At 35.8% G+C, this 111,990-nt stretch overlaps 5 protein-coding genes and 2 long non-coding RNA genes across 7 annotated transcripts; 2 read left to right on the forward strand and 5 right to left on the reverse strand.

Moving 5' to 3' along the window:
• Positions 1-2,075: 2,075 nt before the first annotated feature.
• LOC129950864 (18S rRNA aminocarboxypropyltransferase) lies at positions 2,076-3,061 on the forward strand. Its single transcript, XM_056062788.1, has one exon. It carries the CDS (start codon positions 2,145-2,147, stop codon positions 2,922-2,924), a length of 780 nt encoding a protein of 259 aa, XP_055918763.1. The 5' UTR covers positions 2,076-2,144; the 3' UTR covers positions 2,925-3,061.
• Positions 3,062-3,319: 258 nt separating this feature from the next.
• Positions 3,320-22,376, reverse strand: LOC129950863 (sorting nexin-2). The gene is made up of 9 exons (XM_056062787.1): positions 22,145-22,376; positions 15,738-15,862; positions 15,521-15,675; positions 10,012-10,181; positions 9,826-9,942; positions 9,444-9,767; positions 3,787-3,906; positions 3,568-3,720; positions 3,320-3,511 (listed from the first exon to the last, which is right to left on the reverse strand). The coding sequence occupies exons 1-9, from the start codon at positions 22,268-22,270 to the stop codon at positions 3,461-3,463; spliced, it is 1,341 nt and encodes a 446-aa protein (XP_055918762.1). The 5' UTR covers positions 22,271-22,376; the 3' UTR covers positions 3,320-3,460.
• Positions 22,377-33,529: 11,153 nt separating this feature from the next.
• On the reverse strand, positions 33,530-48,393 carry LOC129951497 (zinc finger-containing ubiquitin peptidase 1-like). Its single transcript, XM_056063685.1, has 8 exons — positions 47,877-48,393; positions 47,475-47,811; positions 42,723-42,931; positions 42,097-42,649; positions 41,912-42,040; positions 41,601-41,820; positions 34,012-34,223; positions 33,530-33,827 (listed from the first exon to the last, which is right to left on the reverse strand). Exons 1-8 carry the CDS (start codon positions 48,128-48,130, stop codon positions 33,783-33,785), a joined length of 1,959 nt encoding a protein of 652 aa, XP_055919660.1. The 5' UTR covers positions 48,131-48,393; the 3' UTR covers positions 33,530-33,782.
• Positions 48,394-54,956: 6,563 nt separating this feature from the next.
• On the reverse strand, positions 54,957-56,482 carry LOC129951120 (uncharacterized). Its single transcript, XR_008782133.1, has 2 exons — positions 55,369-56,482; positions 54,957-55,297 (listed from the first exon to the last, which is right to left on the reverse strand). It is a non-coding gene; the product is annotated as an uncharacterized LOC129951120 (long non-coding RNA).
• A 1,818-nt stretch (positions 56,483-58,300) lies between these two features.
• LOC129952245 (nonsense-mediated mRNA decay factor SMG8) lies at positions 58,301-68,887 on the forward strand. The gene is made up of 11 exons (XM_056064742.1): positions 58,301-58,501; positions 58,571-58,709; positions 58,770-59,044; positions 61,941-62,065; positions 62,188-62,281; positions 67,422-67,599; positions 67,655-67,813; positions 67,890-67,991; positions 68,063-68,109; positions 68,170-68,269; positions 68,329-68,887. The coding sequence occupies exons 1-11, from the start codon at positions 58,452-58,454 to the stop codon at positions 68,671-68,673; spliced, it is 1,614 nt and encodes a 537-aa protein (XP_055920717.1). The 5' UTR covers positions 58,301-58,451; the 3' UTR covers positions 68,674-68,887.
• A 17,130-nt stretch (positions 68,888-86,017) lies between these two features.
• On the reverse strand, positions 86,018-86,997 carry LOC129951220 (uncharacterized). Its single transcript, XR_008782152.1, has 2 exons — positions 86,411-86,997; positions 86,018-86,331 (listed from the first exon to the last, which is right to left on the reverse strand). It is a non-coding gene; the product is annotated as an uncharacterized LOC129951220 (long non-coding RNA).
• A 1,030-nt stretch (positions 86,998-88,027) lies between these two features.
• LOC129949085 (CD109 antigen) lies at positions 88,028-107,161 on the reverse strand. The gene is made up of 7 exons (XM_056060317.1): positions 107,039-107,161; positions 95,092-99,435; positions 94,862-95,023; positions 94,608-94,801; positions 88,796-88,970; positions 88,614-88,719; positions 88,028-88,549 (listed from the first exon to the last, which is right to left on the reverse strand). Exons 2-7 carry the CDS (start codon positions 99,433-99,435, stop codon positions 88,356-88,358), a joined length of 5,175 nt encoding a protein of 1,724 aa, XP_055916292.1. The 5' UTR covers positions 107,039-107,161; the 3' UTR covers positions 88,028-88,355.
• Positions 107,162-111,990: the final 4,829 nt, after the last annotated feature.

Below are 111,990 nucleotides of genomic sequence, written 5' to 3' on the forward strand. Positions count from 1 at the left end.
GCGTGGCTCGTAGCGTCGTCCTATTTAAACCAAATGTTGCCAATATCCTCCTCTTCAATTTTTCTGAGGACATAGCCTGATAACTTATTGCTCATTTTCGAAGAAAATTATGCCTCTGGAGCGAAATCCGTACCAAACAGTGACTCGTTTTGGGTGTAGTTGGCTTTTCAATGTATGCGTGCGGGTTTTTTGTGTCCCAAATGCGAAAATTTTGCTTGTTTAGATATCTGCCAAGATCAAATCTGAAAAGATAATTTTGTTGGCAAAATTGGAATCTTCTCTAATAGTTGTTCCCAGCCTTTTTCAAGCGTTTACACAACCATATTTGTTCAGCGAAAGAATAAAACTAATTATCTGTCAAATCAGACATGAGGTACGTGTTATCATTCACGAATTAAGCATTAGTTAAAAAAAAACGTTAGATGGCGGACCCTATATATAAAACTGTGTGAATGTCAAGCTTTCTAAGCTTTTCCAACTTATTAAGTTGTTCACCTCTAAATCTCTTTCTTACTTCTAGCTGTCGTTATACAAATATAAACAAAATTATATCCTAAATTCTAGCCATTCCATTTCTGTGATATGAGTTGTCAAAGTCAGATGTTGCTTTAAAAAAGTTTTTGTTCATTGAAACAAAGTTAATCAGCTTTAACTAAATTGAAACGGAGATGGAATTGGCTAAGGTGATAATTGACTATCACATTTTTGAAAGTCGAATTGACTTTTATTTTTATTCTGTATAGTAACATGATTCAACTCAATTCAATTCGATTGAATAACTTTAGATTAAAATTGATCGATTATCGATATTAAAATGATTCCTATAAAATATCTAACATTCTTATGGCTGAAACACAAACAAGCTTCAGATGCGGCTTCAACTGCGTTACGTTGGGCCTGCTTGAAGGTTGCTTTGAATATGACACTTCTGATATGACATTTCTAAAATGACACTTCTGACATTAGCAGCTGTTATTTTTTCTCAAAAAAAAATGAGTTTTGAAATCGAAAAAAAAATAAATTTCTCGTGGAAGTAGCTTACACAGCCTATAATAATCAATCGGAATTCCTCCAAAAGCAAATGTATTTTTACTTTTTTACAGCTGTTGAGTTGTCAGACAAAGAAAATGTACAGCAAATTTGAAGAAGGGCTTCCATTTGAATCACATTACGTAACATTACGTTCTTTTCCTTACGATTGTCAAACGGAAAGTGTATTCAAATCTTCGTTGTCATAGCATGCATTGAATTATTATGGCTAAACTGGTAAACGTCAGGCGAAGCCGAAGCTGTAGTCGTATGCTTTTTCGGTCAAAACAATGAGTTTTTCTTAACGAAAAAAGTAAGTAAACAAATGTTTCATTCGTTTGTGTCAACGTCTAGAAACTCTTTTCAGAAACGACATGTTTCTTGGAAAATGACTATCAAACTTTTTTCTGACATCTTTTCAGGTATCGATTTGACTATCACCTCACATAGATCAAATTCGACTACTTTAATTGTAATTTATGGAAAATCACCTAAGCCGATTCCACAACGGGACTACATACAAATTAGTCTATATTACTGAATTCCAAGTAAACCTGCAATAGAATGTTGAAGAACGAAATAAATATGTGTTCCATTATTTTTTATATAAAGGGGGACATACACTATCGAGAAATTTGAATCCATTCAAATTTGTCCGGCTCAAACCAATTCCTTAGTTTGTGTCACAAGAAATTATAGGAAACTGCGCGGACATTCAGCTAAATCGGTGAATAATTTTTTGTAAGTGCAAGAGGCAGACAAATTTAGTCGATGTGAAAAAATGTTTCCTATGTATTGGTTTATTTCGTTGATTACTTTCGGAGTTGCAGATGTGCGCGATTAAACTATTTGGTTTCTAAAAAGTTGTATGTGCGCGCCTAGCCTAAGTGCATTAAAGTTGATTTCAAGAAAGTTGGGTACATAATTTTGTGTTGAATTAATTCCAGATTTCACTGTGTGCTAGTTTTGGTTGGGTGTGTATCAGATGGTATTTCAGCTGGGCTGTAGGCAAACAGAAGTGACAGCCAAGGTTTATAATCTTTATATTGAGTGTTCTTTATTTATTTATTTTATACATTTAGTTTGCGTGCAGAACTACAAATAATAATTATTAAATGAGTGGAAGAAATAAAGGAAAGTCACGCAATAAGGGAGGACACTTCCGAAATGGAAACCCTAAACGAAATTGCGATCGCAAATTCGCCCAGCATGAAAATGAGCTTACTAATGTTGATAGTGACAGTGATGGCTCATGTTCATCATCATCTTCGGATGATGCAAAAAATATTGATAAGCACGGAGATCCCCCATCTTTTCAAGTTGCAATGTGGGACCTTAATCATTGCGATCCAAAGAAATGCTCCGGCAGAAAACTGTCTCGTTTGGGTATAATTGACAATTTGCGACTGGGACAAAGATTCCCTGGAGTAGTTCTAACACCCGTCGGCACAAATTGTGTCAGTCCCCTCGATAGAGATATAATTGCACAAAATGGTGTAGCCGTTGTTGACTGTTCATGGGCGAAATTGGATGAAACGCCTTTTAATAAAATGAGGAGCCCAAATCCAAGACTTTTGCCATTCTTAGTTGCTGCCAATCCAATTAACTATGGAAAACCGTGTAAGCTAAGCTGTGTGGAAGCTATTGCAGCAACATTGTTCATAACTGGTTTTAAAAAGGAAGCACATTGGTATATGGGCAAATTTTCATGGGGACATTCATTCATTGAATTGAACGAAACAATTTTGGAGAAGTATTCCGAATGCAAAAGCAGTGAAGATGTGCTCAAGGTTCAAAATGAATATATTGAAGAACAACAAACGTTGAGGGATCAGCCAAAGGATTATAAGGAATTCTTTCCATCCTCTAGCAGCAGTAGCAGTGAAGACGAATAAGGCAAAGCAACCCAAAGCTTTCTTCTTTATTAGTTCAAGTTCCTTCAAAGCTGGAAATTTAATCATATTCTTTTATAAAACCTATTTTAAGTTACGATATTACTGTACATAACTAATATATGAAAAAGAGTACAATGTATGGTTAGTTTCATTTTTTAATCTTAAACTAACTAAATCGTAGCATAGATCGCTGTTTTTATTAGTTTCGAATGAGGATCGCAGGCTTTCAGTGCACTCCCAGAGTGCATACAAATGTTAAGGAGGTAACTATATCCCTTTTCAAATCCTTAAATCAAGAGAAAAGATATTTCAATTACATTTTTGCAATAGCCCAAAGTCAAACTTAAACAAAATCCAAGTCTAATTTTTGAAAACAATTTGCATCACGCAAAATCTCAAATTTAAGGTGTAAATATTCATTTTATTTCAGTATGTATGAGTAATAAATTTTGAAAAGACTTCTAAGTTTATTTGTATGTATATATTTCTTTAGAAGATAAAGGAATGTTCTCAACTCTTTCCCGATTAATTAAATTTTACATTATTTCACGTGCAGATGGAGCAAAAGCTTCCCAATATCCAATAAGCTGAAATAAAGAAAACATTTAATTTGAAATTCATTTAAAAAATATCACATTTTTACTTGATGCTGATGGGCCATTTGATCTTCAACGTACTTAAGGACACTTGTTTTAATTTCCTTAGTTCTTATAACATCAAATCGTTCCATTTCATTTTTAATAGTTATTGATATGTCATCAAATTCTTTTTGACACCGCTGAACTTTAGCTTCCCACTAAAATGTGTTATAATTTATAATGTAATGATTTTAAAGTGAGGAAATTTGGAAAAATTATTTCACCTCATGAACTTCTTCTTGCATCTGCTCCTTTTTATCATTTCTTCCTGCTGAATCCATCTTAGTTTTATTTTCTCGACGCTTTGTTAACTGCATTTGCGCGTATTGCCAATTTTGGAAAACCTAAATAAAAAGTTAAATATAGACCTAAGGAATAACTACGATGATATAAACAACAATTCAAAAGTTCAATCAGTAGTTTCGAGTTCTACTAATACTCTGGAATGTTAAACTATTTTACGAGGATTGTCATTGAAGCAAATGCACCAAAAATTGGTTTAACGGTTAATGAGGGCAAAACAAAGTACGCTGTCATCTAGAAAGGAGCTACAACACTGACGACGTCACCACCGACAGACGGTACTTTGAGGAGAGAATTAATCCTGCTAACTGCTGTTTCTTTGTGCCTAGATAACAATTGAGTTGCAAAGCCCTCTCCCGAGCGACCAAAGTATCCTCACCTCCAAACCCTCATCATCCCCGTCCTGCTATATGATGCAGAAGTATGGACTATGATAAAAACTGAAAGCACCTTGGGTCGTTTCGAGAGAAAAGTTCTTTGTGTGATACGAGCTGTACGGACTGTACAGCGACGTAGACTTAGGCAGAAGGTAAAAGTCCAACGACTAAGATGGCTGGGTCACGCAGAGCGCATGAAAACCAATGCTCCGGCCCAGAGTGTTCGAATCTACACCCAAAGGACAGCGCAGTAGAGGAAGACCGCGGATCAGGTGGTGCGCACAAGTGGAAAGTGACCTCACCCAACTTGGAGCGCGAAACTGGAGACATCTAGCTAGGGACCGGACTAGATGGAGAAATTTGTTGTGTGAGGCCCTAGTTTACACAGGCGACTAGACTTGTTCTCAAATGACTTTTGCAGAAGCTGTATGGACGAGGAAGAGGAGGAAACGGTTCTTCATCTTCTCTGTGCATGCCCTGCTCTGACTCGAAAACGCAAGAATTACCTAGGAGAATTCTTCTTTACGGATCTTAACGATCTAAATTACATCACCATAATCAGCCTCCCACGTTTCGTAACGGACTCAAACTGGTTCCATTGAACTTAGGAGAAAGTCTAAACATTCATGTGGTATCACAATGGGCCATTAAACTGGCCTAAGTGTGTCCGTTTCCATCTTGGACAGCCACTAAAACCTAACCTAACCTAGTTCACACAGGACTGTAGCACCACTTTAAGTCTAAGTCAAATCTACGGCAGTTTATGTAGATGATTTTTTTATAAATAGCAGTTGGAATTGAAAAAAAAAAACACTTACAAAACGCTTTCAAAATGAAAAATATAGGAGAAGCACCTTTTTTCTTGGGCATTCAAATTAACAGCGAACCAAAAAAAAATTTAATTGCATTGGATCAAGAGTTAAGCATCAATAGAATTCTTGATCGAGTCCATTGTAACTCAGCGAAAACTAGCTAAGTAGGTATCGTCTGCTATTAATATTTTCATTGATAACTAAGCAAATTGAAGTAAAAATGTTTTGGTGTAGTTTAGTTTTGTTACAAAATGAAAATAAAAGACAATGAATTCGGTAACAAAGAAAATTAATAGATGAATGGGACCTTCTATCTATTCTAACCCATATGTAAGCATTTTTTTTTATATATATTTAAACTTTGGGGCGGAAGAACATTGGTATATTCGAAGGACAACGATTTTAGTATCGCTCTTGCACAAAGCACTAGTCCAAAGAAGTTTTGGAAACAACAAATATTTTTAAAGCCAAGTTATGTTCTCTGTGCATAAAATGGAGTCTTCACTTCCTTCCCTTGGACAAAATTGGGATTATTACTGCAGCTGAACAAAATTTTTGATATTATAGTTTATTCTTCGGTGGCAAAAAATTAAAACACAAAAAGTGACAATAACAATAAACATCACAAAATAGTTGGCATGTTTATTAACAATACATATTTTGCAAATTTTCAAAATTTCCCATAGAGAAAAACCAAGTTTAATAACATTTTCAAGTTATTGAACAAGCTTATCTTTCGTTGAGTTCATTTTGACATTTTGAATATACTCAACGAACTGATACTGAAAACGATTGAACGAGACGATAGTGATAAAGTTACGTGAAGCAAATTATTGACGATATCGTTAATGATAATCGTTTAGACGATTATCGTTTTGAAAATTACGGAATGACTACCCTGGCTTTTGAAGTTAATATTAAAATGGTATTCACGAAATGAGTGATTTCAAAAACGTTCGCTAACAGTCGAACTTTCGATTCGCTTCTCGTAATAAGGGCCTATGTTTGCAGATCAAGTTTCACGTCCTAATATTAGTTTTGCTGTAAGTGCAGTCGAACCTGGGAAAGCCCACTGGACAACAGTAAAATATGAGTTTGGATTTATTAAAAACGATTATAAATAAATTAGGTGGCGCAACATTCCGTAGTGAACCAGGGCCTAGTGACTTACAACACTCAACCATTTCTGTGTGCGAGTATTTTGCAGGGATGGAGGGGACCTATAGTTTATATGCCGAATCCGAACGGCTATTTTGAGAAAGCACTTTTCGTGACAAGAGAATTTGTCAATTCCTCGCAGAGGCAGTACCCATGAATAAAACTTTAGGTGGCACATGCAGGGGAGTCATTCCGTAATTTCCGAGACGATAATCGTCAAAACGATTATCATTAACGATATCGTCAATAATTTGCTTCACGTAACTTTATCATTATCGTCTCGTTCAATCGTTTTCAGTATAAGTTCGTTGAGTATATTATACTATGACTAAAATGTCAAAATGAACTCAACGAAAGATAATGCTTGTTCGATAGCTTCAAAATGTTATTATTAAACTTGGTTTTTCTCTATGAGAAATTTTGCAAAAAATGTATTGTTAATAAACATACCAGCCACCTATTTTGTGATGTTTATTGTTATTGTCACTTTTTGTGTTTTCATTTTTTGCCGCCGAATATAAAACTATAATATCAAAATGTTTGTCCAATGTCTTATATTTTTGTAAATCAGCAGTAATAAACCCAATTTGGTCCAAGGGAAGGAAGTGAAGACTTTATTTTATCCACAGGGAACATAACTTGGCTTCAAAAATATTTTATTTTTTGTTTAGAAAACTAATTTGGACTAGTGCTTTGTGCAAGAGCGATACTAAAATCGTTGCCTGTCGGATGTTCCTTCGCCCCAAAGTTTCAATAATTGCAGCAAATTTTAATATTGAAGGTATATAAATTATGTATGTAGAACGACAACCGTCTTGCAAATTTATTGTTTATAATATCATTAGAAAGTCCTCTTCTGCAATTCAAAAACTATAATTGTTTTATTTATTAAACAACAATTAAGAGAGATTAATAATGTTTTGTATATAAAAAAATGCTTACATATGGGTTAGAATAGATAGAAGGTTTCATTCATCTCTTAATTTTCTTCGTAACCGAATTCATTGTATTTTGTTGAGTTTTTATTTTCATTTTGTAACAAAACTTAAACTACACCAACACTTTTTTACTTCAATTTGCTTAGTTGTCAATGGAAATTAATAGCAGACTATACCTACTTAGCTATCGTGCAAACGCTATCGTTTTGACGATATCACTTTGACGTTTATCGTCTTACGTGAAGTGAGACTATCGTCGAAACGCTATCGTTTAACGATTATCGTTTTACGGAATGACCCCCAGGTGTCAAAGAAAGATGAGAGCGTCTTAGGAGTCTTCGAGAGATAAATTCTTCGGGTGATTTTTGGTCCCATACGCATAGATGGAGAATGGAGGAGAAGATATAACGACGAACTGTATGGGCTGTACAGCGACACTGACCTAGTAAGCAGAATTAAAGTCCAACGGCTTAGATGGCTAGGTCATGTAGAGCGGATGGACATCAACGCTCCAGCCCGGAAGGTCTTCGAATCCAATCCCGAGGCGCAGTAGAGGAAGACCGCGACTCAGGTGGCGCACCCAGGTGGGAGAGGACCTCAACCAACTTGGCGTGCGAAACTAGAGACAGCTAGCTAGGGACCGAGCTGGCTGGAGACGCTTGTTGGTTGAGGCCCAGGTCCGCCCAGACTGTAGCGCCACCTTAAGTAAGTAAGTAAGGCACATGCAGGTATTGAACCCAAAACCTCTCGCATGACAGTCCAATGCACATACCATTATGCCACAGGTCAGGGCCGGCCCCAGGCAATCTTGCGCCCTGTGCAATATTAGTAGAAAGCGCCCCTTTCTTTATATTTTCACACATAAACTGATTCACAAGCATAAGCCTTTCCCACATTACCCAGGAGGTAGACTTTCAGTGCGTTTTTTTGTTATTGAGGTATCGCAAGTAACTCTTAACTATAAAATAAAACGCAGCGATGAAATGAGCAGAGGGGAAACGTTTAAACTTAGAAACTTACTTTTGTGGCCTTACATTTTGCAAATTCAGAAATGAGATCATCAAAGTCAAAAGAGTCATGGTTGTCCTAAGATAATTTTTAATAATTTTTAGTTTATAAAAACTACGTTCTCCTGAAGCTACCGTGACCGGGATTGTATTAGGGATTTGGATAGCAATTACTAAAGTCGGAGCAAAATCTTTAAGGTTTGAACTAAAAATTAAATTTAACACATCTAAACTTGAGCTTTGTGTTGTAACAAGCGGAGATTACGGTTAACTCTTGAAACAATTATTCTCCATCCAAATTTTTAAAACTACCTAATGTTATAACATTCTGCAAATTAAGACATGAAGCACGTACATTTTTATTTTTTAAACATTCGCTTATGTTACATAAAAATGAAAAATTGATGTTTTATGTATCAAGCTGTTCAAACCTTTCTTTAATTGATTGAATGGCGTCATTAAGAATTTTGGAAAAAAATAATCTACTTCAAATCTTTGTTTCGGTCTAATATAGTTTCACGACATTCATCAGCATAAAGTCTTTTCCTCCGTTGAAATCGCAATGATGAAGCTTCAGGATACATATTTAGTATTTCTAGGTAACTAGCAATGCGCTCGGCTAATTGGACAAACCTACTTATTAATTTTTTCATCGAAACGCATTAAAATTAAACTATTTTTTTTTTGTATTTTCTAAGACGTTTATGCCAGTTGACAGATTAACGGACGGACTTTGCAAATATTTACTAGTTAGCAGGCAGCAAATAAATGTAAAATCAAACATTTTATTTCCTAACGGTTCTGCAATTTGTTTGCTTCTAGATTTTCTTTTTCTATAAGTGCTAATCTGCTCTCTCATCTAGTCTCAGAAAGGGGTTTCAAAGTAAGACTTGGATTTTTTTTATTATAAATATCCCACCTCCTTGTGGAACTTTTAAAAAGTTATACAAACGCATTGGAGATATGCGTCCAGAAGTGTGCGCCCTGTGCATTTGCACATATGCTTTGTCCGACACTGAATCACTATGAGGAGTTATTAGTATCTTCCATTGGAATAATTTTAGATTTTTAGTACATGCGTCATAATTAACTGTTATGAGTACATTTTGTCACAAAGTTCTTTGGATGTTTTTTAAGCTTTGCTCGTAAATCAAATTGAAAAATGTGTACATTTAGTAGAAATTGGACTGAATTTGTGTTATTCGGTTCCGATGATACACTTTTATGGTCTCTGAAACTACCATCAGCTTTGGTACAACTATTTTACCACTCTTACTCACACTTACCTTAACTCTTTCGTGAAATGCACTTTTAATAGCTCCAAATAATCCCAAGTAATCTTTAATAATCTCAGAAAAAATGAAGAAATCTGAGTTTGCCTGAGCAGAGCGTAAAATTTCTATTTTTTCTTCAACATCTGCTAAAGAAGAAAGAGCGCGTGATAAATCTGTGTGTTCTTCACAAGTGCTTAACATGGCTGCAGATTTAGCAACAAGTTCAGTTGATGCAGCAAGTTCCTTTCTTGATGATACTAAGTCTTTTAGTGTTGCATGTAGCTTTTGAAGGAGTAAATCTAAGTTTTCAACATCGGCAATTTTTTTATCAAACCACTGGAAAATGATATTGATTAAAGATTAATTTTTGAATAAGAAGGATAAACTATCTCACAAGGTCATTTTCGTCCATTTTGTAAGTTATTTTGTTGACGGTTTCTCCAACCTTATTAAACAGACGCATTACCCCAGCACCACTCAGCACTGCTGTATTTATAGAACGAGGGAGTTCCTATAGAAATAAAAAAATAAATTTGTATCATACAAATTATTGGGGATTTAACTTTTTTTTAATTTTTACCTGATCGCTTTCCAAAAAATTTATAAAATCGAGATCAACTCTAAGAACGGGATGTTGGGCAACTCTATTGAGAAACCGTTGTAGTGCTGCTCGTCGTACTTCAACCCATTCCAAATTTAAATTGTTGCCCGATTCGGTTTGCTGGGGGCTCATTTTCACTTTGGTACTACCTAAGCAAAAGTCATTAAATTAAAAATAAACTTAAGAACTAGTAACAATTATAATTGAATAACTATAAGTAGAATGTTGACATTTATTTATTTAGGTAAACAATTTTAACTACACTAAAAAAATTCAGTTCGGCTGATTTGAAGATAAATTATATACAAAATTAAAAACTCCAAGAGTATTGAATATTAATCAATTTTTGTATTTGTGTAAATAAATAGTTATTTAAAGATATTTTCTTGTTTATTAACAAAAATCAAGAGGAATTAAATGCAATTTTCAATGTTTGTTGTGAAAAAAAAATCAATTCCAAATGGTTGGAAAATTCTGCATAAGAGGACAGATTAAATAATACGTAGACTTGTACACTTCGTTATTTTTTGCATTCATTAAAAAATTAGTTACATATTGTCCAGGGGAGTCATTTCGTAATTTGCAAAGCGATAATCGTTAAAAAGATTAGCATTAACGTTGTCGTCAATAATTTGCTTCAGATAACTGTAACTGAAATATCTAAATAAAACCTTGAAAGATTATGCTTGTTCCATAACTTAAAAATGTACCCAAGTTTCTAAAACTTGCTTAGGATAGGTTAGGTTAGGTTATAGTGGCTGTCCAAGATGGCAACGGACACACTTAGGCCAGTTTAATGGCCCATTGTGATACCACATGAACCTTGAGGCTTCCTCCTAAGTTCAATGGAACCAGCTTGAGTCCCTTACGAAACGTGAGAGGCTGATTATACCAATTTGATTTAGATCGTTTAGATACTTAAAGAAGAATTCTACTAGGTAATTCTTGCGTTTTCGAGCTAGAGCAGGGCATGTGCAGAGAAGATGAAGAACCGTTTCTTCCTCTTCCTCGTCCATACAGCTTCTGCAAAAGTCATTTGAGAATACGCCTAGTCTCGTGGCGTGCTTTCCTATTAGATAGTGTCCGGTTATGACACCTATTATCGAGCTTATATGCGATCTGCTTAGAGAGAGCAAGCACCTTGAACGTTTTAAATCTAGTGTTGGCCAGATGTTTTTTGTGGCTTGACACGTGATGATGTTGTTCCACCGGGTGCCTGCCCTCCTCACAGCGTCTTGCATTAGCAACAGATTACAAGTAGCGATTGGTATGCCATTGCGTGCCAAACGTGGTAAGATGGGCTGTACTGTACCGTTCCTGGCGAGTTCATCTGCCTTACAGTTACCTGGAATGTCTCTATGGCCCGGCACCCAGCAAAGGTGAATATTAAACTGTTGCGCCATCTCCATTAGAGATGATCGACAGTTATGGACTGTTATAGAGTTTGTAAAGGCAGAGTCCAGAGATTTGATAGCGACCTGGCTGTCAGAGAAAATACGGATATCAGATGTTGATATCACGTTTTCTTTGAGCCAAGACAAGACTTCTTTTATCACCAAAAAGTTCCGCCTGGAACACCCTACAATGATTGGGAAGGCGGAATGAGAGACTTAATTTAAGTCGTTCAGAGTACACACCTCCACCAACCCCTTCTTTTGTTTTTGACCCATCTGTGTAAAAATGGATTGACTCATCCTCCAAGAATGTCCTATCCTCCCAAAAAGATCTGGTAGGTATAGAAATCTGGAAGTTTCTGTCGAATTGTAGTTGGGGGATGGTGTAGTCTGTGTGCTTTGGAATTGATTCTAAGTACCTTAGAATTACGGAGTGGCCAATGTTGTTGTTAGTCTAATGCAACGAAGCATTGAGGCAAATAGCAAAGCTTGCAGCTATATGTCAAGAGGTTTAAGGTAGAGCAAGGTGTCCAGTTCCGCAGACGGGGTCGTGCGAAGCGATCCGCTTATACATAGGCAGGCTGAACGTTGGACTTTATTTAACTTATCCCTGTTTATACCTTTCACTAAAGCAGTCCAACATACTGCCAAACCGTACGTTGAAATCGGTCTGATTACCGATGTGTATAGCCAATGCGTGATTCTGGGTTGTAAACCCCATTTATTACCAATAGCTTTTTTGCAAGAAAAGAGAGCTACAGTAGCTTTTTGACTCTTTCCTGTACGTTGCGTTTTCAATTTAGTATTACGAGGTATTTAGCCTCGTCTGAGAATTTTAATTGGATTCCTTTAATATAGGGAGGGTTGACAAATGGAATTTTGTATCTCCTCGAAAATATGACCAGATCGTTTTTGTGTGGGTTAACACCCACTCCACACCTATCAGCCCAAAGTATTAGTCTGTCCAAGGCATTTTGTAAGAGTTCTTTTAGGATATTAAGATGCTTTCCTGAAACTGCTATAGCAACGTCGTCCGCATAGGCTATCACTCTGAAATCCTCCGCATCCAGACTGGTTAGGATGTCATTCACCACTAGGTTCCAGAGGAGAGGGGATAGAACACCACCTTGCGGTGTCCCTCTACTAACGAATCGTCTGCTAGAAGAGTTGCTCAGTTTTGAGTTAATTATTTTGCTAGTAAGCATTAAATGAATTAACTTCCGAAGAGATTGTCTTGCTTTCTTTTCTATGAAAATTTGCAAGAAATTTTCTATTTTGTGGTGTTACTGTTTTCTTTTTTTATTTATTTCCGCCGACTTACCAATGAATTTAATCAATCAAAATTTACATAAATAGGTCAGTAACACAGATCAGAATCGTTTAACAGATAATTCTTTTCATTATGTTATAACAATAAGTCAAAAAGATTACTATTATTTACACAGCCGGTCATAAGATTAGAAGCAGGTATTTTCGAAAAGTAAAATAGATATTTCTCCCGTTACATGATTTATTAGAAAAAAACAAGTATGGCAAATGAGGGACTATTTTGATGACAGCAAAATATAAAATTTTAAACGAGCAACCTGGATTCCGAAAAGCAACTTGGGTAAAACCTATCGGCTTCCAAAAACGCTGTTGGTACAATATGAAAAAATATTTACGGAAATTCGGATCTCTCATTCAGCACCAAATATATTTTACCGCAACGTCTCAGTCCATCATGTTGTATGCTGCAGAATCATGGGGCTGGCGCCCTTCGGAAACCACTGAAAAACTCCTCCGATTCTTTTCTATTGCTTTTTATCGAAACTGGATTATCACCACTGTACCTAAAATCACTTAGATTACATTTCAATTACATTGTTAAAACTGATGAACAGACACACCGATAAAATTGCTAGGAAGATTGCAGTATCAGTCATAAGGTCCCAAAGATCATGGTTTCAAGAATGGAAAAATTTAGCAGACTCGTGCGAAATACCTTTCAGCTTGACTTTGGAAAATAGAGAAGGCGAGAAGCTCACTTCACAGAAAAATATATTCAAAACTCCAATATGATTTAGGACAACCATTTACAAAACCATCGTCTTTTTTGAAAAATTATAAAAAAAAAAACCCACTTCCTCTGACTTAAGCCTTCGGTAATCGCGAAGAATCCTTAGAATAGTCTCAAATTCAGCTTTATCGGCAGCTTAAACTAGGGAGAAAGCTAATGTTAAGTCCAGCTTATCCACTGTTAAATGCACAATTCGTCATGCTAAACACTTAAGGAACCTGAAGTTTAAGAAAAAAACCACCACTTAATGACGCAAGGAAGAAGCAACGCTTGTGTTTCGAGAAAGATCACATGAGCTGGGATTTGCAAAATGGAATGACTGGCGGAATATTATTTTATTCCCACGAAAAATTTAATCTAGATGGGTTATAAATTATTAATACTTCCATGACCAGAGGAAAGAGAAGTGATTTTTAAACCGTAACCATAGCAAAAAATATTCCATATTCCTCGGACCTTAACTAATTGAAAATGTGTGGGACTAGCTTACACGTAGGGTACATGAGGGAGGAAAGCAATACGATGACAAGGAAGCGCTAATTCATGGTATCAAATTGTCGTGGAGTGAGATTTCTCTGCTCTACTTGGAATCTCTTTATAAATCCTTAAAATATAGATTTTTTGAAGTTATTTTGAAGGCTGGTGTATCACACATGACACATTATAAAAATACTAATGGAATCTAAACAAAGTATAAACACTTGCATTTTATTTCCATTAATTTGATGTGCTTCTAATCTAAAGACCCGATTTATTTTCGCATATTCTTGAACCAATTAATAATTTTCCATTAAAGTTCCGTTAGCAAAACCTCTCCTTTGCACAAATTTTATATTTTGTTGTTAACAAAATAGTCCCTCATTTACCATAGTTGATTTTTTCTAATCCATCATGTAACGGGAGATATGAGGATTTTACTTCTCGAAAATGCCTGCTTCTAACCTTATGACCAGGAGTATATGAATGAATATTATATAAACAATGTTTACATATTGATTGGAAGAGAAGAGTCTGACTCATCTCTTAATCGCCTCCGTAACCGTATTTATTTAATATGTTTTGAGTTTTCATTTTGACTTTATATTTAATAATACATTTTTAGATATGAATATTAAAATAATTTAAAAATCTAATGATTTAAATTAATGGTTTTCTATAATTAGAAATTTTAAATGATCCTCTCTTGAGTCTTTTATTATATTCTTAACAGCATCGTTAAGTAGGGTAGATTGTAATAAGGTTGGATCGACTTTATTTCTATTTGATATGAAAGTAGCATCGTATTTTGTTTAGTTTTCATTTTTCAAATTATTTTCAAAAATTGTAATCAAAAGGTTTAGTTTCGAATGAAGTATGGTATACGACAAAATTGACTTTTCATAATCGGCTTTGTTTCCAAACTGAACTCGATTTTATTTAAGAAATATTCTATTTTATTAATCAAACAAAAATCTTTCTTAAATACAAAATACAAATCGAATACATTTGATTCCAAAGCAATACATATAATATTGGTACTTACTTTTTTATTTTAAAAGTAAAGAACATACAAAACTGAGAGATTTTTTTATTAAGGGTACTAATAACTCAAAAATACAACAGGTGTGTTAGGCATAGACAAACGACCCGTGTCCCTGAATTGTTAATATTCATATTTTGACTCATTGTAAATGCTCAATAATTTTCATTTCTTTTGAGGCATCGCACGAAGCTATTTTTTATACATGATGTGGTTTACTTGTCTCCAAGTTGTAGTTTAGATTTACGAGAAATAAATAAATAAATATAAGTTATTTTGTTTTTTTATTTTAATTTGTAATGCTCAGCAATAAACGTATTCCGCGCGATGATGGAGAAGCATCTCCGAAACGTCGTAGATTTAGAATATAATATTAAAAATTAAAACTTAAGTTGTAACATTAAAAAATAAAAAAACTTATAACTTATATTTATTTATTATTTTTTTATACTAAATGGAAATATTCGGACGATCTTTTTCATATCTACTTTACTTAACGGTCACAGTTTTACATACCTATTATATTTTTTGAAGGTGCAGGAGGTATTATCTGACCAAGTCGCAGATATTTATCAACTAATAACGCATGAATGCCCAAAAAGTCGCTAAATCTTCGCAAGGTACTAAATTCAAAACTTTTAAATTTTGGTATTTTCGTTTTTGTTGTTACTCTGTATAGAAAAAAAAACATATTTAATAAAAAACAAGAAATAATTATTTAAAACAAAAATACTTGTAAGCCAAGTAGGAATTCATTCCATCGCCAACTTTTTGAGGTTCCGAAACAGTAATACTGATGTTGTCTTCACCGCATTCAGCTGTCAAGACATCTTCAAGGCTTGTAAGAGATACCCTTCGCTAAAAAAAAGGAAATACATTTTTCATAAATCACACTTACGGTGGAACATTAAAATTCTACATACAGTTGAGTTCCAACAGTAATGTTCTAAAGCTAACAAATAATTTTTAAATACAAAAGGTGTTACATAAATTAAACTAATTCTAGTTTAACAATATTCAAAAATGAACATCGTTTATTTATAACATTTTATGGACAAATATGGGCTAATATGACTTTTTAAGCTTGTTCAGAAAAACACCAATAAAAAATTGTATAGTTTCATGGCAATGTAAAATTTTATTCAAAAAATCCTATGCTAAATTTATTAAATTATTATTTACGTTACATACATTCAACCAAAATCTGAAACCTCTACATTAGTATATCTTACCATGTTACGTATCAATCACTTCACAATCCGCAACAATTGCATAAGTTCTCAAATCGATTATTCGAGCTAAGCTTAAATGAAGACGAGTTTACTAGCAGACATTTTCCGAACAAATTAATCTCAAATTACAGCGATGGGAACACGAATCTTCTCACATTAATGGTGCTAAAATCAACTGTGTTGTCATAATGCATATTTAAAATGAATTGAAATTGAAAGAATTGAAGGGAAGTCTTTTAAGTAGATTAGACGTAGCAAAGTCTTGAAAATAGTCAGGTGAATTTAATAATTATATATAAGCAAGTTTATTGAATCAAATGGACGTTGTCAAACTTTACGAATTTTGCAAAACTGCGCTTAGATATAGAAGTGGTATAATGAACGAAAATTTTTGATTGTGTTTTATTCACTGTTTTTTAAATTATTTGTAATCTATCATGAACTGTTTTTAGTTAAACAATATTAGAAATACCTTTTTTAATATTCAAAAGTAATTATATTGAGGGCTTTTTACATTCATTTTGTTTTGTTGTCAATCTGGCAGACAGCAATGGCCATGCTATAATGATTTTTATAAACATTTTTGGTGTGTAATGTAAATTTTACTTTAATTCAATACAATCTTTATCTATCTATCTATCTACTTCAAAGATGCTTTTGTAGATTATAATACTATTAGTTTTCCTAACACATCTACCACTGTTATAAATTACCCCCACTTAAATTCTATCAATTTCGTTATTAGTGAAGATACTGTCCTTAATAGTATCCTACAACTTGACGACTGTTTTAGTCGTGGTTCCGACGATGAACCATTATCCATTTTAAAGAAATGTGCTGCCTATTTAGCACACACGTTATGTGTTCTTTTCAACACGTCTTTAAGTAACTCGCTGTTTCCTTTTATCTGGAAGAGCTCCTTTATAATACCAGTACACAAAAAAGGTCCTAAAAACGAAATAATGAACTACCGACTTATAGCTAATCTATCTGTGATACCTAAACTGTTTGAGTCAATCGTATGTAGAATTCTTTTTTTTCACTGCAGTTCAATTATCCGTGATAACCAGAATGGTTTTGTTAAAAAGCTTTCAACTGTTACTAATCTGTTTAACTTTACGTCCTTTACAAATAGATTGTATCTTTACTGATTTCAGCAAGGCCTTTTACAAATTTTGTCATAAAACATTACTTTTAAAACTATTACAGCAAGGTTTTAACGACTGTTTCATAAACTAAATCTCCTCATATTTGCAAGATAGACGTTATAGTGTCAAATTTCGTAATGAGTTTTCAAGTTCATTTGTTGTGAATTCTGGTGTCCCGCAGGGTAGTCACCTTGGTCCTATTTTATTTGTTTTATTTATAAATGACTTGGTTTTGATCATACAAAATTCGTTTGTCCCAATATTTGCTGATAACATTGAAATTTAAAAAAAAACTTAACTCTACATCTGACTGTCTTCTCTTGCAAGAAGACTTAATATTATTCAGATGGTTCAATAATAATCGTCTTGCTTTACATGTTGACAATTGTAAAACCATAAGTTTTGCATGCAAAAAAGTTCCAATCGTTTTTATTTGCATGTTTGATTCTCGTCTTTTATGTTCTGAATTGGGTGTTGTCTTAATTTTAACATATTAACTTCCTAGTTAAAAAAACAAATAGAGTTCTGGGGTTTATTAAGAGATTTGGCGGTTTCGGCGATCCATATGTTTTAAAATTACTTTTTGTTTCATTTGTGAGACCAGTTCTGGAATATGCTTGTACAGTATAGTCACCTTACTACGCTGTACACGTCAAAAGTCTCGAAGCCATTCAGAAAAGATTTTTGCGTTTTTGTCTACGATCGCTTCCGTGGTTTCAAACATTACCGCCTTATTCACAAAAACTTTCTCACATAAATCATCCTTCTTTTTCAGGTTCAGGTTTGTTTTATTGTTGGAATAATAAACAGACAAATTTCATCACCATCAGTTCTTGGTAGTTTAAACTTTAGTTTTAGTCGTTCAGTATATGACTCCAGAAACCATTGAATACTAATTTTAGCAGATCAAACTATGGTGTACATAGCCCCTTAAATCAATTAATTGACATCTATAATAAATTTGACTTTTATATTAATTCACCAAATGATAATATAAAAAGTATAAACAACAGTCTAGTTTAAGTTCTTAGATTTTAAGTATATATTAAGAATTGTTAACGTTAGTATTTAACGAATTATAAATAAATAAAGATCATTACCAATGGTGCAGTTGCATGGCACAAGAGAACCGAATAAGCAAAGACTAGTTGGTATTATTATTATAATATATTAGCATGCTTATGCACCACCGCAGTAGCAATGCAAGTCATCATAAACTTGGCCCCATTGTATTTGGTCCTAGAAAACTCGGCTAGGACGCTAAATTGTTATTTAACAAGAAGGGAATGGGGAAAAGAAATATCATAGGTAGGGAAAAAACCTTCTGGTCATTCTAAGAGATATAACTTCCAACAAAACTTTAAAATGGAGTTATGTTCGAAGAAGAAGTCGGTTGATGAAACAGAAAACTACATCCTCAAGGTGATACACTGATGAGTCGACAACATCTAAAGAGGCTGGCTCAGGAATCTTGGGGCCTTTAACCAAACTCTTTATACAGATAGGATAGTATACTAGCATCTCAAGAGTGAAAGCAAAGCCATAGCTAAATAGGCAGAATTAACTCTCGGTTGACACGACAAAAAATAAAAGCCGCATTAATAGTGTTTAGCTCATAATCGATCAGCTTTGGGAATGCGTTGATAGATTAATGAGCTTTGCAAATATTTTGTATTACAGATAATGAAGCAACAGATACCTTAGCAAAACAGGGAACGATGGCACCCTAAATGGAGCAAAGCCCTATTGTGGCATGGAACGAATGCGATGAAAAACATGATAGAAACATACATAGGAGGAGGCCAAAAGGTCAATAGTTTGAAATAAAATAAAAACAGACTAAGACAGGATATAGATTATATCATTCTAAGTAGGAGTAATCTAAGAATAATAAAAAGTCTCCTCACTGTTCCCTGCAAGCTGAACAGACACCTCAGTAGCCTAGGATTTGTGAGTAATGCCATATGTAGATTCTATAATGAGGACGAGAATACACCGGATCATACAGTTATGGACAGACAAATAGCACACATAAAGAAAGTACAACAATTCCAAAAGAATTTCCATTATTTTGAATGATCATTACAATTTTTTGTGGGCAAGTTGCTTACTGCAACTGACACAAGAAAAGAGTCATATTCAAGCCTTTATAACCTATAGACTTTTGTTGTTGGTAGATTAGAACATTTGACTATACATTAATAGTGGACAAAGAAATAGCACAGTTATTAGTTAAATTATAACTTTTCATTTGTTTATCGAACTTCGTAGGCGGAAGTTGTTTTTTTTTTGGATTGTGTACGATAATATAACTGGAAAAAATCCAAAATATGGGCATTGTATTTTGAAAAAAGGAATATCATCTACGAACTCTACAAGAAAGGTAATAATCCTTCAGAAATTGCGAAATTAATGAAGTGTTCGCGGAAAATGGTCTGTAATGCTATTAATTTGGTGAAAACCAATCATGAACTCAGAATTACTAATAACATTCCAAAGCCCACCCCTTGCAAGACTTCAGTGCGCGTTGACAAAGCCATCGTCAGAAAGTGTAAGTACGATCCTCCCGCATCATTACGGCGGAAATTAATGAGAAATTTGGTGTCAACGTATCCAGCAGACTAGTAAGAAGACTGCTTAACGATGCTAAATTAGGACTCGTAAGCAGTACCCATGATGGCATGATGGTTAGTGCGATGAGTCTTGGGTTAGATCCCTGTCTATGCCACCTAAAGTTTTTTCACGGCTACTGCCTCTTGCGAGGATTTGACAAATTCTCCAAGAGAAATTCTTGTCATGAAAAGTGCTTTCTCAAATATGCCGTTCGGATTCTGCTTAAAACTGTAGGTCCCTCCCAGAAAAAAACCTTTGCTTTAAAAAAAGGTTCGTTTGGCATTTGCCAAAATCCATCTGAATAAAGACCTTAAATTTTGGAAAAGAGTGCTATAGAGTGATGGGACAAAGAGTAACCGCATCGGATTTTTTTTTATAATAAGCACACACTCAAAGGGACTAGGAAGAGGAGAGAGGGTTTTTAATTTGTTTCATTTTTCATACCTCAACATATTAAAAAAAACAATGGAACCATTTGCGTTGGAGTCAATGCCAGTCAACTGGTTTACAATTTTCATGCATGATAATGATCCGAAACATGCAGTCAAGGTGGTCAAGGATGGGTTTACCCACGAAAATATTGAGGTTTTAAGCTGGCCAGCGCACAGTCCCGATCTTAACCCAATTAAAAACTTGTGGAGTAATGTTGAAGTTAAGATCGGGCAAAAAAATTCAAAAATTCGGAAGAACTTTGGATCGGAATTTAGGAAGCTTGGTACTCTATTCCCCAAAGCAAATGTAGGAAGTTATGCCAAGCTACTTTGAAAAATCAAAGTATTAACTAGGTAAATAGAAAGACTGTATAAAATAAAAGTTTTAATGTCTAAGCCTTTGATTTTTATTACAATTGTATATGTGTGCTATTTCTATTTCCAGCAGAAATAATGTCATCACAAGTAAGATTTCGTTTTTTCAATTTAATTCCCAGAAGTTTAGTTTTAATTTTTGTTCTTAATCATCTTAAATTATTATCTGAATTTTGTATAAAATAATATAAATGTTTAAGTTGTTAATTAAGAAATAAACTATGGTGTTAGAAAAATAGGTGTTGAGTGTGTTATTTGTCTGTCCATAACTGTATATGAGGTACAAAAAATCCACCAGAAACACACATATCTGGGACATTACTTAATAGAAGATATGCTCCCTTAAAATACTCAAAATAGTCAAGTTTCTCAGAAAAAACTTTTTTAGAGGACAAAGTGTAGAATGAATATCCTCATCCAGTCCATTAATGGGGAACAATAGATTTTAAGGTCACAATACATTAGTACCTCATTAATTAGTATATTCATTCAATGCGGGGACCAAGTATTTTCCCATGTAGTAGTACCTATCTGTAACAAGTTGGTAAGTGCGTAGGACTGCCATTCCTAAGTTCTATGTTCAATCTCTGCCTGTTCCACCTAATAGTTTTCTTACGGGCACTGACAAATCTTTCAAGAGTCCTTTTTAGCAATTAGGATTCAGCATGAAAACTGTAAAACTACTCCAGACCTGAATTACTCTCCCGAAGGTATCGTTGAGAGTCACAAGGCTCTGGTTCTGTATGAGGCGGTACAGGTCTCAAAATTTAATTTGTGTTTAGATATTTTCAAAATTCGATTGGATACAAATACAAAATTCATATAATATAATTTAAAGCATAAGAAAGGCTAACTAGATTAAGAAAATTAAAAAAATAAAACGATTTATTGTCATATTTTAATGACATAAGGAGTGAGCTGCCTTTAAAAAAGATTAAATATACACCCACCTTTTTCAAAATAAATCAAAATTGAGTTAAAAAAAAAATCCAATGTTATGAACAAAACTAAAAATTCCACAAGTTCGAAATGCAGTCATCAATTGAAGATGCAACTTAAGTTCTTATTTTTTAAATGACCTTTAATGTTTTGATCCGTTTAAAATAAATATCTAATAAGAATTTTTTAACTTTTATTCACTATCAGTACAATAAAATCATTCATTCATAGATTACATTTCTAATTATGTACTTGTTCCCATATAAAATTATTACTGCTAATATATTTTTTTAACTAAGTGTAAATTAATTTACCCTACATATGTACATGCATATATATTCGGCTTTTAACAAATAAAATAAAAAATAATGCAAAACTTGGTTCGGTTCTTGAATCACTTACCTCGGTACTATTTGATCTTGATAAGTTATCAGTGATTTCAGCAGCTATTACCTCCGTGTTTTCTTCATTATTTATATTAATAGTATCGAATGTTTCTATTGGATTATTGCTCACTTCTTCTGACATTTTTGTTTTATTCGTAAATTGAAAATTATTTATCGACGAAGGCTGTAAAATTTGTGTTTCAAATAACAAAGCTAAGCTACGGAAGTGAAAATGAAAACGTCAGAAGGAATGCATATGGGCGTGTTTGATAAGGTGAATTACCTGACCACAAAATTTGTAATTTTCTTTCACAAATAAAAACAAACAGGTCTGGAAAACGTGGTGAATATAACAATATAACTATATTTAAACGACGCAATTCAAGACCATACACAAATTTAGTTATAATTCTGGTTAAAATTACTATCTGTTAAAACTTTCAAAACTTTCTGATTCTTTTTTTGTAAGAGGAACATGAATGTGAGGGAGTATTTTTTTTAAATTATCCTCAATCTTATAAAATATCAACGCATTCCGCAAATCGATTTAACATGTTATTTTTTAAACCATTTTATTCACCATGGCTTAACCCTCCCTTACATCCATTTGTACCCTCGAATGTTTTCGATACATTTTTTTCATATCCATTCTATATTATTAATTTTTCTAAATTAAATATTTGAAAATGATTTTCAAACAATTATGAGATAACTAAATTTGAAATTTCGATAGAAAAATAATTTTTGGAAGTCATTCGAAAATACATATATTTTTAAATTTGTTTGACTTCAAAACTGGCAGGAAATAACATAAGCTTTAGATTTTTCGCAGATCTACCTTTTTGATGAGGATTTCTGGTTTGCACACTCGTAGACTTGGCCTTGAAGTTGTTCGATACCAAAAATTCACCATCTTGGGAATAATCAAAGAAAACAAAAGATATGTGCCCATACGCTCAGAGTAAAGGAATTTCTTGATGACGCGAAACAATACCAGCCAGTGCACTCACTAGTCTTTGGATTTTCTGACATAAGCCTGTTATGATACTGGACTACAACAAAACCAAAGGTGATGTACGTGTTTTCGATCATATGGTATATGTAGTAGCACCGTAACGACTGTTATAGCTTTTCGACATTTTAACCAACCCAAAAATAAAATAGAAATTTTTCGACAAAATTCGGTTTTTAGTTAAATATTGAATAGTGGGGTATAAATAGAAATAATTCCCAAGAAGTTCTGGAAAACAAAATTAATGGGAAATAGAATTTTGTTCACTGATTATTAATCCTATAAAAATAAATTTAAAAACAAAAAAGTTATAAGTTTGACAGATCATAAATTAAAGTGGAGATTACAAAAGCTAAGAATTTTGGATAAATTTAATTATTTATTGAATATTTAATAAATTCTCGCTACGTAAACACGAATATGATAAAATCAAAAAAAAAAAAACTATAATATCGGCGTTTTGCCCCAGTATGCTGATTTGAACTCATCAGTTAACGAGTGTTAATACTCAACTTTTGTTTGTGAACCATATCCAAGCAGATTAAACCATAAAAGCTGTGATAATACCGGAACCGAGGTTGAACGCAGCCCGGTTTTGTCGAATTATTGACAAAGCATGAGAATAAAATATAAACAATTCCCTATACATTCTTACCTAACAATTAATTTAGCTTTGAATTTCTTTTCATCTTTTTTGAATTTTGCGATAGAGAGTTCTCGAGAAATTGGAAATTTGTAGGAGACATTTTGTACATTTATATATTATTAGAAAATCATTGTTTTTCTTAAGCTTGCAATATGTACAAGAACGAGCAAGTCGACTTCGTGCCATTTGGATCCGGTCCAATTGGACATGATCTAAATTTTTACTGCATACACGACATATTTTTGTATTTGATGAATTAATTAATTAATTTATCAGACAAATATTTTAGGAGATAATGTTGGCTTAACTTTTCTTGGCTCAACTTTTCATTACCGCAGCATGAATTTCGACACTCGGTTTTTTTATTTCATGGATATGTGCAAATAATGATTTTTTTTTGTGGCGATTTCTTAGATTTTAGTGATCCAAAAAGATCCCAAATCCTATACTGACCCCAAGGGGTTTACAGAGGGGCAGCATGCCCCCTTACATACCTAACTGTTAGTACACCGTGCTATCAATTCATAAAATTTTGTATTAGGCTCAACAAATGAAATACAAAAAAGGAGGGCTAAAACCGAAAAAGAAAATATTTTTTTCTATTACTTGAAGATGTTTCCTCGCCTTAATATTTAAAACATGTTCTATTGAGACCCCTACCAAAATGTAAAAAAAGAAGGAAATTTCTGCTGCGGTAATGGAAAGTCACCCGCTAGGGCCTAGTGACTTACAACTCTCAACCATTCCTGTGTGAGAGTAATGTTGTCAGGGATGGCGGGGACCCACTTTTCATAGCAAGAATAACTCTTGGTAACTCTTGGAGGATTTTTTCAATTTCCCGCAAGAAAAACGTGAAAAAAAACTTTATATGGCACAGGCTGGGATCGCATCCAAGACCTCTGGCATGACAGTCCTACCCACTTAACATCACGACACAATAGATGAATGCAAATAAATAATAATTATCTCAATTTTAGAGCGAGAAATGATTTATATTTTTTTATATTTTAAATTAATTTTCAAATTTAACTTTTTTACATAAAACACACAAAAAAGTGGTTGACCTTGACATTTCCCCGTTTTAGTTTCAGTATTGCCATACTTGATTTTTTTTGGGTATCATTGCTTTTTTGCTTTTTTCATAAAACAAAAAGAAATTTTATGTATTCTAGTGTTCAAATGCAAAAATTACTTTGCATATACCCACCCCAAATCCTAAAGTGTGCCAAACAGGGGGTTGCATACCTGGCTGTTAGTACGCCGTACTATCCATTAAAAAACTTGTTTTAGGCATTTACAGTGGCTCAAAAGACAACATACAAAAAAAGTAAGGTTAAATTCGAAAAATTAAATTTTTTTTTGCATGACTTAACGGTGTTTAATCTTCTTAATATTTTAAACGGCTCAACTTTCCATTACCGCAGCACAAATTTCAACTCGCGGTTTTTTTTGTTTGATAGATATGTGCAAATAAATAATAACTACAGCAATTTTAGAGCGAGGAAACATATATTTTTATTTTTAATTAATTTTTAAAGTGCACTTTTTTACATACAAAACGCACAAAAACGGTTGATTTTGACATTTCTTCCAGGTTTTTTGTTCAGTGTTGCCATACTTATTTTATTTTTGTTGGGTATTTCTTTGATTTTAGTGCTCAAATGCAAAAAGTACTTTGCATATACCCAAACTTGCACCCACCCCAAATCCTATAGTGATCCCAAGCATGGGGGGCAGCATGACCCCCCTTAGATACGTAGCTGTTTGTACGCCAAGCTATCAATTAAAAAAAAATTGTTTTAGTCTCAAAAAATGCAATACAAAAAAGTAGGGATAAGTCCGAAAAAAAAAATATTTTTTTCTATGACTTAAAGTTGTTTCCTCGCCCTAATATTTAAAACATGTTCTATTGAGACCCCTACCTAACTGCAAGTACAATAATAATCAGAAAGAAATGTAAAGTTACATGAATTTTTATAAAATTTTAATTGCATTAAGGGGGTATTCTGGTCTAGAAATAAAAAAAATCAATTTTTTTTTCATATTTTCATAGTTTAACTATTTAAGAATATGTTTACAAGAGGATTTTCCCAAATTCAAATTATTTTCGGAGAAATAAGTATTTTGCTGAGCAGCCATCCAAATCGGTTGGGCTGCAACTAATGGAACAAAAGACATAATGGAGTACTTTAAACGCGTTTTTCTCAGAACTGTCTTTTTGAATCTGATACCCACTATTTCTCAGGTTCTGCCGAACCGATTTACTTAAAATTTTAAGAGAGTCTTCTCTAGGGACTTGTCTACGTCCGGAACTACGGACATCCCCAAATTTTCATTTTTAAAATTTTTACAAATCGAAGAATGTTCAAAAATGTGGTACATTTTTTTTTCTTTAGGCAGTCGCAATTTTGTAAAAAAAAATGTTTGTAACTTTTCCGTAGTTTCAGACATTGCGACATTATTGTAGATTAATAAGCTTTTTTAGTTTTTGATTTCAGATTTCTAGGAAAGTTAAAATCGTGGGTATGGTCACGCACCAAATTTTTGAGACGCACCACTCCATCAGCTGATAACTAACGGAAGTTTTATTTTTATTTTTTTTTTTACTTTTTTATTTTTTTTTGTATGCTTCTAATGTGAATAAATAATGTATACAAGAATTTATGGTAAAATTGTTGCTTGCTTTTTTTACAGCACTTCAAAAATTACCTAAAATTCATGTCTCTAGATCAGAATACCCCTTTAATGTTAGGTCCCAAAATTGTTTAAAGAAAAAAAATATCCAAATAAAAATTCATCAAAACTAAAAATTTACAAAACTATTAGGAGAATTGAATTTAAACAGAGACGTGTTCCACTGAGTGAGTATTACCTATCTAGTGAAATTGGTCCTACATTTATTCATTCATAAGACCTTTGCTCTCAAATAGACAATTTTTGTTTTTTTTTTTAAATTACAACCGATCATGATGCCTATTTGCTTCAGCAGTCAACAGCAGAGAGGATCAAAGTAGTTACGGCAAACGACACCAGTCTTTTGGCGGTGATATCCAAACGCTGAAATTAAGGAGTAAACAAAACTTAAGTCTAATTTTAAATAGTATGCAGGAATTGGGTTCTTATTTATCTGAATACATACAATAAGTAGGGTCTAGAAGCTCTGATCAGAGAATATAATCTCACTCTTCTATGCATGCTTCTTCTACTCTGAACGTCGAACTTGTCGAGTTGTAGAAGCTGAGTAAGGTCAATGATTCTCGAGAATTTTCTCCAGATGAGTCCTGAAACTAAAGGACGTTCTTATCCCTCTACCTTCCCAAAATCATCATCCATTCCCACATAAACAAGGCATACCGGCCTACGCTTATGTCACCAACTCCCATCCCACCTCCCACGTTTGTAATGGCGAAAAAGCTAGCAACGGTCCTATCTCCTATACTCCTTCTCACTCTAGGTAACCTAGCTGAATTGCTGTTACCGAATCCCTATCTTTTCCTTACAAGTCAGAATGATGAATTAACGTCAACTGACTCCTCACCCTTTCTCTTCCTCCCCAACCACCTCTCATCATTATTGGGCTGGATCTAAGGTGTTAAACGACCCGTGCCGATGATCAGCCTGGCTGGGGGCCCAATTCAAAAATAGCCCAGTCTCTAATGGAGTATCCGGATACCTGGCGACCTCCGGATTAACTAGCCTTATCTGTACATGCGAATCTCTGTGCAGATGGACCTTTTTTCTTCGCGTCTCGAGGGACCAAAATGTACAAAACAAACAACAAAAACACATGTGAGACCGGTATCACTTCAGGACCGGGCGGCAGCTTGGTGTCAAAGCCTGCTGTCATATCTCTTGCAGCCAACACAGAGAAGGGAGTAGTGGCTAACCATGGACCCTCCTCTGCTGTTGGTAGCAACGAGAATAAAAAGGTAGCGATACCTAATTTCAGTAGTGGCAGGGTTGTGAAAAATGGCCCTACCACTACTACTGAGAACACTTCCAGAAATGGAAAAGTCTCTAAAGGTCTTTATAGACAAAGGCGGCATGCGGCGAGAATCTTGAAGGCCTCTGGTGCATCATCGGGGGCTGAAAAGACACCGCAGCAAACCGCTAGCGTTGAATGGGCCAAAAGCATAATTGCTACAACTAGATCCAACAAGGACTCTAGGTCCAAAAGAGAAAGATCTCTTGAGGGGGCCGCACCGACACCAAAACGGCCTCGGGTGCATAACATGAGCACCCCCCTCAATCCCATCAAGAAACAATCTAGTTTCAGTGACGTCGCGATCATTGACAGGAGCGATGATGATGGCACAATATCGGCTGATCGTTGGCAGTTGGTCAAGGTTAAGCTCTCGGGTGGCTTTTTGAGCATTTTGAGAGAGCTTCCAGGACCACTTCCTTCCATAAGCGATGGGGGTTGGCATCAAGGCCATGTCAAACTCATGGTTTGTGGCGACCAGAGATCTTGTGACCTTTACAAGCTTGCTGTCAGCCGGTTAGGTGAAGTTTGGCCAGGTGCGATGCTCGAGGTTGTCGCTGTGGAAGACATTCCCAGCAGACCTAGAGCCCGTATCTGGATACCGATTGAACCTGCTGGTATCGAGGACATTCTCGAGATGGTCAAAGTGTGTAACCCGTCCCTTCCGACGCATAACTGGAAAATAGCCAAGCTAGAGGAGGTGAAGGGTCTTTATAGGAGCGCCATTGTGGTACTCAATAAAGAATCCTTGGCTCCTCTAGCCCTAAACGAGGGCTCCATAAACTATGGTTTCGAAATCATTAAAATTCGAATATATAAAAAAGATGAGGTTAACGCGGAAAGCGGGCCTCCAAAAACTACTGAAGGTGAACTAGCGGTTGGTGAACCTGAGACGTCGTCTTCTCTCCTAACAGAGGGTGAGCACCCTTGTCCTCTCCAATCGCGAATGCACCCTCTACAAAAGTCGTGGACAGTCCATCCTTAATGGAGACTGAGGATGACCTTAACATGATCCTTCTGAGCGAGGACGAACTCTTGGGTTCATCCTCAGACACAGAGGATCAAAACAAAACCGTGGTGGAGGTTGATCTGCCTAATTGTAGCCAAAATGCTGCAGTTAGTACAGATTAATCTCCAACACTCCATAAAGGCCTCGGCCTCACTTCTTCTCCGTCTGGCGACTAACGGGGAAGATATTGTCCTGATCCAAGAGCCATGGGTTGCAGGATCCGTTGTTCGAGGACTCAGGACTCCTGGATACTACACACTTTGTGTGACAGATAAAGGTGAACCTAGATCTTGCATACTAGTGAAACGTAGCATTAATGTATTTTTACTCCATCGTTTCAGTGACAAAGATACCACCGTAGCTAGGCTAGAAACAACCAAAGGAAGTTTCTGGCTGGTATCGGCGTATCTTGGGCATGACCACCTTGGCCCTCTCCCTGGAAAAACCCTGGAGAAAGTCGTCGCTGAAGCGGAAAGGCAAAGGATCCGCCTAATTATTGGGAGCGATGCTAACGCTCATCATACTGTATGGGGCAGTACGAATATCAACGACAGAGGTGAGTCTCTTTTTGATTATATTCTTGGTACTAACCTCTTAGTAAGTAATGTTGGTAATGAACCAACCTTCATAACTAAAACTCGACAAGAAGTCTTAGACATAACTCTTGTCTCAGATAGTATACACCATATGATCTTGGACTGGAAAGTATCCAAAGAACACTCGTTCTCTGATCATAGATATATCCAGTTCAATATAAATGTGGATGATAACCCGAGTCCATTGACTTTTTGAAACTATCGGAAAACTGACTGGGCTTTATACAGGAACTTATTACAGAGTTTACTAGAACCTGGACTAACTAGTCCTTCCTCTAACGCTAACGAACTTGACAACAAAGTCAATGACCTTACCTCAGCTATGAACAGATCGCTAGAAATTTCTTGTCCACTTATACACATAAGAGGAAAGAGGAAACCACAATGGTCGGCCTCAGAGCTTGACTCGCTCAGGAAGGAATGCAGGAAACTTTTCAACCGAGCCAAAGCTGCAAGACTAGCCTCTCATTGGGACTCCTACAAAGAATCCCTAAGAATCTACAAGAAGGCACTAAGGAAATCCAAGCGATCTTCTTGGCGATCCTTCTGTGGCATGATAGAAGAAACTTCTGAAGCCTCTAGGTTACGGAAAATTCTTTCAACTAATCCAGCTATGCCAAGCTGCTTGAAAAATGCAGACGGCTCCTGGACTAATTCAAGTAATGAATCACTGAACCTACTATTGGACACTCACTTTCCTGGTAGTTCTCTTACCGAAACTTGCAACAGCTTTGCACGTTCATGTTCAAATACAACATATCCACAAGGTCTGATCACAAAGGATAAGTTACAATGGGCTCTCAACAGCTTCAAACCATTTAAAGCTGCAGGACCAGATGGAATAATACCAGCAGAATTACAAAAAGCCTCTGATATAATTGCACCAATCCTTGAGGAAATTTTTACCAGCTGTCTTTACCTGGTCCATGTTCCCTCGGCATGGAGAGAAGTTAAAGTTGTCTTTATACCTAAAGCAGGTAAATGCTCCCAAGTTAATCCTAAAGATTTACGACCTATAAGTCTATCATCATTCCTTCTTAAGACCCTGGAAAGATTGATTGATATCCATTTAAGGGCACGTATCGATACAAGACTTCTGTCTTCGTCTCAACATGCCTACTGTAAGGGTAAATCGGTGGAAACAGCGTTACACACTTTAGTACGCACCATCGAATATTCCCTCCATCATAAAGAGTTCACTATGGTTGCTTTCCTTGACATCGAAGGTGCCTTTAACAACGTGGACACATCTGCAATCACTTCTGCACTGACGTCTCTAAATGTAGAGAGTTCGCTTCGGGAGTTAATTCATTTAATGCTTACTAGCAGAATAATTAATTCAAAACTGGGCAACTCTTCTAGCAGACGATTCGTTATTAGAGGGACACCGCAAGGTGGTGTTCTCACCCCTCAACTCTGGAACCTAGTGGTGAATGAAATCCTAACTAGTCTGGATGCGGAGGGTTTCAGAGTGATAGCCTATGCGGACGACGACGTTGCTATAGCAGTTTCAGGAAAGCATCTTAATATCCTAAAAGAACTCTTACAAAATGCCTTGGACATACTAATACTCTGGGCTGATCGGTGTGGACTGGGTGTTAACCCACACAAAACCGATCTGGTCTTATTTTCGAGGAGATACAAAATTCCATTTGTCAACCCTCCTTACATTAAAGGAATCCAATAAAAATTCTCAGACGAGGCCAAATACCTAGGTCTTGTCTTAGACAAAAAACTAAATTGGAAACGCAACGTACAGGAAAGAGTCAAAAAAGCTACTGTAGCTCTCTTTTCTTGCAAAAAAGCTATTGGTAATAAATGGGCTTTACAACCCAGAATCACGCATTGGCTATACACATCGGTAATCAGACCGATTTTAACGTACGGTGTAGCAGTATGGTGGACTGCTTTAGAGAAAGGTATAAACAGGGATAAGTTAAATAAAGTTCAACGTTCAGCCTGCCTATGTATAAGCGGATCGCTTCGCACGACCCCGTCTGCGGCACTGGACACCTTGCTCTACCTTACACCTCTTGACATATTTAGTAAACAAATAGCTGCAAGCTCTGCTATCCGCCTCAATGCTTCGTCGCAGTGGACTAACAACAACATTGGCCACTCCGTAATTCTAAGGTACTTAGAATCAATTCCAGAACACACAGACTACACCATCCCCCAACTACAATTCGATAGGAATTTCCAGATTTCTATACCTACCAGATATTTTTGGGAGGATAGGACATTCTTAGAGGATGAGTCAATCCACTTTTACACAGATGGCTCAAAGACCAAAGAAGGGGTTGGTGGTGGTGTGTACTCTGAACGACTGAAATTAAGTCTCTCATTCCGCCTTCCCAATCATTGTAGCGTGTTCCAGGCGGAACTTTTGGCGATTAAGGAAGTCTTGTCTTGGCTCAAAGAAAACGTGATATCAACATCTGATATCCGTATTTTCTCCGACAGCCAGGCCGCTATCAAATCTCTGGACTCAGTCTCTACAAACTCTATAACAGTCCATGGAGATGGCGCAACAGTTTAATATTCACCTTTGCTGGGTGCCGGGCCATAGAGACATTCCAGGTAACTGTAAGGCAGATGAACTCGCCAGTAACGGTACAGTACAACCCATCCTACCACGTTTGGCAAGTACTGGCATACCAATCGCTACTTGTAAACTGCTACTAATGCAAGACGCTGTGAGGAGGGCAGGCACCAGGTGGACCAACATCACCACGTGTCAAGCCACAAAAAACATCTGGCCAACACTGGATTTAAAACGTTCAAGGTGCTTGCTCTCTCTAAGCAGATCGCATATAAGCTCGATAATAGGTGTCATAACCGGACACTGTCTAATAGGAAAGCACGCCATGAGACTAGGCGTATTCTCAAATGACTTTTGCAGAAGCTGTATGGACGAGGAAGAGGAAGAAACGGTTCTTCATCTTCTCTGCACATGCCCTGCTCTAGCTCGAAAACGCAAGAATTACCTAGGAGAATTCTTCTTTAACGATCTAAATCATATCGGGATAATCAGCCTCTCACGTTTCGTAAGAGACTCTAACTGGTTCCATTGAGCTTAGGAGGAAGCCTCAAGATTCATGTGGTATCACAATGGGCCATTAAACGGCCTAAGTGTGTCCGTTCCATCTTGGACAGCCACTATAACCTAACCTAACCTATGCATGCTTCATTAGACTTATCCGGACCACAATGGTACGGGTTCTTAGTCTACATACACGGAAAGAAATACATTGCGAATATAACAACTCAGAATGGGTGTGAACGCAATATTGTATGGCTTAGAAGATTTCCATTGGATACAAAGTTGTAATCATAGTTAATTTGGCCATAATGAGAATAGTAACTTCGACAATAGTTATAGCCGATACGCCAATACCAGTACAACGCTCCTAGCAGAAAAGTCTATCCATTATTCTTATGTCCCTTATTATTGTAGAAATATATTGATACAGTAGTTATACCCATGCACTATTGACAGGTTATCGATTATCACGCCATAAATAATCGAGGGATAAACTAGTAGCATTGCGACGGCTCCGGTACAGTATGGGGCTGAAGGCAATGCTGTCTCGTTAAACGTACTATGGGCCCATGTGTTACAAGCAAAGATTCCCATACTTATAGGAGTTGTTGCAAGACAATGAAGGAATATCACATATACATTTTTATTATGGTTCTCCAGGCCATACTAGCATCGTCATAAATGATATACACTTCTTTCCGTATAGGGTACCATCCTTCGAACTACGTACCAGACCAGCCTTCCATATTAGGCTAACAGCCATCGATACCAACTTACTCAATCTCTGGTCGTGACAAATTATTTTGTTTAATTTTATTTTTGTCCAATTTTAGGAGCCCACAGCTCTATCACCGCAATTTTAAGCACGAAAAGCAACCGGCGACTTTTCAGCCGACTCGGCGCCTACCACACAGAAAACCGTATATGCATATAGGGACAGATAATATGATAGAGAGATTAAGGAGTCAGACATCATAAAGACGATTTTGCATTTAAGAAATGAGTTTAGGGCTGTCGTGTCGGGAGCCCTATCGTTTCAGGACGCATCTGGATAAATCCTCTTTAAAATCATTACCTCTACGCAGCTTCTGTTTGACTTTTATTAAAACGATCTTTGTTTTTTTTTATTGGAAAAGATTTATTTAAATATAATTAAAACGCATACAGAAATTTAAGTTTCTAGCAATACTTGGAAGTTAATAAACTAAAACTTAACAAAGCTCCGCACACAAAATCAAATAATAAAATTAACACTAAACTAGTCAATTAATTTTCAACATCTTTCGTTGATTGGTGATTGAAATATTGCTTTTATGCGTGATAGTTTTTTTACTGGAATAAACCAAATTATTATAATTAACACTAGTCAACAATCAGGAGGAATTCTATGGGACCTCAGAACTTTACTAGCCTGAAATGAAAAAACCATTAGATCATATCATGCTAACATTATTATTTTTTTTTTGTCAAATGGATGAACATTTAAAAAGTTTACAGGTCTTAAATAAACCAAACGATTTGAACTTGAACTGTTTTCGAGTTTCATATACGTCTTAAAAACGTTCATCTTTTCGAGTTTAGCCTGCATTGTTTACCTGATATTGTTCCTCTGTTTTAATCAAACCTCGAACTGCTACAACTTGGTACTGTGGAGCTCTCATGGCAAACGGTCCTCTTCTTATCAATCTAAGTGAATCTTGTGAGGATCCGAGTGCAGCAACTTGCCGCGGACCATGGCTGGGGTCGAGAACCAACAATGTCAAACCAGTCGCACGTTGTTCAATACCCACGATGGTTCTAGAATGCCCTGCAAAGAATAAGAATAAGGATGTTAAAAATTAAATTTTTTGAAGTTAATATCATATACTAGGTATTAGGTAATTTGTAACGTCTTTATGTAGGAACATATCATACACTAGCCAACTGGATTTAGAATAAACTGTTTAATATTTAGCTAATCATTTTATTTCCGCTATACGAACATTTATACCCCTATTATGGTTGACGAATCGAAAGTTCGAAGTTAGATATTTTCATTAGCGAACTAACACATTCGACATACCACGGTTGGAGAACTTTACAATTTAAGTTTGAAATTCAGTGCTACCATACAAAAAAAAATAACAGCCATAAATAAACGTCAACTCATAAAACTTTTGTGTTAATTAATTGATAATTTTCATATATAATAAAAATGCAAAATAAACCAAAAGATAAGATGTTTTTGAAGAGAACAAAAATTACAGAAAAAAAGTAAGAACTCTAATTTCTGGGAACTCCCTAATCATCTGAAGTGGAACAAATATTTTGTACCTACTGGAAGTTCTTTTAATTCTAATTGATTCCTTAACTTTCAGATCATATTTTCGAATGAATAAGGAAGCTTTTGTATTCGTATTAAACAAGTTGGAAGGCCAATTTAAAAATGCAAGCACCTCCTTAATCCCTGCTATACTAAAATTAGCTTCTGCCCTTAGATTTTTTGCTAGTGGGAGTTATCAGAGGAAAGCGTAGGAAATGATTTTGACTTAGTTCTGTCAAAATCCTCGGTTTTCTTAGTATTAAAAGAAGTTGTGTGTGCAATGAAAGACAAATTAAGGCCAACCTGGATCAGTCTCAACATGTCATCCGATGAGAAACAAAGCGAACAAACCTACTTTTTTTAAACGACCAGGTTAGGGTGTGTTAACGGAACCCATATGGGAATCGTTTCTCCGACTGAGTTGCGTCATCAATATCTCAGTGGAAAAGGATATTACAGCTTAAACGCAATGATAGTAAGTTTTTTCCCCGAGAGTAGCTTTTGGTTTTTAGTGCAAGTTTTTAAGGCGTGTGACCATAAAATGTGTATTCGTTATGTTGACTCAAGATATCCTGGATTAACCCATGATTTCTTTGTATGGAAATCTTAAGTCAGTTCTTGAAACATCCCAATCGAGCAAATTAATAAAAATATATTCCTCATTTTCCTACAACCTAAATCTTACATCATGAATTTGTCAAATATCAACAAAAATAACACATCCAATGAAGCGAGAGTGTCATCAGAATTAAAAAAAAAAAAATGGATGGAACTTCCTTTTCTCAGATGGTTCAAAAACTGCAACAAACACATCTTTTGCTCCTGTCAACGAAGATGGCTCTGTCAACAAAAAATCACGTCTCAATCCCTCTGATTGATTTCGAAAAAGCCTTTGACAAAATCGGCATCCACGTAATTATGGAACAATTAATCAAATGGAAAATTGGGCCAAAATGCTGAATTATATTAAATCATTCTTAAGCAATAGATATTTTCGAATTGAAGCGAATGGTACCAATTCGTCTACTCATAATTTGAAAAATGGCATTCCACAAGGATCGCCTTTATCAGTCGTCCTTTTTATAATTGCATCTAATTAAATCAGCTCCATAGTTGACCGTCACAGCACTGTAGGTCACACACTATATGCCGACGACTTGATTGTTTACTCTAAGTGCAAAGACTTAACGTCCCTCGCTTCAAATTTCACAAATATTCTTCAAAGCCTTTCAGAATGGGGGCAATACTCAGGTTCAAAAATTTCACAACGATGCCAAAAAAAAAAATTATAAAACGAAAGAAAACCTCCAGACTTAAATCAACGTTGAACTCCGCTTTAACATCCGCAAAAGAACTTGACATACCTATTGCCATTCAAAGTGTAAACTCAACCACCTATCCGCCCTGGAACTTACCAAAAGAGACTACTCTCACCAACCTTAGCAAATACACCATAACATCGACCAGTAAAGATGTTTTTTGACATGGCAGAGAGCCACAAAAAACAAGGATGGCACTTATTGTTTACTGATGTCTCAAAAACACAAGGCGGTACATCATTTGCTGTTATCGCAGAAAACTCAACAACCATCTGCGAAGACATACTTCCAAATTTCACCTCGATATTCACAGCTGAAGCTTTTGCCACTCTCGGGCAATTGAAAAATCCGAGAACAAAAAGACTATCATATTTACAGACAGTCTATCCTCTGTAAATGCCATCAACAACATTAATAATAATAGTGAAATTAGCGAATCCACCCGCGATAAACTCCAGAAGTGGGAAACTAAAAATTGCATGGATCCCAGGGCACCAAGGTATCAATGGCCACGAAGTTCCAGATGCTGCAGCTAAATCTGCTCTGAATGAACCTCTAACTACATTCTACGCCTACAATATAAGAGACTTAAGAAACCATCTACTTAAAACATGGAAATACAAAAGGAAAACTAACTGGTTGAATTATCACCACACCTACACCAAATTTAACCCTAACGCTGAAAAAGCCAACTACCCTAAAAACATATCGAATAATAAGATTAAAATATACATACGATTGCGAATGGGTCACACCAACCTGACACATAAACACCTCATCACTAACGAGACGCCCCCGCTCTGCCACTTCTGCGACGAAAATAAAATTTAAAAAGTCAAACTCTAGTTCACAACAAATTATCCGATCTTTTGACAGGAACCACATATAGTAATGTTAATAATGTATATAAACTAAAGTCAGCACTTAATTTAGAAAAACTTTTATAAAATTTGTTACTAGCTGAAAGCCTTAGCAGCTCTAGCTTTATATTTTAAGATATCATTAATAATGTAATTTATTTTATTGTTAATAAAGTTATAATAATAATAATACTACAACCACCATTATTCAACAATCAACACGGAGAGACTTAAACCTATCTTTCCTGTCACCACATCAAAAACCATGAACACGACTTTCATTAGGCTTCGACTTGGTCATACAGTCAGTACACACCAGCACCCCCTTAGTAATGAAGGTCCACCTACTTGTCCGTTTTGTACGCTCGCTTCGACATCATTCATATCTTGAACAACTGCCCAGCTCCAGCAACGAATATAAGCGCTTAACCAAATTTTTCCATCCACGAAGCCCTACAACACCCTAGTCAAGGAAACATTCAAAATATATGTACATAATTTATTCATTACATGTGCGTGATGTGCTAGCGATCAGAAGTGTATTTCTTGTGCTCTCTTTTTAACCATTTTTTACTTCAACCTAAAACTTAATTTGTTTGCTTGCTAAGTTATAAGTTAACTCTAATATAAGTCCTTGCTTTGGAAAAGGTCAAATCAAGTCAAATTAACTTAAAATTAGTTATTGTCAGTGATTTCTTTTTGTGAAATAATCCATTAATTTGGAAGGTTTAATCGCATGTTCTATTCACCTCTAAATATAAACTCACTCAAAAAATCTACCGCTTAAATTGTCAAACACAATATAAACATGACCCACCAACACAATATAAAAACAATGAAGCTGTCACGCTCTCCGCACACACCCGCACAAGTACAGACACGAGCAGGAAAGGCTAAAATTGCAAAAGATTCACCTAAAATATCAGCACCATCATCTGCATCATCAACACCATCGTTAACAACATCATCTTCATTAACATCATCGTCATCAACAACTGACGTCACTATAATTTTGGACAAAATAAAATCTCAAGGCATCTCACTTTCACGACAATTGAAATCAATGGAAGAGAATCTAACAACACGTATCACCGCCATAGAACAAAAAATGAAATTGATTGATGCCTTGCAATCTTGCAAAACAATATTAACAAGCTTAACGACCGCGTCACTGTTTTAGAAACATTTTTTGCACGGGTGGAATGCCTAGAAGGGGAAGTCAACAAAATAATCTCTACAACACCGCTAAACAACAATAACAATGAAGACACCGCTTTTTCAAATAACACCGTTTGCGCCGAAATCACTAATCTAAAAGCACAAATTGAAGCGCTAAACGTAAAGAATTTAGCAGCAGATGCCATTCTCATAGGAATACCGACGCTTGCAGGTGAAATTTTAAAAAATATTTTTAATAACATCTGTCACACGTTGAATTTGCAACCACTAAAACTGTGCCGAATTTTTCGCGCAAGCCAAAGAGAAGACTCGATTGTTATTGTAAAATTTTTGTCCGCACACGATAAAAACACAACACTTAAGGCGTTTGCCGATTTTCGCAAAAGAAACTCGCGACAGTTAATTTTAAGAGACATCGGTGAAGATTCGAACGCTCCGATCTATTTCCACGAGAGCTTAACCAAAAATAATCGAAATATATTACGACACGCAATTCGTCTTAGGCGCAAACATCAACTGTTTTCTGCTTTCACTTCAAGCGGAATTGTTTACATTAAATTAAATAACAATGATGTGCCTAGAACAGTTAACTCGGTTGATATGCTGAACTCAATGGTCGAAACTTGCAAGCGAAAAGCAAATATAAATAATAATGAAGAAGAGCCAGCAGAAAACAACAACAATGAAATTCTTATTAATTGCAACAACTCAAGTCCCGAAGCTGAGCAAAACAATGACAACAAAAATGAAGCTTCTCAATAATGCATACGCAATGCACACACATCAGCGCTGTCTACCAAGGAATTTTAGCACTTTTAGTATTTTTTCTTTTTATATATTTAATTTAACTAATTCTATTTCACTTTTTTTAATGTCTTTTAAATATTTTCTTCTTTTAAACTGTTTAATTGTTTCTAGTCGATTTTTATTTTTGGAAGTCTATTCAGCATTTTTTCTACCCAAAAAATTGAAATTTCTTTTTCTGGCATCTTTCTTTATAAAACAAAGTTCTTCATTACGCTGTTTCGTTCTTCTCAGGTGGTGTTTTAAATATAACATGACCTATGAGTCAAGCTAGAGGTAGAGGGGTTCCACAGGTCAGCAGCAATACAAATTTCAACAAAACAGGGACTATGCTCAAAGTTTTTCGAAACAGATACGATGGATTATCTGTATGTCACATAAATGCTCAAAGTCTGCTCAAACACTTGGATGAATTTAAAAGTACTTTCAATGATTCCAAAATGGACATCATTTGCGTATCTGAAACATGGTTGACCGAACAAGTTGATAGCTGCTTATTGAGCACCGGTAACTTTAAAGTTTTCAGATCTGATCGTACTGTTTCTAGGGGAGGGGGAGTGGCTATTTTCATAAAAAAATGTTTCAAAAGCAAGTTAATAAGGAGTACAGACAATAATAGTGGATTGCAATACCTATTTATAGAAGTCACTTGTGCATCCAATAAATGTCTGATTGGTGTTATCTACAAACCTCCTAACATAACAGACACAAACGTCATTACAGACATTCTAGAGGAAGTAACACCTAACTTTAACCACATAATTATTGCAGGTGACTTAAATATTGATCTATTAGATAAACATAACAGTAGGACCAAAAATTTCAACGAAAATCTATTATCCATCAACCTTTCTCCAGTTAACACTGATCAACCCACGCATTTTACTTCGTCTAGCTCCACTCTACTTGATACATTCCTGGTCAATCAACCACATCTTGTGAACTTCTATGGGCAGCTTGATGTTCCCGGATTTTCCAAGCATGACTTAATTATCGCTTTTTATAACATTAACCTAAATCCGACCTCAGAAACAGAAAGCATTTCATTTAGGAATTTCAATGCAATCGATATGCAATCATTGGTAACAAGTATATATAACTCTAATTTAGAAAATATATACTACATATCAGACGTAGATGAGCAAGTTTATTTCTTTACTAACAAAATTAATGACCTTTTTGACACCTTTGTGCCAATTAAAAACGTGCGAATCAGAAACCCTGAAATAGGATGGTACACTAGTTACATTGATAAACTTATTCTGAAAAGAAATATATCTTACAAACGTTGGAAAAGGTTCAAGTTACCACTGTTGTTCATGCAGTACAAAACGTTAAGAAATGCAGTGAATATTCAAATCAGAAATTCCAAGCGAAGATTTTTTGCGTCGAGATTTAACAATGTTTCTTCCAAAAAATTGTGGCAGAACATAAAATCTCTTGGTATTACGACGAAACAAAAGATTGCTGAGGTTGACTGTGACGTAAATGAACTAAACAAACAGTTCGTAAGTTCTGTTTCTGACACAAATAATGGTGTTGCGTTTGACACAAACTTTGAAAGAAGTAATGAGCTTCTCTCAAGTTTCAGTTTTAAAAGAGTTTTTGAAGTTGAGGTATTTAAGGCCGTAAAAGACATAAAATCGGACGCTATTGGACTAGACAATATGCATCCTAAGTTTGTAAAAATTATTCTTACTTTTATATCTCCTTTCTTGACACATATCTTTAATTCAATATTAACAAAGTCCTGTTACCCGGCACTATGGAAAGCTTCAAAAATATTGCCAATTCTTAAACAGTCTAATTCGCAACAAAAAGAATACCGACCAATTTCTATCCTACCATTCATTTCAAAAGCGTTTGAAAAGATCGTTAGTCAGCAGATAACAGCATTCTTGGAAACACGGAATTTAATTACACCGACGCAATCTGGCTTTAGACCGAAACACAGCAGTACGACTGCGCTTCTTAAGATAAGCGACGACATACGACAACAAATCGATAATAATAAAGTCACAACTTTGGTTCGTTTACCTCAGAGCCTGAAGTCTTGTATCTTGTGCTCGCTCTTTGTATATTAGCATTATAATTTTAATTATATGTTAATAAATTATAATAATAATAAAACTTAAGCAGATGAAATAAAGGAACAGTCATTCGTTTTAAAACTGGAATTTTTATAATTTCGTATATTTTAGGTATACCAACGTCTATGGTCAGTACCGTAACAATTTGTAAGATAAGGCTCTAGTGATTTTTCAGCAGTAAAAAAGCAAGGCAGATTCAAAAGCGCTGTCGAATCAATCCAGTGATTATTTAGATGAAATTATTTATGTTATGAAAAATAAAATGTCAATTTCATAGAAAAGATTCATGAAAATATGTAGCTGTCTAAACAATTTGTTCAGAAACTTCAGGGAGTGAATCATTTTTAGTCCCTAACTTCAGTACCCGTGACATGATTGTTAGTGCTAGAACTGTAATGCCAGAGGTCTTGGCTTCAATGACTATCTGCGCAGCCTAAACACGGGTACGGCACACGGGTACTGCCACTTGCGAAAAAGTGATAAATCCTCCAAAAGCAAACAAACTGTATGTCTCCTCTATACCTGACAAGACTCGCACACAAGAATGGTTGAGAGTTGTAAGTCACCACCCCGTGTGGTGTATGAATAAAACATATTGGTTTTTCTACTAATTAATAATTTTATAATTACCTTGATGTTGTAGATATAACGGGGGAGTATGAACACGGCGTTGCTCAAAATATTCTTGTACCCAATTAAATAATTCAGGATGACGCCCATCTTGAGAAGTGGGTCGATGAAAATCAATTAATTGGCAATTTATTCTCAACCATGATAATACGGTAACAATTTCAGTAGCTCCTATCCATTTTCTTGTATTATATAATTTACATCCTAACTGCTCCGAGCCCTATAAATAAATAAATAAATGCATAAAAGGTTTTATTGAAATTATTTTTAAGAATTTACTACTTGAAATTCTGAAATAAAACTTAACATACCTGAACGTCAAAGCCTTGCGCCCACGCTGCCTCCACCATTTTTTGGAGTCTTGAAATACTTGGTATAGCTGTCCGAGATGGACTACGTTTTCCCCAGGCCGAATACAAAACTTCGTTGTAACTTGTGTTCTAGACAAACCAAATTTAAACCTTAAAATATGATCACAGTACACACAGTAATTTACCTGCAGCAAAGATGAAAAGAGCATTTGTAAATTTCTGTAACCACATCCCCATCCTTTATCACCATAACTCGATGCATAATGATCGACGGCTGAACAAAGCAAGGACTTAATAACTCCTGGAGATGATGAAGAAAGTGCAAGAACGCGTGAAGCAACTGATTTTGTGCAGGAAGTTCCGTCATCAATTCCGTGAGATTCCGCAGCGCGCAATCCAACTTGTCTTTCATAATAGTCAGCAACACTCATCTCACCAGCATACACAGCTCTTTGCATAGCCTCAGCTGATTGTTCACGAAAGTTTCCTTGGTCGTCCATTCCATACTGAGCCCTTAACATATCGAATTCCTTTTGTTCGCGTATTTTTTTCTCTACCATATCCAAAGTAGATTCGGTTTTTGTTTGGGGACTCCTCGGGAAATGAGTTTCAATGTGCAATTCCATTTCTTGAGATTTCATTCGATCGAATTGCTTATTACACACTGGACATATGTTAACTACCTGTTCACCAGATACAATATCACTTGGATTCGCTTTCTCTGGACTAAGTATATCCCTGCATATTTAAAATTACATAATCAGATAGATAGAATTTGTATTGAATCCATATTATTCGTAATATTAATCACCTATGCTCTATATTAACGTGGAGTTCTAAAGCTGCTGATTCAAATATATCATTGCAAATAGGACAGCGTTGGCCAGTTAACATATTGTTAAAATTAATGCTGGCAACAGAGGAACCATTTACACTTGGACTTAATGGATCAAAATGAGATCTGTTTATGTGAATCTCTAAAATATTTGCGTTATCCGATGTGTAAGGACATAATGGACACTGTTAAGATAAATGTTCTTTCAATTCCTTCAAATAATTGTTAAAATCTCAATTTTTAATTATAGTCATTTTTATTTATTAATCAAACCATAACATCTTAACAAAGAGTGCAATGTTTTAACAACAAAAACAAAACGTGGTTCTAAACTGAACTTGCTTATGATAGTAAAAGGAAATAAACAATAAATTAACTTTTGTAAACTCAACTTTTGCAAAGGCAACTGCAATTATTGCATTTAGCTCAAAGGAAGGATGTAAAAAAACATGTCAATGACAAATCTATGCATCTAATTCATTATTTTAAATTTCTTGAAAGAGACTATATCGCTTTAATAATAATAAGTTCTATGTCATTAAAAGAAAAACAATACATTTTGCTACCAAGAATTCAAAAACATTTTTTATAAATTTATTTGATATAAGCCAAAGTGGTGCACAAAATAAATTATCAATATCTAAGGTTATGGAATCGATTAAAACTTAATAAAAAAAAAGGCTTGATGAGAAGAACATAGTAATGGAATTATTATTTTATAAAAGAAAATGTAAGCGGAAATAAATTTTTAAAACGGTGTGTCTAATAAAGATTGAAGTTTTATCAAAGTTTGTAAAGTTGCAGCGCAGATGGTTTCCCTACCAGTAAAAAGAAAAAAGCTTTTAGTGTGTTAAAAGAAACCCCTTTTAAGGTTTTACTTTCTTTTAACTAGAGAGGCCAATTAGCTAAGAAATTGCAAACGTGGTACAGTAAGAAATAAAAATGTTTTTGTCTACAAAGGTTCTTTGGGTGTTTACAGAAATTAAATAAATCTTACTCTTACTTTAATATTATAAATGTGAAAGTAACTCTGTCTGTCTGTTACTCAATCACGCCTAAACTACTGAACCAATTTCATGAAAATTGTTATGGAGGTATTTTGATACCCGAGAAAGGACATAGGCTACTTTTTACCCCGGGAAAATGACGCTTTAACGCCTAAACTACTGAACAGATTTAAATACAAATTTGGTTAGAATATAGTTCCAGACTTAAGAAAGGACACGAGTTACTTCTGACTTCGGGAAAACAACGCATTCCTATGGGCAAAATTACTTTTCGGGGAATCTGATCGATTACGCGGTAGACGAGGCAGGTGGTGGCGTGGGGGGAGGACATCACTGAGTGGATCTACCCGAACGGGCACACACAATTTCACCATGCAGACAACTTTGATATGTACGTCAAAGTAGAAAGTGTACGCGTTATAAATATTACTGGGAAAGATTTGTCTGAATTTGGGATGACTTGACCACAAAGAATTGGGGGAAGTGAGCATTGATTTAGTTCGAGAATTAAATAATGATATTGTCGCTCTAGATCAGAGAATAAACGAAGATGTTCAACTTTTAAATTCAGAACAAAAAATAGTTTTTGACACAGTTATACACAAAATTTACAGCGGAGAAGGTGGTTTGCTATTTTTAGATGCTCCAGGAGACACAGGCAAAACTTTTCTTTTGAATTTGTTGTTAGCTCAAATTCGAAAAAACAATGGAGTTGCTTCCTCAGGAATAGCAGCTACGCTGCTTAGTTGTAGACGAACAGCGCCCTCGGATCTGAAACTGCTGTTGAACTTAGCTCATGAGGAAACGCCAGTGTGTAATATCAGACAAAGTAGGAAGCGTGGAAGAATGCTGCAGCAATGTAAATTGTTGGTTTGGGATGAATGTACGATGTCCTACAAAAAAGCATTTGAAGCACTAGATCGTACACTGAAAGACATCACGAACAACCGGGCTATCATGGGAGGGATGATGGTTCTCTTAGCTACCGACTTTCGACAGACCCTGTCGGTGATTACTAAAGGTACACAGGCAGATGAAATAAACGCATGTTTGAAAGCATCTGTGTTATGGGTACATGTAAAAAAGCTTTGTTTGGCTACGAATATGCGAGCACAGCTACACAATGATTCTCAAGCAGGACAATATACCGCTGGTCTTCTAAAAATCGGAGAAAATTGTATGCAAACAGATTGCAATGGCTCGATTACGTTGAGTCATGAATTCTGTCAAATTGTCTGTAGCACAGATGGACTAAAAAGTAATGTCTATCCAAACCTTCGTATAAATATGGGCAATCGGGAGTGGTTGTGTGAGAGGGTAATTTTAGCTTCAGCTAATGAAATAGTTAGCCAGATAAACGAACAAATTATGTCGGGCGTGGAGGGAGATATCGTCGAGTACCTCTTAGAAGACAACGTTATGGACACGGAGTAAGTAAAAACAGTCCTGTTAATGAGAAATCTTGACGCACCAAAGTTATGTAATGGTACACGGCTACAGATAACTCACCTAGGAAAAAATATTATAAAAGCTATAATCATGATTGGAATAGCAAAAGGAAAAAATGTTTTAATCCGCATTCCGATAATTCCAACTGATTTACCGTTTCAGTATAAAAGAGTACAGTTTCCTCTGAAAGCAGCAATTTGCAATAACAATAAATAAAGCTCAGGGCAAACACTGAAAGTTGCAGGTGTAAATTTGAAAAAAAAAAAAACAGTTTTTCGCATGGACAATTGTATGTAGCGTGCTCACGAGTCTCACAACAACAAAATCTTTAAAAGCTAGTATACAATATTTTTTTTTTAAATAGTTCAAATAATACTTTTGACAAAAAGAACTGTTTTTTTCAATGTGAGCATGAATTGGATCGTTGAAAAATTGATTTTTTTCATTGGTTAGGCTATTTTGGTATAATTACAAGACAAGCGAATAAAAGAATATATGTATTTGATTAAACTCAACTCTTAACTCTTTCTAGGAGGATAGGGCGTTGCTGAAAGACGAGTCAATCGAATTTTACACAGATGGATCAAAAACAATTGAAGGGGTTGGTGGAGAATTGTACTCTGAACGGCTGAAATTAAGTCTCACATTCTGCTTTAACAATCATTGTAGGCGGAACGATAAAAAGGTCTCGTCCTAGGTTAAAGAAAACGTGATATCAAGATCTCACATCCATATTTTCCCAGATAATAAAACCGCTATCAAATCTATGGAGTCTGTCTCTACAAAATCTACAACAGTCCAAAACTGTCGATCATCTATAATAGAGATGGCATATCAGTTGAATATGTACCTTGGCTGGTGCCGGCCAATAGAAATATTCCAGGAAATTGTAAGGTAGATGAACCCGACAGGAATGGTACAGTACGTTTGGCTAATTCTGTCATACCAATCGCTACATGTGAAGTATTGATAATGAAAGAAGCTATGAAGAAGGCAAACACCAGGTGGAATAACATCACCACGGACTACACTAGATTTGAAGCACTCAAGGTGCTTGCTATCTCTAGCAGATGGCAGCTAAGCTCGATAATCTTTTTTCAAAAGCTGTATGGGAGAGAAAGATGAAGAGGGTGAAACAGTTCTTTACCTCCTCTGTATACAAAATAAAACCTGCTCTAGCTCAAAAACGAAGGAAATACCCAGGAGAAGTCTTCTTAGGAGCGTCTAACTGTTTGGGCTGCGGCAAGGACAAGTATCAGTATAAGAGCATCTTAGAAAATCATATGGAGCCCTATGCTGATGATAAATGTATGCATGGTAACGATTCTAAGCATTCTTCGCGGCTAGTGAAACAGCGGATTATTGATCACCAAATCAATCTTTTGAATTGGCCTGCACAAAGTCCTGGACTCGATCATATAGAAAACCTTTGGAGCGATGTAGAATATTAGGTTGCATTGACGAAACCAACAAAAATTACAAGAACTTTGGGAAGCTATTAAAGAAAGCTGGAACAGCATGTGTCAACGCCTTACAGAGAATATTCTTTGCGGTTACAAGCTGCAGTTGGACAGAAAGGTTTCCCATCAAAATATTAATGAAAATAAGAAGTTTTTGGTAAGAAAACCACTTGATGCACTAACCTATGCAGGTAGTGTCGAGGTATTTATATATAATCTTTAGAGCGTAAATATCCTTTTATGTGTAGATGCTTTCTAGTTAGCATTCAAATTGATCTGGTGAATATTTTCAAAGGGGTTTAGTTGCAAACTGTATTGCTTTTATAAACAAACAATTAGGGGCACCGACGACTAATTTTTGGGGTATCATCTATTCTTAAGGAAATCGCAAACCTGCTACATGGTAATAGAATCGAAACTGAAATATATTGGAGATCTCGAACGTCAGCTTTAAGGCATATTTTCGATTCTAAAAAATATAATTTAGAGCACATTCGTGTCGTTTATTATATTATACTTGTCGATGTTATCGATTAAAGTGGTGCTTTTAGAAAAGTACCTAGGACGCTCACATGGTTGTATCTTACTCTGTTCGTGAATTTGGCTTGTCAAGTCATAGAAGTTTAGTTTTTTAAAGGGATAAACACAAACTCAAATTGATTTGCTTTGTTTTGATTGTTTCTTTATAGAATTCAATTGTCAAAGATGGATATAAGAAATGTTTTGAATTGATCAAATTGTTTTGAATATAAATTAAAAAGACAAGTTAACATAGAACGACGTGCAGTATATATACATAAGAAAAGACAAACCTGTAAAATTGACCCCTTGATTGTGGAGCAATAACTTTTTAACTGCAAACCGAAATTAGAGCGTGACTCCATATTGTGCATGTCAAATCCATTAAGTGCATCCTTTTTATCAGCATGTTTGCCATTTTTGATTTCGCTACTGTTGCTAGAACCCCCATTAGATTGGCTATCTTTAGTTAAGCTTTTTGAACACGAGGCAACATTGAATTTAAAATTATCCTTTTGGCTGTAATCACCATTAAGATTGAATTGATTGAAGGGACGATTAGCATTTTCGACAATTTTTAAAGGAGAAAGTTCAAGTTTTTGGATCTTGTTGTATTGCGTATCGTCATTGCTGTAATTAATGAAAATTATATTAGATTTAAGAGATTTTGAATCCAATATAATTATTTTACTCACCTTTCGATATCACCATCCGTGAGGGAAACAGATTCTTCCTCCGGAGTCAAATAATCAAGATGAGCTTTATTTACGTGTAACAAAAGCTCTGGCGGAGGAACTCCAGCAAATCCACAAAATGGACATTGAGAATTGCCTTCGACGTGACACGTTCGAGTGTGTTCTCGAATACGATCATCGGAAAGTCCTGACATGCCACAAATCTCACACGAATGGGCAGAAACATAATTAAGATCTTCTTTTGAATCTGACATTGCATGAAGCAATTCCGATTCGTTACAATTTGTTAATAAGATCGATTTTTTCTGATTTTGAGGAGCAGCCCTTTGATGAGAAAATTATTTCAACAAAACGTCCTTCACCGCGAATTTTTAATGTATCAAAATTTAATTCATTTCAAAGGAAATAATACAGATATACAGAAATTTTTATGTCAAAGATGTCCTTCGAACTGTCATTCCATAAAATAAGCAGAAAGCCATAAGGACTTCCAGTAATTCAGAAAGACCTTGCCGCTGTATTTGTATTGACTTTATGACATTAGAAGTATATCCTTGACTTCTTTGGTTGAAAATGACAGTACTTTAAGGAATGAAGCTCACCAAAAGTGGACATTTCTGCTGAACTGTGGTGAATCAATAAACTAAAATAAAACAGAAACTAAAATAAAAAAATGTACCTATATTGTATCGCTATGCATTTTATTTTTCTAAAGTGAAAATTTAGATTTATTATTTTGTTTGTGACAGAAGATTTTGGAAAGAAATGCAGAGATACCATTAACTGCTGAAACACAATGGTGACGGAACCGGAGCCGGAGTCGTAACCGGGATACCTGTCAAAATATTAAAAGTACGCAAATTTGATTTAGTGGTTTGTGTGTTGTGCATTAAATCAATGTTAAAATATCTATATATAGATGTCTAGAGAATTAAACAATCAGAAGTTGAATTGAACAACATAATTGTGAACAACATAATTGTCAACTTACGTCAAGGTTAACACCATTCCTCATTCTGCGATTATAGCTTTTCGAATTGACGATTTCGTCAAACGCTTTTCCACTAAACTCAACATCAAGTTTTATTGAGTGTGATTCATTCTTGTTGATTTAACGAATTGATCAGGATCATTTTCTTTAATGAATTTAAAAATGGTTTCAAAATGCCCCTTTTCATTTCTTTCCTGGTACGATGGCCGCACCCACCCCTTTCGCGTATTAACTTTACTAGAGTATTTTAAATAAATATACGACTTTTCAAAAAGAGACATTATTAAAAATATATTTTCGTTTTCAAAATCCATTCTATTAAATAATTTTAAAACTCAACCAAACTTAAACCAATTGTTAAGTATCAAATCAATAATTTTAAAATAAAACAAAATCTATATCAAACGTCAAAAAGTTGTACGAGGCATTGTGTACGTACTTTCTGTTAACGTATGACAAGCTGTGACAAGCTATTACGACTCCGGCTGCGGCTTCGATTTTTGCATTACGTTACAGCAGTAAAGCGAGAAACAGGTGGACCCAGCAACTTTGACATCTGTGCAAGCCACCAACTTTTGAGAAAAATGTTTGAACTTTCTTTTTGCATCTTCTGTTTATTTTGGATTTTAAAATGGAAGAACATAAGTTAAATTAATTAAAAAAAAATATCATTATCACTGCACACAGTTTTTGTATATAATATTTTGTTTGTATGCTGTCAAAAGAACTGTTGACATCAATCACACGATTTTTGAAGTTGTGTTCTAACCTGTTTCTCCTCTAACAACTTTGATAACTTCTAATTTCATAAGCAAGAATAATCTCACTGAAATTCGTTTTCATAATCAACTTTTACTCAAAATAAATAATATGGGTATGCGTAGGTACAATATAACAAAACTGTTTAGGAAATGTGGATACCTGTCAAAGAAATCTTTTATGTTAAATTTTAGGAATTACAAAAATGTGGAAAGTAGCTCTGAACTATTTTAATATGGAAATCAATCACTTGTACTTTAAAAGTTGGACAATAGAAGTCAATTAAAGCTGCTTCAAAATAAAAAGAATTTAAATAAGGGGCCGGTTATAGCTATCAGTAAAATCCATTAGTAACTTTAAAACAGGAGGAATCTGAAATGTTTTACTGATGAGCGCTTAAAGCAATCAGTAAATTTACTTCATTAAATTTTTGTTTTCTCTCAATCATAACATCGAGCTTCGAACCTCTACAGTTTTTTACTGTTGCTTTCATCAGTAAAATTTTAAATGATGTGATCGAAACAGTAAAAAATTAGAACACCAACAGTAAAACGAAATTGAATTTTTTTTGGCTTTTGGCAATCAGCTGTTCAGTAATGAAATTTCATCATTAAAAAAATTTAAATAGATTTAAAAATTAAATAAAACTTTAAAAGCATTGTTTCTTTTTAAAAAAATACTTGAATATAGGATTCATCTTAGTGCATCAATCTTTTGCTAGAAATAAATCTGTAACATGTTCAAAAACTAAAAACAAAAAATTTACTGATGGATTTTACTGATAGCTATAACCGGTCCCTGATAAAAACGGATTTTGATAAATTTTTGTATATCTTTTGTATATGAATTTATAACAGTTAGATTTGATTTGACATGTGAGAAAACATTAAAAGTGCTATGCGGTCTAAAATTAGATGACCAGAGATACAAGTGGATTGAAACCAGTTTGAGTTAAAAATTATTAATTTTTACGCACCTAATAAATTAATTTAATTAAAGGTGTTAAACAACCAGAAATTCTCTGTTGCAAAAGCTTATCAAAACGAAATGGATTTTTTTTAAATTTCATCATTAAGCTCTTAAAACGCAAGTATGGAATATGCATTTTTCTTTTTTGACAAAAAAAAATACTTTACATTAGAATTAATCACATTGCATTTATTTTTGTCTGAAAATAAAGCTCTATCGTGTTAAAAAATATAGAACAAACATTTGCTTTGTATTACAAAAAACAGAGCATATATTTGATGAACATTAATCGGCTATTTTATTTTAAAGTGTCATTCGGTGTTGAGAGCATTTACTCACGAACAAATTGTACGTGCATGACTAGACATATTTATTGCTATTTCATTTTTTGTTGTTTTTTTTTCTCTTTCGCACTTCATTGATGCAAGGAAAAACATGCGCTGTGTAATACCGGACTTTCCTTTGATTCCAATTATCAGCAAACCATAAATTGGTTTGCTGTCACCTTAATAAAAATTTAGATCAACAAAACGGATTGCCTTAGAAAAATCGAAAGAAGAATCTGAACACAGCAAAAAATAAGGCAAAGTGTCAACATAAAGTTAATTCACCTCCATTCCATTTTCTTCGTCACCACCCACCTGTCAGTTTAACTTTCAATAACTGTAGTATAAAATTAAGGCAACTATCATTAATAATGTGTAATTCCCCTTATGTTTAGGTTTCAGAGTTTCGTAGCTAGATGTCGCACGCTGAGCGCGAAACTCTGAAACCTGAGACATAGAAGCGAGACAAAAGGTTGTTTGGCTCGCTCTCATAAAAATTTGTATTCTAACGACTATTCTATTCAACGGACGCGCCCAAGCCAGTCGAATTAGATTTGTAGTCTTTAAATAAGAGTTATATTTTAATAAAGAAATTATATACCACAACGTCAGGTGTGGGGTAATACACCAAAAGAAAACTAAATTATTGTGTATATTACCTCTTTTTGCGGATTTAAAGCCAGCTATGACAAAACTCAACAAAGCACAATTGGTTGAAGCACTTCAGAGCGCTGGAGTAGATGTGCCAGACACGGCTTCTCTAGCTCAACTTCGGGCATTGTATGAAAGTACAGTTACAGTGGCACCCCAACAACCTTCTGGTGAGTTAACTGAGAAAACTCCACCTTCTGCTGAGCTAACCGAGGAAACTCCACCTTCTGCATCTCCGAATGGAGAGAATACTTCCGAAACACTGGCCGCTTCTGATAACAGGCACAGTAATACAGCTTCTGATGTCCAAGACTTGGAAGAAGAACAAGAGCTGGCCAGACTTGAGCGTCGGAAAAAAATCCTTGAGCTAAGGAAAGAATTGGACCAGATGGAAGCGCCCACAACATCTTCGGTTGCACCATGGCGTGCAGTGGACTTCTCAGACATCGAAAATGCTGTTCCTGCATTCAACGGTGACGATCCATACAGCATCACTAAATGGATAGTTGACTACGAAGATGTGACCGACTCGCTGGGATGCGATGACCGATGCAAGTACTTGTCTGCACGCCGTCTCATGCAGGGAACTGCGAAAATGCTGTTACGCACGGTCTACGTTGACAACTGGGATTCTTTGAAGCAAATACTTATCAAAGAATTCGACCATAAGATGAGCAGACAGCAGGTCTATCGTCAACTGAGTGAGAGAGTACGTCGTCAGGGCGAGCCACTTCTTCGATATGTCATATGTATGCAAGAACTTGGGTCACATGCTGAAATCGATGAGGCAGAGTTGATCGAATTCATTATCGATGGTTTGAGGGATTCACCAGCAAATGTCTCTATTCTTTTTGCCGCCAAAACTATAGTAGAGCTCAAAAACCTCTTGCCACGATACGAAAAAAGAAGAGTTCCGAGGACTATGGTTGCTAGGGCAACAACTTCTGGAGGAAATATGGTTCCCTCAACTTCAGCATCAAACAACGAGCAGTCCAAGAGATGTTTTAATTGCTCAAAGTATGGGCACATCGCAGCAAAATGTCCAAAGGAGCAACGACCAGCTGGATCCTGTTTCAAATGTGCTGACGAGGGGCACACTTACAAAAACTGCCCTTATATTGTGAAGACCAGAGTTGGAGCCGTGAACCGGGATGCCCTACATGATGACACCAAGGAGCTGACTCAGAGTTTGGATGCTGTTCAGATGGTGAGTGTCGCCTTTATGACAAATAAGAATAAGTGCACAAAATTTATCGATTGTTGTTCTCTTTTGGATACCGGTAGTCCGATTAGTTTCATACGAAAGTCTGTTCTGCCTGAAGAAATTAACGTTCAAGAATCATTAACGTATTCAAGATTTAAAGGATTAGGAAACATTAAACTCTTTACGTACGGTACGATTAATTGTTATATTAATATAAAAGATAATTTAAATCTTGTTTCCCTTATGGTTATTCCAGATGAAGTAACTCCTATACCTTTACTTATTGGTCGTGATCTCCTTGAAATCTTTAATATAAAACTTAACATGAACTGTAATAAAGTTAATATAACTTCTGAGCAGTGTCAAAATGAAATTTGTTCGAATAAAGTTTTTCTTTCTAACCAATTGTATATGTGCACTTATTCTGATGAAAAAACCGAACCTTCAGAGTGTAGTCATTATAAGAACAACATAAATGATGTTTTTGGGAGCAGCGTATTAGCCGGTGAATTAAAGATACAACCTAAAGAACTTAGTGATTGCTTCAAAGACAAGTTGAATACATTTGATCATGATCGGATTAAGCTTAAAGACGATCTTGATGTGAAGAGAGAATACAATAATGTTGAGGTAGATAGTGATTTATTTGGCTGCCATGCTTTTGAGATTATATGGGATAGAAAAGATTATATAGATATTGATTCAAATCTTAGTTTAGACATTTCAAAAACTATTAAAAATATAGTATCTCAAAATTATTTGAATTTTGATAAAACTATGGTTTCACCAAAGGATTTTGAGATGCACATTAGACTTACATCTGATATTCCTGTTTGTTTTGCTCCGCGAAGGCTATCAGTCTCAGAAAAAGGTACTGTGAGTGAAATAATAAAAGACCTATTGGAAAAACGAATTATTCAGCCAAGTAGTTCTCCGTATGCTGCACCAATAGTTTTAGTTAAGAAAAAATCTGGTGAAACCAGAATGTGTATAGACTATCGAGCATTGAACAAACGTACAGTAAGAGATCCTCATCCAATACCATTGATAGACGATTGCATTGAATACCTGGAGGGGAAGAAGGTTATGACCTTATTAGACCTTAAGAGTGGGTTTTACCAGGTAAAGGTAGCAGCAGATTCAACACAATTAACATCTTTCGTAACCCCGAACGGTCAATGGGAATTTCTTAAAATGCCTTTCGGCCTTAAGAATGCGCCCAGTGTTTTTCAGAGATTCATAATTCAAATTTTTCGTGAATTTATAGACAGAGGAGATATAGTTGTCTACCTAGATGATATATTAATTGCTAGTAAAACTATTACTGAACATTTTGAGATACTTACTAAAATTTTATGTTGTGTAGCGAAGAATGGGTTGGAGCTCAACTTGTCAAAATGTCGCTTTGCATATTCGAAACTTGATTACTTAGGGTTTAAAGTAACGGAACATGGCATCCAACCTAGTGATTCCCATATTCGAGCGATTGCTCAATATCCTGTGCCTAAAGACAGAAAGAAATTGCATTCATTTTTAGGACTTTGTTCATACTTTCGCAGGTTTGTCGAATCCTTTTCAAGAATAGCAAGACCTCTTTATAATTTATTAAAAGCTGAAACTCCTTTTAGATTTACTTCCGAATGCGAAGATGTTTTTCAGACTTTAAAGGAACGGTTAACATCTCCACCTGTATTGGCAATCTATAGTCCAAGGAAAGAAACAGAACTGCATTGCGATGCAAGTTCATTAGGGTATGGTGCAGTTCTACTCCAACGACAAGAAGATGATAAATTACATCCGGTAGCATTCTTCTCTAAAAGCACCACTGATCAAGAGGCCAAATACCATAGTTTTGAATTGGAAACTTTAGCCATAATTTCAGCTTTACGTCGGTTCCGTGTTTATTTGCAAGGTATTCCTTTTACAATCGTAACTGATTGCAGTTCTTTAACAATGACACTGAACAAAAAGAATGTTAATCATAGAATTGCTCGATGGGCCTTAGAGCTGGAGGATTATGATTATAAGGTCAAACATCGTAGTGGTGCCAATATGAATCATGTTGATGCCTTAAGCAGATGTAATGTTATATCCGTTATTGACTCTGAGGATGTTGATTTCCAACTCAGAGCAGCCCAAAATCGAGATGTAAAGATTTTGGAAATGAAAAACAAACTATATTTAAAAGATAATAATTCGTTTTTAGTTCAGGATGGTATTGTCTTCAAAAAAAATAAAAATGGTAAACTTCGATTCTATGTCCCATCTGAAATGGAAACTAATGTTATAAGAATGATCCATGAGAAAATTGGGCATTTAGGTGTAACAAAAAGCTCTGATCAAATTGGCCGTCACTATTGGTTTCCGAATGTTCAGGAAAAAGTTGAAAAATACATTAAAAATTGTATCCGTTGCATAATGCACTCAGCACCAGTTCGATCTAATATACGCAATTTGTTCAATATTCCTAAGGAGCCCATTCCATTCCATACAATACACTTGGATCATCTTGGTCCTCTCCCTTCAATAAAGTCAAAGAGAAAACATATATTAGTGGTAATAGATGCATTTACAAAGTTCACTAAATTATACCCAGTTGTATCTACAAGCTCAAAAGAAGTATGTGCAGCACTAAGAAAATATTTTGAGTATTACAGTAGGCCATCAAGAGTAATTACTGATAGGGGAACCTGCTTTACATCACTAGAGTTTAGTTCATTTGTTATAGACCAGAATATAGATCATGTTAAGGTGGCAGTTCATTCGCCACAGGCCAATGGTCAAGTAGAGCGAGTCAATAGGGTATTAACTGGCATGCTTGCTAAGCTTTCGGAACCAATCGAGCACTCAGATTGGGTTGTTACTTTAACACAAATAGAATTCGGACTAAATAACACTATACATCGCGCTATTCAAAATACACCAAGTCAATTGTTATTTGGTATTAACCAAAGGGGAGTAGTAATCGACAAATTAACAGAATTTCTTGATGATAAACAATTAAGTCAACTGGAAAGAAATCTTGAATTGTCAAGAGAAAAGGCTTCAGAAGCAATCACTAAGATTCAGGAATATAATATTAAATATTTTAATGAGCATAATAACCTGGCACGTATATACGATGAGGGTGATTATGTAGTAATAAAAAATGTAGATACAACAACCGGTGTAAATAAGAAATTGGTTCCAAAGTTCAGAGGCCCATACGTTGTTTACAAAATTCTACCTAATGATAGATACGTAATACGCGATATCGAAGGTTGTCAAATCACACAGCTGCCATATGATGGCATTGTCGAGTCTCGAAATATTCGACTTTGGAAGAATCGAGACTCTGAAGGTTCGGTTGATTAAGGGCGACACCTACCATCTCATGATTATAACTTAAGACTTGTTTGTTTAATTTAATCGTGGGCGATCAAATTGTCAGATTGGCCGAGTTGTAGTATAAAATTAAGGCAACTATCATTAATAATGTGTAATTCCCCTTATGTTTAGGTTTCAGAGTTTCGTAGCTAGATGTCGCACGCTGAGCGCGAAACTCTGAAACCTGAGACATAGAAGCGAGACAAAAGGTTGTTTGGCTCGCTCTCATAAAAATTTGTATTCTAACGACTATTCTATTCAACGGACGCGCCCAAGCCAGTCGAATTAGATTTGTAGTCTTTAAATAAGAGTTATATTTTAATAAAGAAATTATATACCACAATAACCAACCTTACTTCAACCCCCAGATTAAAATCAGGTAATGCTTGATTCCAATCAGGAGCACGGTTGCCAGATTGGTCTTTTACGACCAAATTTGGTCATTATTTTCGCAATTGGTCGTATGTTCATTTTTTATTCCATTTGGTCCCTTTTTTAAGAAATAGATTAAAAAAACTCGACTCTATTTCTTTCATATTCTCAAAAATAAAATGCATACCTAAAGCTCTTTTCATCTAATGTAAACGGTACATGTAATTATTTAATTGAAAGCACCCCATAACATAACAAATGCACGATCATGAAATGCACACACTAAAAGCATTTATTGACAGATTGCTCATCATATCCAAATCATCACATCTCAAGATCACAATGTTACAGATAAAACCATAGCGTTTGGTCTGCAAAAACATTTTTTAAAACCAATTTTATATAAATTTTATTTAGCGATATAGTATTCTATCTCCTTACATATCGTTAGCATATTGTGATTTAAAAAAAAAGAGGTTGGGATGCGACCCGCAGTACTAACTCCTCATCCTGTTTGCCGATTTGTTACGTACTATTTATGGTAGATTTTAATTTTTTTGATGAAAAAACAGGCTGTTAGATTTTTATGAAAAATTTACGCAATGTCGGAAACAATATTTATTTTGTGCGACATAATATTTGAGTCGAAGTAATTTTTTATTAAGTTTTACTATTGTTTTTTTTAAGGTTTTTAATTTTTGTAAGAAAAAACGTTATTCTTCCCGAACGTATGAACGTACAAACGCACGCACAGACTTCTCTCTAAAAATCTTTTACTTACACTCTAGGAAAAAATTTGGGGCGACTTTCCATTACCGCAGCACGAATTTCCTTCTGATTTTTTTTTTACAGTTAGGTAGGGGTCTCAATAGAACATGTTTTAAATATTAGGGCGAGGAAACAACTTTAAGTCATAAAAAAAAATATTTTCTTTTTCGGACTTAACCCTACTTTTTTTGTATTGCATTTTTTGAGCCTAAAACAAGTTTTTTTTTTAATTGATAGCACGGCGTACTAACAGCTAGGTATGTAAGGGGGGGCATGCTGCCCCCCTGCAACCCCCCTGCTTGGGGTCACTATAGGATTTGGGGTGGGTGCGAGTTTGGGTATATGCAAAGTACTTTTCTATTTGAGCACTAAAATAAAAGAAATTACCAAGAAAAAAAAAACAAGTATGGCAACACTGAACAAAAAACAGGGAAGAAATGTCAAAATCAACCATTTTTGAGTGTTTTGTATGGAAAAAAGTGAACTTTAAAAATTAATTAAAAATAGAAATAGATGTTTCCTCGCTCTAAAATTGTTATAGTTATTATTTATTTGCACATATCTATCGAATAAAAAAAACCGCGAGTCGAAATTCGTGCTGCGGTAATGGAAAGTTGAGCCAAAAATTTCAATTCAACAAATAGGACCGATTACAATAACTTTCTATGGGAAGTTATAAGCCATTGAGGACACGAATTATTTTGGTCCTTTTATTGGTACGACTGGTCATTTTTATTTTCAGTTTTGGTCATGCAATTTTTTTTCAAGTGGCAACTGTGATCAGGAGTTTTATGTCCAATGACAGAAATTTTCAATGAAAGCTATTACCAACCTGTCAAACAAAAAACCTATTCCTCTAACTTACCACGTTTTGTTTGGTGTTGGCTCTTTAACCTATGTATGAACACTGCCAAAATAAGAAAAACAACAATTAGTTTAAATGAAAGTTTCCTATCTTTCTGAAAATTGATAGTTTCTGCTCCAAATTGACAATTGACATAAGGTGCTTTGAGAATGCAACCCGACTAAAGTAAACAGACAAGACAATAATTCCTAGTATCAATTGTAAACAAAATTTTGAAGTGCTGTGCATGTTTTAAAGCACAATTTCAAAATATAAATAAAGTTTTTAGTTACAATAAAGTAAAATTCATTAAAAATAAACAAAAATGGCCTTTTTCGAAACATGGGTATATCCAAATGACCCTCCCAAGGCATGGTGGGTTGAGAGTTAATAAAACTAAAATACTGTGCTCATTAAAGCGTTTTTCAAATATATCTTTCACAGCGAAACATTATTTCAAGACGAACGGAAGTTAGTTATTGTTGGAGTAATAGGTAAATCTGCGTTTCCTGATTGCAATAAAATGGCAGGACTCAATGTCTTGCATTCGCATCCTTCCCATTTGAATTATGAATCCAATGAGGTAACTTTTGTTTTATAACTATTTAAGTTTGCTGCGAACATAATAGTTGAATGTTTTTAGGGCGAAATAAGATTCTACTATAGCAAGTCGGAAGATGTACTTTTCTTACATTTCCAAACAACTTACGACGAATACTGCATGCGGGACGCAATGGTTAAAGAAATGGAAAACTCCCAGTACGGTCGTCATTTAAATTTCAACCAATATGTGAGAAATAGATTTGCAAAAATGTTACTTTTCGCAACCCAAGTTTGTCATATCGTGGTGTTTGTTGAACTGAGTGTTACCTTCGATTCATCATTGATATCAATTTTTAAATCGTTGAAACTTATAAGGTCAGTGAGTGTTAATATTATTTTTATTATTATTATAAGAATTATTTATTGAATAAAAGGTTATTTAGGTAAGGAAGTGCTCTAGCTTAGTCGCAAAGGTTTCTCACTTTTGTTTTATTAATTTGTTTGTATAGATATTATTTCCAACTTATATTGCACTGACAAAATTAAAAATAACTTACATAAGTTTGTGAAGAGATTTCACATGTTAATAGGCTAAGTACGTATGTACATAGGGTGTATTAATAATATTTTTGCAGAATAAGCAGAGTAGTTCAGCGGCTCGGTACGTGCTTCGCTACGTATAAAGCATAGAAATAAAAAAAATGATTATAAAGTTAATTTATTCAAACAAAAAAATGAGCCAAATGATATATTGTTTATATTATATTTATCAGCAAAGAGTAAAAAATAAAAAAGAATTGGGTACCCTTACTATAGTGAGTCTATATGGGTTAGTCTAAAACAGTTGGATGAACAATATTTTTAGTTTTTTCATTTTGAGCATGAATAAGAAAACAGTTTAGGGTACCGATTATGGAACAGGCAACATAAAGTTGGCCATGTGAAAAACATGATTCCTCCAAATTGATACCAGAAACGTGAAGTGTTTGCCCTTGGGCCTTATTTATGAACATCGCAAATGATAAACGGATATTGTAATCTTTTGAATTCAAATGGCATATCAGTTGGAAAAATAAGGATACTCGGTATTAAACACACTTCTCCTTTTGATTTACCAGTTAAGATTGTAGCTTCAATCAAATTTGGCAATAACTTTTTCACTGCCAATCTGGTGCCATTACACAGTTTTGGTGGATTAATGTATCGCAATAATATAATCAAAGAACCAATTTTCAGATTCAAGCAATGCGGTGGTATATCAACCGGTTCCAATGAATTTAAAAATGCAATTGGATAATTAATTGCCTCATCTTGATTAATAACACTGTCAATTAATTTATATGTCGTGACTACACCTGGCAGTTTCGCTTGAATTTGAATGGCATTGATATGAATGTTTTTCGGTGCTAAAACAAACCAATCATGATTTCTGTAATTCTGAAAAATATTTGGAAAAACACATTCAATCAACTCATCTATAGATTGCGCAATTTAACAAAAATTGTTCGGTAAAGCGATCCATCCGTTGGTACTGTCGATTAGTATTTTCCCATGACCAGTTGCTTCATTATGTAGATGAACACGCATATTAATGTTCAGTGTCAATTTTAGTACATATCTCCAAAGAACTGATGAATTCAAACGGGCGTTTATTTCATCAGTAGGAGCTGACCTATGAATGACAGGCAATGTTTGACGAAAGTCCTCTAACAGCAATATCAGAGCACCACCAAAACAGCTGTTGATTACCGCGTAAATCTTGCATCCTTCGATTAAATGCTTTTATTGATTTTGTATTCACCATTGTGCGCTCATCCCATAAAATAATTGTTTAATCGCAGAACTTTTGCCATAGCGGAATTACTCGAAGTTTGCAAGTTGGAGTTTCAATCAATTTTAATGCAGAGTGTGTGGTCCGACCACCTTCTAATAATGTAGTAGCAATTCCCGAAGATTCAAGTGCCAAATGCAATTTTCTGTTCCGTTCGAATAGTTGCTTATACAACGAAAGTTATTATTATATTCGATTGTACAAATAAACTTACATATGTAAATCATTAGAATTGAACTCCTATTCACGTTGCGTGTGTACCTATACCTCAATACACTTGTTAGATTTTTGAACTTGTACCGAACAATTTTCTGTTTCACAAACTACAAAATTCAATCCAACAAATTTGTAAGAAAAGAGACACAAAAAAGGGAAAATTGTAATTTCTAATTACAAAAAAAAAAACCGTTTCACCGTTTGATTTTCAGACTTGTAAACTACAATTTGTTTTCAAAAATTTGTAAGTCGGCGGACAGAGAAGTTAGCTATAAATAAACAACATACAATTTGTCTTGCAAACTTAGTATGTGAGAAAAAAGATGTGTTATTCGGTAAATTTTCGAACGTTATAACACACAATGCCAAGGTTATGGAGCGGCAACAAATTTTTGAAAATATAAGATCCCATGGAATTTTAATGAAATGTCAATAAAAAGTTTTTTTTCAGTCAATGCTTGATCCAATTTGTTCTATTATTTCCTCCGCCTTTACACGTTCCAAGCGAAACATGTGATGTAAAAGTATCAGAAATTTCAAAATTTATACGCGGTTGAAACATTTTTCTTCATCTACGTATATGTTGCACGAAATTGTCACTTAAAACACTATCGTTGCTACTATGCCTGCAACGACGTAACGACATTCTTAAACTGGGAGACAATATTCTTATTGCAAATTACAAATTGTAATAAAATGTACACATCATCTTTCTATTATAAGAAATTTTCATAAACTGCACAAAGTTGTAAATATATTTGATTTGGTGGAACACAAACTTACAAAAAAAAATTTATTTTACAAATTTGTATTTGTAAACTACAACAAAAAAAAACTTTTTGGTGAAACGCAAATAATGAAATTTCTACAAATTTCTCTTTGTAATCTACAATTACAATTTTGTAACACAATTATCTCGTGAAACAGAAAAATTCAATATTTCTCCAAATTTGTTAAAAAAACACTTGTAATTTACAATTTGTAATTTGGAAAAATAGACCACTGGATTATTTTTATTTTACAATTTAACTTCATGGAAAATTAAAAAAAAATCATCGAGTATACAAAATTTTAAGAAATTCAATATAAAGTGGTGATGGTATTTCCAAAGGGACATTTTTAATTTTTCCGTACACTAATCCGTAAGTGGAATTGATAGACAAAGCTTAATTTCTCATAGGAAAAAACATGTACAAAAATGCATCATTCTTATGTCATTCACAGAGAAAGGCATGTCCTTAAATTCCTTCCAAAATTAATGAAAAGCTCAAGTGCATATCTCGGAAAAGGCTATCGCGTTTGTTCTCCAAGATGTTTATTTTTCTTTGAAAACTATCCAGATGGATATGGTAAGTACTCAATGTAAACATTAAGTGCCTTCCAATTGCCATTTTAAGCATAAGAGATAAATAACCTCTTTATCACTTTCAATAAGTCCATTTAAAAATATGTATTATTCTTTTTATTTAAGATAAAACAGAAGAATCCATTTCAAAACTTGAATTCGAAATTGAAGATAATATTTATAAGATGTTTCGAAATGAGCTAATCATCCCGAATAAAAGGTAATTAAACACATAATTTAAAATTAAATAGAATCTTACAATATCATGATATGTTGATAAAACGAAGAAAATTTATGTTTTTGATAGTATGTGCAGCAGCACATTGACATCTTCTCCCTCCCTGTTTATAAAAACAATGATTAAATTGCCTTTGTTTTGCTATCACCAAGTTTATGTTATACTAATTTTAAGACTTAAGATAAGATTTAAGATACTTCTGAAACACTTTACAATTTGTACACTGTTGTGGCTGCTCCTTATTATCCACCCACAACGAGCTCTTTGTAGGCAGGAAATTAGGGTCCGATTAGAGACAACAAAAATAAACTACATAGAAAACGATTCAGATACCGGACGCTGGAAAAGCAAATACCCGCCGCGTGGCTCCGGCGGTTAAAGCTCCCGTTGTTGTTTCTTTATTTTGTGTCGAAGGAATTTCCCTAGTAGTCTTGTTCTTGCTTATAGTTTTATATGTATTTTTCGTGATATATTTCTCTAAATAAAATAATTAAGCCTCTTTGTAAAAAGAAAAAAAAGCAATGCTATCAAATTCAGTCTTTTTTATTTTTGGTTTGGCTTTAGAGATGGTATTTCCAGGAGAGTGCGGTATGAGGAGTTAATTTCAGGTTTGGCGGAAATGTTATTTCACGGCGGTGAACTTTCCTGAGTCCGCCTTTGGGGAATCCGAAAAACAGGCCGAGTAGATTCCAGGTAGGGTGGGTAAAGGCCAGTCCGTGACGTCATCAGCGGTCGCCGATAAATGTGAACGAAGTGGTGGTAGTGCACAATTAATGCTAATATATCCGGCATGATCTATATTTTTGTAAAGAGGTGAGTTCCGCTTACGTTAGCAAGACCCCCCCAACATCCGACGAGCTCAGCTGTGCACCGCAAGCATGCCGCAGCTACCGTAACGGACATTCCTTCCTCCACCCAATCCCTATCCTAGTTCCCATCCCAGAGTTACCTTTTTCGACTGTAATAAACTCTTATTGGGTAGGTCGAATTGGGAACTATTTCATTCTTAGGCAACGGCCTAGTCACTGTTAAAGCTTCTGTTCCCAGTTTTGGTGGCTTCAATCGGCACTTGATAGTGGGTAGTCGGGATTAGGTTTTAAGCCTTGGGCGGCTTACATACTTGTTTCATAGTTTTAGGTTTTAGTTTTAAGTAGAAAAGGCATGGTGGCACAAAAAAAAATAAAAAAACATGGAACATAAAAAAAAAACAAAAAAAAACATTAAAAAAAAGACAACAAAATATGAAAACAAAAACGTTAGATATTTAGATTTGCTGCTGTGGTTGTTCTAGTTTTAAGTAGTTTATAGGTAGAATAGGTAGTTTAAGTTAGCTTTAAGTTTTATATTGAGGACCTAATTGTAAGTAGTTTTTAAGTAAAAATAAAAAAGGATATTGATATTAGTTTTTTTTTTCAATTTTTCTACTAAATACTAAAATAAATACAATTTAATATAAGTAAAATTGATCTTAGGGCCGAAAGGCGTTAGTATTAAGTGTTATAGTTTAACTTAGAGTGTCCGTATGGGACCATTAAGTTAGTTGTAAGTTATGGAAAATTAAGCTAGTTTTATGAATTTTTGTCTAGTGTAACCGACTAATTTGCCATTTGGTTCAGCTTGCCGGAAATATGCCCCATTAGCTAGCTCTGCCATGGGTTCTTGAACCTAAGACGATTACAAAAAAAATTTTAACTTCCGGCCTGAGCGTTAAAGTTGTCGATTTACGCGCGAGTATGTCGCCTCTACCCATTCTACCACGGTTGCCTCCCTCGCCAGGACAACCCCTTGACTAGGCTTCTTCATGTCTTCATCTCTTTATTATCCTTGCTTCATCCTTCTCATCCTCTTACAAACAAATTTAGTTCACCATTATCATTTCAACTTTATTTCAAACATGATTTAAATATACGTTTAAGTTGTATTTCTTCATTTTTACTCGTACAGGTTATTAAAGTCTCAGCTTCGATTTAATTGAAAATAATACAAATTTACGAAAGCTCTAATGGCCCTTGCGGTTTTCAAATCAAAGTTTAATTCAAAACAAATCTTAACCCGTCTTCGATTTATTCACAAATTTGGAATATACAATCCTCTTTTGTCGCAATCAAGAATAAAACTTTAATCCCCACTTGTTACCGCCCTCGCGAAAGAAATTTTGTGCGTATATATATCTGTAGGTATATTTGTGCATACATATATAAAAATTAAAAATAATCTCACCCTTGTCCTTCTGTTTGTAGTGGCCACTGCTGCAGGAGAATAAGGAGGTATCACTTTTTCCTTTTTTTTTGTGCACGCTTTTCTGTGCCTTTGTTTCTTATACACACGATTATATATATATATAAGTACAAATAACTTAATCGCGAATTAAAAACTAACACACGGTTCGCGTAATTAAAATTTTTGTTTAAATTTTTGAATTTGAATTTTTGACTTTGACCACTTCGAGAAAAAATTTGAATTATTGATTTAATTAATTATAGATTGTTAAAAAAACGAAAAATGAAATAAAAAAATTTGCATATCCAACTCGATTCGAACCGTATTCATCTTTTTTCTTTGTTTTGGCTGTTAAGTTTACCGGAGTCTTATCACCCACGGCTACCGGTTCGCTCCAATTCCGCTTTCTGCAACACTCTTGGGTATGCGGCTAGTTTCTTTTTTGGTTTTGTCTTAACGTTTCTGGATTTTTTTTTTGTCCAGACAGGGAACTTAAAACAATCCTCCTGTCTATGAACTCAAGCTAATCTTTTGTCTCTGAATTTCCCTGCTTTTGTAAGTTATGTAATTTCCTTTTTTAAATTTTTTTTTTTGTGTGGTTAAAAAAAAATTGGTCGATAGACACCCGTATCAACAGTTTATTTCAAAGCAAAAGGACTTGTTTTGTGGCTGGTCGATTTAAAAAAAAAGAGATTTGAAATTTTCTTTTTCTTTCGACCGACACTTTAACCGTCAACATTTTGTGCTAAATTAGCAAATACAATTCAGCCAACCAGTTCTCTGGATACATTTGATGCCCTATCATCCCCCATTCTCCCAAAAGAATATTTATCACTCAGATATCTCACTGAGATTTCTCATTGATTTCATTGTCCCCGTTCTTACTCTCCAAACCTATCCTTAGCTCTAATTCTGACCTGCATTACCGACTCGCAATATCGTAACCCTTGATGTCATTTATGTCAGTTTGACAAGTCAAGAATTACGATCATTTTTTTTTGTTTATATCGTCGGTCGTCGTCGTCGTCGTCGTCGTTGTAATCGTTGATTCCTTTAGTGTTTAATTCTTCGTCTTTTGAGAATTTAATAAATAAAGAAAGTAAATAAATGGTCAATATGTAACACTAGCTTTAATATATGTTTAAGAATGAATTAATAAAAATGAATTTAAAAAAAAGCTTCGGTTCCCATCGATCACTGAAACCAAGCATCAGTGAGCGTGGTTAGTAGACAGATGTGGGACCGTCTCGAAACCTACCGCGTGCTGTTGTCATGTGTTCTTTCTGTCTGTTATTCTTTCTCTTCTGTCCTTCTGTCTCGTACATAGTCTAGTCGCTCAAGGTGCTGTGTTCTCTACTCTGTACATTTATGTGCTGAATTGTGTGAAATGTAATGTAATGTATTTCATTCAATTCGCTGAAATGAAATTGTGCAAAGGAAATTTTCATTAACCTAGAAGCTGTTCTTTTACATAAATGTTTAAGATCGGCTGCAAATGCATTTGTTCAGTAATCGACAGACAATACTCACAAAGAAGTTGTTTCCTGGTGGAGCATGGAGATAGGATCCCTTTGCCCTATAAAACAAAAATCCTGGAGACTCTTGAAAAAAACATCCTACTTATCTATCTATCTTGTAACCTACAGTAAAAGAGAAGAAGTTTTAAGTTTTAAATAGTTCATATCGAATCCAAACTCCACATCTAAGAAACTATGAACGCTTACTTGAAATTGTTACATTACATTACATTTACATACTACTTAGCACATAAATGTACAGAGTAGAGACACTGCACTTTAATACCTTGAGCGACTAGACTATGTAAAATGGTAACAAAAAAAGACATACATACAAGACAAAGAGACAGAAGAGAAAGAACAACAGACAAAAAGAAACACATGACAACAGCACGCGGTAGGTTTCAAGCCGGTCCCGCATCTGTCTACTAACCGCGCTCACTGATGCTTGATTTCGGTGATCGATGGGAACCGATGCTTTATCAGTGACTAGGCCGTTGTAATTGGAAATAATATACCTCACTCAATCAAAGGTAATATAGCTAAAACAAAAACTACAACGTGTTCACAAGAAATTATCGAACTTTTTGCAAAAACATGAAAATTCTCCGGCAATTTTGTATCCTACTTTCATTAGAGAGAAACATAATTTAGTGATCCCATCTTACTTAGTTAGAAAGTTGGCTACGCCTTGTTAAAGGCACAACCCCTGGATTTCACCGCATATCCTATGCCATGCTTAAAACCAGTTTCAAAACCTTTTACTTAGATTGTTGGATAAGTTCAACCAATCAACGAAGGCATAATCCGCCATGGCTGAACATTGGCGAGAATTGTTCCGATCCCAAAGATTGATAAAGATCCTTCTGTTATCCCAGGATACCGTCTTGTTTTACTCCTTTCTTGTCCAGGTAAAGTCTTAGAAAAGATAATTTCCGGACGATTGTTCTTGTTTCTTGAATAAAAAAAATTATTTTACAGACAAGTGACAAGTGGCGTTTACAAAAGAACGTGAACCACCGCTGCACTTCTGCACGTCTGAGTCCTTTCGATTGATTTTGAAAAAGCTCTTGACAAATAGGAAATTGGGCCCAAAATGCTGAATTATATATTCTTCTAAAAGCAATAGATATTTCCGTATTAAGGCATATGTTACCTGCTCGTCTATTCAAAATTTGGAAAATGGCATTCCTTTATCAGTCGTCCTTTTTGTAATTGCTTTTAATGAAATCACGTCTATAGTTTGATTCTGTACAAATTTAAAAAAAGAGCATTACGATAGGGAAAATTTATTAAAATATCTTTCTTTTAAATGGTTTTTATTTAATATATAAAAACGTTTTATTTAAAATAATTTGAATAAAGTGTTTTTATCTCACAAACAGTGGAACGCCACTCTTTTCATTGCCTGGAAATAAACGGTTTGTGTATTACAATACAGACGATAAAATACGAGAAGATCCCCTTTTACAAACACTTCATGAACTACAATGTTCTTTTGAAAAGAATAGTTATTTTAAAGACGACACTAAGAGCAACTTGGAAGAACTCCGTCTGTTTGGTGTATGTTTCTCTTTCTCATTTTTGTATATGAAAAATAAAATAATTTTCTTAATAGGGTTTCGGAATACCTCTTGCTCAAAATGTCGATGCGGTTATTGAAGAACAACCAAAAAGGAATAATTTTATGAATTTTTTGAAAGATCATATTAAAGAAGCCTTACAATTTGGTTTCGATGATGGTGTTTCAAAATTCAAAAGCAAAAATAATTTTTTGGTAAATGCCTATTTCTTAGATTTTTGAATATTCATAAAATTCCTTAAAATATTGAATATTAATTTTTATTAACTAGGTTCCCACTGTGAGGACGTGGTATGAAACTTTTAAGCTCTTTCATAACATCTTCGTAGAAAATTTCGATAACCCAAACTATGAACCTGCAGATCCATCCTACGTAAGTGTTTCTAATTATAAATAATTCAAAAATTTTACTCCAAATACTTACTATTTTCAATTGTTTTGTAGAAATTTTTCCTGGAAAGTTTTGAGAAACTAATGGACATAGATGAAGGGTATGTACCGCATATAAAAGAGTGAAACATCATATACCCATTTTCGAATAATTATTTTAGATTTTTTTCAAAGTGTTGCGAGAATGGAATTAAAAAAGCTTGTAATCTCTATAATAACCCAGTTTTGAGTCATTATGGAAAGTCATTTCAAAATGCATTGGTAAAAAAGTATACATTTATTTTTAAAGTAAATAATAATTTTTAATTCTGCAATTAAAGATCGACGAAGCACTATCTGTGTATTCTGCTCATGCAAGGGGACCTAATGTGGATAAATCTGAACAAAAACTTGTGGACAATTTTGAACAGTGCTGGATTGCAGAAAAACATTCGGAATCCCTAAATTTCCGTTCGAAAAATAACACGATGTGGAAACAAAGTCGCAAAGACTGTTATGCAAATTCAAATAGTAATAATTTAGCTTCAACTTGCAACTGTAGACACACACAATCTTCTCGTGAAGATCCATATATTATGCGGCAGGAAAATTATGAGTTTTACCAAATAATACCAGATGTTTGTCTATTTTGTGTAAAGAATAAAAAACCTGGGCTATTGCATTAAAGAAATAGCTTTGGTTTTAACTAAGCTGACAAAAAGATCATTGAAAAGAGGTCAGGTCTTTTTTTTAATATATAAGAATTTTGTGTCCGGTATCTTTCTCTTGGTACAAAATATTAGTTTAAAAATTGATGTTTAAATAATTAAATAGAGAAGGTACACGGAGCTCTCAAAGCAACATATTTTTATCTATTGAGAAATAAAGAAATTGAATGTCTCCGTCTTGCTCTTGATGGGTAAACATCAGCTCGCAATTTTGACAGTGACTTAAAAATTCCATTACAAGTGTTCTATCTTTCCCTTTCACTCATTTGTGCTTACTTGCCTGTGGTGATTTTTTTTTCTAGTTGTTCTCGTTTGAAAACAAAACCACATTTTTTTCACGTGCTTGGTTTCTTCCTTTAGACTTCCCCATTATGGGGTCTAAATCTAGATTGAATCGATATGAAGGGTTATCACCTGATACCCCACTATCGAACCCACTAGCAAAAAAACATAATTTTTGATGAATTCCCATCTCTTCCAACTAAAACCATATCCAAAAATCACAAATTTGAAGTTATATCACAAAAGAGCGATGATAATCCCATCTCATCCATAAGCGTATTCGTATTAAAAAAAGCAGTAAGTACTGAATACGAAAATGTAACACAACTCCGTGATGGTAGTATCCTTATCCTAGCAAAAAATAATAAAGTTTCCGAAAAGTTTTTAAAATTTACAAACATGTGCCCAGTGCAGGTTAAATATCATAATCTTCTCAACTGTTCGAAAGGCGTAGTGTATGCTCCCTGGCTCAAAAATACTCCTGAATCAGAAATTGTAGCTAAATGCACACACAAAACGTAACGAGTTGTCATTGAACTTTCGTTGGGGAAGGTCCCCCTGTGTTGTGCGTCTGTTGCGCATGCGCGTCTTGTTCAAGTCTTGTGCCTAATCGTGATATTTGTCTAATTGTTTCCCCTAAATCCTAATGTTAACATAAAAAATTAAATAAAACAAATAATCAATAACAAAACGAAACAACTGGTTCAACTCAGTAATATTTTGTCTTATAGTCTTCGTCTATTTTGGCTTTTGTGTTTCTTTTAGTTGCAATGGCTGGAAATTTCAGGGTAGATTATTGTAATATTCTTGGGCTTAGATCGAATTTTCTTTCTGTCTACTCCCATACTGCTTTAATCAGGCCAGCTGTATTGGCACTAAGTGAAACCCAAGTGGGTGAGGATTCCGATCCCACTGAATTCTTTATTCAAGGGTATAGCTTGGTGCCTTTATTCTTTTCCCACCATGGCCTCGCCATATACATTAGGAATGATGTTGCTTATCAGCTCTTACCACAATATGGTCTTTGCACCAATTCCTTTTTTAATTATATGTGGTTTAAATTCTCCGTGAATAAGCAAATCATTCACTACTGCTTCCTTTATCGAAGCCCAAATTTAGACAGAGTATCAACTTCTCGTGAATTTGATGCTTTGTCTGATTCCATCCAAAGAATTGTTTCGTCCTATCCTCGCACTGAAATCGTTGTTACGGGCGATTTCAATGTACACAATTCTTCATGGCTTCAACATTCAGGCCAGACAACACCCGATGGAGTGTGTGCAGAAATCTTCGCTGAGTTGAACCACCTAACTCAGCTTGTCAACGAGCCCACCCGAATATCGGACGTTGAAGGTCGAGCAGAAAACACTCTTGACTTGTTTCTTACCTCTGACCCTGATAAGTACACTGTTAGTGTTCTATCTCCTCTAGGCACATCTGACCATTGTGTTATATCAGCAAATTTCTCGTGTCAAAACTGTTCAGTTAAAGAAAGAGCTCCTATGAGAACCGTTTGGCAATACGAGAAAGCCAACTGGGACGGCCTCAATAATTACTTCAGGATCTTTAACTGGTCACTATGCTTCCTCGATAGTGACGTTGACGCCAGCGCTGATATGATCACAAGTTTAATTCTCCTGGGAATGAGAACTTTTATACCAAACATGGTTAAAAGTATCAGACCCAAGGGAAACGCTTGGTTTGATGCGAGCTGTAAAGAGGTTATTAGGGCCAAAGAGGTTAGTTTCCGTTGCTATAAAGCCAACCGTACTGAGGAAAGCCGGAAAAAGTTCAAACAAGCCAGGAAGGCCTGCAACGCCCATATTCGACGGACCAAATTTGTACATGACGAAAATTTACGGCAAAAAATAATGCAATGTCCCAAAGGCAGTAAAAATTTTTGGTCATTTGTAAAAAACATGAGGAATTCTTCCTCTTCTTCGGTTCCTACGCTCGTTGATAATGACACTCCTTTTGTTAGCTCTTTAGAGAAAGCTAATCTCTTTGCTAGGCAGTTCGCCGCCAATTCTACGCTGCCAGTGAGTGTTATGACTCCGCCTGTACTTGAGCGAGTTAGTGATTCTATGGGACCAATCTTTTTTCGCACTCGTACTGTGGCAAGAGTCCTAAGAGATCTAAACACATATAAATCCGCTGGTCCGGATGGTATCCCCGCTATTGTTCTGAAGAGGTGTTCTTCAACGCTGGCAAAACCACTGCGTAAGCTTTTTCATCTGTCCTTCTCCTCAGGTCTCGTTCCGAGCGGATGGAAAACCGCATTTGTCCAGCCTATTCCCAAAAAAGGCGAATCTTCCTCACTGTCTAATTATCGACCGATTGCACTAACGTCCCTTCTTTCCAAGGTCATGGAAACGCTGATTAATTATCAGCTCAAGAAATATCTTGAAGAACGGAAGCTTCTTAGTGACCGACAGTATGGCTTTCGTAGCAATAGGTCCACTGGTGATCTCATTGTTCATCTCACCGAACAGTGGAACAAATCTTTACATCGTTTTGAAGAAAGTAAGATTATTGCACTTGATATTTCAAAAGCATTTGATAGGGTTCGGCATCAGGCTCTCTTATCGAAAATGCGTGCTTTCGGTTTGCATGAGCCCCTCCTTCATTGGATTAGAAATTACCTTTCGAATCGTTCAATACAAGTTGTATTGGATGGATTTAAGTCTGAAAACCACAAAATAAATGCTGGTGTGCCCCAGGGCTCTGTTTTATCTCCAGCACTCTTTCTCATTTTTGTTAATGATCCCCAGTCTGCAACTTCTAATCCATTACATTGTTTCGCTGACGATAGTACTCTTGTCATATTTGTTTTTAGATTCACGCCCTCTTTTTCGGATGTGGAACTGCAACGACAAAATATGATAAGCTCCTTAAATTCCGACCTAAACTACATTTTACAATGGGGAATAAGAAATCGCGTGGAGACTGAACATCTCGATATTCTCGGTATCTGTACCACCAAACACCTCTTGTGGGACGATCACATACGCGATGTCACTAAAAATGCTGCAAGTTGTTTGGGTTTTTTAAGGCGATGCAAGAAGTTTTTCTCCCCTCTGGTGTGCTGGCTGTTATCTACAAAACTTATATACATCCAAAGCTTGAGTATAACTCTCATCTCTGGGCTGGTGCAACTGCAACCTACTTAATACTCTTGCACAGTATTGAACGTAGAGCATTTAGATTGATTACCGTCAAGTACAGAGTTTCGTTCTTTAGCCGTGCTACGCGAATGTGGAATGCCTTGCCACACTCTGTCTTTCCCAGCTATTGCAATATTCAGGAATTCAAAACCAATGTGCACCGACATTTCCTTTCAACCCCTCTCTCTCTTTCCTAGTGCTCACACTGTGTCTACATAATAAGGGTAATATATCCCCTTGAGTGTGCGCTTATTATAAAAAAAAACCGAAGTTTATAAATTCACCAAAGAAATTGAAAGCAATAAACGCACTCCCACCGGTCTTATGTTGTTTACATTTACCACAATTGAAATAGGTTGGTACAAGGCCAAAGTCAACAAATACATTCCGAATTCCAGCTGCTTGGTCACACGAAAAAACGTTGTGTCAGAGAAACTGCGTAACATGCAATTTGCCACCACACAATAAGGACCCCTGTACACGTATTCTGTGTGCCAATTGCCTCGATCCCCACCCCCCTCATCTCTAGACTGTCCAAAATACAAACAAAATAAAGAAATGCTCACAATAAAAACAAGACAAAAGTGCATCATAGCTGAAGCCAAGCGCGCCTATAATCAACTTAACCCATCATCAACTCAATCCAATGTTAATACCTATTCCTACAAAGCACGTCAACCCAACGCCATAAAAAGCTCAAACCTCCCAACAGAAACAACTAAACAAACCGAACAAACAAACAACTCCCCGAAACAAATCTCCTCTGCACAAACTAGTTCAAGTCCAATCTCAAATGAAAACCAAACTCCTTGCAATAATAATCCCACTAAAAACCAAATCTCATCTTCCCAAACTAATTCAACTTCAATCTCAAATCAAAGCCAAATATCAAATACTCTTCCTTATCTAGGGGAAGTAGGGGCAAGACCGCACATTTAGTGCTTGACTGCCTCAAGAACTGTTATAAAACATCTTTTAAGGAAAATAAAGTCTTTATTCACTAAGTCTTACATTTCATCTAGCAACTTTGATTATTATAATAAATAAAAACTTATTCAAAAAAAAATAAAGTTTAAAAAAACGGTCTTGCCCCCATATGGGGACAAGATCGCCCTACCAATTTTTTTTGGGGCAAATTATTATTTGCAAAAGTCACAGTGACATCTTCATCTTCTCCAACTCCAGCGCAAGCTTCATGAGCCCAGCCAGAACACATGGTACATTTTATCCAGCCATCAGTTGGGTTCGATTTGGAAAAAAGCTCCAGACAGAAGATGCAACTACAAGCTGCAACACCAATATCCTCATCCTCACTATCAGCAACATTCCTTGAAGCCTGTTGGTTTACTTTTTTTGTGTTTTTTATGTTGACTTGCTTTTTTTTTATCTTTGTTAGCAACTAGTGCTTCCAGCTCAGCTTTATATGGTGAACTTGTCAAAATTGCCGTTTTTCCCCGCCTTGTCTTTCTCAAAGAAAAAGTTCTCTTTCCAGAAGGTAACTTAACAAGCTCTTTTGGAGAAGATAAAATGAAGGCTGTAGTTCCTGACGTTGATGGAGTGTTGTTTAAGGCAGCTAGAGCATCGACGAAGTCTGTGTTAACAAAGTTTTCCTGCGTGGAAATCATTGTTGTTGCAGGTGGTTCAATTGAACGTGCCCTTTCAAGGGGTGCTTCAAAAACATCTTGTAATGTGGAATTTGTGACAAGTTCTTCAGCGACTTCTGTGAAAGGCCTGTTTGTGGTTTCTGCTGGTTCACACGTCACTATTTAATGGATAAATTCCAGTCTTCTTAAATGCGTAAACTGCTGTCTGAATGATGGCAGATTTCATGCAAGCGACGCCAAATAGCCCGTCTAGTAATAGTAAAACCGGGTTATCCTTTTTTGGATTCGAATGTTTAAAAAAATGGTCAAACCATGTTAAAAACAAATCTGTCTGCATCCAACCACTGGGATGATAGACAGCAATTGAACATGGTGGAGCTCTCTCTAGTATGTTTACATGTCTATGCGCTCTGACTCGAGGAAAAACGAACAAAGGCGGTATAAACTGTCCAGAAGCACTCATGCAGATTTCAATTGTTACTATTTTGCACCCGTTCTGCAGCAGTAAGAGTTCCAACCTTATGATTGAAATTAAAGATAAAGTATTGACGTTAAGAAAAGAAAAAGGAACTTACCTGGGGTTTTCCTTTCTTAGCCAATACTTTTGATACTTTTTTGGGAACCGTTGATATGCCCGTTTCGTCGACGTTATAAATACGATCAGGTGTGAAGTGGTATTTATCCATTAATTCTGTCAACAGTTAAAAAAACTTAGCGACAGATACTCGATTGAAACCCATGGCTCTGGCTCGAGAGGTTCCTTTCGGCTTACGAAGGCTAATTTTAGGATTTCTCTTCAAAAAATTTTGCACCCACTTATATCCAGCCATCCCAGTTTCTTTGTCAAAATCGTTTTATATGTTATTTCTTTCTGCTAGTTGGAGTGCAAGTTCCTTGATAGTTATTGGGAACAAACGGCTTTCGAGCTGCATTATATGTTCGGATAATTCATTTTCTTGCTCTTTTGTAAACACGGTTTTAATTGTTCCAAGAGAGCACTTTTTTGCGCAGTTTTTAAGGGTGATAGATTTGTCGACAACTTTCTTATATCTGTCCCTTAGAGTGCTCTTAGGGACATTAAAGGTCTGACAAGCTTTTTTAAACCCCATCTCATTTTTAAGAACGGCATCAAGTGCAGATTTCATTTCCGATTCTTGCCAAGACTGCCGCGTTGTTTTCCGAATGTAATTTCGTACCATATTAGACTAAAAACATTTAAAAAAAGACAGAAATTAGGAAAAGATAAACCCGTCAGCTACTGAAAACATTGGGGGCAAGACCGCATAGGGGCATGACCGCCCATTTGCGGTTTTGCCCCATTCGGATCCTACCGTAACTTATTGAATTACTGGTTGAATTCTTTACTTTTCGACTTTTTTTTCACAATAAACGATGCTGAAAACGCACTTTCTAAATACTAAAGAGAAAAAGTTAATAATTTTAAGTAATTTACTAATAATAATAAACATTACATTGCACCCGAACGATAACGAACTGACGAAAAATCACAGAAAGTACCGTAACTTCTTGTCTTTTTAACCGAGCTATCTCATACTGTCAGACATGATCGATCATACCAAAAGACACATGTTTTGTTAAAAAAGTGTTGCCATTCAAACTTTTTTCATACAATATAGTACAAAAACGGTCTTGCCCCCATATGCGGTCTTGCCCCCACTTCCCCTACAGCCAGCAAAACTCCCAAACAACAGTTCTATTCTTAACCAAAACAATTCATTCTCCCATATAGATGTAACTTACTGTTCTTCGGAACTTTTCCCCGCAATATCATGGAAAACTTTACCTGATCTGCATAATAGTGACCACTTTCCTATTATCAGTGTCATTAATATGGGGAGATCAGTGGAGAAATACCCCCCAAATTTGAAACTCAAAACCGATCTAGCGGAATGGTCCCATTCAATACAATTCAAATCTATCGGACAAACCACCTAGTAAAAACAACAACAAAGAAGCAGCAATCCTCCAAAAATCCTAACGCGTAGCTGCAAACACATCTATCAGGTGCTAGCTACAATCCCAAATTTAACACAATTGTACCTTGCTGGAATTCAGAACTAACAAAACTTCGCAAGGAAAAAATGTTGGCATTAAAAGCATTCCAGAAAAGAAACATACAATCACACTTAATTCATACGCAAAATTTAGAAAATGCCTTAAAGAAAGTAAAGCTAAAAGTTTTAGAGAATGTACGGAACAAATAAACCCGAATTCTACCCCTGCAAAGATATGGCAAAAAGGTTATCCTCTTCCATCAAAAATATATAGTATTTTATCAGAAAATCAAATTATATCAGACACCACAAGTATGGCCGATTGTTTTGCAAAAACATGGTCCGAATACTCAAGCGATTTAAATTTTCCACTTAATTTCACATGCAAAAAAAAATGAAATTATCAATTACGTTCCAAACACCAGTAACCAATTCTCCCGTGAAATCGAAAAACATGTTTCACTTGTAGAATTCGAATCTTGTCTTAGCAAATCTAAGGGAAAAACACCAGGGATAGAATTTCCTACCCAATGATCAAAAATTTGCTTTTAAATGTGAAGCTAAGAGTAATCAAACTCTATAATAACATTCTTGATACCTCAACGATACCTCAAAACTGGAAAACATCCATATTGCTCCCTATCCCCAAACCAAATAAGATCAAAATTTCACTGATTTCATGTTTATCAAAAATTTTGGAAAAAATTATGGCGAAACGCCTATCCAAAAAATGGTTATCTCCAATAGAAGTTGCTTTCAAGCCTAACAAAGGCTGTGCTGACGCCTATCTTCATCTATATTACTACATCTCAAAAGCCATCTCGTCAAAAAATCATGTATCCGTACTTTTATTAGACTTCGAGAGAGCTTTCGATCGAATCGGGAAACATGTTACTTTAAATAAACTAAAAAAATGGGATATTGGTTTTATCTACATTTTTGAATTATCAAGGATTTAAGGAAAGGCTTACTTTTACTTGAGATAGCCCGGCCTATTTCAACAGTAATTTCACGGTTAAGCCTAGTACATACTTCCTCGTGAAGTGAACGTTCGCCAGTGGAGAAAGTGAACTTTCGACATTGCTCACTAGTACACACTTGTGAGTACACGTTGTAAACATGAACAAACCAAATGTCAAAGCTTCACCAACAGTTCCCGTACATTTTGCACGTGAACTGCCCGTGAACGAAAACTCTCCACTTTGTTCTCCACTCAGCTTCACGAGCAAGTTCACGGGTGAACCAAAAACTGAAATTTGTATGGGTTCACGAGATGGTTCACAAGTATGTACTAGGCTTTAGTGCTAATGATATAAACTTCGTTTGGGTCTTTGATGTTGTTAGTCTTTACGGTATCTAAATTCTAGGAAACCCATTTTTTAAATGCCAGTGGTCTATTTCACCAAATTAAAATTTAAATCACAAATTTGTAATTGTAAAATGATTTTCTGTTTCACAAACTACAAAATTCAATCCAACAAATTTGTAAAAAAAGGAACACAAAATAGGGGAAATTGTAATTTCCAATTACAAAAAAAAACGACGTAACCACATTCTTCAACTGGAGACAATATTCTTATTGCACATTAAAAATTGTAATGAAATCAACACATCATCTTTCTATTGTAAGAAATTTTCTTAAACTGAACAAAATTGTAAAATATATTTGATTTGGCGAAACACAAACTTAAAAAAAATGTATTTTACAAATTTGTATTTGCAAACTACAAACAAAAAAACGTTTTGGTGAAACGCAAATAATGAAATTTTTACAAAATTCCGTTTGTAATCTACAACTACAATTTTGTAAAATAATTATCTCGTCAAACTTACTTAAGGTGGCGCTACAGTCCGGGGCGGACCTGGGCCTCAACCAACATGCGTCTCCAGCCATCTCGGTCCCTAGCTAGCTGTCTCCAGTTTCGCACACCAAGTTGGTTGAGGTCCTCTCCCACCTGGGTGCGCCACCTGAGTCGCGGTCTTCCTCTACTGCGCCGTCCCTTGGGATTGGATTCGAAGACCTTCCGGGCTAGAGCGTTGATGTCCATCCACTCTACATGACCTAGCCATTGAAGAAGTCGCATGACAGTGCATCGCCTTGTCTAAAACCTTTTTTGACATCAAATGCATCGGTAAGATCTTTTCCTACCTTGATAGAGCAGCGTGCATTCTCCATCGTCATTCTGCACAAACGGATACGTTTGACAGGGATGCCAAAACTAGACATTGCTCGGTAGAGCTCTTCCCTATAGATGCTGTCATACTCGGCTTTAAAATCGATAAAGAGATTGTGGGTATCGATTTGAAGCTCCTGGGTTTTTTCCAAGATCTGCCGTAGTGTGAATATTTGGTCGATAATGGACTTTCAGACGTTCACATAATACGGCAGAGAGGATCTTATTCGCAATGTTAAGGAGACTGATATCTCTGTATTTGGCGCAATTTAGAGGATCTCCTTTCTTATGTATCGGGCATACTATGCTGAGATTCCACTCATCGGGCATGCTTTCTTCCGACCATATTTTGCAGATGAGTAGGTGCATGCTCCGTACCAAGTCATCGCCTGCTGCTTTGAATAGTTCGGCAGCGATGCCGTCAGCTCCAGCAGCTTTGTTTGACTAAAGTTTAGATACAGCTATTCTCACTTTGTCAAGGTCGGGTAGGAGGAATTGTTGATCTGCGTCGCCTAGGTTGAGTGGTTCTATCTCCCTTACAGCGGAATTCCGTTCGTCATCGCCGTTATATAATTTGGAGAAGTGATCTTTCCATATTCTCAGCATCGACTGTGGTTCTACTACGATGTTCCCTTGATCGTCTTTACAGGCTTCGGTTCGTGGCTGGTACCCTTGGGAGGTTTTTTTACCTTTTGGTAAAATTTACGAACCTCATTCCTGTTGTGACATCCCTCTATCTCCTCGATCGCGCGCTTCTCATGCTTTTTTTTTTCCGTCTAAGAAGCCGACGTTCCTCTCTCCTCTTCTGCTTGTAGAGCTCGCGAGCAGCTCTAGTCCTTTTGTGCAGCGCCGTTTTGTATGCCTCTTGTTTCGCTGCGTGAGCTTGCCGGCATTCGTCGTCAAACCAGGGGTTTCGCTGTGGTGGCCGTGTGAAACCTAGCACTTCAGAGGCGGCATCTCTGATGGCTGCAAGGCAATGTTGCCACTGGTTTTCAACGCTTAAATCAGGAAGCATAGGACTCCTTAGGAGGTTATTAGAGACTCGATCGGAAAAGGACATGGCAGTCTCTTGCGATTGTAGCCGTCTAACGTCGAATCTTCTCACAGTACTTCCTTGTTTTGGCTTGGATCGGGATATCCGTAGACGTACCTTGGCTACAACGAAGTAGTGGTCCGAGTCAATGTTGGCCTCTCGAAATGTTCGGATATCCTATGTACTGCGGAAGTGTCGTGCGTCGATCGCAATGTGGTCAATCTGGTTGACGGTTGATTGATCAGGAGATTTCCATGTCCCCTTGTGAGATGTGTGAACTACGTACTAGCTACCAGAACGTCTCGCCCCCAGGCGAAATCGACCAGCCTGAATCCATTGTCGGAGTTGGTATCTCCCGATTATGTTGGGGCATGCTTGCATATTAGGCTTATGTTGGCGAATTTAGCTTTGATGCGGATTGTCGTGATGCACTCGCTCACACTATTGAAACTCAAGACTTTTTGCCTGAGTCTAGTTCCAACAACAAATCCACACATAAATAGATACTGTCTTTGTTCTCGGTAGCAGTCTTTTAGTTTGCGTTTGCCCGGCCCATCCCATCGCACTTCTTAGATGGCGGTAATATCTGCCTTGCAGTAGTTTAGGGCTGCCGCTAGTTGTTCGGCTGCACGTGGTCTGTTAAGGGACCTAACATTCCACGTACAAATCCGAAGTTTGTTGTCCTTATTTCGTTTGCGTGGGTTGTCAATAGTGAATCCGTCCGTATCCGAGGCTTGTTGGTGCTTCGCAACTAAGGTATTTTTTACGTGGCCAGGAAGTCACCCGACGGCACAACCCCCAACCTGGAGGGCCAGATCCTTAGTTTAACTCCAAGGATGGGGAGCCGGATAAACCGCTCCTTACAGGCCTTGGCTCCGAGTTTGTCGAAGAAGCCCTATAAGGTGTTCACTAAGTAGTTCAACCTTACTGGAACTGTAGAAGCCACCGTTGATTACATCTCGGGAATTCCTCCGCTGCCGTCTGGATAAGGAGAGGTGCCTTAGTGGAAGTGGTGCCTCTCTCGTTTGCTGCCTCCAACAACTTTCCACTGGGGTTAGAACCCAATCTCCAGTTGCGGTACTAGGCACCCGATGTTCACCGCGGGGAGGTGAGAGTAGTTGATAGACAGAGGTGGGTTTTGAGAAAAACCTGTGGACGCTTGTGTCCTCTTGAATGCACATGTCTACCGTTTGAACATCCAGAGTTCACAATAAACGGACTCAAAATCCATTAGAAAATATTACACTTTATTGTTGTATTGATAAAATCCAATCTAAAAATTGTCTTTATAAAGAAATACGAGTTTTGTGACAGAAATTGTCAAACCCTTAGTAATACACAATAACATGTAAACAAAAGGACGTACTGTTAAATAAATAAGTAACTGTATGAAGTTGGGGAGAGTACGATAACTCACGCGACAAAGTTTAATTACTGATTTGTATAGAACAGTTAAAAAGAAGAATTTTTTAGTATGGGAGGGGGGTGTATCTCCCCCCGTTTGGGCGGAAGGGGAAATAAATATGTTCGTTAAATGGAAAAAAAATATTAAAAAATAACGGTAATACTTACAATTAAGAATTATACACTTTTTTAAAGACAACACTTTTGTCTGTTAGCTTGTTTTTAAATCAAGTCAAAATTATAATATCTTGTCGCCTGAGTTATCGTACTATTGCCAGAATTTTTTTTTTACCAAAACCATAATGGTTATTACAAATATTATTATTATTATTATTTATTACAATATAAATAAATTTACATTATAATACAGATTTACAAAGCGCTAGCTACCATGACTTGCGGCTTGAAATATTATAAATATTAGAGTTTATAAAAATAGGAGTATAAGTATAATGTATGGGGCTGCCGGAGATCCGCGGCTCGCTCAAACAGCATGACCGCGAGTCCCCGACAGCCCCTCACATTTATAAATATGACAAATTGCTATATAACAGATTTAATTTTAAGTAAAGTTAATATTTTATATACATTTTTTATGTTTTCAAAAGTGGTTTTTGATAAGAGATCAGTTAAGTTTGTATTGAAAAGACGTTTACACAGTTCGTTTACTTTATAACAGTTAGAGATAAGATGTTTGATTGTTAGGATATGACTGGATTGACATAGGTGGCAGGTTGGAGGATCTTCTTTTTTTAATAGATGTGTGTGTGTTAACTGAGTGTGGCCCAGCCGAAGGCGGATGAAACATTTGTTCATTGCGGTAGATGTTTCAGTTGGAATCGTGATTAGTTCGCCTTTTGGGTTGATGATCGAATAGTGGTGGTTGTAACTGTTCCATTGTTCTTTCCTTTTGTTTTCGTAGAAATTATTAATTACTTTCAGGAAGTCTCTTTTGGAAGGCGCAAGTTCGCATATATTTGTTTGCATTGAAGCATTTTTGGCTGCACTGTCAGCTAAATCGTTTCCTTTGATACCGGAGTGCCCAGGTATCCATAGGAGTTTTAAGTTTTTTTTTTGTTTTTGAAAATATTGTCACGTATTTTGGTGATAACGGGTGACTGGTTTTTAACGTTTCCGATAGCATTCAAAGTGGAAAGGCTGTCCGAGCATATTACTACGTCCTTAGTTTTAGTAATTGCAAATTCTGTAGCTTTTAATATAGCATGCGCTTCTGAAGAGAATACTGAAAAGTAATTTGGAAGTCTGATAGTGTATAAAACGTCTCCTGTCTCCGATACAATTGCTACTCCTGTACCATTTTTGGATTTGGAACCATCTGTGTACAAGATATCCCATGCGTTTTTTCTATATTCTTTTATTTTTCCATGGGATAGTTGTGAGTAGGTTTCTTTGTTTGTGGTATCCTTTTTATAAGTTGAGAGTTTGGTGTCTATTATATTTGTTGGTATCTGCCATGGAGGGTTGTTGCTTAGAGTCAGTTTATTAATTGTTGGCCGAATACCGATGTTTCTAACAGTATCAAGGGCGATATATAAGGTGGATGGGTGTTTAGGTGTCTTTGTTCGCAGTAAAATTTTTTTGGCGTCTTCGAGAATCGGTGATTTGAAAGACTCGCAAATTTTTGGTGTGATTCGAGCAGTTAGAAGGTCTCGGCGATGTTCGATGGACGGAAGGCCAGATTCAGTGAGGATATTTTTTATAGGTGAAGTAGCAAAGGCTTTTAAGCTGCTTCTGATTGCTGAGTGGTAGGAAGGTTTAATGATTTGTAGTGTAGATTTGGGGCATTTTCCATAGATAGCCAAACCGTAGTCAATCTTGGATAATATGATGTTTCTTGTAATTTGAATAAGTGAGTTGGGATGAACAAAGCTATTTTTTGAAGAAAGAAATCTGATTATATTTAATCTGGTAGCTAGCTTTTTTTAAGTATAACACAATGATTCTTAAAATTATAATTTTTATCAAAAATTATACCTAAAATATTTAAGATGTTTACATTTGGAATTTCGTAATTTACAAAATTAATGTTTAAAGTGTTACAGTTTCTCTTTTTACAGATATATAAGTGCTTACTCTTAGTAGGTGAGATAATGGACCCTGAAAGGGAGCACCACTCATTTAGCTCTAAAATTATATTTTCAAAAAGTTGCTTAGTGCGATTAATTTCGTTACATTTCGATAGAAGGATTAAATCATCAGCGTATAAGATGTGGTTGACTTTATTATATTTCAATGATATCGTTATAAGCTATAATGAACAGAGTCACCGAAAGGGGTGAGCCTTGAGGGATGACATTTGCTAAATTATATACAGTGGAGTAATGATTATTCGATTTGATTCTAAATTTTCTGTTACATAAAAATGATTTTATATATGAGAACATTTTGGGACCGATCTTCCACTGCATAAGTTTATTTAGGATGATATGGTTGCCGATCCTGTCAAATGCCTTTTCAAAGTCAAGTGACAAGACAGACACATGATTTTTGCATGAGAGAGCTGAACTAATGTATTCGTCTAAGTGAAGTAGGGAGTCCATAGTGCTACGTCCGTGTTTAAAAGCAACCTGGTTTGGGCAAATGTAGTTATTCTTTTCTATATACCAAAGTAGACGTTTAGATATAATTTTTTCTAATAGCTTGCTAGTACATGACAGCAAGGAAATTGGTCTGTATCCCGAGGGGTCCGTCAAACTTTTTGTCGGTTTGGGAATAGGAATCACACTTGCGACTTTCCATACCTGTGGTATTATACCTTGTTCAAAAATGTTATTGTATAAGTTTAAGATTCTTTGTTTTAGTAGAAAAGGGGTATTTTTCAGCATCGGGTATGAAATCCTATCAAATCCTGGAGTTTTGCCTTTAAGGGAATTTAGGCAGCTTTCTAATTCTAGAAAGCTGATTTCTTTTTCAATATACTTTGCTGATAAACTTAGGTTTTCTGCTTGCAGTTCTCTGTTTGCTATGAGACGTTTGGAGTCGAGGAAAGTCGAAGAGAAGTTAGAGTCATTAGCGTAATTAGACCAAGAGATACCAAAGTGTTCACATATATCTAATGGGTTGGTAAGTATGTCAGATTGCGTAATTAACATATTTATTCTAAGAGGGGTGTGGTTACCTGTAAGGGATTTTATGTCTGCCCACATTTTTTTACTTGTCGAGTTTGGGTTAATATTGGATGTGAATTTCTGGAAACTTAGTTTTTTGGCTATTTTTGCTTCTCTGCGAAAGACGGCATTTGCTTTGCGGTATTTCACGAGGTTAGTGTCGGAAGGATGTTTTTTGAAAATTTTAAAAAGAATCTGTTTATTATTTCGTAAAGTAGAGAGTTCGGTGCTCCACCACGGAGCTATCGATTTACGTGCAGTGTTTTTTGTTTGGGGTATAGCTATGTTGGCCGCTGATCGCAGTGTTTTTGTGATAAAAGCTGTTTCTTTATTTATATTTGAAGATAGTGGTTTTTTTTTAACTAATAGATCTATTTCTTTTTGATATAAATCCCAGTTTGCTCGGTCCGTTTGAAATTTATAAGATGTTTTTTTAAGAGCAGACTTATATCCTAGATCTAAATATGTCAGTATTGGAAGATGGTCGCTCCCATGTAGATCGTCGAAAATTTCCCATGATGCATATGGTAATAATTGTGGAGATATGGCCGTCACGTCTACGTGTGTCCACGTTTTATGGGTCGGAAAGTGCGTTGGATTGCCGTCATTTAATATAGCAAGGTTGGTGGTTGAGAGAAAATTCTCAAATTCATTACCTCTGGAATTATTAGCGGGAGAGCCCCATAAAGTGTTCCAGGAATTGACGTCCCCTGTCAATAAGATTGGAGTTTGGATGTTGCTTATAATATTTATTAATTCTGTGGAAGTAAATGTTTGGGATGGGGGAATGTACAGCGAGAGGATGGTGATCTTGATTTTAAGAAAAATTTCTAAAGCAATTACTGAAATATTGGAGTTAATGGTTAAAAGGCTATGGGGGATACAACTATGTATCAGCAATCCGGTGCTTTGTTTTGATGTTGTGTTAGTTTCTAAGTTATGGAAGTAAGCCTTATACTGTTTTGGGGGGTGAGGGGAAAAATTAGCTTGAAGGTGGGTTTCTTGTAGAGTTATTATTGAAGGGTTATAGTCATGTATTAATAATTGGAGCTCATGCCAATTATTAAAATAACCATTAAGGTTCCATTGTAGAACCTTTAACATAGATTGAGTGTTATTAGGCTTTTGTACAGTATAAGCTGAGTTATAATGTTGAAAGCCAGAGTTGGAGTTATAGTTTTTGGTGTGAGGGTTTTTGCGACTCCGCTGATCAGGACCTGAAGCAACCGGGACTCCTGAGGTTCCCGGTTGTCTCAGTCCCCGGTCAGCAGAGTCGTGTTTGTTAGTGCATATTGTTGTGTTAAATTCTTTCATCATCGGAATCTTTTTCAGAGGGTTTAATGTAGTAGTTATTATTTTTTACAAGTGATTGTGTAACGTTAGATATAGGTGAATTGAGATTATTTGTTGATGTTTGTATTGTTTGACGGATTGGTATAAATGAGGATTTTAAAGTGTCTATTGAGTTGTGTTGTGCTTTAGGTGAATCGGTAGGTTCGGAGGATTGAGAGTTGTTTGGAATAGGTAAGGAGGATTGAGTATTTATAGAAGTAGATGCTAAGATGTTTTTTTTTTGTACATGCTGTACTTTTTCTGAAATTAAGTTATTTTGTAAAAGTGTGGTAGTTGTATTGTTTGGCGTTGCGTAATTTTTTGGGGGTTGATTTGCAACTTGCGTTGCAGGTCTAAAGTCGTTTGTTGCTGGTGTTTCTTTCGTTTGAGATGGATTATTTGCGACCGTCGCAAAAGCTTGGTTGAATGGTAAATCTGGGTTTAAGTCTTTGTAAATTTGTTTTGCTTCGTACATGGTACACTTTCTGGTGGTTTTTATTTTCAGAATTTCTTTAGATCTTAAAAAACTTTTGCAGGATTTGGAGGAGGCTGGGTGTTCCCCAGAACAATTTGCACAAAAAGTGCGGGTGCATGTGTGAGGAGAATTTGGTGGAAGGTTGCAGTTTACGCAGGTAGGGTTATTTGTGCATCTTTTTGCTGTATGGCCCAGCAGTTGGCAATTTTTGCAACGCATGGGGTTGGGGAAATACTCTGATACAATGCATTTATACCAGCCTATATTTACAGTGGATGGTGGGCGAAAAACGTCAAAGGTAAAGAGGATGACTCCGGTTGGGGTTGGTTTACCTTCAGAATTCTTTTTTGTAAATCTGTAAACACTTGTGACGCCCTGTGACTTTATTTCCTTAGTAATTTCATCTTCTGGGACGGTTGCAAGGTATGGCGCGTATACAGTCACCCTTATTTTGAGATTCGTTTTCGATCGAAAGTTATTCGAATTCGAGAAGATTTTATTTTGAGATTCGATCGATTCGAAAGTTTGCTGATTCAATCGAAAGTTCATTTAAAAAAAAAACTAAGTAAATTTTGACTTTCGAGTGATTCGAATCAAATGTCATTTTTGTGTCGTTCAGATATTTTCTGGTGAATAGCTGAAGAAAGATGTAAGTTTAAACAATTTTTATACGATAATTAAACGAAATTAGTTATATTGACGAGTTTTTTTTTGTTATTTCATAAAGGGCACAGTCACACAGTCAAATTGGACAAATAGGGAATAAAAAGAAATCCTGATAAGGTTGATGGAGGAGAATCCGCAGGTAGCGAAAGGTTTTTCTGTAAACCGTATAGATGTTGACCGGTTTTGAAGAGATGCTGCCGTGAAGCTCAATAGCCATGGGCCTCCATCTAAAGACGGTGCTACGGTATGGACAAAGAAGTTCCCCCCTGTATCTCGATGGAAAGCTCATCCAAGACATATTTAAATGTCAGTTTATTGAGGCGAAAGTTCCTTACAAATCTACAAAACAAAATCAATTTAGTCACCAGGATTTATTTTTGCAATAGAATAATTTAACATCAATTTTATAGGTACTTACTTTAAATCGTCAAACGCAAACGAATTTGGTGCATCCATAATCCTTCTTCTAAGAACATGTTCTCGTTCTTCGCCATTAGAATTTAGAAACAAAACTATTGCTATTGTTTCCTTTCTCCAAAATAAGAAAATCTACATCGATTTGAAGTTTATAAACTTTGATTGTTTTCATTTCAATTGAAAGTGTGACCATGTGTGACGAATATACATAACATATTAAACGATATAAACACAACATGAAAATTCAAACCAAAATGGTTACGTTAGTTGAAAAAATGTTTAATTTCATGTCTTGGATGTTTTTCTTTATCACTTTATTAACTTTACTTTATTTTTCAATCCAGAAACTGTTAATCTGTGACAAATCTGAATTAAAAATAAGAATTTTCGAAAATAAAAATTTAGTGTGGTCACACTAAATCAAATCAAAATGTCAAATCATTTAGAACAGCTGATCTCCAAACTACTGTTCATTTCGGTTCATTTTCTGCAATGAATATTTTTCATTCGAATCTCAAAATAAACCAAATTTATTCGAACGAATAAATCTAGTCACTCGAATAAACGTTTCGTTCGAATCTCAAAATAAGCATGAGTACCTTTAGAAGAGTTCAGATTTGTATGAAGTGTCACTTTTATTGGGCAAAGGTTTGCTAGAGTTTTTTTTGTGAGGAATATGTCAGCAATCTTTTGCGATTTGACTAGGATGAGATGATTTCCATCGCGTAGCTGGGTTATATGCTCATAACTAGTGCTGATACCATCTATTGCTTTTTTTAACAAAAAAACACTGAAGGACGATAGTTTTATATTATTGTTTTCAGGTGAGACCACTATAAATTTAGGGTTAGCACTATTTGAAAAGGTTGGGATTGAAGTATTAAGGTCTAGATTTGTATAGTTGGATTTTCTTTTTTTCTTTGGGGTGTATTCGGGATACGCATCTATTTCTAGAGGCGTAAACCGATTACCTGATAGAACACGTGGCCCTTGGGCCATTATTGAACACTTCTTATCTCTTATTAGTATGTGATTTGCACTTTCTAACAGAAGAGACAGAGAAAATTATATTTAAGAAAAAGCTATTGAAATAGCGGGGTAAGTACACACGAATACAAGCGAGAGGCACACCAAGGAAAGAAAGCGATGTTGTCGGCTTGGAGGTTAGTCGGTGACTGTTATTACAAATAAATTGAACTACAGTGAAAGAAAAAAAGCACTACATACTCGACGAGTTAAAGAGAACACATGAATACTAGGACAATTTTTCAAACGGATTCACGAAAATGCAATAAGAGACAATATTTAAAAAAAGATTTTCTTAGCTCATCTCAAATAAATGTTAAGGTTGTTTCAGAAAAAGGGCTTCTTTTTTAATATAGGAATAAGTTGTCTATGCTAATGGTTTTGTTGTTTTACCTCGTAATATCGGTCCTGTAGTTTTTCAGCCGTATTTATTAAAATTCACTAACACGTTTCAATGGATTAAAAGTTTACTGTTTTTTTTATTTTAAATGTGTTTATTGTAAAAAAATGAAATATAACGTGTAACACATTTTAAAGATTGGCAAAAAGCCTTGGTTCAACCCACTTAAATAAAATATGAAAAATACAAGGCTTAAGTTTTTTTTCATTATATTTGGACGGATACATTTTCTTATTTCTATGCAAGTCAAAATAGTAATAAAAATATACAATCTAGTGAAACTCGAAAATGATTTTCAACACTTTGGACGGACTGTGTTTTTGATGTTTTAATAACTTTAAATAACTTTTATGATTTAACATAAAGTTACTGGAATGTACAAATAATATAAAAATAAAAAAGTTCAAGATTTTAAATAAATTTAGTGTAAACAGTAAAAATATTCGAATGTTTTGTGTTTGGACGGAATTAAAGAAAATATTCATTCCTTTTTTTTTTTGTCTATAAAAATTAATTTGTACTAACTTATCCATACATTAACTTGAGTTCTAAGAATAAAGATAAAAATACTAAACGAAACTAGTGATATTGAGAATGTCGTTGTGAAACCTAAATTATAAACAGAACAGTAAGGACACTGTGAACTGCCACAAACTTCACAAATATTTAGTAAATATGTTGGCAATGAATCGAATATCGTTTCGTTAAATCGTTCTGAAATAAACAATAAATTATATAAGAGTTATGCATTAGGATAAAGTAAATATCAAAAATTTACCTGGGGCATAGTAGTCATAAACACGGACAGGCAGGTAACGTGACATATTTGCCACCGGATACCATCGTTCAATTGTAAAGTTCACACAAATGTCTTCTTTGTCAAGCTTTAAAAAAAATATAAATATAATAAAAATTTAATATTCAAGTTATGGAAATCCACAATTTCACAAAAATACTTACATATTCGAAATAAAACATAACTTTTCGTTCAAAGTATTTGGCCTGCTTCAAATTCCTCACACGATTACTGAGAACATATGAGTCCAGTTTTTGTTGCTGAATGTAATATCCAGTTGGAATGGTCACATCTAACACGGCCATGCCAGAGCGTTCAGATTCATTTAAATTTATCCAACTAAAAAAACAAAAAGTACATTTAAGAAAGATTTTATTTTGAAATTGTTTCTCTCTTTCATTTCCTTTTTTTTATCTTATAAAAAGCGCAGACGTAAGGGGATTTTGGATACCCATATAATGCCAAGGTTAGGTGTGATCTCAAGGAAAAGGAGAGAGGGTTTGAAAGTAGGTGTCGTACGAAACTCTGTACTTGAAAGTACGACGAAGTTGCGCTTATATTATTGCTGGCTATGTGCTAGAGCATAATCCGTTGAAATAAATGTAAAAAAGGGTGAGGTAGGAAACAGGTGTTCAAACAAGGTTAATGACTCAACGATGACATCATGACCAATCATTTTAAATGCACTAGGTTCAAAACTGTCCAACAGACTTAAGTAAGATGCAGGAGCACCAGCCCAGAGATGGAATTATACTCAAGCTTTGTGACCATGACATGATGGTAAGTGCGTTGGACTGTCATGCCAGAGGTCTTGGGTTCGATCCCTGCGAGGAATTGACAAATCCTCCAAGAGTAATTCTTAGAATGAAAAGAGCTTTTTTTAAATTAGCCGTTCGGATTCGGCTTTTAATTGTAGGTCCCCTCCATCCCATGACAACAGTATTCGCACACAGGAGTGGTTGAGAGTTGTAAGTCATAAGGCCCTAGTTCCCAACGGACTGTTGTGCCACCTAATTTTTATTTTATTTGGTCTTTATATGTTTTATAGATTGTAGTCAGATCAGAAGGGTTGACAAATTTCTTTCATCGAATTAGCAAACCTAAGCACCTAGCGAAGCATTTTTGGCGACGTCGCGTATGCAATACTTCCACAAGAGATGATGGGAGATATACATGACGAGAATTTCGAAGTAGTCAGTCTTCTTGGCCTTAACTCGCATCCGAACAGCAGGTTTTTGAATTTACAAACGAATATGAAAAGAGGAGAGTAGCAGATAAGTGGATAAGTTTCAGACATGATATCATTAATAAAACGGAGAGAGAGTGTCGGAGATAAAATAGAGCCTTGGGGCACATCAGAATTTATTTTGTGTTTTTCAGACTTGAACAATCGATCGATTATTATTAGGAGGAGAGTAGGATTTGTCTTTTTTGGGTATGAGCTGAACAATTGCTTTTTTCCATTCGCTCGGAATGAGACCTAAATAGTAGGAAAGATAAAAAGCTTACGCAGTGGTTTTGCCAGTATTAAAAACACATCTTCAGAAAAATAGCGGATATGTCATTAGGGCCAGTAAATAATTTGAATTAGGACCCAAGGAGAGGCAGAATTCACGTATTTACGAATGACCAAACATTTTTACTGGCTTTGAAGGCATCAGTGCCGAACTATTTCAAGCAGCTGGCGATAACTTGGTAGGGAGCATGCACTTACTCATCTGCAGAATATGATCGGAAGAAATCATGCCCGATGAGTGGAATCTCAGTATAGTTTCCCCAATACATAAGAAAGGAGACCCTCTAAATTGCGCCAACTACAGAGGCACAAATCTCTTAAACATTGCATATAAAATCCTTTCTGCCTATTATGTGAACGTCTATAGCCGTTCGTCAACAACCTGATAGGTCCTTATCAGTGTGCCTTCAGACCAGAAAAGTCCACCATTGACGAAATATTTACATTACGGCAGACCTTGAAAAATACCAAGAAACATCAAATCGATACCCACCTGGACTTTGGAGAAAGATGAGAGCTTCTTAGGATGCTGCGAGAAAAAATCTTCGGGGCTCGATAATTTCATGTTGAAAATCCGAATTGTTTCATATACAGTGGCGTGCAAAATAATAGCATTGTAATAGGCAAGAACCTACCATTTTCATAAATCAATAACAAAGCCACTTTTTCGCAACTCTACTGTATTTTGGTACTCAGAGTAATTATGTTTACAGGTGGAAGATAATAATTTAACTGTAAATTCTCATTGCTTTGTTTAAATGACGCTTTGTCTAGTGTGATTCATTATTTTAGGCGAGCAAAATAACAGCAGTGATTGACAAATTTATTTTAATTAATTATGTTATGATTTCAAAAGTGATAAAAAGTAAGTCCTGTTATTCTACTTTATAGTTTAATTTAAATTGTATTAGAATTATTGAATTTATGAATTTAAAGTGGGTGGAGGCAAGCACTGCACACTGGAGAGGCGGGAAACTATAAAAAAGCTTGTTTTGGAAAGCAAAACCTATAAAAAGGTTCAAGAACTTCTTGGCTGTTCGGCGAAGATGATACTGAACGCCACAACCTTTGAACAAAAAGCAGAAACCAGGGGACGGAAACAATCTCTAACATCATTTTTTAAAAAACGTGTGGTTTCCTTTTTAAGAAATAATCGTACAGCAGCAGCTTCAGAGATTGCAGACGAGCTTGAATTTCGGTGCGCTGTGCATATGGTAAGGAGAATACTAAGGGAGCAGTCCAAGAATGGTTCCACTTTTAAAGAAGAACCATATAGTTAAAAGGATGAAGTTTGCGCGCGAGCATTTAAGATGGGCTCCTAAAATTGGTGAAACATTCTCTGGACCGATGGACAAAGGATCTGTTGGTAAAGGATCTCGGCAGTTTGTGAGAAGACCCCCGAACATTGAATATAACCCCAGATACACCACAAAAACAATTAAGCATGGGATCCAGCATAATGGTTTCGGGATGCTTCTAATATTAGGGAGTTGACCCAATATACTGGATAAAAAGCATTATAAATCAGCACTGTTAAGTGGATATCCTTTAAAACACCAAGCTGCCATATGCCGAATACGAAATGCCGCTCAAATGGGTCTTCCAGCAGGATAACGACCCAAAGCATACCAGCAGAGCAGCCAGGCAATGGTTTCAAGATAATAGGATTGAGGATCATGGAGTGGCCTACGCATCTAGAATCTATGGGCAGATTTAGAAAAGAAGTATTCAAGGCAAAACCAAAAAATAACAGAGTTTTGGAGCATTGCTGAGCAGGCTTGGCAATCAATAACACCATCAAGATGTAAGGGACTTGTGGAGTCAATGAAACGTCGCTGTGAAGCAGTTGTAAAAAATAATGGTAATGCTACCAAATACTAGCTTTTGTTAACAAAATACCGTTGAAAAGAACTTTTAGTACCCTTGTTTTATTTTGATTTAATAGAAAAAGAAAACCACTGCTCGCTTTATTTTTTGAGGTTTATTTTGTTTTTGGATTACTACTTAATAAATTAGCAATATATCAAATTCCTTTCTTACTAAAAATAAAATTTTAATGAATTTTACTTAGAAACATTTCCAACACCAAAGCCCTTTTTATGTTTCACGTTTTTTTTTTAAATAATTTTCCATGCACTGCTATTTTTTTGCTCGCAGCTGTACGTAAAAAACACAACTGTACAAAATTAGTTGAAGTCAATTTAAACAACAGCTGTATAAAAAACTTTGATTCTTTGAAATTTCTTGGCATTATATTCGATTCTTAATTTAATTTTACGAACCATTCTATTTATGTAAGGAAAAATTTAACTGCCATTGTTAATATAATTAAATATTTGTCTTAAAAAAAAGACTTATTTAACCAAATCCATAGTGGTATCAAAAATTGATTATTGTTTACCAATCGACGGAAAATGCTCAAAAACCTCTCTGGGTCTTATCACAACACTTTACCACTTCGCCACCAGAAGCTGCATGAGAGCCATACGCTCAACACCCATCATTAACATACCAACTGCAGCTGGGCTTCCTCATTTAAAGGACAGAATTGACTCTCTCACGGCCAAAATAATTAATAAAATAAACTCTTCATACAGAACATCCATCCATCCAGAAGTCAAAAAATTTTGAATCGAAAGAGACATCAAGAATCCAATCAACTTTATGTAGGGCACTCACGTTCGCAAAGAACTTTGATGTTTCGATCTGTATTCAAAACTACGCAAAGAATAACCAACCACCTTGGAACCTTCCAAGTAACACCATAAACATCGAACTTTGCAATTATCCAAAAAATTCAACCTCTGATGATATGTACAAAAAACTTTTTCAAGACATCGCAGAAAACTACAAATCTCTTGGATGGAAACTACTATTACCAGACGCTTCCAAAGGATGCCAACGGTTTCATCGTCTCCAAAGCGCTACTATCCTCTCAAACATCCACTTTTACTGCCGAAGCGTTTGCTATATACCAAGCGATAACGCACTCCCAGCAAAGAAAAACGATCATATTTTCGGATAGTCTTTCAACTATATAGGCTATAGAAAACATTTCGAACTCGATTGAAATAGTAGAAACAATAAGACACCATCTCATCCTAAATACCGAAACTTTAAAAATCATCTGGATTCCCCGCGACTTTGGAATCCATGGCAACGAAGCAGCTGACGCAGAAGCCAAATCAGCGAAAAAAGCACCATTAAAAGCCTTTTTTCAATACAATAAAAAAGATACTACAAATTCGCTTCTAGAAAACTGGAAGTTCAAAAGAAAAGAATATTGGACAAACTACAACCACTCATACAAAAATCTAAATCCAAACGGGGACGGAGCAATCTACCTCAGCAACATATCTTTAAAAAAAACGAATGCTATACATCAGGCTCAGACTGTTCAATAAAGAAGCACCTCCACTCTGCCATCTCTGTGAGGATAACTCCACTCTTACAATGACCTCCCTTCTCTCCGGTCCCAAAGTCTCTTCAACCTGCGCAAAACTATCAAATCCAAACGGGGACGGAGCAATCTATCTCAGCAACATATCTTTAAAAAAAACTAATGCTATACATCAGGCTCAGACTGTTCAATTAAGAAGCACCTCCACTCTGCCATCTCTGTGAGGATAACTCCACTCTTACAATGACCTCCCTTCTCTCCGGTCCCAAAGTCTCTTCAGCCTGCGCAAAACTATCAAACCAAAACTTTCACCATCTTTTGAAAAATATCAATTTTGACAACATAATATTTGTAGTGACGAATTTAAAAATTGAAAACTCTATTTAAAACAATTATTTACCATTTAATAAAATTAATAATAATAATATAATTCTTCCGGTGATTTTTGGTCCCGTCTGCATAGATGGAGAAGAAGATACAACATCGAACTGTTAACAGAATTAAAGTCCAACGACCTAGATGACTGGGTCATGTAGAGCGAATGGACATCAACGTTCCAGCGCGAAAGGTCTTCGATTATAATCCCTAGGGACGGAGCATTAGAGGAAGGTGGCGCATGCAGGTGGGTAAAGACCTCAACCAATTTGGAGTGCGAAATTGGAGCCAGCTAGCTAGGGAACGAGTTGGCTGGTGACGCATTTTGGTTGAGGCCTAGGTCCGCTCCGGGCTCCTTAAGTAAGTAAGTAACTACATACGCCAAATTTCATGGAGTGTATATCAAAGCTACAAACATGGAAATAATTGATTTCTAACAGATAATAATCAAAATACACCAAACAAAATTTTGTATTTTGTTATTAAAATTTTAGTCTCATTAAATAAAGAACGTTTATAAATATTCTTGGCAAGGGCTTGGGTTAGAATAATGAGTTATACCATCAGAACCTGACAAATTGGTTGTCACTATATTTAATAAAAGAAGTCAGACAGAGAAAAACGTACAAACTTTCAAAATACTAACTTTTAACAAATTATTTCTTAAATATTTATATTTACTTACCTTTGACAAGACACATATGAAATGTGAGACTGATTTCTTCCGTGGAATATTGCATTTGTTTTCAAATCGAATGCTGAAATGGGTGGCTTGGTTTGGAATCTGGCAATATCAACATTATATTGGACATGCATTTGTAAAATTGCATAACCAGCGCCTTTGGCTTGCACCTTAACTGTTCCCCAAGCATTTGGAATCTAAAACATACAAAAACTTATAATACTCATTCTACAAAACATTATTTAAGGTTTACTCACTTCAATGCTTTGCAATTGGGCCAAGTTATTATCATCGATGTGTAAGGTTTTCGTCTGGCCAGGTAGCGATGTTGCTTCAATTGAAATAGATAACGATGAAACTTCTCGGATGCGCGAATGAATTGTGTACTCAATAAGTGCCTTCAGAGCAATACTTGTATCCTATAATTTAAAGACAAGACACAGAAAAGTGAGTTATTTCAAGAGACATCAGTTTTTTAATAACTAACCTGAGTAGACGCCCAGCCACCATCGTTAAGTCTCTGAGCATTCAGCCATCTAACAATTGGATCAACGATAAATTCTCGTCTTGAAACGTAAACGAGAAGAGCATAAGCAGTCGTTTCAATATTCAAAGCATCAAACTCATAAGGAAGACGAGGCAAAGAGAAATACTTTTGATTTTCAAGTTTACTAGGCGGTTGTGGTAATTCGACATTTCCCCAGTACATATATTCTCCAATCGTTCTAACATGTCCTCTTAATATTGTAAAGACGTGTTCGGCTGTAGCGGCCTTACACAAAAGCAATGCATAAGCTGTGAGCGCAACATCATATGGTTCTTTAGTTTCCTGCAAGAGTTGCATATTTCTTTCAATCCATAAAACAGCACGCTGTTGAGCAAGCGCAACTCTCGCTCCCAAACTTCCAGATAAGTCCTTCACTGTAGCCAAAGTTATCAAGACGTGAGAAGTTAATGAAATATTTCGATTACGAAGCGAATGGTCGGCGAAGTTTGTTCTATTCATCTTCCTATCGGGTAACCACGTTACTTCATAAAATGCTCCTTCTGGAGATTGATGCTGTAAGATCCAACGAACACTTTTTTCGATAATCGTCGGATCGATGTAGATAAAGTTTTCCCATTCGTAAAAGGATGCTTCCTGAAAAACTCGCACGCAATAAGCAGTCAACCAAACCGAAGAATCCGAATTATTCCAATCGGATCGGAATAATGAAAATGAACCATCATTACGCATAAAACTAAGCTGACGCTGATATCCAATGTTCATATGAGCAAAAGCATGCTTTTCGGTTGTCTTATTTCTTTGATTAATTAATCGCATGTACATGATGGTATACAGATTAGCAGCAAAACTAAATGCATTCTGTTCAGCTGATTCCATGGGTAAGTAAAGCATAGAAGTTGCATTAACCGGCATTGTGGGGAAAATAGGTCCAACCACATCACCAACAACCGATATTCTCGCTCTATTAGAGCCGTAAACGAAGTATCTATCCACCTGATAGGGTATGATTGGAGTTTCAGTGATGTTGACGTGCATGTACTGGAAGACATACGCCCGATTACTCAAATCTAATAGAATTGCTTGATGACGGTATTGCGGCAAGCCGTCGGACATTACATTTAATTTTCTTGTAATCAAATCTGTTCCCAGAAGTGTAGCTGCATGAACTGTTACTTGAATATTTCCTAGACGAACAGGCACAATAGGCAAATACACAATAGTTGTTCCCTGTGATTCTAGATAGACGAAGAATTGATGTTCACCGAATGAAGTTCTTGGATTGTAAGATCGGACAATACCGCCATCTTCTACGTGCACAAATTTGTAATCTTGGGAACCGTGCAATACAACTGTTGCTTCCATTGGCATTTCCATGTAATTAAATAGTGTCACACGAACACCAATTTGTTCTCCTTGATAGCACTCACTAGGCATTTCAACATTTATGAAAAATGGTTGTACTCCAACATACTCGGTGGCTTTAGGAATCATTCCGAAACCCTTTGAAGGGCTCACACTAAATGCCGATATCATCCAATATGCTGGACGATCTGGTACTTCAATGTTGAATATATAACGACCATGAGGTCCAATATTGACATCCTTCCAAAGCCATACGTTCTCGTAGTGTCGCTGTATTCGGTTAAATCGGTACTTTCGATATTGTAATAAATCAGTTTCATTAAATTTATTACAACCAATTTCATCTGTTCCATCGTCGCAATCTAATATATTATTGCATTTATTCTCAAGGCGATAACAACGTCCATTCAGACACTCTCCGTATCCCTGAGTAAAATTGCAGGTATCAAAACGCCTTGGCACTTCACCGTCTGTAAAGACAATTAAACCAGAGTACTCAAATGTTCGGTTCGCATCGATTCCAAAGGATGAAGCTGGATAATATACAAGCTCGTCAGGATTACCCGCATGTGAGTGCCATATATGCTTATGTGTTCCATTTGTTTGTTCGTCGAAAGTTGACATTTTTGTTATAATTTTAGCGTATGTTAGCTCATTGCCCGCTTGCATACTATAGAAAGCGCTGTCTATTCCTGAAAGACTTACATAGGAACCAGGTTCACCGTAAATCGCCACTTCGACTTTTTCACCAGTTCTTGCCTTGCGATTGTTTATGAACAACGTGAAATTGTTTCGAGAAATTCCATTTACGGGAAACGTTAGCGAGTCTGCAACTACCTGTCCTAGCTGGGAAATGGTCCACACTACAATTGTTGCAACTGGTGCCATTTCCGCACTTAGAGTAACGGCAATTGTACGCACTCTTTCATCGATAGGCTCCTGGTCACTTACTAGAATAACACCCTTTGACATGATCAAATAATTGAAAGTGTTTGAATAGTAATTGGTTCTAATGTGGAAGATGATGTACTCTCCAACTGTGGGGTCTTCAGTGCTGGTCGTAACTTTGATATGCTGATTTCGCGGTGAATGATAGCTGATCAACAACAATTCAGTCTGTGCTCGATCGCCGCGTGCGTTAACAAAATTAGCTTGCAGTTGCATGCTTTGAACGCCTTCGATGAAATCTTTGAATTCTCTTGATCTCTCATCTAATCCCAGATCTTGGCGAAGATCTATTTTCAATTCCCACACACCCGCCTTTTGGGACATTCGAATTCTTCTTGTGGAATAGTCTTTTCTACCTCCACTTCTGCTCTCTACGAAACCACCAACTTCCATCATACTATTAACAAGCAGTTCAGGTTCGAGTGGAGTGTTGTCGTGATATTCTACAACCAAATAACATACGAATGGCATCATTGGCTTGAAGACCTGAGGAGATTCCCCCATGAATTTGACTTTGATTGAAGAATTGTACACTCTTGTGATTGCATAGCCTGATATTTTTTCATCATAAAACTTCTCACCAACAGATGCTGTTATGAGAATTTCCATGCTTGGAATATTACCAGGAATTGCTAACAGCAGCTCACTCATTGGGTATTTAAAGTCAAAAGTTCCATTGAAATATCTTAAATACGGCAGAGTTCTTTTGTACGAACCAGTCCAAGGATCGTAGATTTCTTGTCCTTCTGGCTTATCAACCCAAAATGGCCATTCTTCGTCGAATTGATAAATTCTTTCGACAACATATTGATTTCTGTACAGATTCTGTTGTGATTCGTCATTATTTTCGATATTGATATTGTTATTATTATTGTTGTTATTAATATTAAAGTTTCGATTGTATTGATTATCATCGTTGTTTCTTTCATCATAAAACTGCGGCAATGCACGACCAATTCGATATTTATCGTTAAGAGCTTTGTAATTCAAGAAACCAATTGGCTGTATTGTAGCTTTGATAGTTAGATTACCTTTTACAGGGGCTCCACTAGTAAAGTTTGCCATAATTTTACCATATACATATGGATCAGTTGTGAAGAAGTAGGCAGGAGTGGTCACATTGACTTCGAATCGAGTTTGATAATACTCTTCAACTGTAAAGTGTCCTTCTTCGACTTGGCCTTGAGCCACAACTCGTATAGTCCATTCACCAAATGTTGACAAGTCAGACAGTTTGTAATCTAAACTCACACTTCCCAAGTTCGATTGTCGTGAAATCCAACGCCGCAAAATATGCTTATTCGGATCTAACATATAAACATCAACAGCGTTATCAAATCCTTTGAGTTCAGTAGTAATTGGAATTGTGCGAAATTTAACTGTTTCTCCTTGTTTATAAAGAGGTTTGTCCGTTTGAATAAATATTGTCATCGATCGCTGGGAAAAGTGAAGCTCTGTTTCGTTGAGGAATGCAATACCTCCGAGAACATTTTGGTATAATCCTTCAACTCGCAGTTTATAGTTTCCTTTGACACTTGTGGGTGGGATGCGCATAAGCATCGTTTCGGGAACATTCTCTTTAACTTCCTTGGAATCACCAGATATTTGAACACCATCACTAGATATACTTGTATGTACAGTGATGGGATAGGCTGCTTTGAGAATTGTTACAGAAACTTGATAAATTAGACCAGGTCGGACCATACGAGAGGCAACAACAAAGTAGGTTGGCTGTTTAACGAATATATTTTCCAAGAATGAAGTTTTTGGATTGTAGGACGTTTTGCCCCGATTGTAACTATTTGGATCATTTTTTGGAAAACTGTTTCCTATATTTATGTCGTTATCTTGCTGTCGAAAACGATTGACATTATTTAAATCATTTTCTAAGTTATTTTGTGTGCCCAAGAATCGACCGTACTGGTCGGTAACAGGTTCTTCATTAAATAGTTGAGAATAAACATGTTTTATATGTAACACAAGGAAACATATATAAAGCCTCCTGAAGAACATCTGAAATAAATAAAGTTAAATTATGAATTTAAATGTAAAACTATAATGGCCTAACTATGTAAGGAAACTATGTTTATGATATTAGTTACAGCGATGATGATCAAATATTAATTCTATTACAGTGAAAGTGAAATTATCAGACTCTGAAATAGGAAAAAGGTTTTGGGGATTAATTGGTAAAGACCTATAAAGGCATATATTTTCTTAACGCTTTTACAAAGATCTTTACAGGAGTGTTATTGGTAAGATTCACTAGGTACAACCTAATAATATTGGCTGACAATACGAATATGATGCAAATGATAATCAACAAATTCCAAACATATTGTGATTTTTGGAACTTAAAGCTAAACACGAACAAGTCAAAAATCTTGATTTTCCGGTAGGAATCAGAAATGGTACTAGAGAAACGAAGAATTAGAAAAGGTTAAAGGAAAGAAAAAAAAAAGGCGTCCTGCTAACACCACAAATTATTATTATTATTATTTATTAAAATATAAAATAAATTTACATTATAATATAAGCATTTACAGCACTAGCTACCAGAGACTTTAGGCTGGAAATTAGAGATCTATTTAGGATAAATGTTTTAGGATAGATACAATACAAGGGGCTGTCAAAGGCTCGAAGACCAGCGATTGGGGAACAATCGAAGGTAACCACTCCAAATTTCTTTCAAGAATCACTTGGAAGAAAAGGCAAAAAGAGAGATTAACAACATCTGGAGTAAAACAGGATGGAGCATTCTCCCAGAAAGACCTAGAAGATATAAAAGTCTGGAAGTTTCTATCGATCTGTAGTTTGGGGATAATGTAGTGTGTGATTTTATTCTAAATAAAAAAGAATTACGGAGTGATCAATGCTATCATAAGTCAACTGTAGCTCTGAGAAGAGTAGAAGAGCTTACAGCTATTTCTTAGCTGAGTCTATAGATTAAGGTGTCCAGTGTAGCAGATTGGGTCGTAGGAGGCGATCTGCTTATACAAAGGCAGGCTGAACGCTTGACTTTGCTAGGTTTATCCGGGTTTACACCTTTGTCTAATGCTGCCTACCATACTGCCACACCGTTCCGTAGAATCGGTCTGATTAACGATGTGTATAAACAACGAGTAATTCGGGGTTTCAAGCATCATTTATTACCAATGTTTTTTTTTTGCAAAAAAAAAAGAGAATAACAGTAAGTTTCTTGACTCTTTCTTCTATATAACGTTTCAAATTAGGTTTTTGTCTAAAATGAGACCCAGATATTTAGCTTCATCTGAAAACATAATTTAGATACCTAATATTAAAGGTATTATTATTAGGAATTTCAAATTTTCTGGGTGGGTTGACTACACCTAATTCACACCGATCAGCCCATTGTATAAAGCTTGTTTAGAGCGTTTTGAAAAGTTCCTTTAGGGTATTAAGATGCTTCCTTGAAACTAAGGAACTTCAAAAACAAAACTAAACATCCAGACTAGTTCGAATTTCATTGACTACCAGGATCAAGATGTTCAAATGTTCATGATGTTCAAATGGTAGACATGTGCATTCAAGAGGACACAAGCGTCCACAGGTTTTTCTCAAAACCCACCTCTAACTATCAACTCCTACTCTCACCTCCCCGCGGTGAACATCGGGTGCCTAGTACCTCAACTGGAGATTGGGTTCCAACCCCAGTGGAAAGTTGTTGGGGGCAGCAAACGAGAGAGGGGGGGAGAGGTGTTTCCACTAAGGCACCTCTCCTTATCCAGGCGGCAGCGGACGAATTCTCGAGATAGAATCAACGGTGGCGTCTACAGTTCCAGTAACGTCGAACTACTTAGTGAACACCTTATAGGGCTTCTTCGACATATTCGGAGCCCAGGCCTATAAGGAGCGGTTCATCCGGCTCCCCTTCCTTGGAGTTATACTAAGGATCTGGCCCTCCAGGTTGGGGGTTGTGCCGTCGGGGTGACTTCCTGGTCACGTAAAAACATCATAGTTTCGAAGCAACAACAAGCCTCGGATACGGACGGATTCACTGTTGACAACCCACGCAAACGAAATAAGGACAACGAACTTCGGATATGTACGTGGAATGTTAGGTCCCTTAACAGACCACGTGCAGCCGAACAATTAGCGGAAGCCCTAAACTGCTGCAAGGCAGATATTACAGCCATCCAAGAAGTGCGATGGGATGGACCGGGCAAACGCAAACTAAAAGACTGCGATATCTACTACGGCGACTGCTACCGAGAACAAAGACAGCGTCTATTTGGGTGTGGATTTGTTGTTGGAACTAGGCTCAGGCAAAAAGTCTCGAGTTTCAACAGTGTGAGCGAGCGCATCACGACAATCCGCATCAAGGCTAAATTCGCCAACATAAGCCTAATATGCGTGCATGCCCCAACAGAGGAGAAAGATGAAGACACCAAAGACATATTCTTCGAGCTCTTAGACAAGACATATGAGCAGTGCCCTGGCTATGACATTAAAATTGTCTTAGGAGATTTTAATGCCAAGCTAGGAAGAGAAGACATCTTTGGTGGCATAATCGGGAGATACAGCCTGCACGACACCACCACCGACAACGGATTCAGGCTGGTTGATTTCGCTGCGGGGCGAGACGTTCTGGTAGCTAGTACGCAGTTCACGCATCTCAATATCCACAAGGGGACATGGAAATCTCCTGATCAATCAACCGTCAACCAGATTGACCACATTGCGATCGACGCACGACACTTCTCCAGTATCCAGGATATCCGAACATTCCGAGAGGCCAACATTGACTCGGACCACTACCTCGTTGTAGCCAAGGTACGGCTACGGATATCCCGATCCAAGCCAAAACAAGGAAGTACTGTGAGAAGATTCGACGTTAGACGGCTACAATCGCAAGAGACTGCCATGTCCTTTTCCGATCGAGTCTCTAATAACCTCCTAAGAAGTCCTATGCTTCCTGCATTAAGCGTTGAAAACCAGTGGCAACATTGCCTTGCAGCCATCAGAGATGCCGCCTCTGAAGTGCTAGGTTTCACACGGCCACCACAGCGAAACCCCTGGTTTGACGACGAATGCCGGCAAGCTCACGCAGCGAAACAAGAGGCATACAAAACGGCGCTGCACAAAAGGACTAGAGCTGCTCGCGAGCTCTACGAGCAGAAGAGGAGAGAGGAACACCGGCTTCTTAGACGGAAAAAAAGAGAGCATGAGAAGCGCGCGATCGAGGAGATAGAGGGATGTCACAACAGAAATGAGGTTCGTAAATTTTACCAAAGGTAAAAAAAACCTCCCAAGGGTACCAGCCACAAACCGAAGCCTGTAAAGACGATCAAGGGAACATCGTAGTAGAACCACAGTCGATGCTGAGAATATGGAAAGATCACTTCTCCAAATTATATAACGGCGATGAAGAACCGAATTCCGCTGTAAGGGAGATAGAACCACTCAACCTCGGCGACGCAGATCAACAATTCCGCCTACCCGACCTTGACGAAGTGAAGATAGGGATATCTAAACTTAAGTCAAACAAAGCTGCTGGAGCTGACGGCATCGCTGCCAAACTATTCAAAGCAGCAGGCGATGACTTGGTACGGAGCATACACCAACTCATCTGCAAAATATGGTCGGAAGAAAGCATGCCCGATGAGTGGAATCTCAGCATAGTGTGCCCGATACATAAGAAAGGAGCAGAATGACGATGGAGAATGCACGCTGCTCTATCAAGGTCGGAAAAGATCTTACCGATGCATTTGATGTCAAAAAAGGTTTTAGACAAGGCGATGCACTGTCATGCGACTTCTTCAACATCGTTCTGGAAAGAATTGTGCAAAACTCAACCGTCAACACTAGAGGCACAATCTTCCAAAAATCCATCCAATTACTCGGATACGCAGATGATATTGACATAATTGGAAGATCAAAGCGTGATGTCAGTGGAGCGTTTTTGAGCATTGCGACGGAAGCGAAGAAGATGGGTTTAGTGGTCAATGAGGGCAAGACCAAGTATATGCTGTCATCAAAAAAGGACACAGAACGACGACGTCTTGGACAAAACGTCACCATGGACAGCTATAACTTTGAGGTAGTTAAGGACTTTGTCTACCTAGGCACCGCTATTAATGCAGACAGCGACACCAGCGCTGAAATCAAACGAAGAATAACTCTTGCAAATCGCTGCTTTTTTGGACTTAGAAGGCAATTGAGAAGTAAAGTCCTCTCTCGAGCATGTAAAATCACCATCTATAAGACACTCATCATCCCGGTTCTCATTTATGGCGCTGAGGCCTGGACCCTGCCAAAGAAAGATGAGAGCGTCTTAGGATGCTTCGAGAGAAAAATTCTTCGGGTGATTTTTGGTCCCGTACGCATAGATGGAGAATGGAGGAGAAGATATAACGACGAACTGTACGGGCTGTACAGCGACACTGACCTAGTTAGCAGAATTAAAGTCCAACGGCTTAGATGGCTAGGTCATGTAGAGCGGATGGACATCAACGCTCCAGCCCGGAAGGTCTTCGAATCCAATCCCGAGGGACGGCGCAGTAGAGGAAGACCGCGACTCAGGTGGCGCACCCAGGTGGGAGAGGACCTCAACCAACTTGGCGTGCGAAACTGAAGACAGCTAGCTAGGGACCGAGCTGGCTGGAGACGCTTGTTGGTTGAGTCCCAGGTCCGCCCCGGACTGTAGCGCCACCTTAACTCAACTCAACTAGGATCAAGAAGGGAGTAGATAGCACACCGCCTTGAGGCGTACCTTTAGTGACAAATTTCTTAGCAGAAGAGTTTTAGAGGAATTTCGAGTTACATTTTTTTTCTGGTCAGCATTTTACGAATTAACTCTATAAGAGAACTCTCTACGTTAAGAGATGTTAGATTTATAATGTAATTATTTTTGTTGCAAATATGTTGTTATATTTCTATATTGTTGGCTCCAGTTTCTTTCTAAGAGGCTTAATCAATATCGCAACAATTCATTATCTGAAGTTTTGCAATTAGGGTTTATCAAGTTTAGCAAGCGGGCCAGTAGCTGCGGACTTAATGTCCACCCACTTTACAGACTTTATTCAGGATAAAATTGAAAATTTGCATTATACAATTTTAATAATTGTTACACTACACATTGCTAATAGGGTGAAATATCTTCATTTTTAAATTGATCGCAAACTAAACTGGTAAGAAAACATGAAGGGAAGCGAAGAATTCATTCTTTTTGTAAAGTCAGCTGTCTGTCAAATTTAGTCTTCGATTGAGTGGTTTTTCGAAATGAGTGCTGTTTACGCCTCTCGCTTTTAGGCAAATTTTCTATGTTTGCATGAAAAAGGACTCAAATTAACGCAAACTGCTACTGCGAAATATATGGCAAAGTCGAAGCAGTTCGTTAGCAAGTGGATCGATAACGTTTATGATTTTCCTGATCGCGGAAGTGCAAGCAGTCTCAAAAAAAGACCAAAAAAAGATTTTAGCATTGTTCTCGAAAGATCCGACTTTCAAGTTTGACTTTACGTGACGCTGCTGTGAAATTGAAAGCAAAAGGTGTTTACATATCTTACGTAACGATTCACAAGCACTTGCTTACCAATAAATAAACTTAAATATCGCAGTACTTTGGAAAAACCAATGTTAAGGGCAAAACACGATGAAAAACGAGTGAAATGGGCGAAGGAAAACTTGGACCGCGATTGGAGCAACGTAATTTTTTCTGATGAATCCTTCTTCTGGGCATTTCTGAGCATCAAACACACCTGGACAACCTCCACCAGTAGGATGCTTCAAAGGACTGTTCAACACCCCTTCAAGGTCCATGTTTGGGGGTGCTTCTCAAATAAAGGTTTTGGTACTTTGTTCTTATTTCCAGAGAATTTAAATGCCGAAAAAATGAATAAAATATATCAAAAGGCTTTGTTACCATCTGCTAAGTAATGGTATATCAAGTAAAATGAAAGCTGGATCCTTCAAGAGGAAAACGATCCAAAACATCGAAGTAGAGCGTGTAGCGGGTGGAAGGCGTAAAACGGAGTTCTGACTTTAGATTGGCCATCTCAGTCACTATAGAAAATATGTGGGCTCTGATGAAAATGCAGCTTCGCAGATGCAAGCCATATAATTTAGATCAACTTTTTCGACACATTCGGAATATTTGGAGGTCTTTTCCGGTAGAATATGCAGACAAAACTAGTGAAAAGTATGCCCCGACGGTGCCGGGCCATAATTGACAATGCAGGTGATTGGACTTGCTACTGAAGTATTTGAATTAAGTATTGACGACCAAATTATCAATAAATTAGCGATTTTCAAAAAATCAATTATTATTATTTACAAGTGACCAAGTTCTTATGTAACAGATTGTAAAAGAGCTGGTGGATAAAATTGTATTATTTCTAAAACCGAGTAACAACAAGAATCAGTAATCAGTAATTTTTACACAAAGAACAATAATGACATAGACACTAAGACAGGCTATTTGAAGCTATAGCTACGTAGATTGTAACAATGCAGTCCCCCCAACTAGGGATAAATAATGGAAAAACCGGATCATAACAATAACTGATGTATCGACCCTAATGGACTGTTCCAAAACGTAGGAAGCTATTTTCATATAATCCTTCCCTGAATAGATCAATAAAGCTTCAAGACTACTGCAGTGTCTTCCTGTACTTTCAGTGTTTGAAGTTCCTAAAGATCTTTCTTCCCACAATGGCATAATTCTGGATTTATGTTTCTATTTTATAAATGGGAGAATACATCAGTTTATCGAAACTGCAAGCCACACATAACCAGCCCTTGAGGCTTGGGTTCCGAACAAACCCTATAATTGCTAATATAACACAATGGGTACTCACATGAACAGAATTGGTATAAACTCATCTGATCTGAGGGTGTGCAGATGATAACTTTCACTTTTACTACGAATACCCAAACCTTGTTAAAAGAAGAAATAAAATACTAGGACTAACTATGTATAATTTTTAGACTCTATATTGTGCGATGTCACGTTTATTTCACTAAAAAACAATGTAAAATCAGTATTTTTAAAGGAGGCGCGTCCCAACCAAATTAAATCTACACCAACCTTTCCATTCCACATAATCCTGATTAAATCTTTTAAAGCAAAATGGATCCACAGAGATCCTACTAAAATCTAACATAACCTAGCAACAATATACTCAAAGTACTAGGGCAGCAATTAATTTATAAAGTAGGAACAAAAGATCGCTAGGTTTATTCGTACATATTAACACAAGTTCATCCAGATATTGAACAATTGTAACAAGTCTTCAATACGGTAGAAAATTAATTAATAAGGCTGACAACTAAATAATTAAAGAGAGAAATAAAAGAGGGTCTTATGAGATCCATGTCAGGATTCGGGGTGCGTCTTTCTTCAGACTGTTTTTTTATAAGGCCACAAACTCCTCTCGATGCCCACGGCAGTTCACATCCTTTTTTAGTTTATACTAACTTATTTAACCGACAATTTATTATAATTCTTACTTATTTTCTTAAAAAGAATTTTTGGGGCCAATTTTTTACACGCATTACAATTTAAAATTCATGATCATGATTCAATGTGACTACGCCCAAGCTTTGATTTAAACAATCAACAGGTTGCATACCGGAAAGTAAAAATACTACTTACCCTAAGTTAAACAAACAAAATAATCTTCTATGAACTTCAACAACTATTAAGTATTGTATTTTTCGTATTTAATTTTACGGAAAAAACACAAAACGTAACTAAAAATTAAAATATTGATGAAGGAATTAGTAAACAACTTGTCCTCAGAACTTCATTTTTGATAATAAAATACAAATTAAAATTTGGAAATAGGAACGTGTTGGAATTCATTGACTCATTCACGCCCACTTAAGTGATCTTTTCAACAAATATCAATAGGGGGTTCACACACTATAACATGTTTGATGAATTTGGTTGGATGACATTTGTGGGATTGAAACATTTAGCGTTCACACTGTTAAATATCAGTTCAAAATTGAATTTTAAGATCAACTTTAAACATAAAATCTATAATATTATGATGGAGCAGTTAATTTTAACGTTTTCCGCTGCCACGATGTGGCGTTGGAAGTTTTTTATACAATATAAAGTACACAAATTGCACAATCTAATTTCGCCGTCACTAGGTGACTTCCCCGTAAGTTTATTATAAATACCACAAATGAAAAATGTATTTCCCAAGTCTGCAATAAAAATTAATTTATTTCAAAATATATCTGAAATATCTTTTTAAATTTCTTATTATTATTTAATTTACTTCAGGTTTGACAAGCATACGTTCTTATTTTGAAAAAATGTCCGTTTCACAATTTCAAATTCGTGTAAACCAGACAAAATTTGTCAAATATTTTTGGGAGTTTGATTTTCATGTTAATACAACTTCTTTTTCACCACATTTGACACAATCTTAATAAGGCCTGTTTCAGTTTAATTACAATAAACACAACATTTTAACAGTTAAAATTCGTCATTTCTATTCATCTATCATACATTCATCATTGTATCATTGGTTATAATCATTTAAGATAAATAAATCGATTTAAGTTATTTTTGTTATGATTGGTAGATAAAGCTAAGAGCTGCCAGTTTTGGTCTTTATGTGGACTACAAAAAAGAACATCTCGAAAATCGACGCAGCTATAACCGAAAGCTTTAGAACAGCAAACGTTGAAGTACTTAGAGTTGAAGGAGGTTATGTATTCTTTAAACATCTCGCTGAAAAAAATGCAAACAATCTTTTAAGCAAAGCCATAGTTAGTCCAACACACTCATTGTTCGAGACTGTCGAAAAAGCTATTTCTTCAAACACAAATAAAAAAGTAGCTCAATATCTGTTTTAACTAACATGGTCACTTTATCTGTATTCCAACGAACCGCTCTAGAACATGATGTGTTAACCGTGTCTCACAACGTTAAACCATTTAAACGAAACTCTCTAAGAATAAACATCAGTCTGGCTAACCACAAAAAAGTAAACACGTCCGACGCTATATACAAAATGCTTCTTGAAGAACTTATCGCAAACATAGGAGTGGACAGAATCTTTTATATAAACGGTTTGCAAAAAGAAAATCATTACCCGTGTTTTGTTGGGAAATCTATCCATAGTAAAGTAGGATTTTACACGAATAACAAAAACAATATCCATAGTGAGAATAACACCGATAAAAGTTAGAGTAGAATCTCACTATGGATAGGTTTCTGACATTTATACGAGCCTCGAATGGATCTTATGTGATTTCGTTCTCAAATGTTGGTACGATTGATATTGCATTTGTATCTCGATGGCTGTGTTTGCTGAGTAGTTCTGCATTTGGAATCATGTGTGCTTTCCATTGCGGAAAAAACGAATCTATTACTCTTGATATTATTTAGTTTATTGCGTTTATTTTGCAAGAAAAAAACAATAGAAAAGATATTTATGTTTTGCTATGTTTCCAAAAAGGTTTATCTCAGTTTAGAATAGATAAATCTCAACTCGATTGAGGTATATAAAGAATTGAGGCGAGCTTCAGTCGCCTCAAAAAAATAAATTTTGAACGTTTCTTAAACCTCACCTACAATCTTGGTATACTCAAGGGGCTAAGCAAAGTCAATAACAAATGTCAATCTCTCCAAACTTTAAGAAACTGCTTGTACTACAACACAAACATAACTTTAGCTTGGATACCCGGACACTGCGGAATAGAAGGTAATGATGCCGCTGACCTTGCAGGCAAAATACGTCATTAGCTACCCTCAGATACTTGAGTATAGTAAACTACACCAGCTTTTGAAAACAACTTTCACACATTTTCAGAAAAGTGGCGAAGCGCTCAAACCTTTCTTCAAAAACATCAACCCTGCAACACACGTGTCCAACATAAGCAGTACTTTAGCAGAGACGAACGCATAACAGTATTAAGAGTTAGAATAGAATAAAAAGACTGTTTACAAGCAAACACATCTACACTCGAGAAGCTCCAGAGGAATGCTCAAATTGTGAAACACCTCTTACAATCTATCATACTTTTGTGGAGTGTCCTGTTTCAAGACAAACAGATACTAAAACAGACGACGTAGTTGAGACTCTGGCAAAAATTTTAGATCCATCAAATGTCAAATTAAAGCTGCCATATCTGCTCACCAGAAGTTTGATGAAATTTAATTAGTTTAGTTGCTATAATTGTTATCTTTTCAATGATAAATAATGTGAAAATGTAAATAATTTAAAAATGTAAATATTTTTTTCTTTAAGCATTAGTAGATAAATTAAAAACGGCATCGTATGGTATGGTTACCCTGATGCCCTAAATATTTAATTAATAACTTTAATTTCTAAGTTACTTGAATAAATATATAAATAAATAGTTTTATAAAAATGTTTGTATACATAGGAATTTTTTGATTTTTTAACTTTGATCTTAGCACACAAAAGAAGAGTTTGAGCAGGTGGAGTATGAATATAATAAATGATCTGCTCTAAACTTGAAAAAAAAAACAATTGGTATTTTTCTATTTCATCTCATAAAAGAATTTTGAACAGAATTATTTTTGAAATACAACTGAATACTTTATTATTATTATTAAAGCTTTTATTGTATTATCTTTGTAAGTGTAAACAGTTTCAACTTAACAAGTAATTAAAAGTTTTTTTGTCATTCTGGATTTACTTATACGGCCCATACACTAGGCAAATACGTTTGTTCAAACGTTTGATTGAGCGAACACAGTTTCGCCACACACTGCGAAACATGTTTGATAGATATTAGTTGCAGTTGAGCATGTGCAGCTTCAATTATTGTCTAATGAATTAGAAAACTCGTCCACCATTGACTCTAATAATATTTTACGGATGGATAAAGCCATTTTAATGAATTAAAGTTACGCCAGTTATGATTAAAAAAAAAAACACTTTAATGAGAGAACCTATTTTCAAAAAGATGACACTACGGTTCCTAGCAAGTGGAGAATCCTTTGAAAACCTTACATTTCTTGCGCATCGAAAATTATTCATTGTTGTACTATACTTTCGCGATTAGCGTTTGGATAAATTTTGTTTAGTTTTTCAACTAGCGCTTCATATGCTTTACAATAATCTTTAAAGCATCACAACAACGGTGAACTTTTATATAATTCGACAAATTCCGTCAAAAATATTTGTTCGTCTTTCTTATTTATCTTTAATTCATGAAAATTGACATCTGTTTAAGCAAACTTCAACACACGCCACTAAAACCTGTTTGTGCCGGCTCGGTAAATAAAATGTTTGTTTTAATTTCTTCAAACCGTTTTTGCAAACGTATAGTGTTTGTAAACTCAATCAAACAGTTTGTACAAACATTTTTACAACAACAACATGCTCAAACTGTTTGCGTAGTGTACAAAAACTATAGGGTTTAGAATGTTTTACAATTGTATTATTTAGATTAGCATCTTAAATTTTGAATTTTAGAATGGAAATTGAATATGATTTTTTTAATTAGTTTCTGGCACAAGGATCCCTCAACGCAGCCCATATATCTTTATTTTTTGTATGACTGTACCAATTTCCGTTTCTTTGGTAAAGATCGTTACTCCTCTTATTCGGTGATCCTATTGGTCGTTTGCTATCTGGTCTAAATTTTGTAGTTATCTTTTTTCATCTTTGATCCTAAAGTCTTAAAATATGTATTGCCCAAATCCATTTTAGTCTTTTCGTTCTATCTATTACGTCAATTATTCGGGTATTGTGGCGAATTCCTTCATTTCTTATCCTTTCGGTGGGTGTTATATTAAGGAATAAATTTTTGTCTGACAAATCGACCTAATCGGTAATTTTACCGTATAGAGTTAAATGCCGTATCGTCTGAATATAATCATTTAAATTATATTGACACTGGCTTATACGGTAAAATCGACGATACGGCAAAACCGCCCATTCGGGATCGTGTGAACGGGCTCTTAAAGATTTGTAATCCGTGTGTAACTACCAGTAGAATAGCAGGTTCGACGTGATATTTTCATGTTTCTATACTTTGGTCCTGTTCTAAAATCTGTTTGAGGCACATAGTTTTTGCATAAGCAAGTGATTTGTGGTGTCATCTCCTGGGTACCTACAGCTCTAGTAGAAATAAGTATTATACCGTCCAAATAGTTCGATCGTTAGTTGCCCAAACATCACGCACATACGAGCGTTAGCAACTCCGAAAGTATTTATTCAACTTGACTTAATTTTTCTCTCACTTGCACTTACAGAGCATTAGTCAACGATTTATTTGAATGTTCGCTCATTAACCTATAATTCCTTGTGACACAAACTAAGGAATTGGTTCGAGGTGATCGTCTAGTTTGTGTCAAAACACAAACTAAAAAGTTGCTCGAATAGGCGACGCAATGGATTCTGCATGTGCGCGGACTCTCATATAAGTCTATAGTAATCAGTTTAGAAACCAAACAGTTTCGAAACTAAAAGGTGCATGTGTGCGCCTAGCTCAAGGGTGTTTAGGAGTTGTTCATATATATCCTTGTACCATATTTTGTCTTCCAGTTCACCTCTGGAAAATATCATTTAAAACTCCACTTAATATCGATGATGAAAGTTATGATAAATT

The sequence above is a fragment of the Eupeodes corollae genome, chromosome 3, assembly GCF_945859685.1.
Source record: "Eupeodes corollae chromosome 3, idEupCoro1.1, whole genome shotgun sequence".
NCBI lineage: Eukaryota > Metazoa > Arthropoda > Insecta > Diptera > Syrphidae > Eupeodes > Eupeodes corollae.

Bases quoted from the DNA above. Each gene is read 5' to 3' on its own strand.
- LOC129949085 (XM_056060317.1), bottom strand. From the start codon at position 99,435: ATGTTCTTCAGGAGGCTTTATATATGTTTCCTTGTGTTACATATAAAA. The intron at 95,024-95,091 runs GTTAGTTATTAA...TTTAAATTATAG, and splicing joins GTGGCTGGGCGTCTACTCAG to GATACAAGTATTGCTCTGAA. The intron at 88,971-94,607 runs GTAAGTAAATAT...TTGTTTTTTTAG, and splicing joins TCATATGTGTCTTGTCAAAG to TTGGATAAATTTAAATGAAT.
- LOC129950863 (XM_056062787.1), bottom strand. From the start codon at position 22,270: ATGTCAGAAGAAGTGAGCAATAATCCAATAGAAACATTCGATACTATT. The intron at 15,863-22,144 runs GTAAGTGATTCA...CCTTTTTTTTAG, and splicing joins CAAGATCAAATAGTACCGAG to CGAAGGGTATCTCTTACAAG. The intron at 15,676-15,737 runs GTATTTTTGTTT...TTTTCTATACAG, and splicing joins AATTCCTACTTGGCTTACAA to AGTAACAACAAAAACGAAAA.
- LOC129952245 (XM_056064742.1), top strand. From the start codon at position 58,452: ATGGCCTTTTTCGAAACATGGGTATATCCAAATGACCCTCCCAAGGCA. The intron at 58,710-58,769 runs GTAACTTTTGTT...GAATGTTTTTAG, and splicing joins TGAATTATGAATCCAATGAG to GGCGAAATAAGATTCTACTA. The intron at 67,992-68,062 runs GTAAGTGTTTCT...ATTGTTTTGTAG, and splicing joins AACCTGCAGATCCATCCTAC to AAATTTTTCCTGGAAAGTTT.
- LOC129951497 (XM_056063685.1), bottom strand. From the start codon at position 48,130: ATGTCAGATTCAAAAGAAGATCTTAATTATGTTTCTGCCCATTCGTGT. The intron at 47,812-47,876 runs GTGAGTAAAATA...CATTAATTACAG, and splicing joins ACGGATGGTGATATCGAAAG to CAATGACGATACGCAATACA. The intron at 42,041-42,096 runs GTAAATTACTGT...TGGTTTGTCTAG, and splicing joins TCTTTTCATCTTTGCTGCAG to AACACAAGTTACAACGAAGT.
- LOC129950864 (XM_056062788.1), top strand. From the start codon at position 2,145: ATGAGTGGAAGAAATAAAGGAAAGTCACGCAATAAGGGAGGACACTTC.